This window comes from Panicum virgatum, chromosome 3K, assembly GCF_016808335.1.
Source record: "Panicum virgatum strain AP13 chromosome 3K, P.virgatum_v5, whole genome shotgun sequence".
Classification (NCBI taxonomy): Eukaryota; Viridiplantae; Streptophyta; class Magnoliopsida; order Poales; family Poaceae; genus Panicum; species Panicum virgatum.
In genome coordinates, this window is record NC_053138.1 from 56,980,261 (window position 1) to 57,120,884 (window position 140,624).

Below are 140,624 nucleotides of genomic sequence, written 5' to 3' on the forward strand. Positions count from 1 at the left end.
CCCAACGGATGGGTCATAGTGGAGAAAAATTGATAGAACGTACGCTGACTTTGCCTTGGATGCGAGAAACATAAGGTTCGGTTTGAGTACGGATGGCATGAATCCTTTCGGTGAGATTAGCAGTGGGCACAACACTTGGCCTGTTACTCTATGCATATACAATCTTCCACCATAGCTATGCAAGAAGCGGAAATTCATCATGATGCCTATACTTATCCTGGGCCCAAAGCAGCCCGGAAATAACATCGATGTGTACTTAAGACCATTGGTCGAGGAACTATTATTGCTATGGCGTAAAGAAGGTGTACGGTTGTGGGACGAATACAAACAAGAGGACTTCAACCTACGAGCAATGTTGTTCGTAACCATCAATGACTAGCCTGCTCTTAGTAACCTGTCGGGACAATCGAACAAGGGATACAGAGCCTGCACACATTGTTTGGAGGATACCGATAGTATATGGTTGACTCACTGCAGAAAGTGTGTATACATAGGTCATCGTCGGTTTCTTCCCGTCAGACATCAGGTACGAAGGAAAGGCAAGCATTTCAAAAGGGCAGGCGGACCATAGAACAAAACCGAAGCACCGTACTGGTAGTGACATCTTGGAAATGGTCAAAGATCTACAAGTAGTATTTGGAAAGGGACCAGGTTGCCAACCTGTTCCGAGCGACAACGGATTGGCACCCATGTGGAAGAAGAAGTCTATTTTTTGGGAGCTACCATATTGGGAAGACTTAGATGTTCGCCATGCAATTGATGTGATGCACCTCACAAAGAATCTTTGCATCAACCTGATAGGATTCTTGGGAGTGTACAGAAAGAATAAAGATACACTAGAAGCACGTCTGGAATTACAACGAATGGAAGACAGAGATGCCCTACATCCTGAAAAGTGAGACAGTGGACGATACTATTTAAGTCCCGCCAGCTATACTCTTAGCAAAGAAGAAAAGGAAAGCATGTTTGAATGCTTGAGCAGTGTCAAGGTTCCATCTGGATACTCATCGAATATAAAAGGAATCCTAAATTTGCAAGAGAAGAAATTGACAAATCTAAAGTCTTACGACTGCCACGTGCTTATGACTGAACTTCTTTCCATTGTGCTGCGAGGGATTCTGCCTGAGAATGTGCGGTTAACCATCGTGAAGCTATGTGCCTTCCTCAACGTAATTTCTCAAAAGATAATTGACCCAGACAATCTGACAAAGCTGCAGAATGATGTGGTACAGTGTCTTGTTGGATTTGAGCTGATATTTCCACCATCATTCTTCAACATTATGACACATCTTCTAGTGCACCTTGTGAAAGATATTGATATCATCGGATCTGTATTTCTACACAACATATTCCCCTTCGAGAGGTTCATGGGTGTACTAAAGAAATGTGTTCGTAACTATGCTCGTCCAGAAGGAAGCATCGCCAGTGCATACGGAACAGAGAAGGTTGTTGACTTTTGTGTTGATTTTATTGATGATCTTAAACTAATTGGGGTCCCTGAATCACGGTATGAGGGGAGACTAAATGGAAAGGGCACACTAGGGAAAAAATCTCATGTCTGCACAGATGATGACTCGTTCAAGAAAGCGCATTACGCAGTTCTTCAACAATCATCTTTGGTGGATCCGTATATCGAGTAACATAAGAAGATTCTAACCTCGAAATTCCCAGAAAAGTCTGAGACACATCGACACTTTCGGCAGCTGGTTGCGGAGACATCTAATGCATAACATGGATATAGGTGAACAACTGTTCTTGTTGTCTAGGGGACCGTCTTGAAATATCTTAACGTACCAAGGGTATGAGATAAATGGGAACACATTTTACACGGCAGCCCAAGATAAAAAAAAGCACAAATCAAAATAATGGTGTGTGTATGGACGCCACAGACAGCAATGGAAAAAAGGAGACATTTTACGGTTACATTGAAGAGATATGGGAATTGGATTACGGTCCCAATTTCAAGGTGCCTCTGTTTCGGTGCCAGTGGGTGAAGCTGACTGGAGTAACAAAAGATCAGTACGGTATGACAATAATTGATCTTAACAATCATGGGTACAGAGATGAGCCATTCGTCCTAGCCTAGGATGTTTCTCAGGTTTTCTACGTTAAGGACATGTCTAGCAAGCCAAAGAAGGGGATCAACAAACAAACCGATGAGCCAAAGCAACACATAGTCCTTTCAGGTAAAAGAAATATTGTTGGAGTCGAGGACATGACAGACTTGTCAGAGGACTATAATAACTTTGCTGACATTCCACCTTTCACAATCAATGCTGATCCATGCATCCTGCAGGCCAATGAGGATGCTCCATACTTGCGCCGTGATCATAATCAAGGGACATTTGTGAAGAGGAAGTCTATTATCGTACCAGTATCTGCTGATCCTTGATGTATTAGAATCATTATGTAATATTTCATAAACATGTGATGGAGAATTTGAATATTTTGATTATATATGTGATGCATCAATTTCTATAAACATATAGTTTTAATATATGTGATGCATCAATTTATCTTAAAATAAATATGTATTTGTAGGGTTAGTACCCTTTTTGTATATTTTTATTTATATTTATTTATGAAACATATAACTACAAACTCTAACTAACACATTCAAACTCACTCACAAAATTAACAAACACATTGACTAGCACATGAAAAGTCTAAGTTATATGTACTACTCACTTTTTCAATGTTAATGTGTTGAAGAAACTCATTTTCGAAAACCAATAGTTTGAAATAATTATTTTTATCTAATACATATTTGCATGGTAAAAATAGAAATTATAGTATGCATAAAGTTATATATATCAAGGATCCAAATAATTTAAATACAATTCAATAATTTTTGTGTACATGTCAAGAATAAATAAGGCCAGGAACTTTATTTAAATATTTTTGGAACTCTAATTTATTTTTTACACAATTAACAACTACTATCTAATTTTAAAAAGGCAAATAAAAATAGAAAGAAAAAAAAGAAACAATTCAAGAACCCAAAAGTTTTGGCGCCACGGGCCCCCATTTGTCCCGGGTGGTAGATCCACCCGGAACTAAAAGTGGGCCGCAGGCGCATTTTCGCCGCAGCCCGCCAAAAGCCAACCTTGGTCTCGGGTTGTGGAACGACCCGACCCGGGACCAAAGGGTCTTTGGTCCCGGGTCGTGGCTCCACCCGGGACCAAAGGGGGTGGCCTTTGGTCCCGGTGGTCCCGGGTGGTGGCTGGAACCAGGACCAAAGGCCTCCTATATATCCCGGCGCCCCCTCTCCCCCTCCTCAACACTTGCAGTTCTTGATTGATCCGCCGCCTACTCGCCGTCGTCGTGCCCTACCCCGAGCGCCGCCGTTGTCCCCGTCCCCGCCCCGAGCGACGCCGCATCGTCCCCGGCCCGTCATCACGAAGCGCCGCCGCCGCCGCCTCGACCACGCACACGCGCCACCGTTGTCCCCTCGCGCGGCCCCGGTGCACCGCGCCACCGTCCGTCGGGCCTGACAGCACGCGCTGCCCCCCTCGCTCCTTGAGGCACGCCTTCATCGAGCACGGGCCCGGCCGCTCCACCGCGCCGTCGTCCTGCCCCGAGCGCCGCGCCGCCGCGTCGTGCTGCCCCAAGTGCCGCCGCCACCGTGCGTCCTCGACGTCCCCGCCCCGAGCACCGCCCCTCGTCCGCCGTCCTCCTCGCTGTGAGCCACCAGGCCCAGACCCCTCTACCCATGCCGGCATTGCAGGCCGACGGGCGGCGGCCCCGTGCAGGGCACCAATTTGATGCACATGTTAGGTTCAAATTTGAGGGCAATCATTTTTTTTATTCAGTTTGTTTACTGCATTATATTGTTTGTAATTCAAGTTAATTTGTTGTGATTAACATTAATTTGATTAATGCATTAATATGTCTGAAATTTAACCTCAATTTGGATGTATTTAGATGGAAATTTACTTAGAAATGTAGATGGAAATTTAGATGGAAATTTTGATTCTTAGAATTTTGGATCCTTAGAAATTTAGTATGCAAATTTAGTTTGGAAATTTAGATGGAAATTTAGTTTGGAAAATTAGTTGGAAATTTAGATAGAAATTTTGATCCTTGGAATTTTGGATCCATAGAAATTTAGTATGAAAGTTTAGTTTGGAAATTTAGATGTTAATTTAGTTTGAAAAATTAGTTGGAAATTTAGATAGAAATTTAGATGGAATTTTTGATCCGGTGAATTTTGGATCCTTGGAAATTTAGTATGGAAGTTTAGTTTGGAAATTTAGATGGAAATTTAGTTTGGAAAATTAGTTGGAAATTTAGATAGAAATTTCGATGGAAATTTTGATCCTTGGAATTTTAGATCCTTAGAAATTAGTATGCAAATTTACTTTGGAAATTTAGATGGAAATTTAGTTTGGAAAATTAGTTGGAAATTTAGATAGAAATTTAGATGGAATTTTTTATCCTTGGAATTTTGGATCCTTAGAAATTAGTATGCAAATTTACTTTGGAAATTTAGATGAATATTTAGTTTGGACAATTAGTTGGAAATTTAGATAGAAATTAAGATGGAATTTTTTATCCTTGGAATTTTGGATCCTTAGAAATTAGTATGCAAATTTACTTTGGAAATTTAGATGGAAATTTAGTTTGGAAAATTAGTTGGAAATTAAGATAGGAAATAAGATGGAATTTTTTATCCTTGGAATTTTGGATCCTTAGAAATTAGTATGCAAATTTACTTTCGAAATTTAGATGGTAATTTAGTTTAAAATTTAGTTTGAAATGTATTGGAATTTTAGTTTCAAATTTAGATGGAAATTAAGTTGGATACTTACTTTAATTTGATCAAAATAATTTGTATATTCAATGGTTTGTTAAGATGGACTCGCGACGTGACGAGATGGATGATGAGCAATTCTTAATGGACATGATTGCATCCGATAGCGCGGCCGCGGCTCCTCATGCCGACGACGGACATATACCTCAATATGTCCGGTGGCGAGGAAATTGATCAAAATACAGCTGCTGCTGACCAGGAAGCAAACGTATATACCTGAACATCGATCCTTGTGTTCTAAGTCGTACTTACAATGAGTCATAACCATGAATATATATTTATTTTTTTTGAAGCCATCTGGATCATCAAGTCAGCAGACAAAAAAATGAAGCGAGGCCCGACCAAGAAATTGGAAGGGCGATTTATCATAACAGAAGTGGCTCCAGATGGCGAACCAATCGCTCCAGAAGCAGCCGCAAAGAAATACGTTAGGCAATGTGGTTGTCTTGCTCGGGACCACATCCCTATCAGCTTTGGGTTATGGAAGGCTAACAATCCAAGTGAGCAAAGGGATGCGGTGCCTGAAAGAGAAAAGAAGTGGCTCTGACGGGAGCTGAAGAAGAACTTCACGGTTCCGGATGAATCAGAAGAAGCAGCTAAGCGCCGGACCCTGAGCAAGATGGCCGAACAACTTCAGACCTTTAAGAAGAATTTGACAAAGAATTATATCATGAAAGGGAAAACGCCAGAGTTCACTGGAGACCTTGCAAAGCAGAAGGACCACTGGAATGCCTTTGTGGCATATAAGTCTTCAGAGCTTGGGTTTCGGAACGTGGAAAAGGCCAAGGAAAATGCCTCCAAAAAAGTATATCATCACACTCTAGGGCAAGGTGGGTACAAGATGGCAAAACCAAAATGGGAGAAGATGGAGCAGGATTTGATTGACAAAGATATCACGCCTGCGACCATCACCTGGCCTGAACGTTCAAAGAACTGGTACTATGCTTATGGTGGAACATTGGACCCAGAGACGGGTGAGTGCATCTTTGGCCAAAAAATTCAGCAGGTGGCCCGCAGACTACAGGAGGCCATACAAGAAGTTAGCCAAGGCACATTCCAGTACGATAGAGAAAAGAACGAACTGACATACGCCCTTCAGAACCCAGAACATCTGGGGCGTACAAGGGGCAAGGGAGTGGTTGCATGGAAATATGGCTTCAGAGATTACATCGAAACATATAGAAGCCGGGATAGAACGAAGAACGAGGAGCGCCTGCACTTGCGAAGGCTAGAGGAATATCTCCTCTCACAAGATGAAAGAATGGCGGAAGAGGTTAAACGCCAGGTGGCCTTAGCAATGAGCCAGCAGCAGCAACAGCAAGCGGAGCCTGCAGAGCCTATTGTCGATGTGGCCGGCCTATCTCAATGTAAAAGCAGCTGCACCTCCACGGGCCTCCTTGCCGATACGGGAATCATTGCTGTTGATACGATGGCCGAGCAGCACTATCCAGTGGATGAGATCACCCAGCGGACACCTTGTGCGCTTCAAACTTGCAGTAAGAACTTAAGGTTCACGGTAGCATATGTGACAGTCCAGGTTTTATGGTCTAAAAACACCCCTTTAAAATAAAGCTTTTATGTTTATTTAAAAATTTAAACCATGATTTCCAGAGCAAGGGTATTTTTATTATTTTGGAAAAATGCAAAGTCCTTTTTACAAAATAGTTTTGCAAAAGGCAAAAATTTAAAAATTTATGAGGGTTAAAATTCATATTTTGTTTTTCACTTTTACGCTCATAAAAAGATGTATTTATACTTAAAACTACCCTTGCAATTTTAAAAATAAAGTTGTGTTCTTTTGCATTTTAAAAGATTTGACGGATTTGAAAATATTTCAAAATCCTTTGATCTAGAGAAAATTTGCACAACATGAAAGTTGTAGGTCTTGAAAAACTTAACAACTTTCATTTTGGGCACTTTTTCATTTGAGCCCTAGTTCCGCGAAAAATTTTCATTTTTAGATAGCCCCCTGAACTTTTCTCTTTTTACAAAATAGTCCCCATCTTCTTCTCTTACCTCCAGCCCACTGGTTTTGCACAGCGCCGCCGCCGCAGCCGTTTCCCCACCGCGGGAAGCCGACCCCGCTCCTATTTGGCACCTCCACCGCCTCCACGCGTCGCCCTTAAGCACCCCAACCCTACCCCACCGCCTCCGCTGGCTCTCAGCATGCGCGCCACGCCGCTCACCCACGCCACCTCGCCGGCCCGCCGTGGTTCTGCCTCGCCGCCGCCGGATTCATTCCCGTGATGCACCTATCCTCTCCAGGAACGCTCCCTCATGCTCATCTCCTCCCCTTCAGGCTATAAATAGCCCCGTCCATCTCCAGTTCCGGCGAACCTTCGCCACTCCTTCTCCTCCAACTCTGGTGAACCCCCTGACCACCGTAGATATGCCGCTCTGGACCCGCTCCACTCACCCCAACCTCCCTTTTAGCTTCGCTGAACATCTGTGAAGCCCATCTGCACCTTCTCGCCGCTCTTCCCGCACCAGAACTCGCCACCGACGAGTGCCATCGCCGCCGACGAGTCATTCCCGACCATGCCAGACCACCCCGACCCCTCCACCAGGTCTACCTTGCACCCCTCATGCTTCCTCCCTACTCTCCTCTCGCCGCCGGCGACCCACGCCGTCGGGATCGGCCGGACCCCCCCTCCCCTGCCGTCGGCCATGGGTCAAGGACCCAATTGCTTTGTTTATTTTCTTACCAGGGTCTTTTCTGCAAAGTTTCAAATCCTTTTTCAATGAACTTTGAAAAATCCTAGAAAATGTAGACAAATCAGAAAAATACCAAATTAATTTTGTTGTGTTCTTCTCAACTAGATCTATAACTTTGGTTACTAAAGTTTGTATGAAACTTTATATTGTGTGCTCTAGTTTAATTGTTAGCAAATGGGTGATTTACTTATATCTTTTCAACCATAGCTTTGTTATGCTTGATTTTTGAAACCTAGCATCCTTCCGACATGTATAGTCTTGTGTGAAATTTGTGGTCCAAATGCATGATTTTTGCTCGTTATTTCATGTGTTTTGTTTGATTTCAACATATACATTTGTTTATTTTGTTAAAGCATGTTTTTATTGTTTTCTTAGGGTTGTATTTTTATCATGCGTTGTTCTGACCATAAATAGTTTATGATAAATTTTGGGAGAATTTTTGTACTGTCTAGCTTGAGTTTTTGATTTATTCTTGAGTTCTAGGGTTAATTCATAAATGCTAGTTCCTATTCATAAAAAATTATGAAAATATTCTTGAGAGCTACTGCTGAATAGTATGTCATATCCATGAAATTTCAATCTCTAGTTATGTCTGCAACTTGACCTATAAATAGATCTTGTTGTGCTAGTGTTGTATTGTTAAAGTAAACTTCATGTTTGAACTTGATTCATATACATGTTCTTTCCTTTTGAATTTTGAGTTTATGTTTGAGTTAGAATCTTAATTGTTGAAATTCTTTGAATTCAAATTCTAAATTTGAATTCAACCCACCCCATGTTCCTGAATAGAATTACCCTTTCTTTCTTTTGACTTCAAACCATGTTTCTATGTGTAGCTAATTTTGTTATTTTATGGAACTCCTTATGTTTACTTTTACTCTATAAACGATTACCCAGTAAAGTAACACTTTTAAGCTCGGTCTTAAGTGTTTACTTTATTAGATAACAACTTTTTAGTGAAGGAAAGCTATACTTAAGCACTTCACTAATTTCGAGTACTGCATTGCATATAGAAACAATATCGTTAGTCGACGAAATGTACGAACTATTCTAGGAACCAGACGGGGATATTTTTGAAGATCAAGTCAACGTTACGGAAGACGAAGACCTGAACGTGAACCTGAAATCAGAGAAGTGTCTACATGAAGTCCAACCAAAATCGTGGAATTAACTGAAGTCCCGAACTTCAATTCGGAAGAACCAAAAGCTAATAACTTTAGCAAAGTCACTAAAGGCAAGCCCCTGTGCATAATCCTATTATTTTATGCAATTTATTACTATTTGTTTGTGCATTTAAGTTATTGGAGTTGATTGAAAATCTTAGATGCATAATCCTAGATACCTATTGTTTGAACACTAGAAACAGAGTTCGCATATATGCTATGCTAATAGGACCGGTAAAAGTCGAGTAATTGCTTGTCACTCGCGAGCTTCATAGGAGTTGATTGTTTACTTTCTGCAATCACTCTAAGGACCATGGACGGATTTGGTTACAAGCTTCATATTAAAATCCGTCTGTGTTGATAAACTTGTTAAGGCCGCAGTGTGTGGTAGTGTTGGTTAAGCGTTTGAAAGTACTAGCCACATGCCGTGAGTTATGGGTAAGCGGCAAGCCTAATAACTGATCGGCCCGCCAAATGGACATACACCCCCACTCTCTTTTAGAGATAGGAAGAAAATAAAATGAAAGATAAGTTATGTTGCGCAACACAAAAACAACCACGGCTGCAGAGAGGGTCGGGCTCGCTGTAGTCGGGGAGAGTGGCCCTGTCCATGAACCAGAATGAGAAGCAAACGGTTGCTTGGGAGTGACTCATCGGTACTCCAAGCATGTGTGTTAGGTTTTACCTTGCATGGATTGAAATTCGATTCGAAATATTTCGCCTCTCATGGATATTGAGACTGCTTAATCTCTTTGCCACATAGAGTAAGAACTGGAACAAAGATGATACTCAATCTTGTTGGATGCAAATAATTTCTCCTACCATGTTTGTATAGATAGGTGCAAATCTAGAATGGTTAATCCAACTAGAATCTGAAATCTAAAACTTGGAATTAAGGACATACTATTTATTGTTTTTCAGCAAAAGAAACCCCAGAGCCTTCACAAGCTTTGCATGTCTAGCTAAAGGGATATTATATACCCTTAGTTGGGTCAGCCTTGCTGAGTATTAGTATACTCAGTCTTGCTGGTGACTTTGTTTTCAGGTAATCTTGGGAATACGTGGTGAGATTGACGTCATGTACGGGCTTCATCATGATGTCATCACTAGTTATCGTTTTCTTTCTGCTGTTTATAAACTCTGAAGAACTTATCTACTTTCAAATTTCTAAGGTACCCTATTTAAACTCTCAAACTCAATTTGGAATAACATTTACTATTAAAGTTTGTATTGTAATCTCTGGGCTCACCTTCGAGTGAGGTATGTTGTTTCGATCCAAAATACAGTTTACCCGATAAACTATTAAATTTCTCTGTTTGAAGTGCGTGTTAACCATTTTAGTACTAATATTGATGGTTAGCGCACTTAAGCCGGATTAATTTTAGCGGTTCTGCCACAGCGTACGGTTCCACCATGCCATGCACACTAGGCGAGGTGTACCATGGGTAGGAGATCCCGGCTGGATACGCTAAAGTTGGGGTCGAGGAGGTGTGCAATGACCGGAAGAATCTCGAGCTCGATATTCCTGGAGGTGACGGGGAGACAACACTAGCAGACGCCGTTCATGGTTACATCCTATGGGACAAGCGGTACATCATCCTCAATCCTACCGATCAGGGATCAAGGCCGGCATCGCCGCAACACGCTCGTCGTTCACCTCCTCCGCCACCATCTCCGGAACCTGCCCCAGAACACTCTGCTATTGAGCCGCCATCTCCTAGGCAGCCGTTGACTACTCCTGCTGAGCCGCCATCTCCTGGCTCACTTCCTCCGCCACCGCCAAAGAAGCAAAAAAAGACGGAGCCAGAGAATAAGGATAAACCACTGGACCCTTCAAAATTAAATTTTTTTATTGGAATGAAGGAATCGAATAGAAGAAAGTTCATTGAGAAACCGCCGCTTTCGAACTACGACAGCTCGATTAAGAAATCATACGACAAGAGACAGTCAGGGTCGTCATCGCCCGGTGTTCCACAGCTCGGGGCCCAACAGAAACAATCAATAGAACCGCTAGTTGTTCTAAACTAGGAACAACAAGGCTTTCTGGGGTTCTTGCAATCAGCAAAGCTCACTACTAATCAGATAACAGGGGCTTCAAATCAAGATCTGGATCCGCTGAAAGAGTATCTGATAGCTCCAGTGGTCAAATGGCACTATAAGGAGGGCACCAGCCTTGTCCCCCCATATATTGTGCAGTTACTTCCAACGCAAATGCGAAGGCTACATAACTTGTACATGAAGGTGATGAGAGAATGCAACTTCATGCAGGGCGCAAAGATTGGAGATGAAGATTTTTTTCGTGGAGAGGCCATCATATGGATTGATTGGGAAGAAGTGTACCAATTATACCATCAGGACGCCCTTGACATCTCTATGGTCGCTTTGTGGCTTCTGTAAGTGTGTTCTTTAAATCTTGTTCATTACCATATATAACTAACGATGGAGGTTCCTTACTTCATTTTGTATCGCGTAGGATGGAGATTCAAACATGCCGGAAAAAAGGGGTATTATCACATCGGCTTTGTCGACCCACATGTTGTGAATTGCAAGAATCTCCAGAGCAATCATGCAGAAACATTCAAAAACTTGTACAAGTACCTAACCATTCAACATTACAAGAGTCTCATTCTATTTCCGTACAACTTTGCGTAAGTCTTTTCTGCCATGTAACTATTTTAGTTTTGTATAACTGAATTTTATTAACCGTACATGAAATTTTGCAGAGATCACTGGATACTAGTTGTCATATTTTTGGACTTGAGCTTAGCAGTTGTTAAGGACTCTTTGCGGAGAGATCCAGACCAATACAAAGACATGAGCGACATGTTGAACAAGTAATTAATTCTTCTCATACCACCTCAATCACCATTGCTTTTGAAACCAACTATCTTTAATTATTCGTTTGGGTTCATGTCCAGGGTTTGGAAGAAATTCGTTCGAAATCATAGTGGCAACTAAAATAGAAGAAAAACTTTCTGGTACGGATGGGATTCTACTTTATTTGCATGTTCCATATCCTTTAATATATATGTATACATTGATAGCTAATTACTTCATTTATTTCTCTTAAAGTGTCGGAGGCAGGCGCAAGGAACTAATTTATGCGCATACTATGTCATAGAGAATATCTATGGCCCGGTATGTCCTCAAAAGACCGAAAGCGACTGGGAGAAGGAAGTAAGTAAAAAACTTTATTATAGTTGCATGCAATTCATTTTGTAATATTCTAATCAATATTTTCATTTTACCACAGGTTTATCAAATGCATGACTCACTCATACCAGAGGAAAGGATCCTGGCGATTCAAGAAGCTTTGATCGGATTTATTGTTCGCGAGGTCCTCGACCCCGGCAGGAGAATTCTACTATGATGGCGTGTCAAACATAGATAATAGGAGTAAATATGCCAAAATTAAGTAAAACTTTATTTGCACTTTGTATGTAATTGACTTTTGTGTTGCACTTTATATGAGTAAATGAATATATATTTATATTTATATTACTGCAGTTCATACTCCACTTAAATTCTAATACAAAATTCAATCTGAAATGGAATAGAAATAACCAAAAAAAAACAGAAAAAGGGGGCCTTTGATCCTGGTTGAACCCGAGACCCGTCTTGGCGGTCCCGGTTGGGAAACCGGAATAAAAGGCATTTCTCAACAGGAACAAAAGGCCTGTTCTGTAGTAGTGGAAAGAATTTATACTACTTAATATATGTCCCTCCATTTATACTATTGTATTTCCTATTTGTGCATAAGGACAGAAATATGTGGCAATCAATTTTCTCCCTTAATTGCACGCGTGAGTGTGATCCATGCGGCGGGTACACCGGATGGGTACCTATAAGGATTTGGTGAAAAAAGTTTTAGCTTTTGGGTGAAAACATTATTCTTCTATATCAAAAAATGAAACTCCATCCCTTTTTGTCAAACCTTCCGCGCTGGTAAGTGGGGGTTTGGTGACAAAGGGTTCCAATTCTTTTAACTTTTATAAAATTGCATAAAAACATCACATACACAATTTGCGCATGACATCACACTGACCATTTAAATTGCATGTAAATCCACAGTTGCGATTGAGTGCGCACGTACACAACGATTTCAAATCAAAGGACGATGAAACATGAGATAGGTTTCGAATCAAACTGATCTTCATAGTCTCCGTCTCATGAATTCATGATAACTCGTGTCACTTCGCCTCTCAACTATGACTTTCAAAGCATGTTTCCTTTCTTATTTCTCTAAGGTAGATGCCAGGATATTATTCTTGTTTATTTCCATATAAAAAAAGTAACACCATTAGATGGAGGAGTGGGGAGCTGTCACCACGGACAAGGGTTCTTGCATCAGCTGCGCAAGGTTGATGGACTCGGCATCCCTCGTCGAACCGTGGAAGGAGAGGACAGTTCAGCGGTAAGCCTCCTGCGTCCCGTGCACCATGTCCTAGAAAAGGTATTCGTTGCGGTTCCCAAAGAGGCTGGAGGCCATTGTGCACTCGACCTCACCATTGAACTTTCCGCGGCGGCCGCAGCATCCTCTCTTCACCTCACTCAGCCCTGGTCCAACCAACCTTTAGCAGCACAGCATGTGATTTTGTAGATTTTTTTAATTTTTTAGAGAAGTTTTTCTTTGTGCTAAAATGTGATAACCTAATTCGCATTTTTTTTAAAAACTACTAAATACTTTAACATCACTTGTTCAAAAATGAAAATGTTTGTGCTTACCGGCTAGCGCCGGGTCGGCGATCATGTCAGAGTAGGTGTTGTAAAGGCTGGTGATGCAGTACTTCAAGAACGACATGGATGCCACAACAGCTTTGGCAATTTCGGTCCGGAGGAGGGCATTGAACATCTGCGAGAGGGAGTTTTCTTTTATTAATTCATCACTTTGGTTTCACTGGTGAAGTTATTTTCAGAGATGATCCTCCAAACAGCTGCTAAGATTTCACTATTAGCACGATCCAAAATATAATGCAAATTATAAGAAAAATATATTAAGAATTGAAGAAAACCCCATAGAAACTTACAAAGAAAAGAAGTAAGATTGAAAACAATTGAAACATTCTTCACCAAATTTAGCTCTTATATTTATCTCACAAATCACTTCTTTTAAGACTCACATGTAAACCCAAAAATTTGACGAAGGAATATGCCAGACGAATTTCGTCGCCGCCGCTAGTTCAATCGGCGCCCTTGCCCCCCTCGCGTTTTTTTAACCGCGGGCGTTCTTTACCCACCCCTCCATACCCGCAATGCTATTGGGCAGCTGTGTAAATTACTCCGCCTGCCTTCCAAAACGCGATGTCCTCCCGACGCCCCCTCCTGCCTCGCGACTCGCCTCCCCCCGACGCCGCCTCTCCCTCGCGGCAGCGCCACCCCCACGACGTCGCCTCCCCATCGACGCCGCCGGCGGATCGGCAGGCGCCGCGGATGTAGCCTCGCCGCCTCTCCTCGCTCTCCCCATCTCCCGTCGGCCTCCCTCCCCATTCGCTCGATCCACCACAACAAACTGCAGGGAGGAGATGGCGAGGGCGAGCCTGGCGAGGAGGCGGGAGGCGAGAGGCGAGCCATGGCGAGGAGGGGAGCATGGAGGCCGAGGAGGAGGAAAGCCTCGCCTGCGGCGGCGGAAGGCGAGGCCGCGGACGGCGGCGCGAAAGGCGGGTGCCCGCCGCCCAAGGACAGCGGCCCGCCGCGTCGGTCGCGGTTTACTTTCCGCGGTTTGTTTTACACTCATATCTCCCATTGGCCCTCACGATTTTAGCCCTCTTTTATGTACCTTCAAAATAGATGCAATTTTGGAAAAAATGCTGCCAGTTCCCAAAGGGTGAGCGTCCTCTTGTGATATATGGAGATGAGTAAAATGCACTATGGGTCCTTAAACTAGTTCTCCTGTTCTGTTTAGGTCCATGAACTTTGAAAATGCATTTCTAGGTCCAGGATCTATTTAAGTGAGCCATTTGAGGTCCAAAACGCCCTTGACCTGCTCTGAACGTCTACGTGGACCGCCAGACTGGCTCTGACGTGGACCACGTGGCCCCACCTCGTGCGGAAGCAATGGCCGCGCGCCTCGCCTCGGATGACGCCGCCGTCGGAGATCCCGCCGTCGCCGCTCCGTCAAGCTCGTCCGCCGCCGGGAGGGACCTCGTCCGAGCCGCCGCGCTCGAGGCCGGCGAGCCCGAGGCCGCCGCGCTCGAGGCCGGCGAGCCCGAGGCCGCGCTCAAGCTCCGCCGGCCCCCTGCAGCATTGCGGCGGCACCTCCACCTCCCTCCCGGCAGCACCTCCATCCCAACCCGGCAGCACCTCCCTCCCTCCCTCCCCCTCCCTCGCCGGCGGGCATGCGGCACGGCGACCCGCGCGCAACACGGCAGCACGGTCGAGCTCTCCCTTGCTCCCCTGCCCAGCTCTCCCCTGTGCGGCGGCGGCCAGATCCGCACGCTCCCCCAGCGTCGGGCCTCGCGACACAGACAAGGGCGGCGGCGGCGGCGGCGGGCCGGACCGCCACTCCAGCGCCACCCCTCGAGCCCGCCGTCTGCTGCCTCCTCGCGCGGTGCTCTCCGCTCGCGGTCGGGCCTGCGTGGCGCGGCGGGGCGGCCGCGGCGGCGTGCGCTCGCGCGGCTGGGCGGATCCCGGTGTCATGGTGCCTCCTCGTCCTCCCCCCTCCTTCCTGGGCAGCGGCTCACTGCCCCACCGCCGGCGAGGCTCTGTGCTCGCCATTCTCCCTCTCCCCCACCTTCGCAGTGGGCGGCCGAAGAGCTCCGGCCGGGCAGAGGGGCACCCGGCCCTCCCCTGCCTGCGCGCGGCAGCGCGGCCCTCCTCCTCCTCGCGAGCGCCCCTGGAGGTCGCCGCCGCCCGCTGCCTTCTCACCGCTAGCTTCCCCTGCTCCCTCCATCGCCGAGCTGCGTCGCCCTGTCCCCTGCATCCCCCGCTGGCGAGGCTGGGCGGCCGTGGCGAGGCAAGGCAGAGCGGCCGCGGTGGACGTGCTTCCCTCCCCTGCTTCTCCTCACCTGTGGCGGCGGAGCGTGGCGGGGCGGTGGCGGAGCGCGGCGAGCGAGCCGAGCATGGGCGGGGGGCACGGAGGCCGACGCGGGGCAGAGGAGGGAGGAGGAGGGAGGGAGCAGAGGAGGTGCGGTGGCACGGGAACGACGCCGGAGGAGGGGATGGGGAGGAAGAGAGAGAGAGGCGGTCCACGTTGGATGTGAGTCCATCTTGGATCCGAGTTGGCCGTCCACGTAGACGGTCAGAGGCTGTCGGAGGCGTTTTGGACCTCAAGTGACTCACTTAAATAGATCATGGACCTAAAAATGCATTTTTGAAGTTCATGGACCTGAACAGAACGGTTCAACTAGTTTAAGGACCCACAGTGCATTTTACTCTATGGAGATCTACCATCTCGATTTCAAGGTATCTATCTAATTTTGTCTGGGACTTTGCTGGCGGACACAACAATTTTTCAATTCGTTTCTCCATTTCAAGTACAACCTCTATGGGATGGCAACGATTGGGCCTATCATCTTCTGATTTAGGGCTGTAGCCTTCAATTGGAGGTATGTATCAAACCTTCTCTTAGTTTTCTCTATCGATCTTATTCTGTAGATTTATCACCTTTTTAGGTATGGCAATGTCAAATATGTTGATGGGAAGCATCGGCATAGGTATGAGATCTATTTTCTAAAGCTGGCACAAATGTGCCTTTAAATGTATGAATCAGTTTTCTGTTATGATGATGTTCCTACCTCTTGCCTGGTCTTTGTACTGAAGTATTGCTGTAATCACAGGAGAACCCTGATATGGTTCCAGAGTTAAACCAAATATGGTACAAAGCTATTTCATCTCAGCCAGGAGACACAGCATATGGTAAGTTCGCAAAAGAAAATATGGTTCTTGCTTAATATGCTTACAGATTTTCTTTTTTGAATATGCAAAGTGCCTAATGAATTTCCCCATTGATGTTTGGTTTCCTACGGATGTTTGGAAAGGAAAATGGAAAGAAAAAGAAAACTGTTCGTAATGGACCGGACCCAATACTATACGTAGGACTAACAAGGTGCAAGCATACTCGGAAGAGCGGCGATTTTTTTATTTTTAATTTTTTAAAGAATATTTTAAATTTAACATGGTATGGTTTTTATTTTCACGGCATAGCCCATTTAGTCGTGCCATTGGACTTGACGCGATAGAAAGCCTTTGTCGCGCCACATGCGATGGCGCGACAGCAGCTCCACGCTGGTCGACCGAGCCAGCGGAGCGCCATGAGGGCACTGACGTGGTGACCTAGGCCCGCGCCGGACCCCTTCTCCCATTTTCCCTTTGTTTTATTGGCTACATTGTTGGATATTAGGGGTTTGGGGTGATTAGGGTTAGGATTTTACATTAAGGAAAGGTGTTGTAGTTAGTAGTGTACTCATGATTAGAATTTAATGCTACGCAGATGGTACTCTGCTCTCGATTTATACATGAGGAAGTAGTTGCATGTCTCTATTACTAGAAATTTCAGATCCTAGTAGTGGAAATGATAGTGTGGGTTCGATACATGCTTAGTAGGCCCTGTGGTTTTTTTTTGTGTAGTTCATTTAGTTGTAAAACTGAAACATGTTATGAGGCATTGTTTTTGTTTTGTAGATGGACCGATTAGTTCGATTGTTTCATGGTGGTATTGTTAAGGAAAATGGAGAATTTGAGAATATGATGGAGGATGTCAAACTCTTTGATAGTCCTCCATCGTTCAAAGATTTGATAGAGCGTGTGCTTTCAAAGCATTGTTGTGGGTTTGGTGAAATTTGTTTGAGGGGCAGATTTCACTGTGGGAAAGTTAGGCCACATTATGGCCCTATTTGGATACTCTAACCGAGTTAGAAGTTAGAGTTAGTTTCTAACTCAGAACTAATCCTGAGCTAACTCTAACTAAAGTGGTGTTTGGATGCAAAGGTTAGAGTTAGATTAAATGCATTTTTCCAATCATTGGCTTCTTTAAATACTCTTTTAGCTGGATCTAGTGTGGCCATCTCTTATTTGATCTCCTGCCGCTTACAAATGTCACAAACAAATAATCTCTTTCCTGCATATGAGAAATAAGAAAAATAGTAAAAATAAATTAAAAATAGTAATAACTCTATTAAGGCCAGTTGTAATCTTGTTCTCCGGAATGGCTGGCCTCTGGTCTAGCTCCTCCTTTCCTTCCCATCCACATTCGTGGCCTCGTGGGCCCTGCATCCTTATCCCTTCCCATTCTCATCCTGCCTGACGAGGAGGCCATGGCGGAGGATGCGGTCGTCGCCCAAATCGCGCACCTCGAGCACAACGTCGAGCGCTGCAAGCTCAAGGTCCTCTAGGAACTCGGTGATCTCTTCCTAGCTGATGTTGCCCAACTCCTTGAGCTTGCACAGCACGAACTCCGCGGCGCCGACGCGGTTGTTGCTGCGTATAGGAAGAAGAGCGCCACCACCACGGTGCTGATGGTGATCCACGCCGCCACGAAGGCGCAACCGGGCACGGACGAGAAGCGCCGGTCGCCATACCCGGGAGTGGCCCCGGCAAGGGGCGGAGGGAGGGCGGGCTTCGCGTGTGCGTTCCTCATCACCGGCCATGCGCGCTGCCGTGGGGAATCGCAGAAGCTGCTCGGCGAGCCCCCGAGGGGCGGCGAGGACGGCGAGGCTCGGAGGTCTGGCGAGGGCGCGGCGCGGGGAGGCGCGCAGCGGGAGGGCTGGCGGCGCGACCCTGCTCGCGGATCGGTGGATGGGGTGCGGAGGGGGATGCGGTTGGCCACAAACAGATCCGAGGGAGGAAAAAAAGTGGTCAATATAACCCCAATAGGCACCCCTCGAGGGGGATAGTTTTTCTGGGTGAGTTAGATGCATTTAACCCATTCTAACCCACCCTGTTTGAATACTTTTGGGTTAGATGAGCTCCAAAAAGCCAACTCTAACTCTAACCCTGGTATCCAAACAGGGCCTATGTTTTGATGAAACTAGAATCAGAGACACATTGGAGGCAATATAAGGATATAGTAGATTGTGCAAATGTAGTTTTTTAGGAGGTGGTTGTCGAAATAACCCGTAGAACTAGATCACATGACCCAGTGGAGAGATTAGAAGAAATTCCAGTCAATGTTGATAGTCTGACTCAAGGGTCTACTGTTTCCCAAGATGTACTGAATCTCACTTCTGGTGGTGCTTGTATCTTTGAGGACAGTATCTTTGAGGAGGAGGATGGTGGAGATGATGATGATATTTTTTTTAGGTTCGGAGGATAATGAATATTATAGTAGTGATGATGATGAAGAGATCGGGGAAGAAGAACCGGAGGGTAATGCAGTTGGGGCCCAAGTAGAGCAGGAAAATGATGACGGTGATTGTTGGTGTTTTACCGTCGGGTTCTCCGAGGGGTATCCCGAGGAGAGTGGTTATGAGTAGGGATTCGCCGAGATCAGAATGCGATGGTGCAAGGAACACAAGGATTTAGACAGATTCAGGCCGCCAGAGCGTCATACGCTACGTCATGTGTGATGGTTTGTATTCCTTTAGGTGTTGTTCGATCTTTTGGAGGGTCCCTGTTCGCCTTTATATAATCCGGGGGAACAGGGTTACATGAGAAGTCCTAGTCGAGTTCTGTTAGGATCCTAGTCTAAGAAGTTCGACTAGATCCTGAGTACATCGACTAGTTCTACTCCTATTCGGGTAGATACAAAAGAGGTAGGGCGTACCCATGAACTACTCCCTACTCAAGAATATTTCATGCCCGTGAGCAGTCCTGCTGCCCTGGGTCCGACAAGCCCCCGAGCTCTTCGTAGTCGAGTCCTGCAGGCGTCGAGTGCTTCTGAAGACGTTCGTCGGGTGTTTCGAGAGCTTCTGGACTTTGGTCCGGGCAACGAGTGTTTTGGATACTTTAGGAGCAGGTTGACCGTTTCTGGAGTCCATCGAGTGCTTCGAGTAGTCTTCCGAGTATATCTTTTTGGCTGCGTCGAGGCTGTGAGGTGCACAAGCCCCGAATTTGTCTTGGTATGTGGTGCGCGATGAACTCGCGCTCCATATGGAATAGCCCCCGAGCCTTAGTCCGATTTATCAAGTCGGGCTGAGGGTTGACTCAGTCTTCTGGATTCTTCAGGTGCTTTGCAACATTTTTGAAAAAGTTGACTTTTTATGATACATGTTCCGCAGCCCCCGAGCCTTGAATTCAAATCCGTGATTTGGGGTTAAGGGTCCAGAAAATTGTATCATGTTCTCTGCAATCTTTCTGATATCATCAGTGCTGCGGCGAATCTTCTGAAAAGTTGGCAGGGTTGTGTACTGTTTGCCCGTGGGTTCACGTGGCAAGTACTGCTATAGAATCTTTTCTATTTCGCCCGTGAGCCATCCTGTCCTTTGGTGCCACGAGGGGTAGCGAGGCTCCGCAGCTTCTTCTATTTAAGCATGATCTATGGCACTTGGATCTTCAATCTTGCAGTTGTAGCCATGGGTTCCAAGTGGATTCCTCGCTGGAGAGTACTCGACCTCCTGATGAGAGTACTCGATTCATCCATGTAGGTGCTAGAAGAGTGTTTGTGAGCAGCACAAACACTTGTTATCTCCATGGCCGCCCTCCTTGGTTCTCTAGGCTTATCCATTCTGGCCGTCTTGTACCTAGCGGGCTGATAGTGGAAGCCGTATCAGAAGCTTTTGTGGTCTGTTGGAGTAATTCTCTAGATGGAAATTTTTATGGTTTCCCCCTCGATGACTTCTGGAGAGATAGCATTATTTTTGTTACAAAACATATCAAGGAGAAGAGCAGGTGCAAGAAGAGGATTTGCGATGTTCCTGATCATGCATATCTTCTTCCAACAAGCCTTTTCCTCCCTGAATATATCTGGATTACTCCTCGTTGGGAGTAACAAGATTTGTATCTCTGTATCAGCCCTTGGGCTGTTCTCTTTGTAGTTGAGATCGAGTGGTTTCGGGTGGTGAAACTGTTCAGATCTGTGTATTTTCTTCTATTGGAATGTAATCCTTGGAGTCAAATTTCCTTCTCTCTGTTGATTCTGGTTTATTTGTAGCGAATCCCGAGATTGTTGGCTGAAATAACTCTGAGAACTTGGTTCGTGACCTTTGAACTTCTAGTTATTTACCGTACTGCCACTGGCTCTGTTTATTTAACTGTTCGAGTGAATTTAGGTTTAGTACGCTTTCTTCGTCTACTCCGCCGCCGCAAAACTCATCTGCTTTCGCCTCCGAGTGCTACGAGAAACTAGCCACCGCTAGCCCCCGAGCGTGAAGCGAGAGAGAATTCATGTTTCCCTGTTCCCATGGCGCCGAAGAAATCTGCTTCGAAGGGGAAGGGGAGTGACGCTACCGGCGGCGAGTCTAAGATCCAAGGGTGGAAGTTGAGTAAGTGTACCGACTCCCATCTGTTAAATCTGATAGAGAGTCGTCTTCTTCAGCCTCGGAACGTTATCCATTGGAGGCGTTCGGATGGGGAATCTTTTCCCCATGAGGAAGGAAACGAATCTGTTATTTTTCTTCCTCATGTTCTTCGGGACCTCGGATTTCCAGTTTCTGATTTCTTCCGAGGCCTTCTTCACCACTGGGGGTCCAAGTGCATCACTTGACCCCTAATTCTATTCTTCACATCTCGATCTTTGCTCATCTGTGTGAAGCTTTCTTGGGGATTGAACCCCACTTTGATCTTTTCCAATACTTCTTCCACCTGAAGCCTCATCCCAATGAATCTAAGGTAGATGTAGTCTGGGGAGCCGAGTTGCAATTTCGCCAGGGGAAGAAGACCAGGTACATCCCCTATGAGTTGAGCGACAAAGTCATCGACTGGAAGGGGACGCGGTTTTATGTTAGGAATCTTTCCTCTTCCCTTCCCCTTCGTACTCCTGGTCCCCCTGTGAAGAGACCGAGTTGGAATTCTAGGGGAGGCAGGGCGGACCAGGTCAACTTTCTCCTTGGGGAGATTGAGGCGTTGAAGGCGGATCACCAGATTACTGGTGCTTCCATGGTGGCGCATTGGACCGTTCGGAGGGTTCAGCCTCTGCAACGGCGAGTTCATCTTGCCTTTGAGTATACGGGTGAGGAGGATCCCAATCGATATACTCGGGAGAAGATCTCGGAGGTTGATTTGGATGATCGAGTAGTAGACTGTAGTTTGGGTCGAGTACTTTTTGTCGAGTAATCGAGTTGATCTGGTGTCTTTCGTGCAGATTAATCCCGAAAACTATCAGAGTAGGTCAATGCTGCCTGAAGATGTGCCTCTGGCGCATACTGACTCAAGTGTGAATCTTTGACTGCCTTTGTTTTCTTCTCTTGCTTGATTGGGCTGTTGAATTTTTAACTGATGATGGTTGATTTTGGTGCACAGGCCCATCGGCTAGTCGGACGGCGTCGGATGTTCAGGACAGGACGGCGGAGAGCCGGCCATCGAGTCTACAAGGACTCGGAAGCGGAGGGCCGCTTCCGCTGGGAGCAGTGACAGGTGAGTACAAACTGGTACTTTTCTGAAGTTTTGTGTTTGTTTTTTTATGTCTTTTCTTCTTCTTAGGCCTCCTCCTTCCAAGAGGCAGGCTGTGAGCTCTGTGGTGAGCCCTGTCGTCACGACTCCCTCTACGCCGGCTGAGTCAGGCGGGAGTGGCTCTGCCAAGGGGCAGAGTGCTTCGGGGATCAGCGGAGTCCCGAAGTTCATTAAGCCGAAGAAATTTGTGCTGAAGCATTCTTCTCAGTATAAGTGAACTGTTGATCGGCTGCTTGTTCTTGCTGGAGGCACTGGATGCCGATCGAGATAGCGAGAGGAGGATTTTGGAGAGACGGGTGGATTCAATTCTTATCCCAGTTTTGCTAATTTTAGCTAGTCAACATGTTTTACAGAGTCTTTTGAAGATGCTCTAGAGCTAAAAAAAAGCTCATGTTCACACGGTAAAATTTTAGGTAAATTTTGGCCAAAACTTGCTAGATAGTATTCAACGTGACATGAAGCTGCTTATATAGCCCTATGTCAAAAGTTGGGCCTTAAACTTAAAGTCCACGCTCACACCATTAAAATATACCAAAATTTGCTAAAATTTGTTGGAAGTGATTTGGATGCTAGCTACATCGTGCCAATACCAGATATTGACTCAAATATTTTTCAATCTAGACAGGCATGGCACCGGAAAGTTGTGCTCATTAGAAAACCTGGGGCGAGGTTTTGACCTACTGATGATTTTAGGTGCGGTCGAGAAGCTTTCAAAATTTGATGAAGAATACTATACAAAAGTGTCTATGCTCTGTTTTGTTTTCCCACATATCATACTAAACTGAGTGTAAATTGCTTGTTTGAGTCCCTATTCCCTAAATGAATTCAAATTAAAAAGTTGTCAACTACAAAGTTTCATAACTTTTCATTAAAATGTTTTGGGTTCCTTGCAACTAGATCTATAACTTTTATTACATGACCATTTTCACTTTCTGCATATTTTTAGCTCTAGAATAAAAGATAAGTTTAGCACTTAATTGTATCTCAAGTTCCGGGCATGCACTAGTAGTGATTTTTGAATTGTGGTTTAGATTCTAGGAGTTTTACTCTACGAAAAACTTTCAGGACCAAAGGAAATCTTTAGCTATAGATTTTATTAGATCTTGTTCTATACCATGTTTAAATAAATATATTTATTCTAGGTGTTATACTGAGATTCATGAAGTGAAATTTTTACAGTAATATTATATTGATGCCTACATCCTGCGCAAAAAGTTTAGTTTTTGTTTTTTGTTTTAGTGGAACTTGCTCAAGTAATTTTTGCGTAGGATCCACTCTACCTACGACTCAAACACCAAAACATCCTTACGTCAAAAATTTTGAATACAAAAGTAAAGCCGGTATCAACTACAATCCTACACGAAATACGACCTATAAAACCTATACTTCTATCCTTTTGTTCTCAAATTTCACGCTGTGCGGATGCTACACTTGCGGCTGCAATCGGCTGAAGCCTTTTTCAGTCAGAAGCAGCTGTGCAGCAGCCGGCTGCTGGTTGCAGCCGTGTCCAATTTGAATTCAAATTTTGGCACCAATTGAGGTGCTCAGTAGCCTCAAATCTAGAATACATACAACCATTACAACACATAGTTTAAGTTCATTTCAATCTTACCAATAGATGACAGACTGCAAATTACTAAAGGTCCTGAAGTCCTTACATGTTGCAGTATATTGCGGAGCTTCAGCCTTTTGTACAATTCAAATTTTGGCGCCTACTTAGGATGCAAAATTTGCACCAAAATGAGTGAACAGTCAGCAGTTCCAGATAATCTTTTAGCATCATCAAATCCTAGATCCAAACGAAGGTCCGCGAAATACCAAATTAGCAACAGCTCGTACATTCTGCAATATATGCCCAATTCCAAACATAAATAAGCGACGGAGAGGCACATCCATCTTCATCACCCATCCGTACCATAATAAGCATGGCCTGCAGCTCCTGCATCATTGCGAACTTCCCCTCCATATGAACTGCTGCAGGTTCACAAATGTGTAAGGCAAAAATTGAATCTTACATGCTCAAATTCATACTATCCCAACATCGACATCCCACATACTATCCCATAGAACTGAACACCTCGAACTAGTTTTACCTTCTGCATGCAAAATCCAAATTCTCTTGTGGATCCAGCTCAGTTTCCATAGGTTTTCCCCATTCTCATGCCAAAAACCACATACTACTTAGCTGCTTGGTCTATGGTACAGAAGCCAAAGGATAAAGGGGGCCTGGGTGTGATTAATCTCCGACTGCAAAATGATCCATTATTGCTCAAGAAGCTGCATAAGTTTTATTCAAGACAGGATATACCTTGGGTTAAATTAATTTGGGGTACTTATTATCAAAATAAAGTTCCTCATGCTTCCAGGGAGGTAGGCTCTTTCCGGTGGAAAGATGTTCTTAGGCTTAATGTGCTTTACAGAGGCATTGCTAGATGTTCTCTAGGAGATGGCTCAACTGTCCTTTTTTGGGGAGATTTATGGAGTCCAGTAGTCTTGGCACAAGCCTTTCCAAATCTCTCCCAGGCTGCCACAAACACCTCAGCATCAGTTATGGACATTATGGCTGCACCTGACTTAGTGTCTATAGTCAATCTCCCCCTCTCACAGCAAGCTTATGAGGAACTAGTTGACATGCAAGATTTGCTCCCAAGCATTGCCAATGTACCTGGCTCAAATGATCACTGGTCCTTCATCTGAGGTAATGACAAATACACCTCAAAAAAATTCTACAGTCTGGCATTCTCCTCTTTGCAAGCCCCAAGAACTTTCTCCTGGCACTGGAAATCTCAGTGCACTCCAAGGATTAAAGTTTTTGCCTGGCTAATGTTGGTTGATTGACTAAATACAAGAGTCATGCTTAGGAGAAGAAACTTCAACATTCAGACAGGAGCTAACTGTGTACTTTGTCATTTAGGAGTGAAAGAAGATGTTGATCACCTCTTGTTTGCCTGCCCCTTTGCTACAAGATGTTGGCTAAAACTGCAAATTCAGTGGGATTTAAGTCTAGACATTCACCCCAGAATTATACATGCAAAGGAAACTTCTTCGCTATCTTCATGGAAACTTTTCTAATGGCCACTAGGGAAATCTGGAAGTTACGATTTAAAGCAGTTATCTTCGATGGTGTTCAACCAACCTTTCACCTTTGGACCATGCGGTTCAGGGATCAAGTGCAGCTTCAACTTCTTTGTTTCAAACGTGAAAAAGCAACTCTAGTCAAAATTTGGTTATCTTCTTTTTGAAGTAGACGTCTCGCCACCCCCCCCCCCCCCCCACACACACACACCTCCTCTCCCTCTCCCTCTCCCTCTTTGTAAGTATTCTACACATTGTACTAACCCCTTTTAATGAAATTTGAAGTGCTGTGGAGAACTCCACAGTTTTTCCTTCAAAAAAAAGAACACATACTATGTTCCTCTGTTTTTTGTATAAACATCTACAGAAGGCAGTTCCACATCAGATAGTATGTGCCGTAAAACACAGATAAAGAACATCTCATATTCAAACAATTGAAGACCATTCCATCAACTGGGCACAGGGTTAACATGCTTATAACAGATAGATTACGAAATTCGCGAACCAATAAAACATAATTTAATAATTTAACAGGCTTGCCTAGGAAGCCTGATAGCCCACAAGGTAGATAAGTTACACAGTTGCACAACTAAACAAGGCAAGCCAATACACACTTCTTGAGCATAATACTCATTAAGAGAGAGCATCATCGCTTCAGGTGGACGGAAAGCATCACAATGATACATGCAGCACCAGAAGCACCTAGAGCAATATACGAGCGGGGTGTTCTACCACCAACAGGCGGCTCACTGCTCATGAACCTCTTGCCACCGAACCTACACAAACAGGAGAATGGGGATTAATGCATAGTTTGATTATGCTAAGGTACAAAGCAGATATAAAAAGTAACATGTAGCACAATTTCACATGGAACCTACAAAAGATTAAAAGATTCTGAAGAATTTCTTCTACCAGTATTGCAACCCATAGTCATTTCTATTGTTACTTCTGTTTCTATATCGGCATACCGCCCTCTTAAACTTTACCTGCTGGTTTTTCAGAGTAGGAACTTTAGTGACATAAACTTTTTTTTTGAATCATTAAGCTATCAATCTAAACATAATAGATTTAACACCATGGCATCTCTCCGATACAAAGTGAAACTGAAACAGGTATGTTCCACTTCAGCTGAGCCATAAAAATGATTTGGATTCAAAGAAGAAACAAAAGGCAACAATCTTATAAATTTGGAGTATAAACTTACTGGTTCATTCTAATGAGTTGTTCTTGAGAGCGAACTCCAGGTGTCCTGAAGAGACCCTGCAACAGATGCTTGGATCAATATTTTTCCGTATCTATACATAGAGGGAAGAGGCTAGCATATTCTAAAATCACAAATTCTTTTAGAACATCACACTCCAGACCAGAAAAAACCGTCCTTTCGTCTGACATAATCTCGAGCCATGAACAGATGGGGCAAACAAATTGTCCAGGGCGTCACATTCAAATACTAAATATTTGGTAGATCGATAGCTGAATTCAGAATCGCAACGATTGGATGCGAAAACTAGATCGGCACCAAGATTGTGGATCAAAGGCAAAAATTTCGCCGCCGATAAACGCGTGACGCAAGGATCTCTCTAGCAGACTAGCACACAATCTTCGAAACCCTATAACACGATTGCAGAGAGTGAAAACGCAATATGTAGAGAGCAGAAGATAAGCACTAACCGTGTGCATCAGACGACCCACGCCGGCAGCTGAGGCGGCCGGAGATGATCCCAGATGCCGGAGGATCGCCGGAAGAAGCGCCCGGGAGGCGGCGGCAGAACACCCGCCGCGGACCACCTTCGCCAATGGCGCTGCCATCGCCATCTTCTTCGGGCCTTCCTTGCGTTCGATTTGTCCCTGATTTTGCTTTCGATTTCGCTCGAGCAGTTCCGCCGCGCTCTTGGCCGGAGCCCCGCAAGCCGCGACACATATGGGCCGTGCAGCACTGCGACCACAGACGGGCTGGCAGCGTTTTTTTATTTTTTTATTTTTCAAAATCGTTTTTTACAGAAATATATTTTCGATTCCACAATTTACAGGTTTATATCCCTACCGCCCGGCAGGGGGCGGCAGGCTCCCCCCAATATAAAAGCCGAGGTCCCCCCACATCTACATTTGCAGCAAACAACATCCATAGAGGGAAAAAGAAGAGACGTGTGGTGAAGGAGGGAGTTGCAACAACGAAGCCCTGCCGGATTCCGCACTTGTGATCTGCAGGTAAGTTACGTATGAATCCATTAATATTGCAAAGCAATTTAATTTAATTAATGCTATAGTATTAAAATTTCAGTTCAATATTAAAATTTAAGTTTATTACAGACTGTTTCTAAATGAATTATAAATTAAAATAGAATTAAGTTTTGGATAGTGAAATATAGTATTAAACTTGTTTCTAAATATTGCAGCATAAGTCAATGGCTGCTTCCAATTTTGGGGGATTTTCATGGACCGAAGAAAAATCTAGTATAATACTTGAGATCATGACACATCTTGTAATCAGTAAGAAGTTGGATGTATTAGCGGATGGTACGATAGAGTTGATGTTGTCAAAATTAGTTCAGTTTAAAGATTTCACATTGTTTCAAGGTATTACAACACAAGATGTAAAGAAACACCTGTTAGAACGTCGGAAGATATACATGAGGGTGTGGGAACTAGCGAATCATCCTAATGTTATTGGATTCTTACAAAGTACTTGTAAGATATGGATGCGGTCAGAGTTGTATGAGATGCACATTAAGGTAACTCTTATTCAGTTCTAATTCCGTCCGTCATTTGTAATCCATATTTACGAAATAGTAAAATTATTGTGTAATTATATGCTAAGATTACCACGAGGACACGGAGTTGATTAACAAATCGATACTAAATTTCTGTAAATTGGTATGTATCCAGGATTTCTGTGCACAATTGCTTTAAGCATACGAGGTAGGTTGTCATATGAAGCCTCATAAGTGCCAAACCGCATTTCAAACACTTTTTGTTTAGCCCGCCAAACCTTTGCATAGCTGGTCACATACTGGAAATTCTATTCAATGTCCCTAATTATCAATGCAGGCTCGTAATCCATTTTGTCAAGAATCACCCCATATATCTTTTTGGCCACAAAAGTATATGTGATATTACGGTGATGTCCCACAACACCTGTCAATCTACAAGTATGTGGTGTAACAATTGAACATTCCCAGTGTGTTTTGAACTTTCCATTGTAGGCATGCACTCGCCATGTACAGTCTCTATCTGCACACCTCACCTCGTATTTTTTACTGCTAGACTTCAACACTTTGAATTCCTTCCTCAGAGATATAGCCCAGACCTTCACAGCATCCTTCACATTTTCAATGGTACGATACTTTGCCCCTTGTATGACCTCATTCACTCTGTATTCAAACTCCGGACATCTAATATCTTATACCACTGGATTCCCAAAACCCTCTTCACGCCATTCACCTAGCACTGGGAAGCCCTCATTGTTCTCATCGTCCGATGAGTCCCCACATTGCTCCATTATTTGTGCATCCTGGTCTTCTTTCTCCATGGCCTCCATAATTTCAGGTATCCGCTCGCCTTCATCTGTTAAAACTTGTGGTTCTGGTTCTGTAGCTTGTACGTTCTCTTCTTCTTTATCCTCTTCCAACTCTTCATTCCAGTCATATGTTGTATGTGTTGATTCTTTACCTAAATCACCGACCTTCTGGTGAATCTGAATTACCATTGCGAGAGGCCACCCTCTTTGAAGAGCTGCGTGCATGTAATGTTTCCATTCTTCCGTACTACTTATAAGCGTCAACTCCCAGAAATCCCCATTTGTTTCCCAGGAAGTCACGGTATGAACCGTAAGCAAATGAGTCTTCGGATTCACATTGAACTTCCCGTGAAGCCATTTGCGTATGGAACCAAAACTCCTCTCTAGGGGTTTATCTAGACAGCACTGTTGTCGGTACCTCTGGACTAGGGTACCCCTCTTGCTGTGACAAGACTCGCGTAGTTATCCGTAACTACGCCCTAAGGAGCTGAGCAGCCGGATCCCTGGGGCCCGACTCCATCTCACCGGACCAACGGTCCCGGACCCGCTTCCCGCTCGGGGACGGGTCCGGTGTCACCACGTGTCCCAGAGGTATTGCTATGTCTAGGCGAGAGCCACGTAGTTATCCTTGACTACGAGCTGACGGCTTGAGCAGCCGGATCTCCGCGGTCCGAAGCCCTTCTCATCCGGTCAGCGGCCCCAGACCCATTCCTTGCCAGGTAAGGGTCCGGTGATGCCGCGTATCCGGGAGAAGGGAGCGCTCAGCCAAAACAGCCGGGGGCCCCGAACCCCCCACTGGGTCACGGAGCCCCATATACTATTCGGACCCCTCAGCGGGGAGGGAGCAGACACCCCGCCTGGGGCAGGTCCGGAGCCGCCGCGTGTCCACAGGCGCAGGCACGCGCGCGGCCGCGAAACTTCCTCAGGAAGACTCACCCACCTACCGTATTCAATACGGTAGATGTAAGTGCGCTCTGCCACAGCAGAGTCCGGGGCGACTTTTGCCAGGCTGCAATATTGATCGCGCGTTACCACTGTAGCGCCGTTAATGACTCTTTCGTGTTATACTATACATCCTAGTTGGGCCCACCTGTCGGAGTCCAACGCCTCTGTACGTGTCCCCTTTGCGCTATAAAAGGGAGACGCCCATTAAAGAAGGACTCAGGCCGGAAAGGGACTGGGAGGTAGAGGATAGACTCACCCACAGACATAAGAGCAATACAACTCTCAGTGGACGTAGGGTATTACGCTCCGGCAGCCCGAACCACTCTAAATCTTCGAGTGTTCTGGTGTTCTTGCTTCATGAGTAGATCTGACGAATCGCTTGCGCTTCCCCGAGTAACCACCCTCTTGGATTAGGCGGGTGCACTACGCCACTCCGCTGTGGCCCTCCTTCTAGAGCCGCGACATCTGGCACCGTCCATGGGGATCGACGCAAGCGTTGGCCAGATCTCCGCTCACTTCCTGGCTTCTGAGGTTGAGCTCATCCTCTACAACGACGACGAGAAGATGAAGAGAGGCACGGCGTCACCTACGCCGCATGCCCCGACACCGAGGCGGCAGTGTCCTCGGTGTGGTGGCGCACGGCAACGGCGCCTGCTGTGCGCCGCCACTACGACACCTCCGGGCCGGCACGGTGGCGCGCAGGGGTGACGCCTGCTGCGCGTCACCCTGCGATACCCCAGTTTCAGCTCAAGGTTTCCTCTCAAGCAACCACCAGGGTTCCCCTGCGGCGGCATGGCGTCGACTCAAGGCTTCCTCTCAAGATGGAGCCTAGAACCGATGGCCGTGGCTCGGGGGAAGTTGACGGTCACCTTCTGCCCCGTCTGGCTCAGGCCTCTCTTGGTGCTGCTGCAGAGAGGCCTCGACCTCCGCCGCAAGGCGCGGGTGCCCTGTGCCGGCGCCGAGGAGGAGCCGGCGAACGACCGCCCTTCTCCACGCTTTGTGCTCGTCCAAACAAGCACCCATCCTTCTGCTGCGACAGGGTGGCAAGCCAGCTTCAGCACATCGAGAGTGGCCATAGGGTTGGCTTTTGTCGGCAGCTGGTAACGGCAGGGCCACTCCAATTCAAAGCCAAAGAATTTGTTCCCATGCTATCTGAGCGTGGGACAGTTCTTGTGCTGGGAAGAGCCCTGCAAGCTCCTGAGGTGATGCTGGATGATGCTGTACAAGCACATCCATGACGCCTTCGCCTCCGACGACCGAGAAGAACCCCCAAGGTGGCAGTTCCACTCCGACCGGGAAGTGCATACCTTACGAATGGTAGCCGTAGGTTACTCCTTGATAGGATTGAGAGAGTTCCTCCTTTTGTAATAACGCGGTGCCTACGTGCGGTCCAAAGCGGTAAAGGTCCGCCCTTGTAAACCCGACCTCAGACTTCATCGCACAAACAGGCGAAACCAGCAAGTGGTCCAGAGCGGTAGAGATCCGACCTCGTAATCCCGACCTCTGAGGTACACCACATATGAACCAAGTGATAAAGGGGATTTGCTTTCTCAGTCTTATCTTTACCTTAACTTAATTGCCCTCATCCGTTTCGGCTTGACTATTTCCTTCTCCCGCACGGAGTTTTTCTTTTATTGCTAACGATCCAAATTGAGTTGCTGGCTTGTGGTCAGGTTGGGACACCCCTTCTAGCTGGAAGGCGGTCCGAACTCCTAGGGACCTGTCCCAGAGAAGTGGTGCTTGTATCCTGGGGTGGAGGAGTTCTGCGTAGCCGCTTAGCCTGGTAATGTACCCTAAGCCTACGCACTTCACTGCCCTGTTACGAGTACCCTACTATCCGAGGCTGCCGTGTCTAGAGGTCCGGACTCCTTTCTAGTATAAGGCATGGTTTCCTATGCCCCACCGCGAGGTCCGGTAACGTATCTCGATGGATCAATGGCCACAGCTCAAAGTCCACTCCGGTGGCCCGCTCCGGCGGAGACCGCTCGCCACGGTCGCTCAAAGTCCATTCCGGTGGCCCGCTCCGGCGGAAACCGCTCGCCACGGTCGCTCAAAGTCCACTCCGGTGGCCCGCTCCGGCGGAGGCCGCTCACCACGGTCGCTCAAAGTCCACTCCAGTGGCCCGCTCCGGCGGAGGCCGCTCGCCACGGTCGCTCAAAGTCCACTCCGGTGGCCCGCTCCGGCGCAGCCCGCTCGCCATGGTCGCTCAAGTCCACTCCGGTGGCCCGCTCCGGCGGAGCCCGCTCGCCACGGTCGCTCAAGTCCACTCCGGTGGCCCGCTCCGGCGGAGACCGCTCGCCACGGTCGCTCAAGTCCACTCTGGTGGCCCACTCCGGCGGAGACCGCTCACCACGGTCGCTCAACTCCACTCAGGTGGTCCGCTCCGGCGGAGACCGCTTGCCACGGTCGCTCAAGTCCACTCCGGTGGCCCGCTCTGGCGGAGACCGCTCGCCACGGTCGCCTGGAGCCGGGTCCGGGGAAGTGGTGCTCGCTCCCTGGGCAGTTCGAGGTCCGTGCAGCCGCTTAGCTTGGTTCCGTACCCTAAGCCTGCACCTTCGCGGCCCTGAGGAGAGCACTCTAGTACCTGAACCTGGCAACAAGTGCTACGGCCTTCAGGGGGTCCGGAGCACCCGCTCGCGACATGAGCACGCCAACACAGCCAAGTTGCGCTAGAACATGACATGATAATGGCCCCACCTGCGGGTTCGTACCTCCCCCGAGGTGGGTCCGGGGGCCACTGTCGGTACCTCTGGACTAGGGTACCCCCCTCTTGCTGTGACAAGACTCGCGTAGTTATCCGTAACTATGCCCTAAGGAGCTGAGCAGCCGGATCCCTGGGGTCTGACTCCATCTCATCGGACCAACGGTCCCGGACCCGCTTCCCGCTCAGGGACGGTTTCAGTGTCACCACGTGTCCCAGAGGTGTTGCTGTGTCTAGACGAGAGCCACGTAGTTATCCTTGACTACGAGCTGACGGCTTGAGCAGCTGGACCTCCGCGGTCCGAAGCCCTTCTCACCCGGTCAGCGGCCCCAGACCCATTCCTTGCCAGGGAAGGGTCCGGTGATGCCGCGTATCCGGGAGAAGGGAGCGCTCAGCCAAAACAGCCGGGGCCCCGGACCCCCCACTGGGTCACGGACCCCCATATACTATCCGGACCCCTCAGCGGGGAGGGAGCAGACACCCCGCCTGGGGCAGGTCCGGAGCCGCCGCGTGTCCACAGGCGCAGGCAAGCACGCGGCCGCGAAACTTCCTTAGGAAGACTCGCCCACCTACCGCATTCAATACGGTAGATGTAAGTGCGTTCTGCCACAGCAGAGCCCGAAGCGACTTTTGCCAGGCCGCACTATTTATCGCGCGTTACCAAGGTACACAGTTTAGCCGCTGGCGCCGCCCACGCCACGCATGTCAGTCTGCTACGCCAGTTAGACACGATAGCTCGGCTTTGCCCATCATAACGCCTACGCGGTAGACTCAACAGTCTACGCCGCAACCTACACTGCCTCAACGGGCACCTCTCCGATGGGACAGGTGAAGACCCCCCTCGGTCAGAGAGTCTACAGTGCGATGAAGCGTATCCGGGGAGTGATTCTCGACCACTATAGCGCCGTTAATGACTCTTTCGTGGTATACTATACATCCTAGTTGGGCCCATCTGTCGGGGTCCAACGCCTCTGTACGCGTCCCCCTTGTGCTATAAAAGGGAGACGCCCGTTAGAGAAGGACTCAGACCGGAAAGGGACTGGGAGGTAGAGGATAGACTCACCCACAGACACAAGAGCAATACAACTCTCAGTGGACGTAGGGTATTACGCTCCGGCGGCCCGAACCACTCTAAATCTTCGAGTGTTCTGGTGTTCTTGCTTCATGAGTAGATCTGACGAATCGCTTGCGCTTCCCCGAGTAACCACCCTCTGTGATTAGGCGGGTGCACTACGCTACCCAGCTGTGGCCCTCCTTCTAGAGCCGCGACAACTGTCTTCGTTACAATGCTGATTGATTTACTCCATAGGAATCACGAGTAATTCTATAGAAATCACCATAATGAACTTGAAACGCCACCTTGCTCGACATATCTGGCCATCCAAAGACATAATTTTAATTAAACCAGTTTCTAAAACCATGATACAGCTTCAATTATAACTACTAATCCGAACTCTAAGCGGTTACAATTATAAAAAAAACACTAATTATAGAATTAAAAATACAAAAAATTTAGAATGACAAAGTTGAGAAATATTGGTTACCTGCGGGTCGGATCCAAAATCCGGCAGGGCTTCGCTGTTGCAACTCCCTCCCTCACCCCACGTCTCTCCTTTTTCCCTCTATGGATATTGTTTGCTGCAAATGCAGGTGGGGGACCTCGGCTTTTATATTGGAGCCTGCCGCCCCCTGCCGGGCGGTAGGCCACTCCATGTGATAAAACACAAATTTTAATTACATATAAGCCCCTACCGCCCGGCAGGGGGGCGGTAGGGTGCCGGCCGCCCCGCAGATGGGCGGTAGGCCCCCTGCCGGGCGGTAGAGATATGTACAAATTGTGAAACTGAAAATATATTTCTATAAAAAATAATTTTGAAAAATATAAAAATAAAAAAACGCGGCCGTCCGTCTCGGAATACAATGGGCCGGCCTATATCCGATCTCAACTATTTCTTCTGAGCACCCCCTCAAAAAAAAAATCTTCTGAGCCCCTAAAATTGACCTTGTCAGTTGTCCCGTAACCAGGCCCAGCGGACCAGCTTTAGCAATTCTTATGTTTTCTTTTTAAAAATTCAGCAGAGCACTGCTATTTCATTCAAGTAGAGGACATAAAAACGAATACAACTGAGATGTTCTTACCGACACATACCCTGCATTTAGTAATTCGAGAAATGAAAAATTCATAATTTAAGTAATGACACCTTCAGGTATAGTTCATATAGATGCGGTCGGTTTTGATGATTGTTTTGAAATATATTTCATTGGGTTTTCTATTTTTCTAAATTATTAGGGTCGTTTTGAGGTTGGCAGAGACAGTCAACCTATTTTACCATACACGTCGGACCTTGGAGCTAAAAAGCTCATGTCCACACGTTAAAATTTTAGGTAAATTGACTGAAATTTGCTAGATAGGATTCAACGTGACATGAAGCTACTTATATGGCCCCATGTCAAAAGTCAGGTCTTAAACTTAAAGTCCACACTCCCACCATTAAAATGTAGCAAAATTTGCTGAAATTTGTTAGAAGTGATTTGGATGCTAGCTACATCGTGCCAACTACCAGACATAGACTCAAATATTTTTCAAGCTGGACGGGCCTGGGGCTGAAAAATCGTGCCTGTGACCATAAAGCTATCCTAAGCCTTGAACATCTAGTACTACATCAAACGCATTCCAAATCAGTAAACATGTATATCTACAATATCCAAAAAAAAGTCCAAGACCTTTGGGGCGGGAAACAGAGTTTTGCATAGCTTTGGGACGGGGAAACCTGAAGATCTCCTTTAGGAGACGTGTCTCCATGAGATTGATGCAAATGTGGCTAGATTTGATTTCTATAGCTGAATCTATTTCTTACACAGATGACTGTGATGCTATAATTTGGGCCTTTGATGGTAGCACTAGATTCTCAGTGCAGATCGTTTATAGAACCATCAGCTTCAGGGGGATTCAACCTTCTTTCACCCCTAGTATTTGGAATATTGTTGTTCATCCCCAGGTTCATATCTTTCTTTGTCTTTTATCTAATAAGAAAACTCTAACATGAGATAATCTGGCCAAAAGGAAAAAAAATGTAGAAGATAAAACTTGCCTTTTCTGCAATGAATCTGTTCTCCGACTGTGTTGTGGTGGCTAAAGTGTGCTGGTCCTGTCTAGCTGATATCTTTCATATTGATTTGGGCATTGATTTTGAATATGTGGCTCGTTGGTGGGTCAGTAACAATAGGCATAAAGTCATGAATTATTGCTCAACCGCTTTAATGTGGTGCTTAAGCCAGTCTCAATGGAGGTTTTACCAAGGATTTTATGACATTAAAAACAATCAATTTTGCTGACATGACAAGTCGAGAGAATGATGGGGTTCATGGGACATGAAGAGAGTTTCATCACCATGAAACTCATCTGACACAGTTATCTAGTTTTCAGTCTAGGCAACTGTGCCATGAAACTCCCACTAAGACCGGCCTTATGAAAATTCCGCAATGAGATGTGCTTTCAGGGCAAAGTTTGGATGGGGGAGAAGCTGCTGATAAGAAGAATGGTGAACATATTGTAGAACTGTTGGATTCTCTTCTCGAGTGGATAATTGGAATCGCTTGACCACACACTGGTGGCCCTGAATGTCAAGCTAAACCGACCGCTGGCCTTGCTCGGGACAAGCCAAGTACTCACAACGGTCGAGTTCTCCGGAGGTGAGCGTGCCACTTTCGGCAACGTCACCTGGAAGATGGGCCTCCACATGACCACAACTGTACATCGAGGCGCCATTGATATTTCTGCTGGGAACCTACACCATTTGTGGAAGTCAATCCTTTTGTAATAGTTAGCTAGTAGTGAACCTGTTGAGAGCCGTCCTGTTCCAGTGGGTGTGTTACTGTTACATTAAAAACGTTGAACCTACTCTGCTAAACTCTATGCTTTGTTTTGGAGAAATAAAGCGGTAAACCTTTTCTCTAAAAAGAATCCAAGACCAATCCCATTCAAGCTCACAAGAAGAAGAGTAAACTGCATAGCCGGTCCTTAAACTTGTCTTGATGTGTCACTCAGGTCCGGTACTCTCAAAATGCATATCTGGCTCCCTAATTTGGGCTCGTGTATCATTTAGGTCCCTATACTATCAAATTTCAGATCTTACTCCCTAAACTTGACTTCGGCTGTCATATATGTCACTAAACTGTTGAAACGCAGTGTCATTACTTTTATTGGCACATTTTCAGACTTGTTTTATTGCCGCATCAGCTTCTACCAATATTTGATCAATAATTTGTCTTACAAGTTCCTGATTTTAGTTTTAGTTTAGTCAGTGCGACAGTTATTTGAACAGTCCTCTAAAAATAACATAGTACGCATGTAATGCCCACCTAGCAATTTTGAGGTATTACCTTCAAAGTAAAAGATCATCATTCTTTCTCGGTTTACCACATCATTATTCTCCACACACGTTGAGCTGAAATTCTTTTACTAGTAAATTATATCTATGTGCAGTTAAGTTTTTATCAATTTAATTGAGATGGCAATACTTTTAGAGAGTACATGAACTTAGATGACACCCAAAGCTATGTTTAGGGGGCTAGATCTGTATTCTGAGAGTATAGGGACCTAAATGACAAAATGATCCTAAATTTAGAGAGCCACATATGCATTTTGAGACTATGAGGATTTAAGTGACACACGAGACTTTGAGGACCGACCATGCATTTTATGTCTTTACTCCAAGAAGAACCCACTCCAACTCTATCCAACTTAATTTTCTATTAAACCAAGCCCAACCCCACCCACTAAAAATATGAACCCATATTTATCTATCTTATGTGTACCCACTTGAGAACCCAACCCATTAATTAAACCCATTTGAAGTTAATTTCGAACCTTAGCTGGCACTTACTGTAGAAGAGATCTCAGTGTCAGGCCGTAATATGGAGGTTTGTAGCAAGAAAATGTTTGCCCAGTGTTAGTCTACCTGAACTAGCTGGTGGTTCCTGCTGAGAATGTAGCCTTGCATGCATTTACACCCAGATTAGGCTGATATTTAGCTGTGGATGCAGTTATGCTTCTTACGTCTTTGTCCAGACAGTTTAGGCGATATATCTGATCTGAAGAATCGAAACCTGGATCCATTCCCTGGCTTAGGAACACGCCACGTCACCCGAAAAAAGAACGGCCGTCGGATCGGCGATCCGAGACAATTTGGCAAGCGGTTTTGGGGGGAGGAAGGCGATGGTGCTTGAGCCATAATTGACGAGCGGCGGGCACGGAGCTCTCCTTGGGTACGCGGGTAGGTAAGGTGCATCGCAGGTGAGAAAAGTCACGCTAAAATGGCTGCGCGGTGAGTCCAACATGAGAGGTAAAGGTAAAATTATTTGAGAATAAAATGTTTTCAATTGTTTTAGATCTTTATAGTATAGAATAGTATAGATAGATAGATTATCGGTATGAGGCTGCAATATACTATATATGATGCTTTGTTTGTCAAATCTGTATTCCTGACAAAAAGAGGTGTCGGCGGCCTTGTATATGCTACAAATAATTCATACTATTCCATTATTTCCATGAACGCACACAAGCATTGGTTTTCAAAAGAAACCTATCCAACTACTGTCAGGGTTGTTTGGTGCGTGTAGTTGTCATCAGGGATTTATACCGCAATTTAGCGAAAGAAACCCATCCAACAACTGATGGATTTGAAGGGCGATGGAGAATATAATTCAACTAATCCAACTTTGAATTAACTGAATGTAATTCATGGCACAACAGACACCATGTGCATTGTCCATCTTCAGGTGCATTCTGTCGAACAGCTTACCTGCATGCTCGTGCTCATGCTCGTGGAGGCGATGGCCGGTCACCGCAGTGTCATCGACGAGGAGCCCGGAGAGGTCGGAGAGTGCCTTACACGCGCAGCGGAGCTGGCCCTCGTGGATCTCTGTGGGCCCCAACAGCATGGAGGCCGCGATGTTGGTGAGGCGCTCCTAGCGGCGTACCTAGTTGACGCCGTCGCTAGCCGCATTGCAGACGTCGAGCGGCTTGACTACATGCTCATGGGGCGAAGGAGAAAAGGGCGACGTGGATGGGGGAGGCGAGGCTGGAGGTAGATGGAAACGGTGGCGCATCGCTGCAGTCCCTCATCGCCCGCCCGCGGCATAGCCTCCTCCTCCTAGTTCCAAGGATCGCCGCCGCCACCAACGCGAAGCAGATGGAGGGGACAATGCAGATGGAGGAGGGAGGCGCCGCCGCGGAAGATAGTAGGAGATTGGGACGACACAAGTAGGGTGAGTGGGAGACAATTTGGCAAGCGGTGTCGGGGGGAGGAAGGCGATGGTGATTGAGCCGTGATTGACGAGCGGCTGGCACGGAGCTGGCTTGGGTACGCGGGCGGGTAAGGTGCATCGTTAGGTGGGAAAAGTTATGCTAAAATGGCAGAAACGTTCTCGTTCGATCGATTTTTTCGGTCATCCTGACTTTCGTCACTCCAAGCCCCACCTCGTTGGTCTGCGCGGTGGGTCCAACATGAGAGGTAAGGGTAAAATTATTTGAGTATAAAACATTTTCAATTTTTTAGATCTTTATAGTATAGATTGAGAAGTATAGATAGATAGATTATTGGTATGAGCCTGCAATATACTATATATGATGCTTTGTTTGTCAAATCTGTATTCCTGACAAAAAGAGGTGTCGGCAGCCTCGTAGGAGTTGGGAGGTCCCGAACCACCATAGTGGCCGGAGCACCATGCCCTCCGTTCGGCGCGCGACGTGACTGGGAAATCCCGCGGAAGGACTAGGCAGTTTCACCAGATGAAGGCGCAGCCAGGTTGCTAAAAATCTGGCAAGAGGCGCGGCCACCAGTCGAGAGGATTTTGTGGATAGCGTGGGGGCCGTTGGCTTCATCATTGGCGGGAGGTGCAGACTCCGACTCCTCATCAATGGAGGAGGGGGAGGAGAGGAGGGAGGAGAGGTCGGCTGTGGTGGGCGGGGTCCGGGAGGCGTTGCTCTGGAAAGAAAGATCCAGCACACGGCCCAGGTTTGCGAGATCCCAGACCGGCCAATCCGGTGGCCATGGAGGCCATGGCGGAGGTCAGACAGGGGAAGAGCAACAGAGAGACCTTTCCAACACGACAGTTGCCGCAGGAGACCAAGAACTTTGCGAGATTCGCATTCGTCGCTTGAGAAGAGAATATCCCGTTTCCCACTTCGAAACGAAATGGAGGGGCAGAAAAAACAGAAATTGAGCGTGTTCTTGACTTGCACCCAAGGTTTTAAATAACCGGCTATAGCTTCCGCTATAGACCGCTATAGCTTCTAGAAAGGGCAGCCGCTATGGTATTTAGCCCGCTAAAACCGGCTATAGCCCGCTAAATTCCGAATATAGCCCGCTAAACACTGTAACGGCAGCTCTACCGCTAAACATCTTAGCCGGCGATTTAAAACCTTGCTTGCACCGCAGACAGCAAGGGGGAAATAGCAGCCTCGTATCCAGAAGGTGGCTTCCGGGTCAGCAGGGGCACCACGGCGAGCAGGCACGGCCAGAGCATGGAAAATAATGGAGGACGAGGTCACTAAAGCACACACCTGGACCTGGTAGCGCTCCTGTAGGTTGTTGCCATTGCCGTGGTCCTTGTGGCGATTCCAGCAGGCGGGCAGAGGTCGCCCGGACTGAGTCCCGGCATCGACGGTGCCGGCGGGGCGGACGACGTCGAGCTTGGGGCAGAGAGCAACGAAATGGCACTGTCGCGCCGAGCGGGGTGAAGCTGGGAGAGGTGGTCGAGAGAGGAAGTAGAGGTGGAAACGAGGAGAGACGGCTATGGCGGCGCAGGGGCGGAGCCAAAAGGTCTCATTTTTTTCTTTTTCCTGCTCTCTTCTCTCTTTTCATTCTTCTTTCTCTCTTCTCCTTCTTCCTCCATGCCAAATTTTTTTAGAGGAGCTATAGTGGGAGATTATCACACACACAAAAAGGAACAAACTATAAAATCAACTAGACCGAAGAATAATTTAATTGTAGAAACTTCAGAAGAAAAATGATCTCTCTAGGTACTACTAGCACTTCGCCAAAAATAGATGTGGGGACAAACAATTTGGATTTCAGTGTATCTTATAAGAAAAGGCTAAAGAAAAAAATGACTAATCCTAAAGCACGAACTGTAGAGATAAGGTCGACAAACAAAGAAACGAGAAGTATTCGAGTAATGGTTATTTATTCTGTTTATTATTTATTATTTAACTTTGATACTGTATAACTCATCATTGGAGAAAAAAATTATTATACTCGCTTGATGGACCGTAATGGGCCTGATGACCCGAGGGCAAGTAATGCACGCTCTCCCAACATGTATGTATATGTCCCCTATTATCTCTGCTATCCGAAGAGAACACACCCGTCCCGAGCGCCGCAGCCGCAGCCAGTGAGTGCGCGAGAACTTGAGAATCCAAGGGGCGATTTCTCCACTGAAGTCGATGACAGCTGCACTGCCGAAGGTGCTCCGCGGCGGGGGCTTCGGCTCGTCCTCCCACCTGCTCCCGGCGATCGGCCGCCCGCCGCGTGATGCAGCAGGGCCTCCTTCCAGGCTTCTCTCCGGCTACCCCCACTGTGGGCAGCCGTCTGGTGCACACTGTAAGAGCTTCCTTTTACATGGTTCTCTGCATCTAGGCATCTAGGATTGGTTAGGATTCCATTTACAGTGGATTTAGGATTCCTGATGGGTTTCGTCTTTACTTTTACCCAGTTGCTTGCCATTTGAGATGGAGTTGCATCTAGGATTAGGGTTCCATTTACGGTGGATCTAAGATTCCTGATGGGTTTCGTCTTTACTTTTACCCAGTTGCTTGCCATTTGAGATGGAGTTGCATCTAGGATTGGTTAGGGTACGGTTAGGGTTCCATTTACGGTGGATCTAGGATTCTTGATGCGGTTAGGGTTTCGTCTTTACTTTTACCATGTTACTTACCGTTTGAGATGGAGTCGCATCTTCACTTGTCGTTCTTGTATTGATGGTTTAGTGATTAATTTAGTTATTTGTTAGTACTGGGAAATACTCCATCTATTCTCAAAAATTAGTGAAGAAGTCATTCTAGGATTTAAAAATTGTCAGAAAAAACTCTTTCAGTGTGCGCATGTGCTGGAAGGTCATTTTACCTTGTTAATCTATCTAGAATGAAGTTTTTGGGGATGGAGGGAATGCTGGAATTAACGGGAAATATGACAGTGACATATCTAAGAATTTCAAAGCACCTGATCATATTTCATGATAGGCCCTGACAATTCTAATTTGTGTGCCATCTGTTATTTCAGGGTGAAGGTGCCCTTATCAGAAGGATGAGTGAGAGGTTCAGACATGTCAATAGACACTTTGAGGTAGAAAGATTTAGTTGTCATGCTTAACGAGACTCGTTTGTTTATGCATGTTAAATGTTTCTTTTAGCCCAGAGAGTTAGAGTTTGTTGTGCTTCACATGAATGAAAGGCTCAGCAAATTGGAAAAATACCGGAGGACTCTAGGGAGACACTGGATGTACCCAGTGGTGACGACCCTGATCGGGCTGATAATGATGATCACCATTATGGTTGACTATTACAGGTTCAACAAGATTATTAATGTTCAAAATAGCCGGCAATAGCCACCGCTATAGCCAACTCTATTTGGGGACTCAAATTTTTATTCACCATAATTTAGTAGAACACAAGACTCTGGCACTTTTTATGTGGCTACCCTACCATAACACTACTGCTCTATATGACAACCTTGAACTACAAGAGATTAGGCCTTCAATGATAATTTTCATATGACAAAGCACTTTTTAGTCATAGAAACGATGCGTTTATGACAATTTTTCTTTAGATGACAAGCGTTTGTGACTAAGTTTTGATTTAGTCATAAACAATAGTCACCATGTGCATTTTCCTACCTTTGTGACAATAGCTCATGATGAAAGTGATGGAATATAATCATCATAAATTAAAAATAATTTTCCCTCATCTTTGTGACAATAGCTCATGATGAAATTAATGGAAGGTGATGGTCATAAATTAAAAATCAACTTTTTATATAAAAAAAGGACACCTTGTCACAGCCACGTGAGCACCCATAGTAGCTCATGATGAAATTAATGGAAGGTGATGGTCATAAATTAAAAATCAACTTTTTATATAAATTATGGTCATAAATTATGGTCAATTGACATCTTCTATTTGAGACCTCTTATGCTATAGTATGGTCATAGGGGAAGGGAGCACCCTTATTTATTGGACTCCATTGCTCATATAGTTTTGTCATGTGTCCATCTTCTACACACTTGCTACAAAATATCTAACTCTAGCATCTATTCCATCCTTTGAGCCTTGAAGTTATCGGCCAAGCATCATTTGGATTTCTTACTTTTGAAGTTTTTTTTGCGGATATTACTTTTGAAGCTTTTGGCTCCTAGACAGCTAGGTATCGCCATTAAGCAACCCATGCAACTCGTGTGGGTAGCCCCAGTAATGCAAATTTCTATCACCCATCCTTGTAGAGGATTTCGTAGTAAGTACTCAATCTTGATCTTGGTGGTCGGGTGAGAGAGAAAAAGGACTGACAGAGATTGTCCTTATTAGCTCACGTACCTTCCCATTTAACCAAACTGAAGGGCATTATGGTCATTTTCCCTCTCCCAACACGTACATCACCCACACGAGAAAAGCCCAACCAAACCCCGAGAGCCCAAGATATTCAACGGGGCAGCAGCCAGCCTCCTCTCTTCCCGCCTTAGCTCACCTACTAGGCTACTACCCGGCGGAGCTCCTCCACGTACTCCACCACGAGCCCCACGAAACCTCCCCACCACCCACACGACGCGTGCACCCACTTCACCGCCGCTCGCCGCAGCCATATAACCACCACCGAGATCGATCGAGCAGGCGCAGCACCAAGCGAGCGCGCGGCCGGCGAGGCGATGCATCCGCTGGTGGAGGCGCTGGTGGGGGAACGGCGGCACTGGGCGCCGGCGGTGCGGCACGCGGTGGCGTGGGCGGGCGCGCTCGCGCTCGCCGTGTCCGTGGCGTCGTTCGCGCCGGAGGCCGCCTTCGTGTGGGCGCTGGCGGGAGGCGGCGGCGGCGACCACGCCTGCGTCCCGGCGCGGATGGCGGGGCGGTCCGGGATCGACCTGCTCGTGCCGCCGGCGTTCGCGGGGCTCGCCGTCGGCGCGTCCGCGTGCTTCGTCAGGGCGCTCGCCATCGGCCGCCGGCACGACGAGTACTAGCCGTCCTTGAAGAGGGAATTGAAGAAAAAACCGCGCGCAGGCTGGGATTTCGCTCAGTTGATCTTGCTTCCGAAATGCGTTTCTCTGTTCTTTTTTTTTCCAACATGGAAAATACGTTCTCTGGTGGACAAGGGTAATTTTAAACAGATGCGTTTTCTTTAGATTTGACTTCCTTTTCCCGAGGTTTTTCGCTGTGACTACTTGTACATAACACGTCGGTTAACTGAAACTTTGCTGTATGGACAAAACATCATTGCAAACAGTAGTGGAAAAATGTTCATATGCATTCCCCCACATACAACACGAATAACTATCACAGATCAATATATATTACAAAGTTATTAGTGTGTAGCAGCATGTTTTGGCTGTGTTTGGTTCATGCTATGAACTTAGCACGTACATTTTCCGAGAGAAGAATCTCGTATGCATGGAGTACTAAATGAAGTCTATTTGCGAAACCTCTTTAGGGATGGGCGTAACTTTTCGCGACGAATCTAATGACAGTAATTAATCGATGATTAGCTATAGTGATGCTACAGTAACCATCCTCTAATCACGCGGTCAAAGGACTCATTAGATTCTTCAGGATTCCTAGCGCAGGGGTTCTGAAGTTGGTTTTATAAACTGATTTTGTTTGACACCATAATCAGCAGTCAAAATATTACTATTCCTAGCACAAGAACCAACCAAAAAAGGCCAAATTTGTCAAACCTGTGTTGCTACTATAATCTCAATCTAGAATGAAGCAGCTCACCGGTCATCTGACATCGAATGCAAGTTTGGTCAGCTACCTTGTGGGAGTTACAATGTTACATGGAGGAGGATGACTACATACATCATTGTCACTCCGGTTGATGATAAGTAATTAAACACGATTTGTGTGGTGTTGATCATTATGCAGCCAAATCTCTTAAGGACCAAATTTAATATGGTGTCTTGCCTTGTCAAGAGCACCTGATACCTACATGACAAGTAAAGTAGTAAACATGATTCATATGGTTTTTCAATTTATTATCGGTACGAGCCTGCTGCAATACTATGATGCTTTGTTTATTTGTCAAATATGTATTCCTGACAAAAAAAGTAGTAACACATAGTTTCATAAAAAAAGTAGTAATTAACAGATAGCTCATCGGTCATCTCACTGATCAGTGCAGGTTTATTTGGTTATCTACTAAAAACTAGCACAATTAGTACGTAGTTGAAAGTGATTGGGTGCTCTAGGCTAAGAGGGAGAGGGAGTGAATTAGGCACTATTAAAATCTTAATCTATGGCTCCAACTAGTTTGCACAAAACTTAAACTAATTCAACCAATCTAGATGTGCAACTATAGTTCACCATAGTTCACCTTAGTGTGAAACCCTCATCCCAAAAGAGTTTTGCAACCTATAGCCAATCCTAGCAAGATACTACACTAATAAAATAAAAGCACACAAGTTGTCATATGAAATGCGGAAGCTTAAATGGAGGGATGAGAGGAAGCAAACTCTCGACACGAGGATTTATCCCGTGGTTCGGATTGCCACAAAGGCACCTCTACGTCCACGTTGTTGAAGCACTCACAAATAGTATCGTTTCCCGGCAATCAAGTCTCTTCCGTGAACACAATCACGGTCACCTTGACCCGATCTTCACTAAGGGAGATTGCCCACGAAGGAGGGGTCTCCGTCCCCCGCACAATGTCGTCGACGCCGCTCCACACCAAGCCGGAGGGTTGTAGACTTGCCGGCGAGCCACCAAAGCTCCAAGGATGGCCGGCGCACCAAGATACAAGGATGGTTCACTCTAGAACCACAGCACAAGGATCTAAACCTTGCTTGATCACTCACTCAAGAGCTAACTTTGCACTAACACTCACAAAGCTTGTGCTAAGGACTAAGGATTTGATCTTTATGCTCTTGGATGGCTTGAAGATGTTCTTGGATGTGTGTAGGATGTCCAGCAACTCCAGCAAACTTCAAATGGCCGGGGTGAGGCGTATATATAGGCCACCAAGTCTTGTAGTCGTTGCTCCAAAGGTCAGCAGAAAACAGCATACCATCGGATGAACCGATGCCTCTGCCTGGAGTAGCGTCGGTTCATCCGGTCACTCTCAGACCCGAAGTAGCCGTTGAACTTCTGACGCACTGTCTGCGACACCACCAGTTTAACCGATGACTGTGTGTTGGTTAAACCGGTCACTCACAGCATTCAACTAGCCGTTGGCTTCTTTCTCTCTTGCTGACGTCATTACACCGGTGCTATGCTCCGATGCACCACCGGTTCAACCGGTGCTGAAGGCTTGACTCCTGCATGCTTGACATCGTCTCTGGAACATAGTACATCCAATGCACCGATGCCTAGCTTGACGCCGTCGGTTCAACCGGTGACCTGGCTATCTTGACTTGGTCTTCGCTTGATCTCCATTTGCTGCTCAGACTTGCACCAATGCCAAGGCGTCGGATCTTCCGACAACCATCGGATGCACCGATGCTATAGGCATCGGTTCTTCCGGTGTTACTGATTTCAGTAGAACTCGTCCAATTCAGCTTTTCTTTAAGTTCTTTCTTCGTGTTTTGCTTTGTATGGCCTTTTTACTTCATCCCTAGAATCTAGAAATGTTCACTTAATAAAAGCAAAAAGCATTAGTCCCATTGATTGCGTTGTCATTCGATCATCAAAATCACTCGAAATGGCATAAATGGTGCCATGTTCGTTACAATCTCTCCTTTTTTGGTGATTGATGACAACACAATCAAAGCAAACATAAAATTTGCAAGATTTGACAAATTTAACCACTTACACTCGCTTGGATGTTTACTACCATCCAATAATGGTTTGGCCTCCCCCTAAAGCCATGATTTTCCCCTTTGTTCCTCCCCCTATTTGCTACTCCTCTCTCATATGTTGACTTGATCCACTCGGCATGTCTCTCCCTTTGGAATATTTTTCCTTCTTGAGAACATCTCTTCCTTTTTGTTGGGAACATGGCTTTCTTTGATCCATATTTCTCCCCCTTTGGAATCAAATCACCTAAAAAGTTTTGTACCTAAAAGGTCTTGCAAAACAATATAGCTCAAGAGAAGATTAGTAGCCTAGGGAGTTTGTTTCATGACTCATGATCCAATTGTATGATATCAATGAAGATACCAATTGAAAATTTACTATAGTAGATCACAAAATCACGAAACTAGCATGACATGAGCTAAGCTTTCCATAAGTATGTGCACAAAATGATAATATGAAAATCAAGTGCACAACTAGATGTTATAACTAGAAAGGTTAGATCATATCATGCACGGAGGTAGCTCTAAAATAATAAGGAATTACAAAGATATCAATTGAATGAATTTAGAACCTAGCATACCTCCGGGGGTTATTTGTTTAACTTGCATGTACCAATTTGACAGTGAGACTTGCAACCAATTGAAAGTCTTTCAAAAAAAATATTTGGTACACCAAGGTTAAGCAAATGTATGAGCACATAGCCTATGAACTTAGATATGAGCATTTAAGTTCAATAGAGCATGGCTCAATATGCATGAAAGCACAATTTATCTAATCACTCTTATAGAGTTGTTTGTTCACATTGATCGTGAGAAACATTCTCTTATAGTGTTAACTCCACGTGAGACTACAAAAGATAAACTTGCAAATATATTAGTCTCAAAATCACAAGCCATATGATGAACTCCCCCTAAATGTGTGCATTTAATGTTTGAATCACCAAGAAAATGTATGCACATTGATTTTCACACAATTGGAAAGTTTACCCTATAGCTTGTGTTCATGGTAAACATATGAAATACCTACCTCATGAGATCTATATACCATGAAGGATAACCTTGTGTAGCTTTCTACACACTTTTCAAACCATGTAGGTTGCTCATGGGTTAGAATCATGACATAAGCAACCCACTATATATAACACTAGGAGATGCAAAACATGCAAACAACCTAACAAGAGCAATGGAGCTACATGATGCTTGAATTAAAATCTAACTACCATTACCTTATGGGGGACTTGGGCAACAAATGTCCAAGTTGTGAGCTTAGCTTGTTTTGGCTTAAACCTTCACTTCAACTTGTAAACAAAGCCTCCAAATCCCCCGAAGCCGTCCTTGGCTTTAAGTCTCCTTTGGAACCCACACTATTTGAGCCCGCTTCATATTGGTGATGATGTCCTTGGGCACCCAAATGGAGTGGTTCCAATTCCTTTCCTTCTTCCCAACCTTGTGAGCAACCACCTTGCCATTCGTCTTATTTTTTATCACATAGGAGGTGCTATTGCTTTTGTTCCTCCGGTTGGGGTTGGTGTAGATGAGAGAACTCTTGATTGTGAGTTTCTCCTTATTCTTCTCATCCGGAAGCTTCTTTCTTGGTTGAGGACACTTGTTGGACTTGTGGCCTTCTTTGTGGCACTTTAGTAAGTCACGGTGAACCCCTTCTCAAGCTTCTTTACCATGCCTTCACGGTTATCTTGAGAAGGTTGGACATTGCTCTCTATGCCTTTGCCCTTCAATCTATACAAGTCTTTCATGAGCATTTCCACTTCTTACTTGAGCTCATCATTCTCCTTGGCAATGAGATCATCACATGATTCTACAATAACATTCTCATAGCATTTCTCATTACAAAGGTTAGAGCAAGAATCATCAATTAAATCAATGAAAGAAGTTGAAGCATCTACCCTAGAGATGGTAGTTGCACAAGGGATAGTTTGCTTCATTTCCAAAGAGTCATTAGTATCATTAATGCTCTCAAATTTTAATTTGAGCTCTTCATGCTCCTTGCTAAGAAAATTGAATTTGCACGTCAAATCTTCAAAATTTGTAGCAAGAGAAGCATTTAGATCATTGAGAGCATTAAGATTTTTAATTTCTTTTGATTGCTTCTTAATGATTTTTTGGGGCTCATGAACAAGATCAAGAAGTTCATCAATTGAAGGAGAGTCGGAGTCATCATCACTTACATCGCTATCCATATCTATGGCCATAAAGCAAGTGTTGGATGATGATTCCATGCGGGTGGTGAATTTCTTGTTTGATTCATCACTTGAACTTGCACTTGATTTTTCACCACCGCTTACCCATTCACCAAATACGGCATATGATTCATGCTTGGGCTTCTTCTCCTTCTTTTGCTTGTTCTTCTTGAATTTCTTCTCAACCTTCATGAGTTGATGGTTAGGCTCATCTTTGAAGAAGACCATATACCCCATTGAGTTGATTTCCTTCAAGTATTTGTTCATCTTCTTTACTTGCTTGTAGAGGTTGGGGTGCATTGGCTCTTTATCATCACTTGAGGAGTTTCTTACATCCTCTTCTTCCTCATCACTTGAGCTACCTTTGATGGCCATCTTCTTCAACTTCTTGAGTTGTTTGCATGCAAGTGCGCTATGCGTTGGTGAAGAAGATGGTGTTTTTGCCTTGATGTCATTGCGTAGCTCATGGGCAATCACCTTGTTGAGGACTTGATTTGGTGTCATCGTGTCGAGCTCTTTCTCATATAGAATTGTGGTCACCAAATTATAGTCCGGCCTTCGGAGTGAGTGAAGGATCTTGCGAATGAGTTCCAAATTTTTAATTTGCTTCACACCTAAGGAATTAATCTCATTCACAAGAGTGTTTAAGCGTGAGTACATAGATTCGGCATTCTCATTATCAAGTTGCTTAAAGCTATTAAGCTTATCAAGGAGAACATGATATTTTTTGTTGGCAACATCCTCCGTGCCCTCATGGTTCTCTATGATAGTCTTCCATAGCTTTTGAGCATTTTCACAAGAAAAAACACGATTGAACACATTGTCACTAAGAGAAGACAAGATAATGCATTTAGCGGTGACATCATATTGCTTCTCTTGTTGACCATTATTTTTTACCCCTTCACTTACTACTCTCCAAACGTTTAGCCCCGTTGTTTGGAGATGGGCTTGCATCAAAACCTTCCATCGTTGGAAGCCCGTGCCGTCAAACCGTGGAGCGGGTCTAAAAGGATCCATCCTTTCCCCCTATGAGCTAACTCACTAGGCGGTGAAGCCTACCGATCTAATGAGCCGGTAAACACAAATTTACTAATGGAATTGGCTTTCTTTGTGAGAGAAGTGAGAACCTGGCTCTGATACCAATTGAAAGCGATTGGGTGCTCTAGCCTAAGAGGGGGAGGGGGTGAATTAGGCACTATTAAAATCTTAACCTATGGCTCCAACTAATTTGCATAAAACTTAAACTAATTCAAACTATTTAGATGTGCAACTATGGTTCACCTTAGTGTGAAACTCTCATCCTAAAAGAGTTTTGCAGCTTATAGCCAATCCTAGCAAGATACTACACTAATAAAGTAAAAGCACACAAGTTACAATATGAAATACGGATGCTTAAACGGAGGGATGAGATGAAGCAAACTCTCGACACGAGGATTTATCCCGTGGTTCGGATTGCCACAAAAGCGCCCCTACGTCCACGTTATTGAAGCACTCACGAAGAGTATCACTTCCCGGCAATCAAGTCTCTTCCGTGAACATAATCACGGTCACCTTGATCCCGATCTTCACTAAGGGAGATTGCCCACGAAGGAGGGGTCTCCGTCCCCTGCACAATATCGTCGACGCTACAGCAAGCTGGAGGGTCGTAGACTTGCCGATGAGCCACCAAAGCTCCAAGGATGACCGGCGCACCAAGATACAAGGATGGTTCACTCTAGAACCACAGCACAAGGATCTAAATCTCGCTTGATCACTCACTTAAGAGCTAACCTTGCACTAACACTCACAAAGCTTGTGCTAAGGACTAAATATTTGATCTTTATGCTCTTGGATGGCTTGGAGATGTTCTTGGATGTGTGTAGGATGTCCAGCAACTCCAGCAAACTTCAAATGGCCGGGGTGCGGCGTATATATAGGCCACCAAGTCTTGTAGCCGTTGCTCCAACGGTCAGCAGAAAACAGCATACTATCGGATGAACCGATGCCTCTGCCTGGGATAGCATCGGTTCATCCGATCACTCTCAGACCCGAAGTAGCCGTTGAGCTTCTGACGCACTGTCTGTGACACCACCGGTTTAACCGATGACTGTGTGTCGGTTAAACCGGTCACTCACTGCATTCAACTAGCCGTTGGCTTCTTTCTCTCCTGTTGACGTCATTACACCGGTGCTATGCTCCGATGCACCACCAGTTCAACCGGTGCTGAAGGCTCTTTTTTCGGATGGCGTATGCGCAGGACATGCCGGGCAGGACCACGAAGATGCAGCTACCCACTGGATAGGATTAAGTACAAAATGCATGCTTCATGTTAGGTGGAAATAAATATGATGTCTTCCGATCCTCATGTATGTGCTTAAGATTAAATGTTTTAGAATTTTATTATTTTTTGTTTATTTGGACAAATCTAAGAGAAAATTGATTAAACCATACCTATTCCCAGTAGCAATTTGAGATCGTAGCATTCGTGGCTTCCAGGGCTGTTGCGACAGATACTATGGGCAGGGCATGTTCGGTTTCGAGCCTTACACTCGTCAATATCTGCAGAGGCAAACCCAAAATGATTTGTTTCATGCTTCATGAAAATTGTCATTACCAAAAGGTGTGTCATGTATCTGCAGTGTATGAATAATGCTAAGAATTATTACCTAGGTAATTAAACTTATCTTGCAAGTGTTACTAATTTAATTTTGTGTTACGTCTCCAGATTAACCATAATGAAACAATAAAAAAATATTTATAAAGCAAGCAATGATTCCATGGTCTGTCAACCGGAGTTCTGATCGGAATTCAGATAAATCAATCGGAATTCTAATGGGAACCCAAACAAATTAATCTGAATGGCAATCGAAAACCGGACAATTAATACCTCGTGCGGTCACGGCATGGGTTATATATGTAGTTTCCATGAAAAAATTAGTGATCTTGTGTATATGTAAAACTTATATTATTCGTAACAATGCATGAGCACTATGCTAGTAGAAAATAAAAGAGAGAATCTGTAGAAATTCTCACTAAAAGGGCAAACATATACTAAGACTTCAACACCCCAACCGTAGCTGGAGAGTTTATTAGGTTTAGAACATCGGAAGAAGTAGCTAGATCATGTTAATTATTGATCTGCACGCTTGAATTTTATATCCAAATAAAGGTTTTAGAAAGTGTGTTTAAAGTTTTGGCAAAAGAAATTATTGGACAAAAGAATTACGTACCTTTGCAGCCATCAGGAAGGTAAGGGTTTCCCTCATAACCTTCGGGGCAGCTGCATGTATACCCAGGGCGGCCGTTCTTGGCGTTGGAGCACTTGCTGATGTCGCTGCGGCAGGCGTAGGCCGTCCTGTTCTTCTTCGCCGCCTCGCACGTCTGGTCGCCCACCGCCCACTCCAGCACCATGGGCACCTCCCAGGAGCCGCCGGCCCTCGAGAGCTCATCGGTGGTGATGTACGCCACCCGGAACTCGAATGCCTCCTTGTCGACCACCATGGCGTAGACGCAGGGGCTCGCCGGGCCGAGCCCTGCTGGGATGCCGGCGCTGCTGTTGCTGTCGTAGGGGAAGAAGGACGCTTCGAAGGACGATCCCGGCGGGATCGGCGCCTGGCAGCAGCCGCCCAAGTTGCTGCAGGAGCCGTCGGCCAGCGACCGCACGCCGCGCGAGCAGGTGGCGTTGCAGCCCACCAGGTACTTGTCGTCGGCGCCGCCGTCCCGGGACCAGATGATCCCGAAGGCGTTGCAGCCGACGACGGTGAGCCTGTTGTCTTCGGAGAAGCGGAACGTCGTCGCGGACTCGTACCACCAGGTGGTCGGGTCGTCCATGGAGCCGGTCGTGGCGTTGTAGCACCACGAGCTGACCATGCTCTTGGTGTAGATCCTCCCCCGGAGCACGTCGATGCGGAGCACCTCCATGCCGTCGACGACGGGGGTCGGCTTGGGCCGCGGCGCGCCGTCGTCGTCGGCGCGGTGGCTGCAGGTGACGTTGAAGGGCTGTGCCTTGCTGCCCGGCGTCTCGAGGTAGCCGTGTCCGATGCCGAAGGGGAACGGGATGTCCACCCCGCCGCACTGCTGCGGCGGCTGCTGGTGGCACTCTGCCGCAGCGGCTGCCGCCGGCAGCCACGGCGAGACGAGTGCGGCGATGAGCAATGGAAGCAGCATCGTCTTCTTCAGCTTCTGATCAACTGTGCTCAAGTCCGTGGCTTTGATGACTTGTGCCGCCTCCGCCTTAGCTTAAGCTTGCTGGTGTGGGTGGCAACATGTTGTACAACCTGTGGTCATATATATATATATATATATATATATATATATATATATATATATATATATATATATATATATATATATATATATATATATATATATATACTGGCCGAGAAGTATTCTTACGAGCCACTCCAAAAGATTGGCATTTCAGGAAACACCACTCCTGGTGGCTCCGTTTTTCCACGTGAATTTGACTGATGTTGAGAGACTCCATAGCTTGAGGAATTTAAACTAATCTCCTTACCTAATACGCGGTAACTGGGTCAGCTAATGGCCATGGTTAGGCAACAACAAACTTTATGAGTGAGGAAATAATACGTACACGTTGCTAGTCCAGGAGGTATTTGCCTATTTGGTACGCGCTCAATGCAAGGGGATATACAGTTACCTATACAACGACCTCATGATGGCATCCACTGAAAGCTTCAAAAGCTTCATGAAGGAAGAACGACTAAAGCGAGATTAGGCAGCAAAGGCTTCTTGATAGAGATCATTAGCCAGTAAGCAAAGAAAGGGACCGGCCATGGAGGTTTTATATCTTTGCTGGGGGCCGGGTCAGCACTCACAGTATAGCCAGCATGCAGAGCTACAAGCACATGCTAATTAATTCTGTCAATTGTTCATGCCCCCTTATGTTTAACTAATTCTCAGTGGGCATAAAGTGAGCTCCGGCTAGCTGTTTCTGTGAAACGTCCGGAGTGCGGATGGATGTTAGCTCGTAAGCTGCACGCCAGATTCTTGGAAGAGAAGCCTATGTCTTTTTTTAACCACGTGATGGATGAACAAGTATGTTATATATATCAAATTAAATAAAGAATTGAAAAAGACGAAGCATCCACAGTAGTAGAGCACTCGCCATTATTTATTTTAACCACCCATGCCAAACGGATCATGGTCATGGCCAGTTGGCCACAAGGCACGCATTAGATTTGTAGCTCCGATCCATTCCAGGCCAGTAAGGCTGGGGGCAGTTCATCAGTCGCCATCCAAACACGGAGACGCTGACCAGAGCCTGATGAACCGAAGCCACACAGATCGATTACCACTATTGCAACTGAAGCTTCACATGATTAGTTATCTTACGGGTCATTTTAAAGACTTCAAATAACACATGCATGTGCTGTTCTTGCAGCAAATTAAATTACGCTTCTCTGATTAGGAAGCGTACTTCAAACGCCCACTCTCTTTATTAGTTTATTATTTCTCTGCGGTGGCATCACGGTTTATTCTCAGATATTTATTCTACTCGGTATGAAAAAGAAATGTACTTGTTTCCCCCATACAAGACGCGTCACCAACATTCCAACAATACAAAATAGTGTATCATGCATCAGTCAATCAGATCACTACCATGATGTTGTGTTTGCCAAACATGCACTCCAAAGTACTCTCTCCGTCCCATAAAAAATGCAATTCTAAGTTTTTTCAAACAGATTAGTGATGGCATGAAAAGACTCTCGTACCCTCATTTGTTTGCCACATATGATTAGTTTTGGCATGCAATTCAAATCTAACCACTTAATTAAGCAGGCAATTGAGATCCAATCGAGATTGCACTCGTTGTGGGATTTTTTTCAAACTCAGAATTGCACTTTCATGGGACGGAGGGAGTATGAGCAACCACGCTTGAATTAAATGATTATTCTTGTAATAGAAACATGAAATAAGCATTCTACATTGCAAATAAAACAACTTGGAGAATTGTGCAAATGGAAATATCCCACATCTCAGGGATTTGGTTTCATATCAGGGATCAGGAGTAACTAAAAAGGTGTGTTGGGGTTTGCAACTCTTTCTTGGTCAGTATAGATACTTACAATCGAAAATGTTTTTGCTTTTGAGAAATTAAGGATAAAATTTTTACAAGATCATTTTAGCTAAGACGTTGGGTACCCAGACAGGGAGGACCTGAGAATAGATTATGTGTTGCTTGGAAGTCATTTGATAATGCATATATATGGCTTGTTTCTTTAATTTCATACATTTTCATTCCTAGTGCTGCACTTGCCAACAACTTGATTCTGCAACTATATAATTATGTGATAACGTATTGGTAAGACCATAATTTTGTGATTGTATTATTTATTCTTATATGAGTGGACATAAAGTGAGGTTTCTGATTCTATGGAACCAATTTGCATGCATGTTTGATTTTCCTTGTATACATCACAGTATGGACATAAAGTAAATATACGATAGAGATCGTCGAACGTCTCCAAGAGCCTAGCGATTCTAACTTGGCTACCTAGAAAAAGATAAATTCTTCCAAAACTGGATCCAACAGATTCTGCAAAGACGCTCACTAGCTATCCCGCTAGCCATCGCCGCAAGTTCGCCCGGCAAAAATGTCCCACCCCCACCCCACCTCCTGCCCCTCGGCTCCCGCCCCCACCTGCTGGAGCGACGCCATCGTCAAGCTCCCTCCCACCCCCTCCGCCGGCCCCTTCAACACGGCGTCCCCTCGGCCGCCGCCAAGCTCCCTCCCGCCGCTTTGAGCTCCCTCTAGAGGTGACGGCAGCGGCGGCGCCGAGCTCCCTCCAGAGGTGCGTCGGCAAGAACGGGCAACCGCGCGTCGCACGGTGGCACGTCGGCGGTGGAGGACAGCTCCCGCACCGTCACCTCCTGGATCCCGACCTAGTGTTTCTGGGAGCTCGGTGGTGATGGGGATGGCGCCAGGAGGAAGAAGAGGAGAGAAGAGGGAGCTTGGTGGTGATGGGAATATGGATAGTGATTTGGTTAGTCTGCTAGAATGTACTGCAATATAGAGAGGGAGTCTTAGCTAAATGAGAATATGGAGCGTGAGATTTGGCTAGTCTTTTGGAGATGTTCAACAGTCTTTTGGAGATGTTCAACTGTCATTTTTGACGAGTGACCATAACTTAGTCTCCAATACTTTGCCGTTAAAATCTTGCCTCAAAAAATATTTAGCCATTAAAATGCACTATTGACCATGCAAGCACGATAAATGTGGAGTCAGTTAGTTGCTCTGCTTGCAATGGAACACTGCACATAAAGCCATCGCACACTTATAGTGATGTGTGGATCATTAAACATATCAAGTGCAAATCAACATCTTTGTGCAAACTATGGAAACTTCAATCTGAGCCATCAAATCAACATCCAAGGGGAGGGGCACAGAGAGGTGGGAGGGGGGATTTGCAAAAGTGTGATTACCCAATCCAAAGGCGGGTCCAGATTGTAAAATTACTTAATTCCCCATACCCCTTAGATGTTGATTCAATGACTCAGATTAAAACTTCCATAGTTTGCACGGAGAGATTGGTTTGCATCTGATACGTTCCCTTTTATCTTATATAATGAGGTAGAGCACGAGCAAATTCTTCAGAGTCTTGTGTCATGATAAACTCGTGTCACTTCGCGCTCTCAACCATGATTTTCAAAGCATGCTTCCTTTCTTATTTCTCTAATAAGGTAGATGGACTCGGCATCCCTCGTCGAACCGTTGAAGAAGGAGAGAACAGTCCAGCTGTAGGCCTTCTGCGTGAGATTTTAACCTGTATACCCTTATGAAAATTGCTCTTGACCTCCAAATCTCTAAAAAATTCACTGCACCAATATGCCCTCGCGCCAACTTTTCTTTACCCATGTACCCTTTTGGACGGAATGGACTCTAACGGTGGCTAACGGAGTTGGAGAAAGACATTCCTACCCTTGAGATCTTAAGTTTCTGTTTTCTGAGTCCATTACCTGTCCACTAGCACCAGTGCAAGAACGCCAGGGTGCACGGCACCAACTTCCTGGCGTCCAGGCAACAGAGGTGGCGCCTAGATGCGCTGGTCACCGCTGCCAGCCCTCCATCGGTCGTACCCGCGCTGCCGCCTGGCACCCGAGCTCCTCTTCTTGGGTTCTTCCTCCACCTGGTTGTCACTGCCATGTCCTGCGTCTTGCAAAGCTGGGGTATGGGAGCAAAAAAGGAGGCACCGACCCTACCCTCCGCACTGCCGCCGTGCCCCTGCCTTCCACGCCGCCGCCGGGGCTCCGTGCCTGCAGTGCGCCCCTGCCCTCCGCGCACCGCGGCTCCGTTCTGGGCCGGCGGCGCGCCTCTGCCCTTCTGGTGGCAAGGCGGGAGTCCGCTCCATCGGCTTGTTCACGTGAGAACGGGGGAAGGAAACAGAGGCCAAGGGCAACATGGATATTTTTATTGGTAGATCCCACCTGTCAGGACTTTTCTGCCATTATCTTCTAATAGCACATGGATGGAAAAGTATAAGGGTTAAAAAAAGTTAGCGCGAGAGCATACAGGTGCGAGGGAATTTTTTAGAAGTACGGAGGTCAAGAGCAATTTTTATAAGAATATTCAGGTTAAAGTCTCCTACTGCAATATAGAGAGGGAGTCTTAGCTAAATGAATAGCTAAATGAGAATATGGAGAGTGAGATTTGACTAGTCTTTTGAAGATGCTTGAGGAGTGACCATAACTTGGTCTCCAATATTTAGCCGCTAAAATTTTGCCTCAAAAAAATTTGCCATTAAAATCCACTACTGACCACGCAAGCACGATAAATGTGGTGTCAGTTAGTTGTTCTGACTGCAATGGAACATTGCACATAAAGCCATTGCACACTTATAATGATGTGTGGATCATTAATCCAAGTTCTTTTATCTTATATAAAGAGCGAGGTAGAGCACGAGCAAATTCTTCAGAGTCTTGTACCATGATATATAAACTCGTGTCACTTCGCCTCTCAACCATGATTTTCAAAGCATGATTCCTTTCTTATTTCTCTAAGGTAGAGGCCAGGAGCCCAGGATATTATTCTTCTTTATTTCTATATCAAAAAGATAAAACCATTAGATGGAGGAGTAGGGAGCTGTCGCCATGGACAAGGGTTCTTGCATCAGCTGTGCAAGGTTGATGGGCTCGGCATCCCTCGTCGAACCGTGGAAGAAGGAGAGGACAGCCCAGCGGTAGGCCTCCTGCGTCCCGTGCACCATGTCCCAGAAAAGGTACTCGTCGCGGTTCCCACAGAGGCTGGAGGCCATTGTGCACACGACCTCGCCATTGAACTTTCCGCCGCCGCAGCACCCTCTCTTCACCTCACGCAGCCCTGGTCAAATGATCAAATCCAACCAACCGTTAGCAGCACAGCATGTGATTTTGTTTTTTTTTTCTTCTATGTGCACACAATTTAATTAAGAGAGTTTAGAAAAGTTTCTTTGTGCCAAAATGTGATCACCTAATTTGCATTTTTTTTAAAAAAATACTAAATACTTTAACATCACTTGTTCAAAAATCAAATTTTTTGTGCTTACCGGCTAGCGCCGGGTTGGCGATCATGTCGGAGTAGGTGTTGTAAAGGCTGGCGATGGAGTACTTCAAGAACGGCATGGATGCCACAACAGCTTTGGCCATCTCAGTCCGGAGGAGGGCATTGAACATCTGCGAGAGGGAGTTGCCCTTGGCGTCGCACTCACCGTTGGCCGTGATGGCTCGTTGGCTCGGCAGGCACCCGACGGGCACTATGTTGAGCAAGGACAGCCTCCGTGCTCCCAGCTTGTACAGCTCCTGCACATGCACTTGTTGCTGGCTTTGAGAGGCTATTTTCAGAATCAATAGTAGGATTAGTAGTTGGAGAGACAAGCTTATGCGTACGTTGATGTACTTGAGGTAATCGGCGACCATGCCGGCGATGAACTCCGGCGCCTGGCTCATGGGCACGCCGTCGTCGCCGTCGAAGGCGTCGAAGTCGTTGCCACCGGTGCTGATGAGAAACAAGGACCGGGCCAGCAGGTCGTCCAGCCTCTCGCGATCCACCAGGCCAGTCCGGATGATCGTTGCCTTGGTCTCTGCGAACAGCTCGACTTGTTTACGCAGGGTGATCGTCCCGTTCCCCTGCAATCATGTACATAAGCATGCAGTGCAGGTGGGTATTTCTGGGTCAGCTAATTAATTACGATGGCGTGTCAATCTAGTTCATTTCTTCACCCAAATTATTCATGCAGAATGCTTCTACTCCATTTTATTAATTTTTTAGATCGATCCAATGATCCAAAATATATCTGACTTGCATCCCTACATGTACATAATATATTAGAGGCATTGTAAGCAATGTATATTGCGGGGAATGAATGGATTGATTGACAGAGGTGCACAGGGTGTACATATATAGGCGGAATACCCTAGATGGTTTATAGAAACACCACCATCTAGGGGGTCCTGGCTGGGCGCCGGCCACCCAAGGCCCAATGGGCCAACTACTCATAACCCTAATTGCCTTGCTAACACTCCCCCGCAGTCTGATCGTCGAAGCCTTGAATGTTCAGACTGGACCTGAACTCCTGAAAGAGAGAAGTAGGCAACCCTTTGGTGAAGATGTCGGCGTACTGTGCAGACGTCGGGACGTGCATGACACGGACATCACCAAGAGCAACGCACTCCCGCACGAAGTGAAGATCGATCTCGATGTGCTTGGTGCGCTGATGCTGGACGGGGTTGGAGGACATGTAGACATCGTTGATATTATCACAATATACCAGCGAGGCACGGCGTGAAGGCGCATGAAGCTCCAGCAGAAGTTGGCGCAACCAGGTGGCCTCGGCCACGCCATTGGCCACGACACGGTACTCAGCCTCCGCACTGGAACGGGAGACTGTGTTCTGCCGCTTGGAGGACCAGGAGACCAGGTTGTCGCCGAGGAAGACCGCATAGCCGGAGGTAGAGCGCCTGGTGTCGGGGCAGCCAGCCCAATCAGCGTCGGAGTACACCATCAAGTCAGAACTCCGAGAAGGCCGAAGCAGAAGACCCATATGCAGCGTGCCACGGACATAGCGCAGAATGCGCTTGAGGGCAGCAAGATGCGGCTCCCGAGGATTATGCATGAAGAGACAGACCTGCTGAACAGCATATGCGAGATCCGGACGGGTGAAGGTCAGCCACTGAAGAGCTCCTGCGAGGCTGCGATAATCTGAAGGATTCTGGACGGGCGGCCCATCAGCTGGCAGCTTCGGATTAATGTCGACAGGAGTAGCACATGGCTTGCACTCAGCCATGCCTGCGCGCTCCAGAAAGTCCACCATATATTGGTGCTGAGAGAGGAACAAGCTGGCGCCACGACGTTGCACATGAATCCCCAGAAAGTGATGGAGCTCATCGAGGTCCTTCATAGCAAACTCAAACTGCAGTGAAGTGATGGTGCGCTAAAGGAGTCCGATAGAAGAGGCCGTGAGCACAATGTAGTCGACGTAGAGTATCAGGAAGATCATATCATCGCCGCGACGGAAGACGAACAGGGATGTGTCCGACTTGGCCTCCGTGAATCCCAGGGACAGCAGGTACGCAGCAAATCGACTGTACCAGGCCCGAGGCGCCTGCTTAAGTCCATGAGGGACTTGTTCACGCGGCAAACGTGGTCAGGATGTGCCGTATCCTCGAAGCCAGCAGGCTGAGCACAGTAAACTGTCTCAAAGAGAGTCCCGTGCAGGAAGGCGTTATTCACGTCCAGTTGATGAACAGGACAGCCGTAAGAAAGTGCCAAAGAGAGCACGGTGCGAACTGTGGCCGGCTTGATAACTCGAAGTCCACGCCTGGGCGCTGGGTGAAACCACGGAGGACCCAGCGTGCCTTGTACCACTCCAGGGTTCCATCAGCATGGAACTTGTGCTTGAAGATCCATTTGCCGGTGGCGATGTTGGCGCGAGGCGGGCGAGGAACAAGATCCCAAGTCTTGTTTGCCAGCAGAGCATCGTCCTCGGCTTCCATAGCAGCCCGCCAATTGGGATCGGTGAGGGCGCTACGGAAGGTCTTCGGGATTGGCGACAGGGAAACAGCGTGGTAGAGCGCCGGTTGGCGGAAGCCGGACTTCGCCCTGGTGGTCATGCCGTGCTGGTTCACCACGGGGGGAACGGGCACGGCTCCCTTGGTCAAGGGAGGAGGAGGACCAGCAGAGGGCTGCTGTCGCCGAACGTAGACGTGCTGGAAGGTGGAGAGCGGTCGGTGAAGAGCAGTTGGGCCAGCAGGCTGTGGCTGTTGGCCGGGGGACGGAGCGGCCGTCCGGGGCTGACTGGACGGCGAAGGGGCCGGCGGTGAGCCAGCCAGAGCGACGGGCGACGGAGGGGGCCGGCTGGGGCCGGCAACTGGCGCCGGTGTTCCCACCGGTCGGGGTGGGAAGCTAGGAGGCGGCCCGGCCCGTCGTGGGAGAGCCGGGGCGCCTGCTGGTGATGCCATCGGGACGCCGGGGGCCGCGTGTGGCAGCGCGGGGATGCCGGAGGCCGCGTGTGGCAACGCGGGCGTCGTCGAGCCGCCGGAGGCCGCGTGTGGCAATGCGGCTGTGTCGAGGGGAAATCCTGTAGAGGAAACAAGAGGTGACGGTCCAATGGGGGCCGGCTCGTTAGTAGTAAAATCATCCAGGAACTCGAAGTCTGCCTCGCTGAGAGGTCGGGATGGCTCAGCAAAGGAAAACGAGGCCTCGTCAAAGGACACATGACGAGAGATGATGACCCGATTCGTGGAGCTATCAAGGCAGCGGTATCCCTTGTGATGAGCAGAGTAGCCGAGAAAGACACAGAGTTTGGAGCGCGGTGCAAGCTTATGCGCGGCTGTGGCAGCGAGGTTCGGGTAGCATGCACAATCAAAGACCCGAAGGTGGTCGTATGTAGGAAGGACCCCGTGAAGGGCGAAGTGCAGTGTAATGAACCCTAGGGCTTTGGTTGGGAGGATGTTGAGCAGATACGTGGCCACGCCAAGAGCCTCGACCCAGTAAGATGGCGGCATGCTAGCTTGAAACAAGAGTGAGCGGATAATATCGTTAGTAGAACGAATGATGCGCTCAGCTTTACCATTCTGGGAGGAGGTGTAGGGGCACGACATCCAAAGATGGGCACCATGGGTTAGGAAGAACGTGCGGACGCTGGAGTTGTCGAACTCGCGGCCATTGTCGCACTGAACTGCCTTGATGGTGGCGCCGTACTGTGTGGTCACATGAGCAAAGAAGTTAGCCAAGGTAGAGAACGTGTCAGACTTTAAGCACAAGGGAAAAGTCCACAAGTAGTGCGAGCAATCGTCGAGAATGACCAAATAATATTTGTAACCTGAGACACTAGAAACTGGTGATGTCCAGAGGTCACAATGAATAAGGTCGAATTGATTTGTCGCACGCGAAGTGGATGAAGTGAACAGTAACCAAACATGGCGACCAAGCTGACACGCATTACATAAAAATGTGCTAAGTTCTTTATTATATGAAGGTATGACAGAAGATAACTTGGTCATGACTTCATGACCGGGGTGACCAAGATGACGGTGCCACGGTGATGGGGTGGCCACAACTAAGGCGGCAGCGGGAGGGAGGCGCAGAGGGTATAGTGGGCCAGCACTATTGCACCTGACGAGAACTCTCCGAGACTCCAGATCCTTCACAGAATAGCCAGCAGGATCAAATTCAACAGAACAATTGTTGTCAGAAGTAAACTGGAGCACAGAAATCAGGTTCTTAATAAGACTAGGTGAAACTAGAACATTATTAAGTGAAAAGAGACCTGGAAGTGTGGCTGTGCCAGTAGAGGTAACCGGAAGTAAAGAACCGTTACCGACAACAATGGATGAGGGATACCGCGAGATAAAATTGTGAGTGAGATTGGAAGAATCGGAGGTCATGTGAGAGGTAGCACTTGAGTCGAAGAACCAGTCAGTGGTGGGGGGCTGGTTCAGGGAGACGGTGCTGAAGGCGGAGGCAAGCAACTACTGATCCCATCCGGCTGGTGAGACTGCCGAAGCCTGTACGCCGGGCGCCCAAGGAAAATAGGCCATCTGGCCCTGCGCCGCCTGCGCCCGGGTAGCCTGCACCTGCTGCAGTGCCTGCACCTGGGCGGCCTGGAGGGCGTGGGTCTGCGCCTGCTGGGCCAGCAGGGCTTGCGCCTGGGCCTGCTGGACCAGCAGCGCTTGATGCTGCGGCGGCGGTGTCGGGGCGACGGGGAGCAGCGTCGAGGGCTGCGGGCCAGGCCATATCTGAATGGCCCCGGCCCACAGGTGGAGGAAGGACGGCCAGGTGGTGGCACCAGCACCGCCTGTGCTGGGCACGGAGGCCGGCTTGCCGCCACCAGACGGCCCGCTGCCGGAGGACGATGATTGCTCGTCGGAGCGAGGCTTGCCGCCCAGCCGGCGACGGTCCTTGGAGCGCCCGCCGGAATTCCCACCCCCAGAGTTGGAGCCCCCGTTGCGAGGAGGGTCGTGAGGGGAGTCGGCGCTTGCTGCGCCATGGTGAGCTCCTCCAGGATCAGCTAATCAACGGCGTTCTTGAACTTGGGGAAGGGTGGCCGCGGTGAATGTGGCGGCCAGTGTCGCGGAAGCGCTCATTGAGCCCTCGTAGAAGATTGAGGGTCAGCGTGCGATCCGAGACGGGTTCCCCAAGATCCGCAAGCTGTTGCGCCATGGTCTTGAGGCGCCTACAAAAGTCCGTGATGGAGAGATCACCTTGGACGAGATTGTGGAACTGGACGTTGAGGTGGAGGGCGCGGGTCTCCCGATTGCCGAGAAACTGGTCCTCCAGGGCGCACCAGACGGTACGGGAGGTGGCGACGCGGTCGATCACCATCTCGGCGAGGTCGGTGGAGATCGTGCGGCGATCCAGGACTTGACAACGCAGTCCATGCGTGTCCAGTCTGGGAAGTCGGGTGCGGGAAGGTCGGCGAGGACGTGGCTCTCCAGCGAGTACTTGCCGATGACGAGGAGGATCTGATCGCGCCACCGGGTGTAGTTCCCGGCGTTGATGTCGAGGAGGACATGGACGAGCCTCCGGATGTTCTGCACGCTGATGGCCTGAGCGTGTAGATTGACGAGAGCGGCGACTTCATGGGCCAGGACGGCGTGATGAAGTGCGTTCCCATCGGAGTCGAATGAGGGGGCGTCCTCCTCCTTCTCCTTGTCGCGATCGCCGCTGGGGTCGCCCTTGGCGGCAAGGGCCCGTTCCTTGGCCGCGCGGGCGAGGGCGTCGCGGGCGCGCTGGGCAGCAGCATCGCGCTCCAGCACGGCGGCGGCGGCCTCATGTTCCGCGGCCTCGGCCCTAGCTAGGGCGGCCTCGCGCTCCTTCTGGGCGGCGGCAGCGACGGCGGCGGGGTCGACGACGCGCGGGGAGGAAGGGGGTCCCAACCATGGTGGATGCGGCGGCAGATCGCCGGCGCACAGGGTTGGGGCGCAGCCGAATCAGCGCGCTATGGCAGCGGAAGAAGCAGGGAAAAACCCTAACTCTTGATACCATGTAAGCAATGTATATTGCGGGGAATGAATGGATTGATTGATAGAGGTGCACATGGTGTACATATATAGACGGAATACCCTAGATGGTTTATAGAAACACCACCATCAAGGGATCCCGCCGCCGTCTACTAACAGGGGGGCGCCCCCGGCCAGGAAGGCTGGGCGCCGGCCACCCAAGGCCCAATGGGCCAACTACTCGTAACCCTAATTGCCTTGCTAACAGGCATGTTTGTTCAAGACAATAGTGCTTGGTAGGGATGTAAGTTTTGCAAATTTTTTCAACCATTGGGTCGACTGAAAATGTAGTTAGTTGAACTAGTTCAGATTTTCCGTGTGTGCGTGTGTGGGGGTGGGGGGGGGGGGTTGTTGTGGGGGAGGATCGACTAACTAGCCGACCACCATTGCTGTGACAACTTGTGAACTCTTTTCATACCATTGTAAATTAAAAGAATAAATTTTTGAGAAATAAATTTGAAGGATGAGAAAGGTTCATGCCTCTTTTTGGCTTGACTTCAATTCTGACACTGCTGGCTCTAGTTAAAAATACTTCGTTTTGTGAAGTCTATCAGCTCAAACTTTTCCGTTTCAAAAAAAAAATATCAGATCAAACTTTTAAATCTTCAACTAACAAATAAAATATTTTCTTTGCAATGAAAACTATCAATACGTTTTGAAGTATTTACATTGGACAACTGAAAATCATATATGTAGATTTATTGGACTCCACTTCAGAGACCGTATCATTTTGGTGCACTAGGACTAAGTGACTTACAGTGATGTCTAGAATGCCAGATCCACCGGATGCGTAGTTGGCGCCACCTCGTCCTCTAAGGAGATCGATGCTTGATAGCGGCGTCAGTGAGAGGTAAGCAGGTGGGCTCATCTTGAATCCTAGGTGCTGTGCTGCAATTTATATGTAATAACATTAGTAAAAAAAATATTTGTAGAGAATGCTGAGTATACAATTTTCACAATGATAACAAGATACGCCAACTTTTCGTAAACGTAGCAATTTCACTGCAACAATTGTTGTGATCTGACGACACAATTCTCCAGTGCAATTGATGTGTTTCTAGAAATACCACAATAATTGTACCTAAAGATATATGTGACACCCCAGCTGCTAATTGAACCTGTCGGTCCCTTTGTTGTTCTTTCGGTAAGTACCGCATTGCTCTCTTTTTTTTCCTTATCTGGAATTTTTTTTAAAAAAGTATTCATTTCTATTACTATTTTTTCTTTGGGCGGCCTAAAGTTCCCTCAAGTAATAATTGGCATTAGCTAGCTTGTTCATCTTCTATTACGATTACTGTTTTGGACACGAGCTGGTTTCAGTACTCCAACCCAGCTCATTTAATCCAGCGAGTTTCAGCAGGTTTTGCTTGAACCATTCAGCTGGCCAAAGAATTTCAGGTAACAGAACAAGCCCGGAGCAGTGCAGAGGAGAGAGGCAAGAGACAGCCTTGGGCTGGGCTGGAGCGCACCTATGATGTCGGCGAGGTTGTAGCCGTTGGTGCAGCGCCCGGCCCGCGGGAAGACCGTGAGCGGGAGGTCGATGCCGTTCGGCGGCACCGCCTTGGGCGCCGGCGGCGGCAGGAAGTTGTTGTTGCCGGCGTCCACCAGCGAGTCCCCGAACACGTACATCGCCGGGACCACCGGGCGGCCACGGCCGACGGCGGCGCTCTCATCCTCGCCGGTCGCCGACGAGCAGAGCACGGCCGCGGCGGCTGCCAGTACCAGCAGAGCGGCGGCGATGATGGCCGTGGCCGTGCCGACAGCCGGAGTGGTCATGGACAGTGGGGGTTGAATTATTGAGCAGAGAGCAGGTGTGTGGCGATGCGTGTCGCGTGTTGCGGTGCTCACATGTAGGTGGTAATGGGCCATGGCTCTAATGACCTCTTCATAGCCCACTAAAATTTTTAAAATTTTTAGTTCAAAAATACATATGTTTAGAGCCCGATTCTTTTAAAGCCCGATCTTTAGATTTTCTAGTTCAAAATGTTGGGCACTTTACCACCCCTATCCACATGTGATGGCGACGTGCACACCGGCACACTGCACTCGGGTTACCTACCTCCATTCCAAAAGTGGAACATGAGGGATTGAGGGGATAGGAACTTTGGTACGTCTTGAACACTGATTGCGTTTCCCCTGTACATTCAGGCTATGGGCCGCATTTTTAGCTTCTGCATCTCCTACTTTTGGGTATAATACAGGTTGTAGTTTTTGAAGTAGAAAATCGCAAGCTAATCGGCAATCACAATCACTCGATGGTGCTTGGAAAGGCAAAATAAACTATACATATCATATTACATTATTACTACAAGATTAAGGCACTGATGGACCATCAATGCATTTTTACAGTAAGTACATGTGATGCCAGTTTATGTGCAACACTAGATATTTCCTCTTCCAACCAAACCTAAACACCTTGTTATTCGCAATGGAGCTGAAATCTCATTTTACGGATCAGGTACACTGCATATATATATATATATATATATATATATATATATATATATATATATATATATATATATATATAGGGGCGGATCCAGAAGCTGACCATTGGGAGCTCATTTCTCTTTCTTCCTCCTCCTCCTTCACTTTCTCATCTTCTTCTTCTTCCTCTTCATCTTTTTTTTCTTCCTCCTCCCCTTCAACCATGGCCGAAAATTGTAGGGGGCTCCATGGACTTCATGGAGGTAGGGGGGCTGGAGCTTCGTTAGCCCCCCTGTTGGATCCGCCACTGTATATATCAAGATCCATCCTGACATCTTTCTATGTGCTCTTTTTTAGGGTTAACCGGGGAGCATCTCCCCATCTGATTTCATCGATGGGCTTTTAGGCAAGCTAAAATGCTACAAATTTGAGATTCAGCAATTTTACAAACAGCTCAACACAACAAAACACCTAGAACAGGGAGGACAATTTTACAACTCAAGAGATAAAGCTGAGACACCAACTAGAAAAGATGACCACCCAATGTCGATGGGAGCCACCACATTCATAGAATGAATGCTCTTTAATGGTCGTTTATATTTTGCATCTTGCGCTCTTTAGACAAAAAAAAAATCCCAATCCACTCGGTCATCTTGAAGAATAACAGGATGCCGGGTGCTAATGGCATGTCATGAAGACAAGTTTGCCACATGGTTGCTCGGAAGTAAAAGACAAATCACACAATAGCCAAATTGGGCACAGTGGAACGTAACCACTAAATTTGACAAAAGGGTAAAGAAATTTTGCAAAGTCAGATTCAAATGCTGACTAACCAAAGGCTGTTTTTACTTTATTACATCCATGAATGCCATGCCCGGGGTTTTCGTTCTGCAGTGGAGTGGAGTAGGTAGGCGATGGATGGACCAGCAAAATCATAGAGCCAGCCAACGCATGCCAAACATGGCCAGGACGTTTCGCTCGAACCATTAAGCTTGTTTCCCAAAAAGTTTCAGAGAATTGATCAAAAAAAAAAGTTTCAGGGAACAGAACAGAACCTCACCGCCCCGCTGGAGCAGAGGAGGCAAGTAGCGCTGGCGAAGGCACCAGCGCCATTCTGCAGCGCTCTTTGACAACGAATTGAGTTTTCTGCTCGAGTTGAACTGTACGATTCCTCATTAGCTCAAGTTTTATGGTCAACTCCTTTCAAAAAAAATTATAGTAACTCCTTTCAAAAAAAAAAGTTTTATGGTCAACTAGTTGAAGAATGCAATTTCATATAGTGCCAGGTGCCAATTTCCAGAAGATTAAAACATGGTACAATATGTTCCATTACCCCCACTCAATATGTAGCATTTTCAAGCCTTTGGGAACACGAGAATTTCATGATAATCATCATTTTGTTGAACAGAAAAGCATTCACTCTCATTGGATGCCAGAGGTTTACAGGGAATCCTGTGGTCCAAACGAAAGAACATTTCTTACAACGTAAACTTTTCCTTTCACCTACAACATTACTGCAAAGAAGCAAAAGGAGAGGGCCAGTACCAGCAAGCTACAAACGAGGCCAATGGAAAGTTTCCCCATTTTGTGGCCTGCTACAACTTCGCTCAGCAAATGGCTGAAACAAATGGTGTAAGATGGATTCACAGATCGCACCTGGTGGGTGCTGCATTTCCCATTCATCTCACCTGTGTATACTGATGGGGATGGCACAAGCCACTGGTAATACTGACGAAATCACATTGGCCCCTGGTTTGGACGTCGGCTAATGGAATTGTACCTTAGGGTCTGACGGTCGATGTCCTCTCGACGACATGGGTAAGGAACAAGAACGAGCCAAAGGAGATGAAGAGGGACGTGGTCATCAAGATAAGCATGGCCTGAAGTGTGATGTTTGGGCTAAGGAAGAAGATGACTGCAATGGCACCTGATTGCCACACCTTCAGCTGTGCAAAGGCAGCCTCCTGCATTTTCCATGTTGTCAAAATTGAGTATTCATCATTAAAGCCAAGTGGTTATGCCAGGAAATAAAAATTTTAAAATTATACCCTTTGAATATCAAATTAATTGACTCATAAGCCAGCTAATGAGATCAAAGCATAGTATTCATGTGTACACGAAACACTAAATAAATGCACTAAAATAAGGTTACCTTGACATCTTCGAACAGCAGCCCAAGGAGTGCACTTAACTGTGTATTCAAGACACCATCACCAACACCCCATAAGGCACCTATGAATAGTGGTATTGCTGCACCAAGCAGTCCAGACATTGGACTGTTGGCAGAATAAAGATGAGTAAAATACAGTAAAGCCACAGGCATAACTGAAGTATAATTTACAAATACCATACCTGTAAAAGAAAAGCAACCAGAATAGGACTACAGCCTGAAGAACAGCTCCGACCGACACTATAAATGCTGCTGAATGAAGTCCAGAAGTCAAGCGTCCAGCAATCAATGAACACTGCAACTCCAGATGTGTTCCAAGAATCAGGTAAACATGCAGTACGTCTTTTTTCAAGCAGCTTCGAATGGTATGGTACTACTGTACTAGGTTGCACATATCTTTCTTTTTTTTTTTGATAGTGGGTTGCAGATATCTAGATAACAGGATATGCTGTCATTGCTAGTGTGACTAGTACACTTTGGCGATTACTGCCTAGTGCAATGGAAACAACAGGGCAAAATGAATATAGAATGTAGCATAATAAATTAATAATGGTACAACAAATGGAGAATATCTGTCAATATTTTCTGGGCAAAAGAAGGATAAAATAAGTTATTCAACAAGTGGGTCATTTTTATTTTACGTACAACTACATCAGCTGCACCATAAATTGCCATGGCTCCACCAACGCCACTGATGCCAAGAACAGGTGTTACAATACTCTTTGTGAATACCGCCCTTCAGAAAAATCCACACAACTGTCTTAGAAAAATGCTTACTAAAAAGTGAACCACCATGGATGTTGAAACAACATGAGCTACTTACCATACAAATGCCTGCTGTAAACCTGAATATGCAATAAGAGGGATGGTAAGAAGCATCCTTCGATCCTTAAGTGGGGCAACAATGTATTTCAGCATAGCTCCAAATGAGGAATGTGTTGGAGCATTATCTTTTTTCTCATCTCTTTTCGAAAGTAAACACATTAATACAATGCCCACAATCATAAAACCAAGGAACACAGCAAACAGCAGATTTTTCCCCGTGACACTTTCACCATCCTGAAGTGATACAAGAGACAGAGGGTCAAACAAAATGGCACCTTACATTTAAAAAAAATGACATTTAGAAAATAACCTTAATTTAGCTTAGCTACTAATATCATTATAAAGAACAGAATGACATATGTAAAAAGATTATGCAGTTTGAAATATTATAATGTGACGCTAACCTTTCCATTTCTCAGTAGAGCAAGCGAGATCAAATTTCCAATGACCTACACAGTTCAAATGTAGTATTAGTCAGAAACAATTGCACTGTAGAGGAGACATCTCAAGAGAGAAATAGATAATGCAGTTTAGGGATGAAGAATAAATGCTAGAATATCTACTAGCATGTTTTGACTAAGCAGAGCTCCTGGACAACTGTACCTGTGTGCTAGCAAACATTCCCCAAAACTCCCCATTGAAGCTCCCTAAAGTTGGACCCTCGGGCAAATTATTTTCTCTTGCATGACTAAGGGCAGCTGATGTAAGGTATGTACCCTGCAGTGCAGTGTATAGCTGTGAGATGGAAAGAAACAGGGACTAAAAATTTAAAAAAGAGAAGCTGTTACCTGCCCAACCCAAATGATTGATGCAGTAAAACCAAGGTAGAGTGAAGCTGGCACCATTGTGTACCTGAAAATTTGTCATTCAAGTTAGATTACACAATAGGTATCATGTTGAATGTACAACTTTCTGTGGCATTTTACACAACTGAAACACCCACTGCATAACATCGGCTAGGATCAAGCTATCCATGTCCAAACAACTTATGTGTATCAACAAAAAAAAGAACAATCCCTAGTGGAGAGTTCAGGAGAGAGTCCCCACCTGGCACATGCTGAGAAGCCCACTAAATACAAATACATTTTCTTAAGAACACAGGGACCTGAGTCCCTTCCAGCTTACTTACTGCAGACCATAAAACAGGTAGAACATGACACGTACTACCTCTCTACGTCCAAATCACCGGGGGTAACACAATTGCTAGTTTGCTACAGCTATGTCTCAAATTACCGATCACCAGGACAGGGGGAATGTCAGCATGTATCCTCTACCCAAACAGGAACTACAGAACACTATCAAACAGGAGTTCACCATCGACACTAATCTCTAATCCAAACTACCTACGCATTTTATCAAACAGGGGAGCACGCATCTAACTCCAAACCAGAATGGCACTACGGCATTAGCAAGGGTCGCGATCCGCGATCAAGACGCGCGCTACCATGTCGGGACGAAGTTGGAGAGGATGAAGAGCAAGTAGCCGCTGCTGCCGACGACGAGCGCGCGCTTGGGCCCCATCCGCGTGACCACGGGCGACGCGGCCACGCAGAAGAGCGTGAAGGAGGTGTAGAGGATCCCCATCGAGACGGTGCCCAGGTCGCCCTCCTGCACCGCGACCGCACCGATGAGAACGAGAACGAGAAGAGGGATCGGGAACCCGCGGCAGTGGAAGGATAACAGGGGAGGATCGCGCGCGCACGGTGTTCACGGAGGTCTCGAGGTTCTGCGCGGCGCTGTAGGCGGAGAAGACGAAGAGGAAGGCAGCGGAGACGAGGTGCGCGTCGGCGGCGTGGCTCCGGCCGCCCGCCGCCGGCGCCGGCGCGGCGAGGAGCGGCGAGGCCGCGGCCTCCTCGTCGCGGTGGGCGTCCATGGCTGCCGGCCTCTCCGGGGATGCGGGGCACGAGAGGTCGAGACGAGAGCGCGGCGCAGTGAAGTGAGAGGGGGAAGCTTCTAGAAGCTCTTATAGTCGGGGGCCTCGAGGTGGGGGGAGGTCCGGCCGGTGGCCGGCGCGGTAGCGGAGGAGACGAGACGAGGACGGCGGCCGGGCCGAGCGTGCGCCGGGAGGTGGGGCCCGCAGGGCAGTGGCTCACTGGCTTGTCCGTTGCGGCTCGGTAGCTGATGATTTCCTGCGCCTTTTGTCCGTGTGTTCTTGGATGTTCCTCTCGAAAGCTTTCCAAGTGGATAGAGGCCTCTGCATCATCATTCTAATTTCTAATCTAATCTAAGCTAAAAAAACAAAGAAAGATACTTTGGATCACCAGACGGCTGTCGTACGCCAACCAGGATCTGAAAATCGCCGCCAATTTCAAAAAAGAAATGTTCTTTTTTGTGTGGTTTATTGTGAACTCCATTCCAATCTGGAATTTAAAATACGAAATGAGACAAACGGTATCATGTTGCTATTTTTTTTGTCTCATTTGTGCTTTCAACCCCACTTGAGCTTTTATCTAGTATCCTAACATGATTTTTGTCGTCCTTATAAAAAAAACATGATTGTTGTCGATAGTAACCTATACTATGTAGCAGGTCTTGCATTGTCAGCAATGACTCGTGGTGGACTGTGAGATCATTTCTGCAGGCTGGTCTTTTCTTTTGGTTTTTTCGTTTTTGAAGCACAGACTCTGCAGGCTTGCAGCGCTAGGTAAAAGCAGTGGCCTGCACCCGTGTTGGCGTGCTCTTGGAGCCTTTGCCAACGCGACGGTGACAGTTGTTGGCCTTTGATGCCGCTAGTAATAGTGTCGTGTACTCGAACGGATTCCGCCATTTGTCAGGTGACGCGTCTGATCGGATCACGCAAGTGCCAACCACCAGCAACCGACGCGACTACCCTGCTCCGACCGCTCCAGGCCTCCACGGACTCGCACTCCTTGTCCTTGTCCTTGGCTCCTTGCATGATTCAAGTATTCACGGTGTTCTGCTGGGACAGGAGCTGGCTGATTCAAAGCCAGCTGATTTCGGCTAATTCAATAATATTATGTGAGAGTGAATAAGTCAAAAAAAAGCCGGCTTGTGCTGCTACTGGCTAGCTAAATAGAGTGTTTGTTTCATGTACTGTTGCTAGCAATGGAAGGGTTCGATAACGGCCAAGCTAGATACAGCAGTGGAAGGGTTCAATAAGCTAGATATGACAAGGTACATTATACATAACAAAATAGTTGTAGGCTCCAATCAAGAAATGATATCCAGAGGGGCTCGATTTTAAGTAAAAAAAAGGACTTAATGAATTTTTTTAGAACAATTAATTAGGGGATTTCATTATTTATTCTCTTCCATCTACCGCATCTCCTATTTTGGTCCACCCAACGTTCAAAAACGAAAAAAACGTTTTTGATACAAATCTAACTAGATCTATATGAGGCAGCTTAATTTGAACCCCGCTCTAGTTGGATTTATTAGGTTTTGGAAAGAGGAGATGTTTGTTGATACATCTAACTAGAATATCTAGTTGTGGCAACTCAAATCTGAGGTCTGCATAGATTTAGCATTTGGTGCTGATCCATATAATGGTAGATTTGGTGTGAGCTACGCTTCTAATTAATAGATTTAATTTTTAACAAGTTGAATCTAGAATTGGACGAGGATTGGCATGGGAAATGATGTTGTTCCCCTGCTAAAATTAAGGAACATGTTTGTTGGTATAACGGGGCAGATCCAATGACTGAGATTGATTGAAAGCATTGTGCCAACTAGCTAAACACAGGGACCGCTTCACGTTTGACCTTTTTCATTCGTTCAATAGTTTTATTAGGAAAAAATGTATTTTCCATCCATGAAGTATTTACAAAAATATGGCATTCACCCCTCATGTTTCATTATTCAAATCAACCCCTTAACTAAATAAACAGGTGCATTTATCATCCCCACCTTAGTTTAACAATGGTTTAGTGCAACCTAATGGTGGTTTATGCCGTGCAATCATTTGACTAATCTCCTCTTAGCAATGTAATATGCTGAGTTGAAGATATAAAGTCTAGAAAAAAAGTAAATCCTCTAAATTGGGTACCCAAAAAATTTTATCCGAAAAAACTAACTTAACCAATTCACATCAAATTGTTATAGTGATTGACTTAACATTAGACGTGGTTAGGCCATGATTAGTAAGATAATTACACGACCTAAACCTATATTATATGGCACCAAAGCAATTGTTAAATTAAGGTGGGGATGATAAATGCGCCATTTTACATGAAAATATGAGGGATGAATGTCACACTTTTGCAATACTTAAGGGGTGAAAAATACACTTTTTTCCATAGTTTTAATCTCCTCTGCATAGAGCCCACCGGAGCAGCTATCAAGTTAGAGCGAGCTAGGTGGATTCGAGGAGGCTAGCCACCCAGGAATGAGATCCTCTACAGTAGCTGCATAGATGATTTCGGTCATTGACGCGTGAGCCCAACCTCAAGTGTTGGTGGCCAAGTCCCTCTGCAGTAACTGCAGAGGGACTGAGCCACTGACATATGGGACCAGGTCCATACGTCAACGACGGAAATCACTTACGCAGCTGCTGTAGAGGATCTCAGTCCCTTTAGGTACACCCTCGATATAGCGGCAGATCAACTTGATGGCCTCGTTCAATGCGCCTGGTCTCAACTTATAGGTCAAACCCAATAGCAAATGAGTGAGACATCCTAGGGAGGGTCAAGAAAATGACGGTTCATTCGGTGGGTTCCAAGTGGAAATGATTAAAATGTAGAGGTAAAACCGTCGACTATGAAAGAGTCCATGTGAAGTGCCAAAACCTGAACAAATCTGTCATAGCGAGTTTCACAAAAAAAATACGAATCCGTCACAAAAAAAGAAACATGAATTACAATTTACTAGGTGCAGACCCAAGGCCTTGTGAGGCCTCGTTTGGAAGTTGGAACTCATGAGTAGCATAGGGTTTCAAGTATTTTAGGTGATATAGGAATTTTGGAGAAAAGGAGAGATGCAATACAGGACGGCAGCGGTGGTTGGCTCTAATTTGCGTGGATACCACATTGTTTTTTTTTTCTTTTCTCGAACACGCTCGGGAGCTGCATATCTTTGTATTAAGAAGAGGAACTTAGCCAATTACAATAACCAATCACACACCTTGGTCAGAACCTTGGGCCAGAATGGGTGACGGTAGAATAAAAACACAAAAAAGACACTATTACGAAAAAAAAGGAAGAATGTAGGACCTGACCACAACACCCTAATGTAAATTATTGTGAATTTTTGTCTGCACGTATTTGCCAGATGGGCTCGCAGAGCTCACCAGACACCGGCAAATGACACGGGACACGCGGAGACCTGGAAATATCCTTAGCGATCGGCAGTTCGGCACTTGAGGTAAACACTCCTCGCTTCCCGGTTAGGCGGGCTACCATGGGCACATTGCAAGCAAATTCTTGTGAGGAAATGTAGACACATTATTTCGAGAAGAAAAGGTGTCCGGGTTTGGAACTGCCCAGGTTTGTTGTGTCTCCACTTTCGAGGAGACCCATTACACATTCTTACCAGTAGATTCCCCCCCCCCCCCCCCCCTCAAGTTGATTTCGACGTAAATTGTTGTGAATTTTTCTTCTGGCAGCCTAGCATGCCCTCAAATTTTTGCATCTACTACCTCAGCACGGCATTCAGGATTCAGAAGGACACGATTAGACTTGTCAAAATTGTTCCTAAGATTCAGCAACCGCACTAGACTGACTGACAGAATCCATATGCTCTGATGCAAAGTAAGCATCCCAGATTGGAGATTCCCAGGTCGAGGAAGTGAACCGCGGTGAGCATTGCTGCTGCCGGCTGCCGCATTGCTGTTGCAGAGGAAACGAACAGAGAGAAAGGGGAAGCGGCCGGAGGCGCGTGCGAGCGTACCAGGAAGGGACGAGGTTGGCGGCGATGAAGAGGAGGTAGCCGGAGGTGCCGACGACGAGGGCGAGCCTGGACCCCATCCACCGCACCACCGCGGAGCCCACCGTCGAGAACGCCGTGAAGGACGTGTACAGCACGCCCAGCGAGATCGACCCCAGGTTCGCGTCCTGCGAGCGGCGACCCGGCCACACAGGTGAGGAGTGAGGACGCGGGCGCCGCCGCAACTCCGGCGGAGCAGCGGCCGCGAAGGGAAGCGGGGGCCACGTACCGTGTTGACGGTGCTCTGGAGGTTCTGCGCGGCGTGGTAGGCGAGGAAGACGAAGAGGAACGCCGAGCTCAGCAGGTGCACGTCGCGGGGGGTCGCCGCCTCCGGCGCGCGGCGGGCGCCGGAGCCGGGGATCAGGGGCGCGTCGGCCTCCTCGACGTCGCCGGCGGCCGCGGCGAGCTCTGCTTCCGGCGGGGCCATGGAGGCGTCGGGCTGGGCTGGCGAATTTTGGGGGGGGGGGGGGGGGGGGGGGGGAGGAAGTGGAGTGCGCTCTGCCAATTCGTCGTCGGGCTTGACTGCTTGTGATTTGGGGAACGCGAGGACAGCCGGCCGGGGATTAGAAATTAGAAATTCATATATTCAATCATACCCCGCGGGTACGACAAGAATTTGCAAGAATCAGAACGATGAAAGAATCACAAATGTGAACTTTAGAATATGCAGACGAGCTGGATCCGTTTAAATTAAATTCAAATTTCGATTCGCCTAAGCATCAGCAAGATTTGTGACGCTGCTACAGCACCATTGCGTTTGGGACAATGAGACCGTGATGCCCACCGAGCATACTTTGTCAGCCTCCTTGCTTTTAGTCATTTTTCTCCAAATCTCCCTAAAATTCAATATTTATTAAGGCTTTCCCTCAAAAAAAAAAAGACAATCATGAAGACTGATGATCACAGACACATTAACATTATGTGGATCTCGTGGACTCATGGCATGTATACAACTCGATAAGTTCTATTCCCATAATCCCGTTTCGGTTTTAAAACTGTACAGGTATGAGATATTGTGAAGTACTAGCAATAAATAGTTTTTTTAGTACACAAAACCATTTTGTTGTCTAACACAAGATCTGCAAGATCGCCCAGCTCAATGTAGCAGCAGCACATCCATGAAGCCCAATTGTCGGCTTCCCCATTCAGTAGACCTGCTATAACTTCAGCAATATCTGAACCGAATAGCACAGCAAAACATGGTGTCAACTCATATAGGATGGATGAGGCATTTCCCTTCCATGCCGCTGGTGAACACAAAACGGGGCAGTGCTCTGCTGGTAACACCGACGAAGATGCAGGGTCTGGCTCCCGTTTGGTTGGGCAATGGATAACAGATTTGCCTCAGGATCCGACAGCCGATGGCGATGATGACTTCTCGACAGCAATTGTGAGGAACAGGAACGCGCCGAATGAGATGACAAGGGACGCAGTCATCAAGATGAGCATGACCTGTAGCACGATGTGCGGGCTCAGGAAGAAGATGACGGCAACGGCGCCACATTCCCAGACCTTGAACTGTGCAAAGGCAGATTCCTGCGTTTTCCATGTTGCCAAACTTAAGCATTCATCGAAGATACATCAAAGTGTATGTTTGAAATATTATCAGAAAGAAATTGCAAACCAGTAAATGAGACCATGGCATCGTCTTCATCCCATAGGTGTAGATTACCTTAGCATCTTCGAACATGAGTCCAACAACTGCATTTAACTTTGTATTCAACATCCCATCACCAACACCCCATAAGGCGCCTATGAGTAGCGGAGCTGCTGTGCCAAGCACTCCATCCATTGGGCTGTAGAAAGATAAAAAGATGAGTGTATAAGTTTTATCCTAAAAAAGGATGAGTGTACAACAGTTTGACAAACATAAATGAACAATGGCATTTTAAAGAAATCAACCTGTAAAAAAGAAGCAACCAGAATAGGACTACAGCCTGGACAATAGCTCCAAATGACACTATTAATGTAGCTGAATCGAGTCCGGAGGTCAAATATCCAGTAACCACTGCACACTGAAATGGCAAGCATGTTCCAAAGGTCAGGTAAAATGTGTGGATAACTGCAAACCTTTGACTAGTCACTAATACATTTCAGCTATTCCTGCCTGTAATAGCCCCGTCAGGACACTCAGCATTGACAGATGAAATAGAGATAGAACTCAGAGTGAAATGGTACAGTAATTCAGGATAGTTAACATGTTAGTGGAGCAAAGGAAGGATACAGTAACAATTTGACAATCAGGTCGTTGTGATTTCACCTACAACTGCACAAGCTGCACCATAGATAGCCATGGCTCCACCAACTCCAGAAATGCCAAGCACAGGTGTTACAATGCTCTTTGTGAATATACCCCTTTAGAAGAATCCACATTATTATTTTTCTTTAAAGAATATCATAATAAGAAAGAGAACAACTATGGATATATAATGGGCTACTTACCAGACAAACGCATGTTCTAGGCCTATATATACCATAAGAGGGATAATAAAAAGCATTCTTCGGTCCTTGATTGACTCCATCATAGCTCCGAATGAGGAATGCAATGGATCATTAAATCCTTTCTCCTCTCTTTTGGACAGTAAACACAATAATGCAATGCCCACTATCATGCAGCCAAGAAATACAACAAACAAAAGATTTTTCCCTGTGACACTTCATCCTGAAGTGTATGAGAACCAAACCATCAAGAAAAATGAAAATTACATATTTCATGTATAAGTTCAGGAAAAACAATTAACAGTAAGCATTGATCCATTTGCATGAATGCATGATTGGTACTCCTGTTCACAATATATTTTTGTGTACAAAGAAAGCACAATATTTAGGTTATATACAGGACAATTGGACAATGTTTGGCCAAAATAGATAGAGTAGAATGACCACCTAATAAAAAGCATGGTCAAATTCTACAAGAAGTTACTTTGTGTCTATGTTACTTTTGTATGTGTATGTGGGATAAGTATTTTTGCATCTCATTCAATTGCTTTAGAGTTTATGATTACATCAAAACTAGGACAGCCTAGATAGTTAAATGCTGGGAAAACTAGAGGAGTAATGTTAAATTGATTCATTTTCAGTATTAGCATAAATGTCTAAAACCGTAGGCCATAACAATCATGACCTTAATTCTAGTTTTATTTCATAACTAGGTGTAGCAAGAACATAAAATCAAATGCCAAGAAATTGGCACTTTGGAATATTCTAGCACGATCTAACCTTTCCATTTCTCAGTAGAGCAAGTGAGAGCAAATTTCCAATGACCTACAATATTCAAATGTAGTACAAGTTAAAAGTTGTGGTACAACTATAGAAGACATGAGTCCTGAAAGAAGTAGACGCTGCATTTGTGGTGTGAAGAAAAAACACTTAGAATCTATCCATCATGTTTCTACTAATAATAGCTCGTGTAAATCTGACCTGCGTGCTAGCTATAATTCCCCAGAACTCTCCGGTGAAGTTCCCCAAAGTTCGACCCTCGGGCAAATTATTCTCTCTTGCATGGCTCAGGGCAGCTGATGTAAGATATGTACCCTGCAGAGCGAGCAGAACATAGATGTATGTGAGGTGGATGGACTCAAAGGAGACACAGCAGTTTATGGAAACTTAGTTCAGTTACCTGCCCAACCCAAATGATCGATGCACAAAAACCAAGGTATAGTGAAGCTGGCACCATTGTGTACCTGACAATTTGTAAGTTAACATTATAGGAAAGGCGGCATGTTCTGAAACTTCTACTTAGTATTTTGATTTTTGCACAACTGAAACTTAGTATTTTGATATTGGCACAATTGAAACACCAAGTAGAATAGGAGGCTTATTACAGGAGTTGCATGAATCCAATAACGTCCCGTCCATATTAAAAAGAGAGAGTCCTTGCTCCTTATTAAGCGTCAGTAAAACTGTGCAATACATACTAAATTTGCACATTCTGACATCCAAAGAAGCTGCCCTGGTGAGTTGGTCCAAACTCAATTATTGGCTGAAAGGAAGCCGCAGAGCTTGAAAACTGATGGCAATTAAACACCTATACTACCACTATGCCCCAATCATAGGGACAAAACGTTTCACTTTTCTGAACTTTTATACTATCAGTATTCTGAGCACGCGGAGTGGTCAACGACTAATTGATCTAAGAAGTCACCGAGTAGAATTACTGAATCAACACTCAGACTCGCCCCGCCAAGCTAGGAATTCTATCGAACAGGCACTGGGCATCCAGACCGAGGTACGATGCACGCACCATGTCGGGACGAGGTTGGCGAGGATGAAGAGCACGTATCTGCTGCTGCCGACGACGAGCGCGCGCTTGGGCCCCAGCCGCGTCACCACCGGCGGCGCGACCACCGAGAAGACCGTGAAGGAGGTGTACAGGATCCCCAGAGAGACGGTGCCCAAGTCGCCCTCCTGCACACCGCGATCCCGCCGCCAGAAGCTGAGAACCAACACGATGAACGAAGAGCGGAAGGTAGGAGAAGCTCGATCGAGGAGCAGGGGGCCGTACCGTGTTGACGGTGCTCTCGAGGTTCTGGGCGGCGCCGTAGGCGGCGAAAACGAAAAGGAAGGCGGCGGAGAGGATGTGCCCGTCGGCCGCGGGGCTCCGCGTGCTGCCCGCCGGCGCGGCGAGGAGCGGCGCTGCTGCCGCAGCGGCAGCGGCCTCCTCGTCGCGCTGGGCATCCATAGCTGCCGCTCACGTCTGTGTGCTTTTTGTCCGAGCATTTCGAATTGATTTTTTTTCGGGTCCACGTCATTTGGTCAGAGCATTTCGAATTAGGCTATGTTTAGTTTCAAGTGCAAAATTTTTTTGTGTTGGAATCTTACTAATTTGAAGTACTAAATGAAGTATATTTATAAAATTTTCTGCACAGATGGGTTGTAAATCGTAAGACGAATCTAATGATGCTAATTAATCCATAATTAATTAATAATTAGCGGATGGTTACTGTAGCATCATTGTTGCAAATCATGAATTAAGTAGGCCCATTAGATTCGTCTCGCGATTTATAGCCCATCTATGCAAAAAATTTTATAAATAGATTTCATTTAATACTCTATGTATGTATCAAAATATTAGATGTGACGATTTTTTTTGTATTTACGGGGTTTATGGATTGGGTGGGAACTAAACAGGCTACGTCACGATATGGGCCCACCGCCCACGAGAAGTCGAGGCGTCGAGGACCAGAGGTTCTCTCCCAAAACGTTCAAACTTCCAAGTGGGCAGGTTGTTACTTGAGTCATGTAATCTGAATATCTGATGCTCTTACTATTACCTAAATATTTTTTCTAGAAAAATTGTACTTAGATCATTTGGTCAATAGACAATATTAGGTGGGCATCACAATCACATGGTGTCGTCTAGCATTTACTTTTGGGTTTGCTTTTCAATATAGGGCGATGATGATAGGAATCCTCACTAAAAAATTGTTACATTACAGCAGTTTTTCCCATAAAAACGATAATAGATTAAGACTAGCACATGGAACCAATACACGTTGGTCTAGTTTGCTCCTTGTAGTTGAAATTTCAAGTTGTCTCAACGATCGTACATTTGATTATTTCTACGCAGCCACACACATTTGTTGGGTTTGGTGTAGTTCATGCCTCTTTTTATTTTCTTTTAGCTAGGGTGACGATTTCTTAGAGCAAATTCTGTAAACCCTCTAAATATGCCTACATCTTAAATTTAGATAGTAAAATAAAAAATCATGCTCCGCCAGACCCTCTACTAGAGCTCCTATTTTAGAAAGGCCTCTAAATCTCTTTCTCCACACAATTCCTGGAGAGTCTCTAGGAAGCACCCTATCCACCAACAAATGAGTCCCATCGTTTAGATAAACGAAGAAGGTGAGATTTATCGATATTAAAAACTATGCTCCACCAGACCCTCTACTAGAGCTCCCATTTTAGAGAGCCCTCCCAATCTCTTTCTCCATACTCTATTCCTAGAGGGTCTCTATAAAGCTCCCTATCCACCGACAAATAAGTCCCATCGTTTAGATAAACGAAGAAGGTGAGATTTATAGATATTATTGGAGTTGGGGTTAAAATACTAACCCTAAAAAACGCTACTGAAAAAGTTAAAAAAAGTCTACTGGGAAGGGGGGTTGTTGTGAAACGAACTCCACCATTTTTCATTAAAAGAAAGCTAACCGGCTGCCTGGTAAAAAAACCCCAAATCTAGGCTCTTGCTCAAGAGGACCATGCCAGTGAGAAGAATTTTTGTACTCCAACAGCCGAAAATTCACTTCACATGGGAATCGAACTCTAGACCTGTTGGGATGTGACCGAGTCAGGCTAGCCAACTCAGCCGCCCGACCTTTTCGCGCCACTAATTTATAAAAGAATAGTGAATCTAATTTGAAGACCATTGCTAAAGATGCTCCTACAAATCTTATTCGACGTAACGAAACTTGCACACCAATCACGTTTCATTCTAAAGTGTGGCGTAAGAGGATTACATACCAAGTCCTTTTCTTTTATCAGTCCCATCGTCCACGTCCTCGACACTCCTAGCGATTTTACTTCATCCTCTCTCGTTTAAGATGGCAATCAAATCGTGACGAGGGACAAGCAGTGCTTCTAAATCCAACAACTATGGGTCTAATTGGTGAGCCAAACTTCTAAAGGTGCATCATCTTCTGCACTTGGCGTGTTTGGTTGCTCAACCTGGTTCGTGTGACGCACGCTGCGCTTGTTTGGAGTACTGCATCTCCGGTCCCACCTTTATCTCAGGTGATGCGATTAAAAATATCAATCAAACCTAACTCGAAGTCCATCCGCGTTTCTGCAGAGCTTGGCTCGGGAGAGGCTGTTCTCCACCGCAACCAAGCTGCGATGATGCAAGCTAAGCTAGGATGCCTCGTCTTTGAAAGTTAAAACCAATAAGACTGACTCCAACAATGAGAGGTAATTTTAAGAGGCACAGTAATGCAACTGGCATGTATTCAGTCACATCTCCATCAGCGATAGTATTTTCCATACGTGTCCTCCCGTGGTGCCGCCTGCTTGCCTCCGGCTCCTCTTCCAATGCTCGGTGTTGTCCACTCCTCAAATGCGTTGTAGGTGAGAGGGCATGTATTTTTACTTCGTCTCTCTTCGAAGGCAAAGTGACAGCTCCTTGTACCTACTCTGTTGGAGACAATTTGGTCATGCACAATATGGATTGAAGGGGCATATTCCAATTGACTTTCGTGATGACAATGCTGTTGGGGTCGGTCTAAGAGCATTTCCAAGAGATTAGGTAAAATTTCTAACTAAATAACTAGCTAAATGACTAGGTAAGAAAATAAAAACTAGCCAAAAGGTGGGAGATTCAACAGCCTCTTCATCCTACGCTGCCGGAGAGGCCGCCGCTGCCCGTGCCTCGTCCTCCTACGCTGCCGCCGCTGGAGGTGCCCTTGTCACCGTCACCGTCGCCCTCGCCACTGGGCGAACCGTCCCTCCTCGCCGAATCCAACTTGAGCTCGCATGATGGGAGCCGTCGCCTTCGCCACCGGGCGAGTCGCATCGGGAGGAGGACGCCGCCTCTTGCCAGATCCGCTCGGGAGGAGGTCGCCGCTGGCGGGGACGAGGTGCCACCGCGGATGGGAGCTGCCGGGCCGCCGCCGCCAGGGAGCTGCCATTGCGGGGGAAGGACCCGAGTAGGGAAAGCTCCGCCTTGCACCGCGGGGGAAGGGTCGCCGCCGCCGGGGAATCTCCGCCTTGTGTCGTGGGGGAAGTGTCGCCGCCGCTGGGAAGCTCCGCCATGCGCCTGGTCACCCTTTGCCGTGCGAGACGGGGGAGATGGCAGGAGGGCACGTGGGAGGAACGGTGGCGCCAAGGAAGGAGCTCGAGCGACGGCGGGGAGGGAGCTCGGAGCGGTGGTGGCGGCGCCCACGCGGACGGCGGCGCTCCGGCGGGTGGGGTAGGAGCCGAGGTGCGGGAGGCGCAGGGGGAGGCCGCGGCGTGCGGGAGCCCGGAGCGGCGCGGGAGCGTTTTGCCGAGCGACGCGACCTCAGCTTTCTCCCGAGCGGGGGCGGAGTTTTGCCGAACGGAGTACCGAGAGGAGGTGTTTGACGAGACTGTTGGATGCTTGTTTTGTAACTTTATCTAAAAATTTAGCTAATCAAATCCTTTTAAAGAGAATGTTGGAGATGCTCTAACACTCTATGTGACTTCGCTGGACCTGTCGCCTCAATCATAAAGGTTAACATGCCCCCAATAATTATATGATAAATGTGGAGTACACCGATAAAATGACATTGTTCAACGTCCAAATTCAAATTTGACTTCTCTTTCTTTGAGGTGAATTCGAATTTGCGTTTACATACAACAAAATAATGGAACGACTACAGGGAAGTTTGAAGTTGGAATGCAATGTCAGCGGCCAACCAAACCCTCACACACTTGAGTCAACACCTCAACGTCCATACGCTGCGCAGAGAATCCTGCCTCATCCACGTGGGACCAAGCCTACTCTCACTGACCGAGGGCCACACCTTGGTTATGGGCCCACCTGCATTGAGTCAAAGGCTCCGCGTCATTTACTCGTACAGCGACCGCGACCCTCCGCCCCGTAGGCCCCGCCGAACGCCCGAACCCCTCCCTCGCGCACCCGCACCCGCACCCGCTCTTGTGGCAATGTCGCCCGCCGCCACCACCTTGTTCGCCGCCGCAGCCACCGTCGCGGCGCCCACCGCCCCGTTCCGCGCCTGCGTCCGACTTCCGCTCCGCGGGGGCCCCGGTGCCCCTCGCCGCGCCGTCACCTCGATGGCCGTTTCCACCCCGAGGTCCGCCGCCGCCGCCTCGTTCCTCGAGCGCCGCGAGTCCGAGCGCGCCCTCCACTTCGTCAAGTACCAGGGCCTGGGGAACGACTTCATCATGGTGCGGGTTTTTCGCTTTTATTTTTTTTTGTGTGTTTGGACTTACTTCAGCAATTATATCCCGAGCCCGAGGTGTTTGTTTTGGGGGAAATCTGCCGTTACGAATTCGTGGAATCAATGTCGTTTTATATGCATTTGGGTAGCTGTTTTTGTTGTTTGTTCTCTGATTTCTGCGTGGATTTACAGGTGGACAATCGGGATTCGTCTGTGCCGAAGGTGACTCCTGAGGAAGCGGCAAAGCTGTGCGACCGGAACTTCGGCATTGGCGCCGACGGCGTCATCTTCGTCATGCCGGGGTCCAATGGCGCGGACTACACTATGAGGATCTTCAACTCCGACGGAAGTGAGCCGGAGGTCTGAGTCCCCCAAATTTTATCACAACACTGAATTCTGTAGTAGAAAGTGGAGCTATTCTGAACTTTAGTGCTTTTTGCCAGTCGAGGGTCACCACTTAACCAGTCTGCTGACAAGTTGGTGGTGATATTTTTATCCCCTGAGCTTTAGATGCTAAAGGAAAATGATATGTGTAGTTATGGGATCAGGTTCCTCAAATGTTAGGTAGAAGAAAACTTTGGCCTTCAAATGAACTTGCTAGCTCGGGCTTTTTATGTTTTAATAATCCGTGTATTTTGGGATATCAACTAATATAATCATTAAAATATTTCCTATGCCATACATGCCTCTCTCCCTAGCATGTACCAGGGTGATGATTGTTTAATAAGCTCTGATTTGTGAATTGTACGTCTGGACTGACTCTGAAACATTTGAAGTGCCATCATGTTTCCAATCCAGATGGTTACTTTATGATCAGATATACTTGTTATTTTCTCCGCTCTACCAACTATCAAAGTAGACTGAAGAGTCCTCTCTTTTGTTTGCTTTTTTTTTATCTCCATGCTATTGACAATCATAAAATGTTCAATGGCGTTTGTTCGTCTGAATTTTTCTCATACACTATGTTGATCCTTTATTTATTTTGGTTTCAGATGTGTGGTAATGGAGTCCGTTGCTTTGCTCGGTTTATAGCTGAGCTTGAGAACCTGCAGGGAACTCATAGGTATGACATTGCAGCATCATTTTAAAACAAGTAGAATGATATAGACAAAAATTGTACACGAGGTCTTATGTTAATCTATGTCTGACACTTTCTTTGAGGTGAATCCAAGCCTAATCCTTTTGGTCTTCTTTCGGGTTCCATCTTCTTAAAAGTTGCTGGATTCCATGTTTTCAAATCGTCTAGTCGAACCTAGCCGCCATGGGACCGATCAGACGACTAGTCGCGATTAGTCGTCGATCAGGCCGATTAGTCGAGCTTAGTCGGTCCTAGTCGTCTGCCTAGTCGTCCTATGTGTCCTAGAACCGATATGATATATGTACTACATATTACTTAATAAAAAGCAAGTATGAAGGCAACAATAATAGTCGATTTTTCACTTATTTGTGAGAGATGATTTGTGAACTGTCCAGAACTCTGTATTCCTGTCCCATAGTCCATATTCCTGTCTCTCAGCCTCTATATACCAAAAACCTAATGGGCCACCTTGCCAGCCCATCACCGGCCGAGGCCCACAACTCAAACAGCCCACAAAACAATCTCAAGTCTGATCGTTTTCCAACCTGATCGTGCGACTAATCGCGACTAGTCGACGACTAGTCGGACGACTAGAAAACTAGTCGCCCAGACCTACTCGGTGTCCCTTATCGGGGTCACCGGACCGATAAGCCCGACTAATCGCGACTAATCGCGATTAGTCGGACGACTAGATAACATGGGCTGGATTATTTATTTTGGCTCGCCGAGCCTATCACAACCCTGCTCCTTACCTGGTCATAGGACTGTCAGTGTTGAAACAACTTCGGTAGGCTTGTTGTTGAATCTGAGTCTAATATTAATGTATTTAATGATTGGTTCATAAGAATGGTAGAAATATATACATATAATAATGTGGACGCATCATTATTTGTTATCCTCTTTGAAATTATTTCCTTAAATGTTTCAGCTTCACGATTCATACTGGTGCTGGACTGATCATTCCTGAAATACAAAGTGATGGTCAGGTAAATGCTTTCTTTTTAGTCATTTTTAAATCTTAATATGTTAGTGCTCTTTAAGTCTGTAAGACTATAACCATGCTTTGCTATTTACGTTGCTTGGTCCTGAGCGAAGGTAGCATCTTTTCTTTGGTCACTAGTTGTCTGGTACAGTTCATTCCCTCGGTTTCAACTGAATTCCGAGATATGTAAATTCCATTTCATCTTGCATTCTTCGGGAGTCATTCAACATGAAATTTCATGCCACTAAAAAAGAACGAGATAAGTGGTCTGTTCAGATAGGACACTTATTTTGCCACTGCAGCATGCTTAACTTCCATGGCAGCCAATTTGTCCTCCAAAATATGGGAAATTTGTTGGAAGCATATGTCTATGTTACAGGCAGAAAAATGAGATCCAATTGTTTTACATTATTAAGAAGAAGAAATTGTCACCAAAATTGTTGAGCTGCAAAAAAATGATGCGAACCAATTGGTAGCCAAAAAAGGTCGATGAGCTTGAGTGTAAGAGTCCAAAACCAATTCAGTACAGTAAACCGCAAGGCCCTAGTTGAGTTCTCTAGTGAGAATTCTCTACTACTAGTGTTTCAAAAAGCTCTAGCCGCTAGGTGCTGCCTAAGTGATCCTAGGCGTTGCACTCTTTCCATCAAGTTAGAGTTTTCTGTTTGTAAATATATGAGATATGGCATATTAATAGAAAAAAATCCACATTATCACATGTACATGAGTCTCCATCTCCAGTTGTCCCATGTTTCAGTTATGCATCAAGTCCTAAACCACTCTTGAAGGAAAAACGCCCAGATGAAGCGCCTTGGTGCTAGGCGACTGTCTAGCGACTAGGTTCCACCTAGCAAATGCTTTGTGAAACAGAGCTTTTAAGCTACTGAAATCCATTATCTTGAGTTTTCTTGGCTTTAGTAGCCTAAAATGTATTTGCTTCCTATTATCCCTTTTCAAGTTCAAAACCACTCACTCATTCTTGTCCAACATGGCAACTTCCAATTCTGAAGTTATGCTGCGAATAAAATTTTATACACATATCTTGTTTTCAGGTAAAGGTTGATATGGGCGAGCCCATCCTTTCTGGACCAGACATCCCCACAAAACTGCAAGCTACCAAGAACAAAGCTGTTGTCCAAGCTGAATTGGATGTTGAGGGCAGACCATGGCATGTAACATGTGTTAGCATGGGCAACCCTCACTGTGTCACATTTGGTGCAAAGGACTTAGAGGTAATAAACTTGCAAATTCATACTCTATTCATGTTAAAAATGCTTTCTTTTCAAAGTTCTGAATTTGATTGTTGATTAACGAACTGCATCCACGCATTTTATGAATCCGTTTATGGAGATATTGTTTCTTGTTAAAGCAATGGAACCTTGAGTTGTTTGTTTAACGTGCTTCATCATTACATTTTGTACATTAAACATTTGGGTCTGAAACTTGCTAATTGTATAAAGTAGTGACCCCTGTGATCTTTGTTGTTCATTGCCCTGATCAGCACAACCTGTTGTTTTAACTTGTGAATGATTCGTGGTAGCATCATATATGATATACTTTTGGAGATTAAAAGAGGTCTCATTAGGATTCTTCAATATGGTTCTGTTGTTGTCTAATTTGAGGTCCATTTATGCAGTCATGTAATACCTAGCTACCCTGCCCTGACTGTCGTGTGAATTAGGGTTTACTGATAGGTAATGCCTAGCTACCCTGCCCTGACTGTTGTTGGAATTAGGATAGGGCACAAGTTAAGAGAGTTCTATGCTGGTTGAACTATGTGCATCATGAATAGTAGTATAACCAATCTGTTCAGACAACTATAGATTATAACCATAGGTTATTGTGTTGATTGGATTCCAGCAGGTCTTGCAGGTTGATAATCTAAAACTTAGTGAAATTGGGCCTAAATTTGAGCATCATGAAATGTTTCCTGCTCGAACCAACACAGGTAAATCTTACTCTTGTGTTACTATATTGTTCCATCCATACATCCTTGTGTTTGGACTATGTTTAAATAACTTTCGTTTTGCAGAATATGTACAGGTTTTGTCTCACTCACACCTCAAAATGCGAGTTTGGGAGCGCGGTGCTGGTATGACTGGTCTCCCTTAGCCTCCTTAAATGTGCACATGCCATTTGCTTGAATCGCAAAACATCTTCTCTTCTTCTCTTGTATTCTTCCTTATGCATCTATGTGTTTGAATTTTACTCGTATTTTTGGTTGAGGTGTCAATATGTAGTACCACGCAGTCCACATTATACTTTTTAGTTTTTGGTTGAGGTGTCAATATGTAGTACCACGCTGACCATGGTTGAGACCTACGCATGGCTTTGTCGTCGCTCTTTTTACTTTTTAGTTTTTTTTTGTGGCACATATGTTTTAAGTTTGAACTGGTGGGGTCTATGTACTTTTCTTCTTAATGCAATGATGTGCAACTCTCTTGCATATTTGAGAAAAAAACATCATATTGCAAATAGATATAATATATGTCTGTCTTTAATGTTATCTTCTTTTATATTTGTGCATTGTCACTTGGAGTGGCTATGCAAAATGACCTTTATGGTTACTGTAGGAGCAACTCTCGCTTGTGGTACTGGTGCTTGTGCAGTTGTTGTTGCTGCTGTTCTTGAGGGCCGAGCTGAGCGGGTTTGTGTTTCTTTTCTTTTCTTTTCCTTATTTTCACACATTGACTCATGCTCACAATACTTTGGGTTGTATATTAATTGTTTGTCATTTAATTGCAAAACAGAAATGCGTAGTTGATTTGCCTGGCGGACCATTGAAAATAGAGTGGAGGGAGGATGACAATCATGTTTACATGACTGGTCCAGCAGAGGCTGTCTTTTATGGATCTGTTGCTCACTAGGTCAGTTTTATGAGGTCTAAGATTTATGTACCTGCAGCTCAGATATAGTCAACATTAGGCATTGATATAAGCAGATAATAGTAATACCTGCCCAATACTATCTGAAAACTTGCAAGCACCTGTACACTTTCTAATTGCATTGAGCTGAGGATGGAGCATGATAGGATACAACTCAGAATGTCAAATTCTGATTGTTACTAGCAAACTTTTGAAATATCAGCATTTAGGGTTTTGGAGATGGGCCCTTTATGTTGTCAGATGTTCCTGCTCACATTAATTTAAGCCACTAATGTGAAATCACAGGTAGTAGAATCAGATTGAAGCTATTGACATTGATTTGATTTGCATACATATTTCTATTGCGCAAAGAAATAGTGTTTCGTTATCAAGAGTTTTTCCTCTTTTTGCTTGTCTATATTGGTTAACACCACAGGTTGCGATGTGGTTAGCATAATGATCCCTATCTTTTATATGTTCATGCATTATCATCAACTAATTTTCTTGTTATGGAATGGGTGCCATAGTATTGAAAATCCTCTGTATGATGGTTAATTGTACAAAAATGATAGTTGTAGTGACATCCGCAAGGAATTACTAACCCCGTGCCAAATAAAAGTCCATTTAGGTTTGCCCTAAGTCAACCTTTTTTTATCTTTGACCATCAGTGGCTAAAATGATCATATAGATTGACAACATAAGGTTTTTATTACTAGATTCATGATGAAAAACACTCTCATAATACATGATTTTTGTATTTAAAACAATGTACAAAATAGCGGACTATAGCGGAGCTATATAGCGCCGCAATAGCGTTTCGGCAGCCCTTCCGCTACGATACGCACAATTGTTTCGATATTGCAGCTAAGACCGATTTCGCTGGTTTAAGCGGCACTATTTTGGTTAGCGGTAAGGAAAAAATAGCAGCACTATCCCTTTGTTCGGTCGGTGCTATAACAGCTGTGGCGGTTTTGGTTGGGGGCCACAGCCGCATAGGCATCAGGAACACAAAGCTTGCATACGAGACTGCCAGGCAGCTGCTAACCTGCTATTGCGGCCGCACTTGAGCTCTCTACCACTAAGCCCTGCCGTAGTGGTGTTTGGTGAGGAGCCTCCGGCTGTTGCGTGGCCAGGGGATGGACCTGGACCTGGGGAAGAGGAGCAGAAGGAGCGAGGATTGAAGACATTGTTGCCTGATGTCTGTGCAGCGCCGGTGCTATCTTGGGGAGTGTGATGGTGATCAGTATAGGCTGTGGGGGGAGTGAAGCAGCCGAGGGGGTGCGAGGTGGATGGGAGGATGAATCATTGACATGTATTTAGGGAGGGGATGAGGTTCTCTTGAGGTGTTGAAAAAATAAAAACGCTAAGTGAACATAGCACTGCCATAGCGGATGCTATAGCTGAGATAGCGTTTAGAACACACGATTTTGATATTGCTAGTCAAAGTGCCTTATTATATATATTGCTCATGGACAAATTGGGATCAGTGAGAGTACCTTACAAGTGAAATGATGTATTCATTCTGACCTAATATTTAGCATTATATTAATATTTAACCAATTGTCTAATTCCTTTGTTAAGCCATGATACGTTGTGCTGTTTACTGTTGACTCATGTGCTTACCAAATATTATTAGGTACTGGGGACCAAGACAGAAGGGTTAGCTACCCACTGAGAGCTTGTGAGATTGGTTAAACAGAATGTTCTGGTACCAGTACACCTGTTTCAGATATTCTTAATTATGGTTTCTTAATTTGGGCAGCATTAAAGGCTTTATTGTCAAGTATTCTAGTGCTGTTCACCTTTTGTACTCTTACTCTGTCAGGTTTGAACACTACATTGGTAGCATACCTGCCGAACCATTTTCTGTTTCTTTTCTTTGGCAATAAGCGGATGTCAATGCATAGTTTCAGTATTGTTGTCTACAGATCTACCTTGATATACTGCAGCATGATTTGGCTTATACTAGTTAATTGCTGAGATGAATGTTGCCTATTTAGCTATTTCCAAAAATCGCTATCTTCTAATGCGCTTCTGACTGCATGCATTATTGGTGTGAGTTGACAGTTTAGAAGCAGAAAAGCTTACTTCATTGCTAGCCCAAAGAGGCATATTTATAGTGCTACAAGTATGTAGACTTACTACTTGCTTGAAGTGGAAAAAACTAAGTTGACTACTGCTACCACACAGCAGATATACTTGCTAGTTAAGGAAACTATATGTCACTGCTGACCTCATACACTAATATAGGTCATGGGTGACATCACAGGATTCTATGTGCAGCTTATACAATGCTGCTAGCTTTGGAGAGTGCCTTAAGCTAAGACTTATTCATCAATCACCCCCTAAGTCTTGGTTTCTTCTAGTTTTGCAATCTTGATCATGCCAATTTTGCTGCGCAGCTCTTCAAATTGGATCCTTCCCAATGCCTTGGTTAGGATGTCAGCTAGCTGATCTTTAGTGTTGATGTAGCTCACCCTTGTCTTCCCTTGATCAACACAGTCCCTGATGAAGTGGTATCTTGTGTCGATGTGTTTGCTGCGCTCATGGAAGACAGGATTCTTGCACAGCTCGATTGCTGCTTTGTTGTCCATCCTTAGCTCAAAGGGAGCAGGTTCTTCATCTTGGAGCTCCCCGAGCAGCCTTGACAGCCAAATGCCTTGGCAGGCAGCAGATGTGGCTGCAATGTACTCTGCCTCACATGAGGAGAGTGCCACAACTCGCTGTTTTAGCGAGTACCAGCTGATAGGACAGCTGCCGAGGAAGAAGATGCAGCCACTCGTGCTCTTGCGAGTGTCAATGTCACCAGCCATATCACTATCAGTGTAGCCGACCAGCTTCATGTTCTCCTTTTCTTCTTCCTTCTTGTACTGGAGCCCATAGGACAGAGTTCCTGCTAGGTAGCGCAGAATGCGCTTTACAGCAGCAAGGTGTTCTGCTGTTGGGACTTCCATGAAGCGACTGACATAGCCCACAGCAAAGCTGATGTCAGGTCGAGTGTGTGTGAGATAGCGCAGGCTCCCCACAATGCTTCTGTACAAGGTTGCATCTGCTGTAGGTGCTGAGCTAACCTTGCTCAGTTTGAACCGTGGCTCCATGGGCACTATGCAGGGATTGCAGCCTTGCATTCCACCAGCAGTGAGGATCTTGGCAGCATAGGCAGACTGAGATAGGGTGATCTTGTCCTTCTCCTGTTTCACTTCAATGCCAAGGTAGAAGGAGAGCAGTCCCAAGTCACTCATCTTGAATTTTGCCTTCATCTCTGCCTTGAATCTTTCAATCTCCTTTGGATTGCTGCCGGTAATGATGAGATCATCCACATAGACCCCAATTAGGAGCCTTTGATCTCTGCAGCCACGTGTGTATATGCCATGTTCAGAGGCACACTGCTTGAAACCAAGTTCCAGCAGGCTGGCATCGAGTTTGATGTTCCATGCGCGTGGTGCTTGGTGTAGGCCATACAAGGCCTTGTCCAGCCGATAGACAAGGTGTTCCTTGCCTTTGATGGTGAATCCCGGCGGCTGCTCGACATAGACCTCTTCTCGGAGCTCGCCATTGAGGAAAGCCGACTTGATGTCGAGGTGGTGGAGTGACCAGCCGGCGTGTGCAGCTGTAGCGACCAAGAGCCGAACAGACTCAAGTCGGGCTACCGGCGCAAACACTTCATCGAAGTCAATGCCGGCGCGCTGCACATATCCCTTGGCGACGAGCCGGGCCTTGTGGCGAACAATGTTGCCAGCAGCGTCCTTCTTCACCTTGTAAACCCACCGGAGCCCAATTGGCCGATGTCCTGGTGGGATTTCAACAAGCCGCCATGTCTTGTTCTCCTCGACTGCCCTGATTTCTTCATTCATTGCTTGCTGCCACTCCAACTTCTTCTCTGCTTCAGCAAAGGATGCAGGTTCCAGTGATGAAACCATGTGCAGCTCACCTTCAGCCAGCTCACGCTCCGCCATGCCGGGCAGTGGTGCGTCATCGCCAAGGACATTGTCCAGGCGGCGGAAGCGCACAGGCGTGTCGCTGTGCTCTGCATCAAGCTGGTCTTCAGCATCAGGTGGTGGTGTGGCGAATTCCACCGGAGCTTGTTCTGCAGTAGGTGCTGCAGATGGCGCTGGTGGTGGTGTATGAGCTGTTTGCTCTGCACCCCCATCAGTTGGAGTCGGTGATGCTGCTGTTATTGGTGTTGGAGCAGCAGGTGCTGGAGCATTATACATCATGGTGGTTGACTCGACAGTGAACTCCTGGGTCCGCCACTCGCCATCTGCTGATTCTTCCATCTTGCTCCAGTCCCAGCCCCTCTTCTCGTCGAACACCACGTCTCTCGTGATGTGGACGCGCTGGGACACAGGGTCAAACACCCTGTATGCCTTGGTTCCAGCTTCATAGCCGATGAAGACAACAGCAGTGCTGCGATCTTCTAGCTTGGACTGATGAGGCCGCGTCTTCTTCATGAACGCCAAGCACCCGAAGGTGCGGAGAAAGCTTACGGCCGGCTTCTTGCCGTACCATGCCTCATATGGCGTTTTGCCATTGAGCGCCTTGGTTGGCGCTCGGTTCAAGAGGAACACAGCAGTTGACACGGCTTCTCCCCAAAACTTGGCGGGCATGCTGCGTTGTTTGAGCAGGCTGCGCGCCGTCGCCATGACGGTCTGATTGCGCCGCTCCACAACGCCATTCTGCTGCGGCGAGTATGGCGCCGAGTGATGGCGCTGCACCCCCTTCGCCGCGCAGTAGTCACCAAACTCGAGGGAGGTGAACTCCCCACCATAGTCAGTGCGTAGGATCTTCAATTTCCTCCCGCTTTCAAGTTCTGCTGCAGCCTGGAACCTTTTTATGGCTGCTGGTGCGTCGCTCTTCGCTTCCAGTAGAAGCAGCCACATGAAACGGCTATAATCGTCGACTAGCAGCAAGAAATACTTCTTGCCGCCGGGAGTTGGAGGCGTGACGGGGCCACAGATGTCGCCATGAACCAAGTCGAGGGCGTGCTCAGCGCGGAACTTCGCCTGAGCCGGGAATGGTGTCCGCTTTTGCTTGGTGAGGACGCAAGTGTCGCAGAACTGATCTGCGTGCTCGATTGCTGGCAGGCCGTAGACCATCTGCTTCTTCGCCAACTGCTGCAGGGCGTTGAAGTTGATGTGGCCGAAGCGTTCGTGCCACTTCCAGGCGTTGTCGTCGGCGCGGGCAGCAAGGGATAGAGGCCTGTCGATGTCGAGGTGCAGGGTGTAGAGCCGATTGCAGCCCCGCTCGATCCTGGCCAATAGCCGCTCATGCTGATCCCAAATGCGCATGACCCCACGCTTGATCTCCACCGTGGCATCACTCTCATCAAGCTGCCCAACACTGATGAGGTTGCTCTTCAGGCGCGGGATGAAGTAGACGCCTGTCAGAGCTTGCTGCTCGCCGCTGGAGGTGGAGAAGACGACCGTGCCTTGGCCCTCAATGGTCACCAGCGAACCATCGCCAAAGCGGACCGTGCCGGTGATGCTTTGGTCGAGCTCGGAGAAGACATCTCGCCGGCCAGTCATGTGGTTCGTTGCGCCGGTATCAAGGTACCACCTATTAGCATGGCGGTCGCCATCAGAGTTGAGGTGGAGTTGGGCGCGAGGTTCCTCCAGATGGATTTTGAACAGAGCAGGGGTGCTCTGTTTTGGTGAAGAAGCGTCCGCCTCCTCTGTTTTGGAACAGCAGAGCAAAGTGCTCTGCTCCGGCGGTGCGCAGACCTCCACCATGAGCAGCGCTGGGCCATCATCTTCCTCTTCGGCAAGATTGGCCCGATCCCTGCGAGGCTTGCGGCAATCCTTGGCCCAATGGCCGTATTTGCCGCAGTTGAGGCACCGATAGGACTGCCTCTGATCGCGAGGTGAATCGCGAGAGGAATCGTGGCGGGGCGGCCTGTATCCTCCTGAGCCACTTTGCTTCTTTTGCTTGCGTGGCGGTCGGTGATGGCCGGTGTGGGTGGTCCTCCAGCCTCCAGCAGAAGACCCCTCACCGGAGTTGCGTTCCTTCCAGCGTGCCTCCCACTGCTCCTCAGTAAGGTACAGCTTGCCTCCCGCTTGAGGTTGTTCCGCCGAGGAAGAGGTTGCTGCAGGGCGCTCATCCACCATCTTCAAGCGCCCGGTCACCTCCTCAATGGTGAGTGTGTCGGTGTCAAGTAGCGTAACGATAGACAGAGCTATCTGCGCATACTTGTCTGGAACCACTCGGAGCAGCTTCTCGACGGCGTTCTGCTCCGAGACTTGCTCACCATAAATGGAGAGCGAGCTCATCATCCCGGAGAGGCGTAGGGCGAAGTCGTCAACCTGCTCGCCGTCGCGGAAGGAGAGCAGCTCCCAGTCGCGGCGGAGGCGCTGCAAGGTCATTTTCCTTGCACGGTCAGAGCCAACATGGATTGACTTGATCGCCTCCCAAGCTTCCTTCGCTGTGCGCTTGCTGGCCAGCGGCCGAATCATTTCCGCCGGCACAGCAGAGAGGATGGCGTCTACAGCCATCCGGTCTTCCTGCCGGTCAGCATCGCCGTGCTCCACTGCATCCCATAACCCTCTGGCCTCCAGCTTCACCCGCATCAAGAGGCTCCAGTCCTCATAGTTTGTGCGAGTGAGCTGCGGGTAAGGGGTGCTGCTGGCTTCCTTCACGACGCGCTGGACAACCACCTCTTTGGTATGTCTCTGCGTTCTGCCACGCCGGTGTGGTGGAGAAGGGGAACGGCGGCGATAGGTGCGGAACCGGACATCGCCTGGAGCTGAAGTCATGGCGCCTCACTCTCTCAGCAGCAAGACAGGGAAGAAGACAAGACGGCAAGGAGCACAGGTCTCAGAATTTTTTAGCTCTGGTACCAAATGACAGTTTAGAAGCAGAAAAGCTTACTTCATTGCTAGCCCAAAGAGGCATATTTATAGTGCTACAAGTATGTAGACTTACTACTTGCTTGAAGTGGAAAAAACTAAGTTGACTACTGCTACCACACAGCAGATATACTTGCTAGTTAAGGAAACTATATGTCACTGCTGACCTCATACACTAATATAGGTCATGGGTGACATCACAGGATTCTATGTGCAGCTTATACAATGCTGCTAGCTTTGGAGAGTGCCTTAAGCTAAGACTTATTCATCATGAGTCATGGTTATTTGCCAACTACAACAATTCATAAGTGTCACATTCAGTGGTTTTATAATTACTGGGTTTTGCTCTTACTAACTTAAGGGAACTTCTTAGTTCCAACTTGAAGTCAATTTCTGGTTTCTTCTATTTTTCCATTATTTTAAATCAAGGGATCAGCGATGCTATCCTGTCACCATGTCACCTCTGTTGCCCTGAGTTATCTTGGATTATTTCTGCCCTGCACTCCTGCTTTGCTGAGATGTTATTGGTTCTCCTTGAATGGCAAGCAAGTTGACAACGAAATATCATGTTGATATGCAATAGTGGACAGGGTCACACATAATCACTTGAGGTTTTAGTTCTAGAATCTAGATGAATTAATAGTTGGTATTTGCAAATTTTAAGAGGAATATAACTGTTTTATGTCAATCCGTATTATATTTTGGAAATCAATCATGTTTCCTAGTTAACACCTCAAGTATTAGGAGCTACAATCTGATTTCGCAGAATTCAACTTTGTGTGGTTAAGAGCAAACACCTTGTACCCCCTATATCCGCAAATGCCAAAGATGCATTTAGCATCAATCATGAAGGAGCTTGATAATGTTGTTATCCTTTCTCAACAGAATAAAGAAATGTAGTTATTGTTTCTCACATTTTGAAGGCAAGGGTAGGAATTGGGTTGTGTTTGCTCCTTGGTGCTGGGAACACCATTATATGTGATAAGTAGATCCATCAGAAATGAATGGCATGTATTTGTTATCTCATGTATACCAGTTAACATAACATCAGTGATGTTTTTCTCCCTTGGTACTTAATAGTGTTACCTTCTAGGTTTTGCCAGTAAACTGTGGATGCTATTTTGTTATCTCATGTATACCAGTTGACATAACATCGGTGATGTTTTTCTCCCTTGGTACTTAATAGTGTTACCTTCTAGGTTTTGCCAGTAAACTGTGGATGTTATTTTGTGTGTGTGGGTGGGTGGGGGTGGGATAGAAAAGGAAATGGAAATCCCAGAATCTTATCCCATCGATATTACCTCAGTTGTTCATTACTTTCCTGAAGCCACCATATGCCAGTAATGGTTGGGTCCAGGTGGTTAAGCACTATCCTTTTATCAATTAAAAGATGACGTATGGTTAATTTGTTGCATTGTCACTTATCAACACCTTTTAGTTCCCGTATCGCAGTGAAGTTTCTTTTCCCCTTGGTGCTTGACCTGCAAGATTAATTACTAGTTTGGAAAATTAGCTTTCTTATGAATTCTAGTGCTCATTCTTTTTTAAAGAGAAAAAAAAATAAAAGGAAGCCCACTCACTTTTTTCTCCTTGCAAATTATAGACCCTGATAATTGTTTCATAGTATGAAATGGCATATGAGCCAGAGTTCCAATGCGCAACTGGTAGTGCTTTCCACGAAAGCAACAGCTATCTTTTCTGCTGCTATTTCTTGTGTTTTTTGAATATTTCCTATGGACATGGACTTAGATCTGGCATGCTTAGATCAAAATCTTTACGCCTCCATTTTGGATATAAGGTCTGATATGCATTTCTTGGTCAATCCTCGAACACTTTGTTATTGTTCTTGAAGAGCTTTAAGAAAACTGTCATTTTAATTGACATCAAGGTTGTCAGAATTCATTTTCAATCTGTAATGTATTCAGAAGTCTGGTGCTTATACTGTCTTTAAGCTTGCTTGAATCCTCTCCGTCACTTGAGGTTCTATCTTGTTTCGATTTTCATTCTTAATTGACTTTTTCTATGTTACTATGCACTCAGAAGTTTACTTTATCCAGTTGTGATTATTATAGAACTGGAAATGCTGTGCACAATACAGCATGAATGATTTGGATTTTACAGAAATCCTTCTCAGTGTAGAGTTATGTCGAGAACACTTAAATTAGAGTTACTATTTTGCCCTAGCTTTTTTTTGCTGGATCAAACAATGGTACCTTTTTACCTTAAGACTTGGTGGCTGCTGAGAACTGTCTTCTCTTTCCTAATTCTATGGCTTGCAAGTTGCCAAGTTGGTATGATTGAATAATATAATTTTTGATAAAGGTAGGCAACCCTCTCTAAGCACTAATTTGGTCATGCCAATTGGCTTCTTTCTTGTGTTAGTAGTTTTTGCTTCAGGCCATCATCTAGCCCATCCACTTGTACACACAGTCTTCACTGGTTTATATGGACGGTTCAAAAATAAACCATACTTTCAATTTATATCAGCTTAGTCTTTACCTTAACAACAGCTTCTTTGGAATGAAGCTGCAAAATCATTCAAATTAAAGCATCTAACCAAGTTACATTTATTCTTAACCACCAGAGAAGTCTCACATGAGATAGCTAATTATACTGTGAGTACAGAGTACCTTTGCCCTTGTATTCATAGCATCAAGGACAAAGTTGATAAGTTTGTCTTGCACACTAGATAGATACATAGAAAACATGCATAGAGCCACAGACCTGCAATTCTAAGTGGAGCTAAATATTCAGATCCATGCTAAACTTGTTTCCACAAAAGCACTTCACTTCTGCTAGATAGATATGTAACATAGTAATCTGACCCAATATGTATGACTTCAGAAGCAGGGGCCAACTCCTTCACTGTAACCAAATTGCGGTGCCATCTTGATCTCCTCATCCATCTTCCAGCAGGCCTCTGGGTAGTAATCCCACGCTGTAGGTGGCAGCAGAGGGGCGGTGAGGCTGCTGCATGCATTATCGTTCCCTCCATCAAGGCCCATCCCTGAGGGCACCTCAGGTGCCTCAATTTCCATCCATATCTGGTCCATGGGATATGCATCCATGTCCGAGGGGTTGCCTTTCAGGATGCTTGTGATGCAGCCACTGCCACCATGAAGCTCCTGCCCCTCAACTCCAATGGTTGAGGGAGTATCTGGGTAGCAGGACTGGTAAGTCAGTGAAGATGAGGACGATGATGGGGACATGTTTCTCTTCCTCTCCTGTGCTTTCTTTCTCATGTGTGTCCTCCAGTAGTTCTTGATCTCATTGTCAGTGCGCCCTGGCAAGCGGCGTGCTATCCTGGACCACCTGTTGAAGATAAGTTATCACTTTAGTACTGGAGAAAATCATATATATCCTTTTTTTTGTATCTTCTTTTGGTGATCAAACCTGTTTCCCCATCGAGCATGAAGCTCAAGGATGAGACGCTCTTCATGGGGAGACATGCGCCCACGCTTGAGGCCAGGGTGGAGGTAGTTGACCCAGCGCAGCCGGCAGCTCTTGCCTGTCCGGTTGAGCCCTGCATGGAGATACAGAGGGGAAGGGGAAGCAAGAAGAGAATTGGTTAGAGAAGCTGATACACCATGTTGCGACTTAGCGCAAAAGATTTCAATATAGCTACCTAATTTTGGATTCCCCACCCCTCAAACCTGATACTTTGGCAATGAAATCCCAACGACGTTCACCGAACAGACGGACAGTGCATACCAGTTGCAGGTCCTCCTGCTCTGTCCAAGGCCCCTTGCGAGTCTCTTCTCTCACTGTCACCATATCAACCCTGTGATACGATGACTCTGCCCTAACGCTGCTCGCTCCTACCTTTTATCGGCTGGGAGCCGGTCTTCCTGCCCTTCTTTCTCTGTATACTTGTTGGCTCCAGTTTCAGGATGACCTTGATGAACTCCAGTCTGTTTGAAAGGAAGAGGAGGGGAGGAAGAAGAAGAAAGCTAGTACAGGGAAGAGTACACTACTTTGTCTTAGTTGCTTACTGGTTTGGTGGCTTTTACCTCTCATTTATAGGTATGAGGAGAGGGGAGGGGGGGGGGGGACCGGGGGAGGGTCTTGGTGGCCAGGTGATGTGGTGTTTGTGATTTGGAGCTCCCTAAAGATCCTATATTCCACCATTTGGGTTGCCCTCAGATTCTAACTGATAAAGTAGCTTTTTATTGGCTCATGCTGGGCATATTTTATTGCAAATTCGTAGGTGTGCATGTTAGGACATTCACTTTATTGGCCCCTGGAATTTATAGTGGTATATTTTTGCTTTGTGTTAAGAAACTATAGTGCACATGAATGCTGATGCATCGTGCAAGTAAATTTTTGTTAATAATGAACACATTTCAAAATTTATGGTCCCTGTCTGATCCATAACTCTACCCGAAACTTGTCCTTGTTGATTTCTTGATATATCTGTGATACAGTAGAAGCTTTATCCATTCTTGTCAAAGCTTCTTCATATGCATAAAGGCTAAAACGATGCCCTGATTTTTACTGTCTACTAAACATCAGTTACTAATAATACTGCACTGGACCAGTATACAGAACACTGTCCAGTTTAGTTGAGAGAAAACATGTTCACTATCTGTACACTGGTGGTTGCTAGTTATCAGTTAAAAATTGTTTTATTGTCGGCCACATACACTTTTCTCACATGAAGCAACTCTTCAAGTAAATACTAGTTTCAGGCTTTGAGCCAATATCAGCTATGCCTGTACCATGGTGCTGTCCAGAATTTTTTCTTCTTTTTATATATCAGCGCACTACAAATATGGTGTTCTGAAGTTATATTCTTCTTCCTCTTTTTGTTTTCTCTTTCCCCTTCAATATGATTTACTTTTGTTTCTTGACAAAAGAAAAGTTGTCGTGCTTATCAACTTTTGCTTGATGGACCACTATGTGCATAGACTACAAATAACATCTTATTTCTGTTGATCAATCAAATGAAGTATACAGCCATCATTAGATCAGATGGAAACATAAAGTGCTTCATTCACGTGCTGGATGTGAGTTTTCGTTTTCAGCACAGTAGTTCTAGATTCACTCATGTCAATATGAAGTTAAAGAAACAGAAGAAAAGCTTACCATTCAGTATAGAAGTTCTGAGTTCATTGCTGATTCTCTCTAACTTGGAAAGTCTTTGCCTATGTACCTGAATTCATGGTTTTTGGTGTTGTACATGAAACATAAGCCAAATTTGTTTGCTAAGGCAGATGTCTACCAATTTTTTTTTACCTATTGGGCTGAACACTTGAAATTATAGTAGCCTGTGGCTTGCAACTCCCTGAAACTTGGATTGTTAGTATGCTAAGTTTGGAGTAATTTACAGTGGAGTGAAATTCCACTTTATAGTAGATCCATAAAGCAGCTGTATATTCTAGCAATTCAACTGGGCGATTACCATTGACAAAAAAAAAAGTTGGGCATCTCGCTAAAGTTCCCATCTGGTTTCTTCCACAATATATTTTTTTTTCTGCTGTCCTGATGTGAAAAGCACTAGCCTTTCTGCCACTCATTATCATTGGCACAGAGGACTCCATCCTCCTTTTGTGTCAGCCATTATCAGAGGCACAGGAAAAAGATCTCCCCAGTTCACTGCACGCCCACACACCAGCACAAGATGTCCTTGGAAAGGGGCGACCCTCTAGAGCTGCTGGAGCCAGCAGCTGAGACTCTGGGGAGCAAAGCTCTTTCCTGTGAACCTGCAGAGGCCTCCTCAGCTGACCTTAGTTTTGGACAATGGCTCATCATTTCTCTTGTGCCCGTACAGCTGATTGAGACGACGAGCGGCGTCGTCTAATAAAGCTCCGGTGGATGGACATGGTCTTTTCCTGATGAACGTTCGGTGGTCAGGTCAGCAACACACACACGTCCTTCATTATCTCCAACTGGTAAATCCTCATCAACTCTTGCTTGCTGGATTAAGAAATGTTTTGACTGTGGGTGGCAGTGGCACGCGTGTCACGGCGCTGACATGCCGATTGATTGATTGACGACCGCGGTGTTAGGACATGCCTCCCCATTTTTTAGCCCTTGCATAGTTTGTTTCCCCCTCCGTCCGATAAGCTAACAATCCTGGATCATGCTGCATGTCAAGGTGAGTGAGTGAGCTGAGTCCAATTGGTTTTCTCTTTTGCTGCTGCCATCATCTCCACCACCACCTGCTAGGTGATTGCTGAAGTCTTGGCTTCACCAACTAAGAAAATGCTCTTGCCTGCCCGTCGTGTTGGTGCCACGGCACAGGGGGGCCCGGCCGGGCCTTTCTGGAACAGCCACATCTCCAGCACAGTAGGGGTGTAGGGCCTCCACGAGAAAATTTCCCATCTCACATCTCTGGGACCTAACTTCTCCATTACTGTTCACTGTTCAGAGCGCGTTTAGTTCCCAAAAATTTTCACCTCGAAATTTGTGACTTTCCCTTTAGACACATGTATGGAGCACTAAATGTAATTAAATAACAAAACTAATTACACAGTTTGGATGTACACGACGAGACGAATCTTTTGAGCCTAATTAGTGCATGATTAGCCATAAGTATTACAGTAACCCACATGTGCTAATGATGCGGTCAAAGACCTCAAAAGATTCGTCTCACGGTTTCCAAGTGAGTTCTGAAATTAGTTTTTAATTAGTGTCCGAAAAGACTTCCCGACATCTGATCAAACTGTTGACGTGACATCCAAATTTTTTTTGTTTGGGAACTAAACAGCCCCTCAGCTATTTGTCTGCATCTTCCCCCATCTTCTGAAAAGGTCTTTCTCAGCAGCTCGCAGAAAATGATTATGCGCAGCACGCAGGAGTCTGACGGGGAAAAAAAAGGGTGGAAGAAGGCCATGGAAACGGAGACCGGAGCTATAGCTCTGATGTGGAGGCCACCGAGCTCGCCCGCCCGATCGGCTGCGATCTGCGCCGCGCTGCAGCCCACTTTAGGGCATGGGCATGGGCACGGCCGCGCCTTTTTATCCTGGCTTGGCTTGGCGTCTTGCCTTTGGAAGCCTCGGCCGGCTTCTGCCCCGAGCCGTCCCACTACAAAGAAGCCCTTCATTTCCCGCGCCGCTTCTGCTTGTTGTTTTGCTGCGCCCCCGCGGTGGTCTCCCACCTGCGGCCGCCCTGGCCGGGGGACCCCCGCCACGGCTTCTCTTCTTCCTCCTCTGGCGGGGGCAGCGCCATCAGCACCGCAGCGAGGCGGCACGCGCCGCCGTCAGGGCCGGTCGGCCTGGCTCATCATCGGCGCGGCGACGGCGGCGCCCCGCGCGCGGCGGAGGCACGGAGCGGCTCTATCTTCTTCCGACTCGGTCAGCACCCATCGAGTGCCCCGTGGAAACCTTACCCCCACCAGAAACCCCTATTGACTTGGGGCTGTGCGGCACCCCGAACTGAACAGCGGCTCCCGATGTGCAAGCGCACTCACCCAACGGGCACCAGTGGACGACGGACGACGGATCATCATGGATCACGAATGCCTTTGCCCTCGTGCTGCTTGGACGACACTGGAATAGCCAGCCGGATCTCAGGGCTCGTTTGTGCCAGCTCCGGCTCCCTCGGCAGCTCCGACTAGAACCCTACCAAACGCTCTAGAGGTAGAGCGGCTCTATTTGGAGGCTGTGAGAATAGCATGAATGACTTTGCCTGCGAGAAGGTGGAGCATGCGGAGCCATAAAAATTAGCTCCACCTGCTCTAGCTCCGGCTCCGGAGCCATCCCCAAACGCGCCCCAGTATTCCACCGCGTTTTCTTGGCACCCCGCACTGTGCATGGATGGCCACTGCCCACTGGGCACAGCTGCGCGCGTTGGTCAACTGTTCATCGTCTACTACCTTTTAATCCGTCACCTGACACGGACTGTACAGCCCCTGCTCGCTTTGCTTTGCCATGATTTTCTTTGCCCCCTTCTTCTGAGGCGACTCTCACAGTGAGCGGCTGGCGGCTGCTCGGGGCCAGAAGGGGTCAGCGTGGCCATCAGTGCCCCTCGGACCCCAAGCTTTTCTTCCGATCCCAGACCTTTGCTCGCCACCTGTTTCCTGCGTGTCAGCGCGTGCGCGTTATCCTAAACTAGCTACCGGTGACCCCGTCCAAACTAACTCCAAAGCTGTGGATTTTGTTATCGTGTAAAACCGTCGGTGACCAGTGGTGGATGATCGTCACGGGATGGAGTGAGTAGTCTCGTACAGGTACAGCCGTGCCGCACTACCGATGTTTTGTTTTTCCTGCTCCGGTCGTCGATTTATCGGAGAGGGTTGTGTGTCGTGCGTGAGGGCACTGTTATCTTTTGACAAAAACGCCTGCTTTTCAGATACTTTGTTTTTGCCTTCTTGATATTTTTTTTGTTGACGTTTAAAAGCGACCTGGGTACTGTGCTCGGGAAAGTTATTCGATCGAATGGTACCAAAGTTTTTTTTGGACTTATATGCCCCCTTTCCTAGATCCTTTAGCTATTCCTTTCATTCCGTAGGCTGCTGTGCAATACATGTAACACCCAGGTGTTAATCAATCCTAATTAAATTTAATCGGGGTCATTAGTTTCGAACCTAAATAATAAATCATAAGTTAGCAATCTTCTGTCAGACTAGCCGGACCGGTCTGACCGGTCGGAGTAATCGGTCTGACCGGTTGAACCGATTCAACCATTTTGGGCCCCACAGTATTTAAATCTCTCTTTTTTTTCTCTCTCTCCCTCATCAGTTTACTCCTCACCACGCCAACTCTCTTCCTCCCCGAGCTTCCTCCTCCCCAAACTCTCACTCCCAAATCTCTTACCCCAAATCCATTCCAAAGCTTGGGGAGCTTCGAAACGGGGTCGAGGATCATCCTCTCCATGTGCTCCTCCCCAGGGTGACATGGATACAAGCCCTTTGCGGGGGAACCGGCTCACTTAAGGTATCCTAGCTAGGGATGGATCGATCTCCTTTTCTAGATGATTTTAGGTGATTTCCTCTGGTCAGAAACATCCATTTGTAACCATGAACTAGTGCCTAGAAGTGTTTTAGGATTGGTGGGCGATTTTTGTCGCGCCAAGAACTCTAGCTTTTGATCTGGGTAGGACCGGTCTGACAGGTAGTTTAGTCGGGTTAGATGGGACCGGTCTGACCGGTCAGGTGGACCAGTCTGACTGGTGTGGCAGTGGCTGAGCAGGGTTAATAAATCATGGTTAGTGCAAATAGTTAGAAATTAATTTGGTTATTGGTTGCTTGTTGTCGGGTACCATAACTATGGGGCACCCTAACCCTGGGCTAAAACACGTGCAAAACATAATTCGGCACTCGGGCCGGATCCTTCCCGAACTCGGACGCTCGAAGCCTCTTTAGGCACGGAAAGCCCAAGACGCGCTTGGCCCACGGCCAGCACCACGATTCGGCCCCTCTAAGGCCTCGCTAACCGAAGACGAAATCTCCGCCTCGCTCAAGGGTCGCCCGTCGGGGCCCCTCGATGCGAGGACAGACTCCGCCTCGCTCGAGGCTCCCTTGGCCGAGCCCTCCACGGGGCCTCGGTGTGGGGGAAATCTCCGCCTCGTTCGAGACTACCCTCGGCGGACGGAAGCTACGGCTCAACCACCCCACTGGACGGGACGCATTTACTCGCCAACCACTCCGCGGCAGGGGGCGGGTGGCGGACGGTGTCAGGCAGCATCGGCTGGCGTTGGCCATCATGCCACACAGCGGACGTGACCGGCATCTCATCAGCCTGCACCCGCCACTGTGCCGCTATTCCCGGCGCGGGGCGGGACTGTGGAGCTCTGTGCGGACTTGCCTGACACCCCCCACCACTGTGCCGCCTACCCCTTGTACTTTTCCTCTCCGCAGGACTTTCAGAGGGCATGGGCGGCGACCCTCGAACGCAGTACGGCTCTTGACTAGGGCAAGACTTGGGCGGCGGCACCCTCGACGCCTCACCTCATTCGACGTGGGATTCTGCGCACTTCTACAACCATCACCACCCTCGACGCCTCACCTCATTCGATGTGCTCTGGACATGGGCGGGAGGATTTGCAAGGACGATGGCCACGACCTGCGCCATGCCCCACAGCGCTCGGCGACAGGGAGGACCAACTGTTCTCCCCCGGACCACGGGGGGAGAAGTAGACGTCCTCACTGATCCCCATGCATGTAACCCTACTTCCTTGAGTCTATAAAAGGAGGAAGGGGGAACAGATCGAACAACAACGACGAGAGCTCACACTCATCCCTACACTCACACCCCATCCGATATTGGCACTTACCTCAATCAAACCCCTACGCACAATGGGACTTGGGAGCTTTCCTCCCTCTCCCGCCACAGCTTGTACCCCCTACTACGAGCACTTAGGTGAAAGTAATACAGTGCATCCCCCTCTGCTGGACGTACGGCCTCGTCGGCCGGAACCAGGATAAACCCGGTGTCATTGTGTTTTTTCTTGCACCAACCATCTGGAGGCAGGGACACGCAGCATATTCACTAGTTGGTGCTAGACCGCGAGGTCCGGACGCCGACAGTTGGTGCGCCAGGTAGGGGACGCTGTGTGACAACTCTTTTCTGTTTCCCAGTTGATCTCCAGATGGCGGACAGACCAAACCCGTTTCCGATGGGCGTGTCGGATCTGTTCCCAGCTGGGTACGTGATCTGGTTCGGGAGCCTTGAGTTTCGGGCAACCGGCAATAGTTACCTCATGGAACGCCCCCCACCCAGAGCCAACTCCGACGTCCCTACACTACCACCACGACACCAGAGCCGCACGGGTCGACGCGCGTGGCAAGCGCGCGCCGAACGGCGTAGGGTGGCACCCGTTAGCGCCCCCCCCCCCGCGCGGGTTGGGGCGAGCGTGCCACGAATTGGCACCACGGGGGGAGACGCCGCCCCCTCGCCGGCAACATCGACAGCGACGCTGACAGGAGGCGCGTCAAGGCCACCGCCCCTCCCTTACAGGATGCGGTCCTCTGCCATGACCTACGCGTCATCTGTCAGCACCGACATGAGCGCGTACGAGGATTTGCCTGGGCATCACCTGCTCTCGATCCGCAACCTCATCGCGTCTACGCCTAACAGCTCATACCCTGGCTCCTCGGACGAGGAGTCTATCCCCGCGCGAGGTCGCATGAACGCGGAGTGGTATTACTCCGGGGTCCATGATTTCGAAGCTTTCTTGTCATTTCAGGCCGTGGCGGACTATTGCCTCGCTTGTTCGGACGACTCCAGCGAGGGGGACTACGATCCAACTCGGGAGTGCTTCGTCACTATGATGGGAGAGCCCGGCGACGATGACGACGTCGCGGCTGACGCAGTCCGCGCAGCGATGACCGCGGCGGGTCCAGCTGCGGCACCGGGGCCATCCACTCCGGCAAACGTGGCGGAGCAGCAGGCACAGCTGGCACAACTCCGAGAGCTTGAAGCCAAGCTCGACGAGGAGCGCCGGCAAACGCAGAAGCTGCGCCACACGCTCGAGCAAGCACACACCGGTCACGGAACATGAGCTCGGTAGTCGGGACGTGTTGCCAGGGAGCGGATCCTGGCGGAAGGCCGCGAAGGAAGCCCCCTGGCGTTACCCAGGGCCAGCCAGAAGATCACCGCGGCGGCACTCCTGATCTGCGCAATGCCCGAGCCATCTACGCCCGAGGGCCGCAACCTGCGCAAAGAGGCGCAGGTACTCCTCGAGGAAGCTGCAGTACAGCAGGCCGAGAGTTCCGCATCTCGGCTGCGCTCAGTGGCCTCGGCGAGAGCTGATGAGGCGACGCGGCAGGACCATGAAGCCTCGGTGCATACCCCACCGGCGAACAAGGCGAAGGCACCCTCTGTGCACGATCGTGTCAAGCCGACTCCTGTGAAAGACCGACTTCGGGACATGCGCGGCAACGCCCACGACGGTGACGCCCGCAACGTCCTGAACCAGAAAAAGGAGGATGGTGCCGCTCACGGTTACCACCCTTGACGTGGCGGGCGCTACGATCGCAAGGAGGATAGGAGCCCTTCACCGGAGCCTCCGGGCACCCGTGTGTTTAGCCAGGAAATCTGTGCCGCTCCCTTCGCCCCACGCTTTCGGCAACCCACCACACTCACCAAGTACTCGGGGGAGACGGATCTCGGGCTCTGGCTCAACGACTACCGCCTGGCGTGCCAGCTGGGCAGCGAGACTGATGACGCGGTCATCATCCGCAACCTTCCTTTGCACCTCGCAGACTCTGCACGAACATGGCTCGAGCATCTTCCGGCCAACCAGATCTACGACTGGTCCGACCTGGTCAAAACTTTCGTGGGAAACTTCCAGGGCACATACGTGCGCCTAGGGAACTCCTGGGATCTTCGAGGGTGTCGTCAGCAACCTGATGAGCCCCTGCGAGACTACATCCGGCGCTTCTCCAAGCAGTGTACTGAGCTCCCTAGCGTCAAGGACTCTGAAGTCATTAGTGCCTTTCATCTGGGCACCACGTGCAGGGATCTCGTGCGCGAGCTGGGACGGAACCCTCCCTCTAGCGCGAACGAGCTGTTTGACATAACGACCAACTTCGCCTCTGGCGAAGAGGCAGTTGGTGCAATCTTCGACAACGAAAGGGGCAAACGCAAGGTGGACGCGCCCGCGGAGGGCAGCAAAGCCAAGGAAACCTCGAAGAAGCCCAAACGGGGCAAGAAAGGCAAGAAGAAGGGCACGCCTAACCAGCGCGGTCAGGGGCGAGAGGAGGACTCTGATGAGGCTCTCATTGTCACCCCCGACGGCAAAGGTCCTTGAGGCCCCCCTCGAGGCAGCGGCCTGTTCGACGATATACTCAAGAAGCCGTGCCCTTATCATAAGGGCAGGGTCAATCACACCCTCGAAGAGTGTGACATGCTCCGCAAGTACTTCAACCGTCTCGGCCGCAAGGACAAGGCCAAGAAGGAAAAGGACGAGGACGACAAGGGTGGTGACGGCTACCCCTCGGTGGAGAATGCGTTCTTTATCTTCGGCGGGCCTACGACGAACATGACCGCTCGGCAGCGCACGTGGGAGCGACGAGAAGTCTTCTCCGTCACCAAGGCTACGCCATCCTACCTCGACTGGTCGGAGGACACCATCTCCTTCAGCCGCGACGACCACCCCGACTACATCCCGAACCCGGGTCTATACCCACTCGTTGTCGACCCCATCATCGGCAACACCCGATTCTCCAAGGTGCTCATGAACAGGGGCAGCAGCCTCGACATCTTGTATGCCCACACCCTCGAGCTCATGGGGATTAGTCTGGACAAGCTGCGTCCCAGCGTGTCGCCGTTTCATGGCGTCACGCCGGGAAAGCGAGATCAACCACTTGGGCAGATCGTCTTGCCCGTCTGCTTCGGCGCGCCTTCAAATTTCCGTAAGGAAGTACTCACCTTCGAGGTGGTTGGGTTTCGTGGGGCATACCATGCCATACTCGGACGACCATGCTACGCCAAGTTCATGGCGGTCCACAACTACACCTACCTCAAGATGAAGATGCCGGGTCCGAAGGGTGTCATCACCGTCGGCCCGTCGTTCGAGCACGCCTATGAATGCGACGTCGAGTGCGTCGAACGCGCCGAAGCTCAGGCGGAGGACGAGACCCTCGCGGCCACCCTCGACAAGATGGCAAGCGAGGCCTTGGACTCCACGCACCGGCACGCAGGCAGCTTCGAGCTAGCCGAGGGTATCATGAAGGTGCCCCTCGACCCAAGCCATCCCGACGGCAAGGCGTTGAGGGTCAGCGACACCCTCAGCAGCAAATAGGAAGTGGTGCTCGTCGACTTTCTCTGTGCCAACGCCGACATCTTCGCGTGGAGCTCCTCGGACATGCCGGGCATACCGAGGGAGATCGCCGAGCACTCCCTTGACATCCGACCCAACTCCATGCCGGTGAAGCAGCGCCTGCGATGCTTTGATGAGCTCAAGCACCGGGCAATCGGCGAGGAGCTACAAAAACTTCTGGCGACCGGTTTCATCAAGGAGGTATTTCATCCCGAGTGGCTAGCTAATCCTGTATTAGTTAAGAAAAAGAATGGAAACTGGAGAATGTGTGTAGATTACACTAGTTTAAATAAGGCATGTCCGAAGGTTCCCTTTCCTTTGCCACGTATTGATCAAATCATTGATTCAACTGCAGGATGCAAACTTTTGTCCTTTCTTGATGCTTACTCTGGTTATCATCAAATCAAGATGAAAGAGTCCGACCAACTCGCGACTTCTTTTATCACACCCTTCGGCATGTACTGTTATGTCACGATGCCCTTTGGCCTCAGAAATGCCGGAGCTACATGCCAGTGGTGTATGCTCCACGTATTCAGAGACCATATCGGGCGGAACGTAGAAGCATATGTCGACGACATCGTGGTAAAATCCAGGAAAACGGGCGACCTGGTAACCGATCTCAAAATCGCGTTCGATTGCCTAAGGGCCAAAGGGGTAAAACTCAACCCAGAGAAGTGCGTGTTCGGGTTGCCTCGAGGCATGCTCTTGGGTTTCATTGTCTCCCAGCGAGGCATCGAGCCCAACCCTGAAAAGGTCGAGGCCATCAGACGGATGGAACCAATCCGAGACCTGAAGGGGGTACAGAGGGTCATGGGTTGCCTTGCAGCCCTCAGTCGGTTCATCTCACGCCCCGGTGAGAAGGGCTTGCCTCTGTATCGACTCCCGAGAAAAACTGAACGCTTCACATGGACCCTCGAGGCTCAAGATGCCCTTGACAGGCTAAAAGCGTCACTTACTCACGCCTCCATTCTCACGCCATCGATAGACGGCGAGCCCCTCTACCTATACATAGCTGCGACGACCCAAGTGGTCAGCGCGGTGATTGTAGTGGAAAGACAAGAGGAGGGTCATGCTCTGCCTGTCCAACGGCCGGTGTACTACATCAGCAAAGTGTTGTCCGAGACCAAGACGCGGTATCCGCAGATCCAGAAACTGTTGTACGCAATAGTTTTGGCTCGGCGCAAGCTGCGTCACAACTTCGAGGCCCATCCCGTCACCGTGGTCTCGTCTTTCCCCCTGGGAGAGATAGTCCGCAATAGGGAAGCTAAGGGTAGGATTGCTAAGTGGTCAGTAGAACTCATGGGAGAAACCCTCACGTACGCGCCCCGCAAAGTGGTCAAATCCCAAATCCTAGCTGACTTCTTTGCTGAGTGGACCGACACCTAGCTGCCCCCACCACAGATTCAAGTAGAATGTTGGACCATGTACTTCGATGGGTCTGTGATGAAGACTGGTGCCGGCGCCGGCCTCCTCTTCATCTCCCACCTCGGAGAGCACATGCGATACGTGATTCGCTTACACTTCCCAGCGTCCAACAACATGGCAGAGTACGAGGCGCTCCTTAGCAGCCTCCGCATCGCCATCGAACTCGGCATCAAACGCCTCGACGTGCACGGTGACTCACAGCTTGTCATCGACCAAGTGATGAAGGAGTCCAGCTGTCATGATTCGAAGATGGAGGCATACTGCAACGCAGTGCGCCGCCTCGAAGATAGGTTCGACGGCCTCGAACTCAACCATGTCCAGCGCAAGTATAATGAGGATGCGGATGAACTAGCTAAGATCGCGTCAGGGTGGACCACCGTTCCCCAAACATCTTTGCTCGCGACATCACCAAACCCTCTGTCAACTTCAAGGATCCAGAGGAACTAGGCCCCTCAACTGCCGAGCCCTCCGACGGGAACCCCTCGGCAGACGAGGCCGAGCCTATGGAGACAGAAACCGAGATCTCCTCGACGGACGAGGGTGAGGCCATGCAGATCAACGAGGCTCCACTTGTACCTCGACTGGATCAACCGAGGGGTACTACCCTCGGAGCGTGCTGAGGCGCGATGCGTCGCCAGGCGAGCCAAGTCCTTCGTCGTGATCGACAGAGAGCTCTACAAGCGCAGCCCCTTGGGGGTCCTGCAACGATGCATCCCTATTCCCCGAGGGCAGGGAGCTGCTTCGAGACATCCACGCCGGAGTCTGTGGCCATCATGCGGCGCCACGCACCCTCGTGGGCAACGCGTTCCGATGCCACAGAGATCGTGCGAACATATGAAGGTTGCCAGTTCTACGTCCGTCAGACGCACCTCCCGGCTCACGCTCTGCAGACCATTCCCGTCACATGGCCCTTTGCCGTGTGGGGACTGGATCTCGTCGGACCGCTACAGAGAGCGCCGGGGGCTACACCCACTTGCTAGTGGCGGTGGAGAAATTCTCCAAGTGGATCGAGGCACGACCCATCGCCAAGATCAAATCCGAGCAAGCCGTGCAATTTTTCACCGACATAGTCTACAGGTTCGGGGTCCCAAACTCAATCATTACGGACAACGGCACCCAGTTCACAGGCAAGAAGTTCTTAAGGTTATGCGATGACTTCCACATATGCATGGATTGGTCGGCTGTGGCGCACCCATAGACGAACGGTCAAGTAGAACGTGCCAACGGCATGATCCTACAAGGCCTCAAGCCAAGAATCTTCAACAAGCTGAACATGTTCGGCCGAAGATGGCTCACGGAGCTACCCTCGGTCATCTGGAGCCTGAGAACAACCCCGAGTCGAGCCACGGGATTTAGTCCATTCTTCCTAGTCTATGGCGCCGAGGCCTTCCTTCCCACTGACCTAGAATACGGGTCCCCGAGACTCAAAGCCTACCAAGAGCACCAAAGCCAGCAAGCCCGCGAGGACTCGCTGGACCAGGTGGACGAGGCTCGAGACGTAGCGCTTCTATGTTCGGCGTGTTACCAATAGTCTCTGCGACGATACAAGGCGCAGAGGGTTCGATGTCGTGACCTCAACAAGGGAGATCTCGTGTTGAGGCTGCGGCAAGACAGCCGAGGGCGCCACAAGCTCACGCCTCCATGGGAAGGACCATACATCATCGCGGAAGTCTTAAAGCCCGGCACCTACAAGCTAGCTAACGAAAAGGGCGAAGTCTACACCAACGCTTGGAACATTCAGCAGCTACATCGCTTCTATCCTTGAAACTCCAAGTCGTTTGTACAAACTTTGTACTCGTATCTTAAATTTCCCAGGACAATAAAGAAGTATACTTTACTTTTGAATTTTCTTGGGAGTCGCCCGAACCCTCGAGGGCTCGGACGCGCGCACAACACTGAGTGAGCCTCGGCTTTGCCCTCGACAAAGCCGAGCCTCCCTCGGGCGCTACAATGGGGGGAACCCCCAAACGTCCCCAAAAATGCCACGTTTTTTCCGAAAATTTCTCGCTTCCAAGTCTCTCGAGCACTTAGAAAAAACAAACGCAAGGCGTAAACGACTCGAGCGCAGGATCGGCTGAGCCGCGGGATCGCCTACGCCTCAAGGATACGGCATCCTCATTCACCTCCCTATGCTCAAGTAGTTTATGAATGCAATAATCCTTGCAGAAGTTTGCCTAAGTTACACGCGAGCACGCGAGAGAGCGAAGAAATAAGTAGGAAAAAACAACACACGAATATACACGCAAAGGCCTCGAACGGCCACCTCGTTAAGATATTGTCTTTACACAGCAAAGCAAAAGTAAAGCAAAATCCTAACTCATCTACTTGGGCTTCGAAGCCCAGGCTATCTACAGGTCGCAGCCTCCCCCCTCGTTGCGCCCTTCCTCTTCGTCGTCCGCGGCGTCGGGGAAGAGGTCACCTTCGAAGAGCCCGGCTAAGGTGGTGGCAGCACCTTCTGCACCTGTGTCAGCCTGCTCCATAGCCTCGATCTTGGCGTCATCATCGCCGTCGGGGACGATGTAGCCTGTGGCCAGGTGCTCGAAGTCGACAGCGTAGTGTTTCGAGACGACGCCAAGGGCCTTCTGGACGCCGAGGCGGAGGGCGCCCTTGAGCCGCTCAGTCACCCGGTCACCCAAAGATCTCAGGCGACTGACCAGCGAGTGCCCGACTGGCCGCCCTCTCCCTCATCACCCTGGCACGCGGCTATGGCGGCTTCCTCCAAGTCGTTGTGGTCCCTCTGTAGGGACGCGTACACGGCCTGGAGGGCCTCCTTCGCCGCGGTCTCCTCCGACACCTTCTTCCGTAGCTCTGGACACAAACAAGAGATAAGCCTTGGCAAAATCCAGTACACTAAAACATAACCATGGTACTTACCCGCAATACATTTCCTCCCCTCTTCTATCTCCGCCTTCGCAGCGGTGAGGGTAATCTCGGCGGTGAGGATGGCGCTTTCCTGCCTCTCTATGAGGGCCTCCTTCTCTGCGAGGGAGACGGCCTATGCATCTCGAGCCTCCTCTAGCCATGCACACTGGGCCGCCCTCGCCTTGAGAGCCTCGTCCTTCTGCCGCAGTGTGGCGTTGAGTAGCTCGACTTCTTGGGCCTTCTGCCCCGTCGCGGTCCTCTAGGCGTCGCGCTCCTCGATGGCTCGGGCCAGCTCCTCCTTCCGCGCACGGTCTTGCGCCCCCAGGTCAGACACCAAGGTGTTGGCCTCACCCAGCCTCTCGATCAGAGTGGCATTCTGCTGTTCGAGCCACTGCACCTCGAAGTGTTGCTGGGCCAGCTCGGCGCTCTTGTCGCGCGAGATTTGCCTCAGACGCTGCGGGTGGAGAGTGTAAGCGGAAGATGCACAAATGAGATCAGAAATAGACGAGTCCCGGGGAAGGGCACTTACACTGCTGATTTCGAAATCTGTCGTCTTGTGGAGCTGAAAGGCGCTTTCGAGGGTGGCTTGGATTTGGGAGCCGACTTCGTACTGCGCCTTCCAGACCTCCTCCTCCTCCTGTTCGCTGCGATTAAAACCCAGGGCGCCCCCGTGCTAGACCATCACCCGCTCGGCTTCCGTCGGGGGCCCTTGCCCAGCATCAAGGCCACCCTCGAAAGCAGCAGCGATGCCAGTAGTGTCGGGGGCGATGTTTGGGGCGACCCGCTCTAGGTCCTCGGACTGCCCCAACACCCTCGCCTCCGGCTCGTCTTCCGGCGGCATCTCCACCACCGGCTGCACCACCGACTCCACCACCGTGGCTCCTTCGTCCCTGGCCTCCGTGGGCTCCGGGACGGGGCCTGTTCTCTCCACCTGACCGACGGGCCGCTCCGGCGCAGCCCCGTCGGTCCTCTCCTCTTCCCCGGTGTCCGGCCGGGCGACGCCTTCCTCACCGCCACGGCCAGTCTCTCCCTCGGCACCCCGGCCGGACTCCTCCTCGGCGCTTGGCCGGATGACGTCCTTTGTGCCGTGCCTACCGGAGACATTCGCGCCCAATTGTGCGCGGGCCGACGCAGCCCCTCGGGCCATCGCCACCCGGAGCTCCTCGGCGATCTCCTCCGCCGTCCGAGGCCCCCCGCTCGGGGGCTGCGGCGCCGTGCTTGGCATCGTGGACCTCCCTGTCTTGAGGGCCTTGGCGGGCGCTAGCAGAGCGGTCCGGGCGGCAGGGACTCTCATGCTGAGCTGAGGGAGAAAAGCGTCAGAATCAGAAAGGAGTAGTGTGCAAGAAAGCAGAAGACAATCGAAGGGAAACATACCCTGATGCGGCGCCGAGCTTGCGCTTCTTCGAGCCGCTCTTCGGGGCCCGCGACGACCCGCTGGGTCCTGCCGAGCGACCACCGGATGTCGCGCCCGTGCCGGTTTGTGCCCTCGGCAGCGACGCTCGTTCGAGGGTCCCCGCGCCCGGCTGCGCGGGTGACGCCGCTGTTTCTCGGTGTCCTTCCGCTCCTTCTTCCTTTCCGCAAACTCACGGTTCACGGTTCGGATCTCGGGGAGCGGAGGAACCAAAGGGTACCCTTTGCGGCTCAACCCCTGCGAGCGAGACCGGGGTCAGGAAAAGGGGGGGCAATGTCAATAATGAAGCCTAGAAATGAAACTTACCACTTGAATGTACCCCGCCTCGGGGCGCATCGAGACCCTCCAATAGTCCGCAAGGTCGCTCGGGGGCTGGGACACCGCCCGCCCTGCTCGCTGCGCGGACACGCCGTCGGACAAGAACTCCTCCACCATCCGGGTGCCTTCGTACGGGGCGTCCCCCGTCATCTGGAAAAGAGGAAGCTTCCTCTCCGTGAGGGGAAGCACCCTCCGCCGGTGGAAGTTGGCGATGACGATGGCCGCGGTCAGCCCCTTGCTCGCCAGGCGCTGGAGCGCGTCGGTGTACACCTCGAGCCTCGCCTGGCGCTCGGGGGGCCACACCCCGTACGACCAAGCATCCGGCTTCTCCAGCAACACCTTGCCGGTGTACACCGGGAGCCGCCCGTCGTCGTTGCGAAGGTAGAACCACCCTCGGTCCCACTCGCTGTTATTGGTTGTCACCTTGCATGGGATGTAGAGGTCCTTCCTCGATCCTCGCAGCTGGCGCGTCAGGCCCCCGGCGCGGACGGGCCTCCTCACTCCCGCCGAAACGGACTCGGTGTAGAGCTCGCCCCAGAAGAGATGCCTCCACAGGTCCCAGTGGACCGGGATCCCCAGGTAGCCCTCGCAGACGGCAACGAAGACCGCCGCCTGCGAGATGGCGTTTGGGGTGAAGTTGTGCAGCTCCACCCCGTAGTGGTGGCAGAGCGCGCGGATGAACCTGCCGGTGGGGACGCCGAAGCCCCGCTCGTACAGCCACGCCAAACTGATGACGTAGCCGCTCGGAGGGTTCGGCGTCGTCTCCGACTTCGGCGCGATCCACACTGGGCCCGCCGGATCAGTGTTTGGCGCAAGCAGCCCGGTGGCGACCAACGATTCCAGATACTGCTGATCGGCGGTGGACCGGCCCCATGGCACCGGGTCGACAAGCTGCACCCTCGCTATCGTGACGATGGAGGACACGGGGATAAAAAAAGGCTTAAAGAAGGGGAAGGTGCGCCCGCTCTCTCTCTCTGCCTCTCTTTCTCTTTCGTTTGTTTGCTCGAGCGAAGGGCGGCGAGAGGAGGAAGAAGGCGACGACAAGGTAAGCCGAACCACCCCGCCCGTGCCTCAATATTTAACTGCAGCGGTGAGGCGGATTCCCCGTGACGGTTCCCAATCTACCGCATTCAATGCGGTAGATACCGCTGACACCGACAGCTGGGCCCCACGATCACGAAAGCACGCGTGCGCGCGTAGTAACTGCAGCGGGACGGCTCCCGAAGCGGCGCAGGCGCACTGTTGATGGTGTCCCATCCCTCTGCGGCCGCCCGCACTGTTCCATCTGCCCGGGAGCGCCACCTCAAAAGGCGCGCCCGCTCTGCGCGCATCGAACCATGACGCGCACCACTCCCCGATTCCGTGCGCTACGCCGAAAACTGTGACGAAATATTCCCTTCCAAGGGGGGGGGGGTTCCTTACCAACGAAGGAACAGCTATTCCGAGCTCTACTGAATCAGGGGTTCGAAGGATGGCCCGTCGAGGGTTCGACAGCCGCCCCAGATCAACAGAGTCAGGGGCAACGCAGGCATGCTCATACAAAGCCTAAGCCTCGAACACGGAGTTCGAGATGCCTGATGTTGTGTTCGAGGTCGGACAGAGGTGGCTAGTTCGAGGGATCCCATCGAGGGAGAGCATCGAGCCCTCGGGCCCAATCGGACGGGACCGAGCCCTGCCTAGCGAACCTCTGCGAGCGCTTTATGGAACGTGTCTCCGATCCACGAGCCGACCCTCATCGAACGGGGCACGGACGTTCACTCGAACTACCCGCTAACAGCTCGCTGAAGCATCCATGTCTCGCGGCCCGGGCAAGACTAGCATGGCTTGTTTCACACCTCCTCCTTGCGGAGAGGATGACCGAGGGTCGTACCAACACGACGAGGGTCCCCTTTGATCACCCTCACATGGGCTAGGGCTCGGGGGCTCCTCGCACATCCCGGCAAGAGCCATACCCTCGAACGAGCTAGCTGCCGCCCGGCAGTGAAATCCTACATGTCGGATGTACCCCCTTGCACGCTCAGTGAGCCGTTTGAATCGGTCCAAAGGGAGCACTGGTCGCATTGCCAGCTGAATGCCGATGCCGACTGAAATAATGCCGAGGCTGGCTGAAACGAACGCTGAATGGCCTTGCTACCCGGTCAACCGTACAAATACGATGCTCATAGCCCTTGGACGAGTGTTCCCACTCCTCCAAGGCCTCGGGGGCTACACCCGCGGATGCGCGCTGACGCGCCCCCATGGAAAGAGCTTCACAAACTCGAGGAACAAAACCCCAAATAAACAAGCAAAAGGCACGCTGCGCCAAAAAAATGAAGACTTCATTGCTTTTTTGCAAACCAAGATTACAAAGGGTCATTGGCTCGAAGCCGTCGAAAGGTACAAACGTATTGCCACCTACGTGGCAACTTTTTCTGTCTTTGGGGAGGAGCGGCCGCCTGTAAAGGACACCAAGTCCTTGGCCGACATGTCGGCCGGGCTACGGGAAAAGCACGAGAAGCAATCTCCAGACCGCACGGGTCCGAAGGGATGCCCTTCTCGCAAGCTTTCTTCTAGCTTCTCCTCCACCGAAGACCTTGCGGGGGGTCAAGCTGGCGGACAGCACCCTCTACGCCACCTCCCCGAGAGCGACATTGTCGCCAAGAGGGACAGTGCGAAGAACGGCCGCTAAACCTGGCGCCGACGCCATGGGCAGGCGTCTCAACGCCCCTTCAGGCTGAGGGACATCGCAGAAGCAGGACGCCATGGGCCTGATGTTCTTCTGCTGATCCCACTAAAGTTGAGGGATGGTAAGCACGCCCTCTCCAGCATTCGCCCGCCGCTCGCAAGCATTCTTCTAGCCTCAAACCTAAGTACTTTGGACCACCCAGTCTAGGGGTCGGCCATGGGAAATGAGAGAAAACATTGCAAGTTAAAGGGTAGTTAGGAGCAAGAGTAGGGAAGCTGGAGTGGCAAGGGAGACCCTAGACCCTATTTATAGCCCCATCGGGCGCTAAACCTTAGCCCAGCAGCATTAGCAAGGTCTGTAGCACCAGTGAAGGCACAACGCCTCACAAGCAAAAGATGTCCTCGGCGATTGTGCCGACGCATGACCAAACAAGGCAAAGCCGAAGCCCCTGGACGCTGGGTAGCGCAGCACTGGCGCTGGCCGACTGCCCTCGAACGGCGCATCGCGAGGCAGCCAGGGAAGGCAGAGCTGAGACCCTGCGCGCGGGACAGCGCGGCGTCAGCACTGGCAGCGGAGCAGCAGACGTCATCATGACCCTGGCCCGCTCAACGCGCTGATGCGTCTCGTCACCGAAACAAACAAGAAGGGGCGCGTGCCTCGGAGTGTTTTTTTTGCAGGCGCACTACTCCGGCGCCTGAGCTATCGCATCCAGCAAGAGCGCTACGCCGATCGATCACGTCAAGAAGTAAAATTGCCAAAATACCCTCTGGCCGAGTCCCCCGACTCAACCAAAGGCTCGGGGGCTACTGTCGGGTACCATAACTATGGGGCACCCTAACCCTTGGCTAAAACACGTGCAAAACATAATTCGGCACCCGGGCCGGATCCTTCCCGAACTCGAACGCCCGAAGCCTCTTTAGGCACAGAAAGCACCACGATTCGGCCCCTCTAAGGCCTCGCTGATCGAAGACGAAATCTCCGCCTCGCTCGAGGGTCGTCCGTCGGGGCACCTCGATGCGAGGACAGACTCCGCCTCGCTCGAGGCTCCCTAGACCGAGCCCTCCACGGGTCTCGGTGTGGGGGAAATCTCCGCCTCATTCGAGACTACCCTCGGCGGACGGAAGCTATGGCTCAACCACCCCGCTGGACGGGACACATTTACTCACCAACCACTCCGCGGTGGGGGGCGGGTGGCGGACGGTGTCAGGCGGCGTCAGCTGGCGTTGGCCATCATGCCACACAGCAGACATGACCGGCGTCTCATCAGCCTGCACCCGCCACTGTGCCGCTATTCCCGGCACGGGGCGAGACTGTGGAGCTCTGTGCGGACTTGCCTGACACCCTCCCCACCACTGTGATGCCTACCCCTTGTACTTTTCCTCTCCGCAGGACTTTCAGAGGGCATGGGCGGCGACCCTCGAACGCAGTACGACTCTTGACCAGGGCAAGACTTGGGCGGCGGCACCCTCGACGCCTCACCTCATCCGACGTGTGATTCTGCGCACTTCTACAGCCATCACCACGCCGACTGACTGGCACCACAGGACAAGGATGCGCTGCGGGCATGGGCAGGAGGATTTGCAAGGACGATGGCCATGACCTGCGCCATGCCCCACAGCGATTGGCAACAGGGAGGACCAACTATTCTCCCCCGGACAACGGGGGGAGAAGTAGATGCCCTCACTGATCCCCATGCATGTAACCCTAATTCCTTGAGTCTATAAAGGAGGAAGTGGGAACAGATCGAACAACGACGACGAGAGCTCACGCTCATCCCTACACATTAACACCCCATCCGATATTGGCACTTGCCTCCATCAAACCCCTACGCACCAAGGGACTTGGGAGCTTTCATCCCTCTCCCGCCACAGCTTGTACCCCCTACTACAAGCACTTAGGTGCAACTAATACAGTGCATACCTCTCTGCTGGACATACGGCCTCGTCGACCGGAACCAGGATAAACCCGTTGTCATTGTGTTTCTTCTTGCACCAACCATCTGGAGGCAGGGACTTGCAGCATATTCACTAGTTGGTGCTAGACTGCGAGGTCCGGACGCCGACACTTGTAAATTTTTATAAATCATGCATATATTTCTCATGTCATATGCATATGCATACGTGTAGCAGCCGCAGTGGAGGAGGTTGTATACGAGGTGGTTGCGGAGCCACAGGGACCGCAGGGGCAAGCCCCGCAGCAGGAGGTTCGTGAGGAGTCGGCCCAAGGCCCAGCTGACCCTAGCACTGAGCAGCAGTCTCAAGGCAAGCCCCGGTGCACAACCTACTAATTTAAATTAGTACACATATATATGTATCTATTACTTGTGCATTAAGTTCTAGGAGTTGTTTGGAACCCTAGTTGCATGATCCCTAGGTTTCCTTGAGTTATACTAGTATGTATAGGACGATAGAAATGCTATGTTTAATAGATCCCGGTAGAAGTCGAGTGATTTCTGGTCACTCGCGAGATATAGGATGCCTCTATATTTTTGTATATATGGAATATTGGATTATGTAGGAAAGGAAAAGAATTTGGAGACCGGGCGGGGAAAGGTTAGCCCCGTCTGTGTCGGTTAAGGACCATTCGTTGTCTGGCCCTGTGATCGAGATTGAATTGTACTAACCGCATGCCGGGAGTAAGAGGTAGTCGAAACCGGTAAGCCGAGTACTGCCTTACTTCGAAAATACAGGAATCCGCACCCAACTCCTAGGATAGTCGAGTGGCCGCGGAGAAAGGGGTTGCGTATGTTTACTTTTGGAGGTCTCACGTAGGGCTCGGCTGACTATATGTCGTTGGGCTGGTTCCTGTAGTTCGAGGCGGGGAGGATAATGGTTGGTGCGTGTGGTCCGACGGGGCATACTCGTGCCGTGTTGGTTAGGTTCACCTTGCAAGGTTAAACCGGATCGATTCGCCATCAGTCGCTCTCGGATATGAGCACCTTGATCGCAACACCGCATCGTAGTAAAGCTTTATGGAATTTAAGTGATGATTGGAAATGATTATCTTGATTTAATGTTCAATGTTTGCTATGGTTGCTTAGAGGATGCAAATACTAGTTGATGATTAAGCATATAGAATCTGGAGCTAAAAGTGGAAAAATAAGGATTTACTTTAGAAGCTTTATCTGCAAAATAACCACCAGCCAAATGCCTTGAATGTCTATGTATGTGGGCTAAGTATAGTATACCCACTGGTCGGGTAAGTCTTGCGGAGTATTAGTTGCTCAGGGTTTGTTGCCACCCAAAAATTATTTCCGGACACCCAGACGTTGACTTCTGCCCCTGCTGTATAAAGTTCATCCGCCGGGATGCAGAGGGGTGGGAGGTGGTGGAGCGAGACCCCTAGACTAGCGAGTTGGCGGGTTGCACACTCGAGGGCAGAGTGTGCAGCCCCTCTGTTTTGCGTAGACTGGTCTGACCGGTCGGTGGACCGGTCTGACCGATGATCTCGGGGGTTTCATGCAGGCCGGTCTGACCGGTTAGACTAACCGGTCTGACCGGTGGTGGGCTGGCAGTGCAGTTGGGAGTAGTGTTCTGTTGTAAACTCTGGGCTTATGTAGTAAAACTTGTAAATTATGTGTGTATTTGAACTAGGATGGTATAACTATTGTATTTGAACTCGGTTTGTAAAGCTAGTTGTTTATTTTCGTATGTTTTTCCTGTATATTTTCAAGTAATGTCGTGCTTGTACCATCTGCGTCCACCTTCGCGTGGGACTACCAGTGTTGTTTCGATCAGGCCGTGGGTTGAGAAAGGACCGTCAAATTAAACCATTAAGCTAATGCGCCCGATGTGTTTAAATGACGGCCATTACGCTTAATTTAGAGTTTTAATTTGGCGGTTCCGTCACAATACACGGCCACTCGTGTATGTTCACATGAACGGATGATGGATCATCACGGCTCGGGGTCATGGATCTTGTTGATTGATAGATATTCGTTAGGCTCGTTGCACTTGTTTCCATCATCAGTCGTGGCATTTCTCCGTTGGATATACCAGGGTATATAGCTTATTAAGGGCAGCCTGTCGGTTTTGCGCCTAAGGCTGTCTGTTTTGATAAAAGTCATTCGGAGTTGGCTCGCATACTCCCTCCGTTCCAAAAAAAACAAGTTACTCTAGGATACAAAACTTAATTTAGAAAATAAGTCATCCTATCCTATTTAGAAAGTATATGTGCATGCAAGAATCAATTAATGCCAAATATAGATAGTAAATAGAAGCAAACATGGTCATTTTACCTTTTTATTTATTTGTCACAGAATTCTTAAGATAACTCGTTTTTTGAGACGGAGGGAGTATGCAACAATGATCCATGATAAATGTTTGTAAATCAGTATAGCCGGTAATGGATTTTTCAAGAAAAGTTGTTTACAGTTGGGTTATCTCTGTTGTAACATTTTATTTGTAATAGAAATAATAATCCACAAATAGAGGATATATAGCTGGAAAGCATATATATAGAAGGCTACTTATATGTCTCACGCACATGTTTACACAAAGTATTGCCCACGAAATCCTCACATCACCACCAACCGTCCAACTTTACCTTTTTAAAGTAAAAGGTAAGGGAGTATTTTGCAATTCCATGGACTCGATGCAAAGGCCGCGCACGACTCTTCTTGTCAATCCTGACACTAGTACTTATCACCAACCCGACAGTGGACACGTATGGCTCGACCCAGGCCTGACTAGCCACCGGTTCGCGGCGGCACGGAAAACCCCCTCCGGAAGAGGCGCGTCAAGCCCCCCGGGACGTCCTCTCGTCGCGGGCACGGAGAGCGACGCCGGCTGGCACTGGCCTCCGGTGATCATATCATATGGACGACGCGACGACGGTCGATGCACGGTCGAGTTCGAGTGATACCTCCGGCCAGCTGGCCGGCGGTACGGTGGGCGGTGGCCGCCGGCCGGCCGCTTCTTTCCACTGCGCGAAGGAAATGAACGCAAGCTCATCATCAATTCATCATCATCCCGTTACTAGCTCCGGCGTCACCTGGAGATGCTGATGTGAGAGGACGAGGTCGATAGACGAGACGATGTAATTAAGGAGGGATAGATGGCGTCACATTGGGTGAGGTTCTTCAATTCCGTGCTGGTTGCACTCTGCTAGTGCGTGCCCACGGCAAAGCAAAGCGGCCGGTCTCGTTCCGGCTCGGCGGCTAGCTGCGATCGATCTCCACCGTGGAGGCAATGCATGGTGTTCCTCGTCCCTAGCTAGCTACTAGTGCTCTTATACTAGGCTATAGCTGTGATCGATGCGGACGCGTGGGAGGCTGCCAACCGTCCGATATCGTGCGCCAAAAGTGTTGATGGCGATGAGAAAGAGAAAAGGGGAAGATTTTTGGGTTTTCTTCTTAATTCCGATTTGCCAAGCTATTCGGCGGCGACGATGGTGATGGTGACGACGGTGACGGCCTGTCTCGCTTAATTAGCAAAACAAATAGCAAGTGTGTATACACTTATGATGACTAAACACAGAACTCCGCGGGATCGGATATGGTCCGTTCATAACCATATTGTAATCGTATTTTTATATCAAAAAATTAAAACTAACTCTAAGTGCCCCCTAGTAAGCTAGCTCCCAAGCTAGAGGTGCGATCATGTTTGCTCTGATCCAGCTGAGATTGTATAACACGGGACGAGCAGTGGTTATTTCATTCCGTATAAAAGAGAAAGTGTGCGACAAGTCAAAAGAAAACACACGACGACGTCATGGGACGTACTGCTGCTGTGTGCGACCAGGTGGCCACTTTAGACTATAGCCGCCACTACCAGTTGCCGTGCCACGGGCCGCGCGGGCTCAGCTCGTCGATCGATCGATCCATCGATCAGTGGGCGTAACGTTCGTACGTACGTGCGCTCGTGCTCGCCGGGCCCCTCTTCCTCTTTTCCGCCGCATGGTGCGTCGAGATTTCTCAACGCTTTCTTCAAAAAAAAAAACAGAGAGAGAGATTTCTCAGGACGACGCAGCGTGTGGCCACGAGCGGAACATGTGGTGGGCGCACAGACACGTACGGGACACGGGCACCCAACTAATGAAAGGCGAATCTTGTGGTGAGACTAGTGGAATGGTGTGTTTACATTTTTTTTAAAAAAAATATACAATACAACTAAGATACTCATAAGACACGCACACTCACATCCCTATGAATACACATGTCAAATCATATCCCTATGAGCATCTTGGAAGACTGAGCCGACAAATCTTCGAGATTGATGAAGACACCGCAAGCGCCTCACTGTCGACGGAAATACCACCTACTACTGAATGCACAACGCCGTTGAATATCAAAATATTCGCTCTCATGAGAAATCAAACCCAGAACATCAAATACTACCGAGGCTCCTGTAACCACTAGACTACGGGCCATTTCATACACAAGTTTTGTGATTGGGCAACACTAACTCATGGTCGCCCAGATTCCCGGAACGACGGATAGAAGAAACGACACGAAAACGTTCCCGCGTTTCCATTCCAAAATGGCGTTCCCGGAACGTCGACGCAGAGGCGTTCCCAATCTGCGGTGACTATGCACCAAGTAGACACTGTCAGACTCCCTTGATTGGGGCGGAAACAAGTGGACTACATTTTTTTTCTTTTTTTCTGAAGGGTAGCGAGTGGAGTACTGTGTCCTGGCGTGTGGTGTGGGCCTGCGTTTTTAAGCCTGCTGACACGGTCGCAGGTCTACTACAGCCCAGGCCGTGGAGTGTACGGCCGGCCCGTGTGGCCGTTAGCCTGCTCTTCGTGGGCCGATAGGAAGCCGCATCAATGCCCGCCCAGACGTGCCAATGCCATGGCCCGCTTCCTAAAGTCAAAACGCGTCAGGGCAAAGCCACGCCACCTCTGGTCAAGTGACAACTGACAACACGTGCGGCAAAACCAATGGCTCAAGAGGAAGAATGGTGAGGGACAGAGGGAGTATTTGGGCCATCGGGGGGGGGGGGGGGGGGGGGGGTTAAATTACCACGAACGGATTCATTCGGTGGAGTATTTGGACACAGTTCATACTACTGCTACGGCTACAATCATTCGAGGATCGAGGCTACCAACCTACCATTGTTTATCAGAAGGAGAGCTGCAGCTGACAGCCTGACAAGCATGGCGCTTGGAACAAATTTTTATTATATATCAAAAAACTGAAAAAAAGCAATGCAGCAGGGTGGCAGCAGCTTTGTCGGCACGTGTGAGCCTGCGGGGTGGCAGCAGCTTTGTCGGCACGTGTGAGCCTGCGGTTTTAAGCCCGGCTGACAACTGGAGGTCCACAGCCCACACGTTGACTACCCCACCTACCCCCAGCCCGTCTGGCCGAAAGCCTGCTCGGCTGGGCCGGAAAGGAGAAGCCACATTAACGTTCCCGTTGACCTGCTTGCTTCTTCTTCCACGGCACGTGGGGACCACCGGCCGCATGCGGAGGATTTTATGGAAGACCATCGTAGCTCATGTTGCCATACCCATCTCACCAAATTTGTAGCAATGCAAACAAACTGTCGGCAGCTAGCTGAATTTCGGTCGGACACGGCCAAATGAGCCCCAAATCGGAGCCGATTCAATTTATTTACACTTGCTCGAACGGAAAAGCACCAACTCTCAGCACATCTCGCGCGCAGAGGAGTATCGATGGCGGCTGGCGTACGTGGAGGAGCTGTCACAGTCAGGAAGGGGGTTATTAGGGGGGAAGAAGTAACCCACGGAAAAATCAAGCTATGGCGCGGAGGATCGGAATCTTGTAGCTAGGTTCTTTTCCCCTCCGTTGCATGTTCAGAAAGACCAGGACCAAAAACATACGCCATATATAATTCTACAACACTAAAACCATGGCCACAAGAAGGCACCCTCGCCCTCAGATAGAAGATGCCATGGCCCATGGGATCCATGGGAGTTCTGCCTGAGGTTGAATTTATTACTATTGACAGTGTTCGGCTGGCCTTCATTAGACTGCTCTAGGCTGGAGCCAGTCAGGCCAGCAGCAGCCGTGCAGCGGCCCGGCTGCCTGGTTCTATATATACTACAAAAATTATTTTAGAGGCGGGTAAAAAATATAATTTTAGGAGCGGGTGCGATGCCCGCCCCTTGTTCTTATAGCTAAAATTTGATTTGTGGGAGAGGGTGAGCTAAATGAATAATGTATAAACTATAAAATTGTAGATCTTACCACTAAAATATTGATATAGAACTATTCTATTCTACATCCAAGGTTGTTTGAAAACAAATCAAAACTTGTAGATTTTAAAACTAGAGAACTTATAATTTTTTTGACCGTGAATGACCTTAAATGAAAGCGTTGTCAACTACAAAATTTTAGATCTTATCAAGCTCTACAATTTTGATATAAAGTTTGTATTCATCCGAAATCACATGAAAAGTTATGGAATTTTTTGAGTAAAAACATTTGTAGAGACGGGTCATACCATCGCCCGCCCAAAGAAATAGTGATCATTTCGAGGGACGGGTGACGCACCACCCGCTCCTAAAAATGTATTTTTAGGGGCACGGGTCAACTGGATACAGTAGCTCCGCTCTATTTGTAGGAGCGGATGCTACAAATTGTTTTTATAATAGTGTATACACGTGCGATGATATAGTATGACAAATTAAGCGGATGTTACTGCATATTTACTTGGTCGATGGAACAAATGCCAGCCAGGTTTCCCATCGACAGGTCCAAACCAATGCCGGCCATAACCTCCTAGATAGATCCTCCAATGGTAGCAGGTCGGTGTTACAATGTTACTTCATTGGTTTTATTTGCTATCCTAGCTATAATCAGCCACAGATGAAAGTGGTGCACGTCGCTCATTAATTGCCATGAAAAAGAAAAAAAGAGAAACAATAAGTAAATTAACATTGTGCTTTTAAAACTCCTTGAGAGGCCTTGTTCCTCTCGAGTCCAAATATATTGTGAGGGATTGATGCCTGAAAGATTTTTTTTTTTGAAAACTAGGGCAGAAGTATTGTCATGTCATATAAGAAGGAAAAGAATGTTCGAGTTGTACATAATTGCCATTACATAAATAAAAGGGGATCTCGGTACTCTAAGAGAAAATAACATGAAAGATTATAGTTCACTTTTCGCTTCAATAACACATCTAACACATATATTAGGAGGGGGGTAATATAGGCAAAAAATTCCCATGAAGTGACCGCCCGTGTATCATTTGGGAGATCTATCAAGGGAGTTCTGGCCATCATTGGTTTGGACCTATCAATGGGGTAGTTTGGCTGGCATTGCTTCTATCAACCAAGTAAATATGTAATGATGACCTGTTTAATTTGGACCATGTATCATTCAGTGTATATATAAACCCTTTTGCAATGGCTGCCTGCCTATAGGCATGCAATTAACGTATCCGAGAGGAAGACCATTAGTGACATGGGTGGCGACAGGAGGACGATCCTTGCCCTCTTCATCTGGGCCATGGCTGCGGTGATCTTCATGGCGGCCATCCGCCCGAACCGTACGTCTGCACTACCCACCACCTCTATTTCTCTCTATATTTTTTTTCTGTTAATTTCCAGATTGTCAATATTATCGTTTGAATTATAGTATAGTTTATCTTTTTTTTACAGCATGCATAGAGGATTACTGATCGATCAGTGGTCGGTGTTTTTCCTCCTCTTTTTTCTTATTACCATGTTGTTTGTGTACATACAGTGCTGGCCGCTGCCGATCAAATCTACTGCATGTGCTGCGCTGCAAAAAGAGAGTGTACCTTCGACCCAAACTGCTGCACTAATGGTTGCTGCTCAAGCTAATATCGTACGCACGGCCAGCAACCAGCAGGCTCTGTCGTCGTCGGTGGTTGGCATTCATCTTAGTTCTTATACGGGCTACATGCACCGTAAGTGTTCAGCTTCAGCAGCCTGCTGATCTGATTAGCTACGGATGCGTCGTGAAGAACGAATGAAAGATAGCAACGCCCCAGCATGGATGTACTATAACTTCAAGAAAATTATACTGAATAAATTCATCATCTTGAAACAGAACTCCCATCGATCCTAGGGCTTCTTCGATCTGCAGCACTTTCTGATGGGTCGATCGAGAAGCTCGAGAGAACTGCTATCACGCATGGGTCGATCTTGTGAACCATGCATGCGTGATTTTGTAGCTGCATACTCGAGAGGCTCGAGAGCTATCATCAGCCTATCACATGAATGGAGTATATCGCCACCACCAGCTCAGAGTCGAGCTCTATCTCTTAGTTTGTGCGTACTACGAATTACGAACTGCCGCAGCTCGCTAGCCAGTGATTATTAGCCACCTGGCCACCTGGGTATCACAGGTCCACACATGTGATATCGTGTGGGGGCCAGTGGGGATGGGGTGGGGGTGTTGACTACCTTTCATTAGGCCGGTCCCAACGCTCCACGCCGATGGTGTCCATGTGGTGCTAACTAGGCAAAAATTGACGTGGCATCGCATTTAAAAAGGTGAGAGAGGGGAAAACGCAAGAAATGGTGTCTCCCGCACGACACTGTTTCGACGCGGCGATCAAGGCGACCCCGCTCACACTCCGCTGGAATGAGAGAGATAGCGCGCTGAAACAAAGAGAGTGATAGCTAGGCGAGCAGGAGAGAGAAAGAGTCAGAAAAATTTATTGCGAGGTAGACGAAGACACCACGAGTTGGACCGGTGATTTCTAGATGCGTCGTCTCACCTATGTGGCAACAACGATACCGGTCCGCGTTGGGACTAGCCATATCTAACCAAGAACGTCTAGGGTTACATGTTACAACCATCGATCCCAAGGCATGTATAACATATGAGCTATATATTTTTTTTGCGGTAAATATGAGCTGTATATATTATATCACAGTGAACTTCCAACAACAACGACAACAAACTATTCAATCTCCGTTTAATTTTCATAGTACAGGATGAGCCAGAGCCCAGCAAAGCCTATATTCGTTCTTTATTTACTGAAAGCATACAACAACCAAACAACAAACTTGCATTACTCCTTGACTCGATTGATGCTATCTTCATCACGTCCTTGTACTCTTGTTCTTCTGTGCACCATGCGGATCACCCATGACTGCCCAGATTCCTCGGGTCCCTCAGTCCAAGTCTACTTGCGTTCATCATTTGCCGCCATTGGTCTATCGGCATGAACTTTTTGCTTGACCTTGACCGTATACCATCGGTCATCATGTCACATCCTACACCTGCACATCATGAGCCAAGAGATATCAAATCCACACAATATCGCATGTGCCGCCTCATGTGCCACGCAAGCTAAGTGCCGCCGTGCGCTGCTGCGCGCAGACCTCCGAGCGCCGCTTGCCCCGCCTCGGATCGCGCACCTGGGTTCTCCTCTCTGCTCGAAATGACATGCGCACCAACAAAAGCAAAAAGGGAAAGATAAGACCAAAATCGAGATTTCAGATGCAAATTACTCCCTCAAAACACAACAAATGAGATGAAATTTTAACCATAGATGTGCGACGAAAAGAGAGATCTAGAAAAAAGATCTCGAGAAAATCAAGTATTCGCTGCAAATCTATGTTGTGAGTCATTTCTGTTGATCCATGCTGATTTGTGACTCATCCTTATTGAACCTTGTTGATTTGTGTTCGATCTGCTACTACCGAATGCCCACCTTCCACTGCCTCATATCTTCAAGTAATTTGGATATGAGGGTTTCGAATTTGGATCTGCTACTACCGAATTTGCATACTAAATAAATCATGTGTTCTCAATCCCTCTTCATCTCTGATATGACACTCTCCTTCTAGTGCTAATACATGTCATCGAAACTAACCATGGGGAAGTCATAGAACATGATTTGGGAAAAACTCGAAATCCAAGCCGATTCGCAAGAGATTTGAGGGGGAATTTAACCAATATTGCTCACAAAGATCCTAACAACAAAACCCCTCAAGAAATCCATGAAAATTTGCTCCTAAATCACAATGAACAAAAATCATTGGAAAATTTGCCTGAAAATCATAGAAAAAGAAATACATTCGAGGGCACAAGATTGAAAACAAGATTGATCTTTGGATCATTTTATGAGGTCCGGTTACAAAGACACTCCTAGCATCACACAAAGCTTGGGTGGCAAAAAGCTCAAACAAAGAGCCACTCCTCTCTCCCTCTCTCGAACTCTAAAAAATCTCCCACAAAATAAATGAGAGGATCTCCACCAAAAGAGATAATATCTGTTGAACGGTCTATCCACACCACACACACACACACACACACACACACACACACACACACAGATATATATATATATATATATATATATATATATATATATATATATATATATATATATATATATATATATATATATATATAAGCACCTGGCAAATGTCCAAAATGCCCTTACAAGAACCACACAACCCAATACCCCTTCAGGGGTAAAACCGTTAAAGTTTTTCTTGTAGTACCGGATGGACACACCATCTTCGCGACTTTTCTTCGTCTCGACACAAACTTTGTAATGACACTATGTGTGTCAACGCCATCCGACCACACCGTACGCGCCCCCAAATTTGAGGCCCAAACCAGCAAACCTACCATCTCTACATGGCCAGCTCGCGACCACGATGTCGATGCATGTCCGGCCTCCGCTAAGTGCCACGACATCTTCAAGTCTTTCGCACTCCCGCCGCAAGGGCAACCTCTCGAACTTGCTATCACCTTACTCCTTGACTCGATTGATGCTATCTTCATCACGTCCTTGTACTCTTGTTCTTCTGTGCACCATGCGGATCACCCATGACTCTGCCCAGATTCCTTGGGTCCCTCAGTCCAAGTCTACTTGCGTTCATCATTTGCCGCCATTGGTCTATCGGCATGAACTTTTCGCTTGACCTTGACCGTATACTGTCGGTCATCATGTCACATCCTACACCTGCACATCATGAGCCAAGAGATATCAAATCCAAATAATATTGTTAATCACTCGTCATCCAAGGGTGACCACCATTGGTCCTCATTTTTTAATGTTCCATCACTACATTGCTTGTGGTAGATAGGTTTGGTTAATTAGCAGCTTTAATGCACATAGGTCATTTCTGAAGACCACAAGTTTGATTGAAATATTCATGAAATGTACTTATTTTGAAACAGATGGAGACGGAGAATAAAGGAACTTGATCACATAAAGCTTTGGTGAAAAATCTGAAAACCATGGCAAGCATGGCCTTTTTGGTTTTTGGCCAATTTCTGTCATAATTCGAGCGATCATTGATTGAGGATTCTATATTTCTGGACATTAGGCTCCACTTTGAAATTCTTCTGCTCTTTCCATCCCAAGTTATTAGTTGTTTTGATTTTTCTAGGTTCATAGACTTTGCTATGTACCTAGATATAACATATATGTAGGGAATGAGTATTTTTTATTAGACTGAGCTGACAACATTCATAGGTGTAGTCTTAGAGCTGGGACCTGGAAGATTCTTATAACTCAAATTATAGAACATATATATTTATGACAAATCCTCACCTTATATACAAAATCTAGACTTTCCTCGTGAAAGGATAAAAAATACAAAATAGAGACTAAAACATAAAAAAGTTGATCGGTTGGTCTCATCTTTGTGCAGGACCTATATGAGTTGCAGATGCAATGCCTACCTGCTGCAACTCAGGCAAAGCTTTCTTTCCTGGGTGATCACTTAGTTGGGCATCATCGCTATACACATCAACACTTGTTGCACTGAGATTGAGTGTGCTGCTCGGGGCTGAGCTATAGTAGCCCATTACATAGGACACCTGCAGCTCCAAGCTCTCCTTGAGCTCTCCTACAATATCAGCAATAGCCAGTCGCTCCCTTGATGGCTGTTCTTTGCACTTCAGCGCCAACTCTGCAACTTTCCAGACAGAGTTGACATCATACTCCCCTTGCATCCTTGGGTCAGTAATGCTTGCAATGTCACCCTCCGAGAGCTTCTGGCGCACCCATAGGGCAACATGGATGCTCTCGGTGTTGCTTATGGGGACTGCCGGTGGCTGGCCTGTGATAAGTTCCAGAAGAACAACTCCGAAGCTGTATACGTCGCTCTTCTCGCTGAGCTGGGATGTGTTGTAGTATTCAGGGTCAAGATACCCCAGGGTACCAGCAGGCATGGTGGTGACATGGGTCTTGAACTCGTCGGCAAACACTTTCATGAGCCCAAAGTCAGCTATCTTCGCCTCAAGGTCAGCAGATAGCAGAATATTCTTTGTCTTTACATCTCGATGGATCAGTGGAGGTTGACATGATTTATGCAGGTACTCCAATCCTGCATCGATGATTATGAGGCGGTAGAGTTTATGGTTAGTTGGATTTGTGAAAATTTTGTCAGATTTAGGTAAATAGGCAGCATTTCATATATGCATGCAAGCTTTATCAAGTACTCCCTTCGCTCCAACTTATATATCATTTTAGCATTTCTAGGTGCATTGCTATTCACCTAAATATACGCTATGTTTAGATACATTTTTTAGGGGGACTATGTCTAGAAACATATTAAAATTTATGCATCTATAAATACGAAAGCGATCTATAATTTAGAACGGATAGAGTATAAAGTATGACACAGATGCACTTGCATCAGGAATTCAGGATGCATCGCTTGCTACAAATTCTCTAATTCGGGCAAGTCTAGTCTTACTAACCTTGGGCGGAGTTGAGCGCGATCTTTAGACGTTGATGCCAAGTGAGGGGTGTAGCAGCAGAGGCCTCTCCTGTGATGAGTGATCACAACAAAATGGTTATATACCAAGGTCTGTGCAAAATGATGAAAAAGATGGTTGGTGAAATCTGGTCACGTTGCATGTCAAAAGTGTGTCATGACATAAAAGTTAGGGCCCTTGAGATATCTCGACAACATATGTTAGATATGGTGGAAAATAAATACAATACTCTACACTTTATGTTTTAGAAACATCCACCTAACAAATATCCCTATCACTAACAATCATTTTTGTTTTGTTTTCTGCAATGTACGTATCAAAACATTTACCATGGTGGTGAGTAAAAGAGCATGTTAAACCAACTAGGCACAAAGGTTTTTTTTTTCCTTTCTGAGGGTCCAGGAAGTTGGTAATTTACCCCTTAGACGGTCCTCTAGATTTCCTCCGTGCATGTATTCATAGACAAGGGCCATATGTTTCTTGTCCTTGCAATATCCGATCAAGGAAACCAAGTTCTTGTGATGAACTCTGGTCAAATGTTGAGCCTAAAAAATGTAATAAGAACATTTTGTTTCAGTTTTCAAAATGCATAAAGAAGATAAAATACAACTGAATCGACTACCTCTGCTAAAAACTCTTTGTCCCCTTGAGAGGAGGTTTTTGAACGCATTTTAACAGCAACTGGACTTTGGTTCTCCAAATATCCTAGGAAGATAGAACCGAAACCTCCTCGCCCTATTTCTTCTTTGAAGTTAGCAGTCATAGCTTTTAGCTCCTTGTATGTGAACTTTCTGTTCTCAAATATGTTTGATCTGTCTTCTTTGCTATTAAGTCTTGAGTTGGTTGCCACCCATTTGTCTAGAAAAGAACCACATGTCACATATGAACAGTCTTCAGTAGATTCAAATTTAGATGTTTGAATTCCTTGATGTTTCTGAAACTAATTCCCAAAAAGAAATGTTACCTTGCCTATTTCTTATTCTACGGAGGATGAGAAATGCAGCCACAAACAGTAGAGTTGCTACTGCTATTGGAACCACTATTGCAATAACAAGTGTTTTGCTGCTTTTCTTCTCTAACTCACAGGTCGAAGCGTCATTATCACATAGATCTGCGTTGTTACCAGTCCTAGCATTGGAGCAACATCTCTTGAAATTAATTCAATTTAGAAAGAGAAAATTTGACAACGTACTTGTTTGATTCAAATAGCAGGATCTAAGACATGATTTTCTACTTTATCTCCTTTAATTTATTAAATGCAGTGAACTATTGAAATATGAGTTGGTTATACGATGCAAACCACAATTCAAGAGATCCATTTTGATGCCTTTCTAGTAGAATAGCAGGTACCCGTCCACTAAGTTTGTTGCTTGACACGTCACTGCAGAAATTCAGTTTTCTCAATATTGTGATGCAATTATCATAAAGTAACTTCAGGTAAACAAAATACTTACAGGAATTTCAGTGATGGCATTTGCGCTAGAAAATCTGGCACTGGACCGGATAGACTATTATTTGACAGATCCCTGAAAGTTTCCATATTGTTATTAGAAAACACCAGAGTAGATAATATACTCGATTAGCAAAAGTTGAATTTTTTACTGCTTTAAGTTTCCATAAGCAGAATTAACAGGTAAGTATTATATGTATGGAGGTGAGAACTTGAAGACTTTTTAATATTCTTATGTATGAACCACTATACTTTGAATGACAATATTGGTCGCTTACAAGTATTTGAGGGATTTTAGATCCCCAAAAGAAGAATCAACTGTACCAGTCAACCCACTTGATGATAGACTCCTGGAACAAATCCAACATCAGGTTAATACCAGTACATGGAAAATTCCATTCGTTTTAGGTTTTTAATGCTTGCATTTATTTGTCTTTAATGCTCTCGAGATTCATAGTAGGATGCTTTTAAGTGTGCTACTTACAGATTTGTTATCCATGCAGGACCAGATGATGGATAGCTGCAGTCCAAGCCATCCCATGCAAATGCTTTTGGTGCACAAGGATCACCCTTCCAATTTTTCTTTAGTGTATATGTTGTGCGGATCATCATCATAGCCTTAGCTGTTCATATGGAAAGACAAAAAGAAGGCAACTCTCTGATCAATGCAAGTGATTCGCAGCAGTTTACCAAGACAAAAACAAGGCAACTCTCTCGTTTGAATCATCAATTTGAAATTTTCTTGTTTCAATCGTCTCGAAATAGACAAAATTATCATAGGCATCCCGTGGTCATCAAGGATAATAGCTAGGGCTGCCTTCTCCGAGTTTTATATAAACGTTCTTAGTTGATTTGATATATGCTCAACATGAAAGCAAGGTCGAGCAGGGAGCTTTGCCAAAGATACCGCTCGATTTTGACATATAATACGAGGGTAGTTTCAATGTAAAAAGAATACACCTTGGAAATAAGAGCATCCCAACAGGTTACTCATATCTCTTATCTCTCTCCGTAATTAATAACTATTCATTTTTTTGTGATATTTAGCAAACTACTAATGTCCAATCACTAGTTAAAAAACTCGACGTGCGGAGGGCACAATTACACAGGGTGCCGTAGCCCATACGGTTATCGTGTGAGAGCTGGCCGGCAGCCGAGACCACTTTCCATGTGCTTTGGCGTATAGCCAAGCAAGGGGATTTTTTTAACCTCAATCTAAAATTCACTCCAACTGAAAGTCGAACTCAGGATCTGATTAGTACGGTTAGGCATTAGGCAACCCTCCAATCACCAATTAATTGGATAGAAGAACGACTCCCTTTCATTTAGGTGAGAGTGAGAGAAAAGTTTATAAGTGTTGGATTGGTAAAGGAAAATAGTAATAAGTGTTGGATTGGTAACTTGCTGAAGTACCTCTAATCACAAAAATAGCAGGTTTTTATTGGGGGAAAGGGATGGTTGATCCAGTGAAAATGCTTTAAGACAGAAGACTAAGGGTGGATGAAAATTTCAAAGCTCATGAACTAACTCTCAGCTCAACTCCGTCCGTTAACATTATATCTTATTTAATTATTTACTAGTTTAATGATAGGTCCAATTTACTCTTCATAAAAACATTATGTGTGACTAAATTCAGATGATATCAGAGCAACTCCAGTAGGGCTTCTAAATGGGCTGCCATCCCCATATTTACTCAATGGGTGCAAAAAATTGATCTCCAGCAGACTTTCTAAATGAGCTGCCATTTTAATAGGCTTTCCAAATCCCCCCCCCATTTGGTGGTCCTCTATTTGGGTTGCCAAATGTGGGTCCATCGATTTCTCTTTTTTTTATTTCCTTCATTTCATCCCGATCCCCACTTCGATCCCGAGCGCCAGCGTCCAGCGGGCGGCGGTATGATTCACGCTGGTGCCCTCGATGACCCCAGAAGCCAGGCACGACGCCATCCGCTGCAGAGCGGCGCCCCCTCGGTGGCCGTCGTCGCCGAACACGAACGCGGCTGTGACAGGGCATCGCTGTCGGCGGCTAACCGCTCGCCGGCCCTGATCAGCTCCATGGACAGGTCGAAGCACGGCGACGGGCAGTATCCGTGGATCGCCCGCGCGCCACCCTGCTCGTCCTGGCGACCCCCTTCATTCCCTACCGCAAAGTCGAAGACGATGTTGTTGCCGGAGTGGAGCGACGCGCACTCGAACTTCTCCAGGGACGCGGCCCGACTCGGCGGCATGGCGTCCGGGGGCGCTGCCTGCTCGGCCGGCTCCTTCAGTGCCGCCACTGCCGGCCCGCTCGCGGCGGCCGCCTCCGCCTCCGGCTTCTTCTTGGAGAGGCCTAGCAGGTAGAGGCACATGAGCAGCGCGATACATGTGAAGCCTTGGCTGTCGGAGCTAGCGTCGGGCGTCCCGGACATGGCCCTGCGTGCTCGCCGGTTCGATCCCGCCAGCGCCTTGATAGGCACGGAGGACGTGCGCCTATATTGATCGCGGACTCGCGGTGGTGGAGGAGGACCATACCGTCGCCCGGTGGACGCTGGATCCCGGGGGAGGAACAGGTGGCGGCGGAAGGAGAGGGAGAGGAGCGAGAGCGCGAGGGAGAGGACCGGCGGGAGATGGAGAATGACGGGTGAGGCTTAGTTGTCAGTTGAAAAAAAATAGAAGCCCAATTTATTCAGTCTGCTGGAGTGGAGGCCAATATTTGGATGAGTAAAATTTAGAAGTGGATTTCTAAATAGACATTTGCTTATCCAAATTTAAAAGACCTACTGGAGTTGCTCTCAGCCTCGTTGATCATGTTACTAAATGCTTCACAAATCCTGTAAACTCTTGTGTTTACTCAGTTTGAATGTATCACAATTCAACTTGGGGATTTGAATTTTTTTCAGTTAATCTATGCTCGTACTGTTCTCCCCCACGCACGCACACGCACGCACGCAAGGATGGATAAAGCAAAAATGGCGAGACTATTGCTCTGGCTCGCGCTCTTGTGCGCCACCCTGACGCTCGCCACTGGCGCCGGCCTCGGCCTCCCCCTCACCCATGTCGACGGCGGGCAGGGTGACCAGTACATCGCCGAGTACCTCATTGGCCACCCGCCGCAGAAAAGGCCGAGGCGGTCATCGGCACCGGCAGCGACCTCTCGACCTCTTCGACGCAGTGCTCGACCTGCTAGCACCCTCCTCTGCTTCCGGCAGAGAAGCTCCCTACTACGAGTCTACGACCCGTCCCGGTCGAGCACCTACCGGGCCGCGGCGTGCAGCGACACCGCGTGCGCCCTGTTGGTGCTCGCGCAAAGGCAAGGAGTGCGCCGTCCTCGCCAGCTACGGCGGCGGGGTCGTCGTCGCCGGGCCGGGGGGGGGGGGGGCAGTTCGCGTTCGGGTCGGAGAAGGTGAGGCTCACGTTCGGGTGTCCGGAAGGTCAGCAAAGCAAGAGGCAAGAGCCTGGATCCCCGTCCGGAAGAGTCATCCTGTCGTACGTACAGCGTCGCCACGTGCCCTCCAGGGGCACGCCACAGCAGATCAAGGCTCATCCTCGCCGCGTACGCCTGGAACACGAGCCGCTCCGGGTGCCGCCCGATCCTGCGGCAGCCGGCAAGGTCTCCACCACGCGTCAGTCCAGCCGACACCGGTGGCCGCGCACAGCAGGCACGCCGCCTGCCCCGAAGCAGACCACCACCGGGCGCGGCGTTCCCAGCGGCGCTCGTTCGGTCTTGCCGCGCTGCCAGGTCCTCCTCGTTCGGCACGAGGCGGATCGACGGCCTCGAGAACCTTCTGCCCTCCGTCCGTGATAACGCGGCGGAGCTCGTGACGGCTTGCCGCTGCCGGGTGGTTTGCTGTCGACGATGGCGTCCGGCCGGACGGACCCAGGGGGCGCGCGGTCCGTAAATCAAATACCGTCCGGGGCGGACGGTAAATGAAATACCGTCCGCCCTTTGGTGCAATACTAACTGTTGGATCAAGATTTACCGGCTGAGATTGACGAGTATATAATCACAAAAGGGCCTTCTCCGTCTTCCTCGCTTGTCTAAGTCCGCGCGGCGCGGGTCACCACGCCCGATCGCCGGCCGCGCCGCCGAGCACGCCACGGCGACCTCGCCGCGTTCGTCCCGTCCACGTGCCGTGCCACCTTAGAGCACGCCCCGGCGATCTGAGCAGGTTCGTCCTGCCGTGCCGTGGTGCCGCCGGGTCCCCCATGTCGATCGCGCAGCGCACGCCTGGAATGCGAGCCGCTTCCGCCGCGTGTCCTCCAGGGGCACGCCACGGCAGATCAAGGCTCGTCCTCGTCCTCGCCACGTACGCCTGGAATGCGAGCTGCTCCGGGAGCCGCCCGATCCTGCGGCAGCCGGCAGGGTCTCGACCACGCGTCAGTCCAGCCGCCATCAGTGGCCGCAGCCGGCACGCCGCCTGCCTCGAAGCAAGACCACCACCGCGCGCGGCGTTCTCAGCGGCGCTCGTTCGGTCTTGCTGCGTGCCATGTCCTCCAGGTGCACGTCCCCGCGCAGCAGCAGGCTTGGATCGCGAGACCCTTTCTGCCTTGCGTCCGGCAGCAGCAGCGCCCGGTCCAGCCTGCTGTATGTGCTCATATCCTAGATCTCTGTCCTCGGATCTCCTAGGAGCTGACACGAATTGAATCAATGCCGCCGAGGTGTGGTGTGCGAGCGAGGCGCCAGGCGGCGGCGGACATGGTCTTCCAGCGCCGGACGGGAGTCTGGGGACGGGGAGGGGAGCTCGTGACGGCTTGCCGCTGCCGGCGTGGTTGCCGTCGACGATGGCGGCCAGACGGGCAATAGGGGGATGGACACTAGGGGAGGTCGGTAAATCAAATACCATCCGGGGGTGGACTGTAAATGAAATACCGTCCACCCCTAGGTGCTACACCAACCGTTGGATCAAGTTTTACCGGCCGAGATTGACGAGCATATATAATCACAAAAACCCCTCCTCCGTCTTCCTCGCTCGTCTAAGACCGCGCGGCGAGGGTCACCACGCCCCGGGGTCGCCGCGTGCCGGCGGCATCCCGGCCGCCGCAGAGCACGCCGGGGTGCCGGATCCTCCATGTCGATCTCGCAGCGCACGCCTGGAACGCGACCCACTTCCGCGCTGCGCGCATGTCCAGCGCATCCGCAGGGATGGTCGCCGCCGAACATGATCACATCACGCGCAGGTTCTGCTCTTTGCCGTCCAACTCCATCCGTCCAGGCGATGCAAGCTGGTCCCTCCGCCAGCATGCGCCGCACCTCGCGGTCGGCGGATCAGACCGCGGCGCGCCACCGCGACGGCGTCCGCCTGGTCGATGAATTGGCCGCACCTTATCCCAGCTGGGCGCCCGTGGACAAAGGCCGCCACGGCGTGCATGGTGGTGTCCAGGTTCAGCGCAGCGATGCCGAACGCGAAGCTGCGGCCGATGAACGAGACGACCGTCATCGGCAACTTCATGCAGAATTGCAGATGCAGCTAGCTGCTCTACGACGGCGGCAATGGCGTGCTCTCCTTCCAGCCGGCGGACTGCACGCTGCTCCATGTGAGGACATACCGATACACTTTGATGCACGCTGATTGTTTGTGTGTGCCCGTATGCACCTGTCCCCGGTATTTCCAATGTGCTGGCTCCTAATACCTCCATAAAAAAATGTGCTCCTAATACCCTATTTTCATTATTAATTGCTTCTATTTATATAACACAAAATCATAACAAGGATTTTCTTTCGAAACATGGTGTGTGTGTTTATAGATATAGATGCTCGTAGACATGCATACATGCATGCACGTACACTCTATCCCGGTGAGCATTATGAGAGCTGAACTAACAGATCTTGAATTTTACAAATTTACAACTGAGCATCTCCAAGAGATTAGCCAAAAATACTAGCCAAATTTACTGATTTAGCTACTCAAAAATATATTTGACAAATAAATAATAGTGTACTCTAACAGACTCTGTATGGATGGCTAGTGAGGTAGGTTATCTAAAAATAGAGTGGGAATGAGGTGGAATGAAGAGCCACTAAATTTGTAGAGTCATTTACAGAGTCTATTGGAGATGTTTTTTGTCCAATAATAACTAAATTTATCTTTAAAACAATTTGGCTAATCTCTTGGAGATGCTCAACGTCTTGACATACTCCTATACGAAAACATCACGTACCACTGAAAATAATAATATCATCTAT

At 48.1% G+C, this 140,624-nt stretch overlaps 10 protein-coding genes, 1 long non-coding RNA gene and 1 pseudogene across 16 annotated transcripts; 4 read left to right on the forward strand and 8 right to left on the reverse strand.

Moving 5' to 3' along the window:
• The first annotated feature begins 14,745 nt into the window (after window positions 1-14,745).
• Window positions 14,746-15,561, forward strand: LOC120701090 (SH3 domain-binding protein 1-like). The gene has a single exon (XM_039985254.1). The coding sequence runs from the start codon at window positions 14,746-14,748 to the stop codon at window positions 15,559-15,561; it is 816 nt and encodes a 271-aa protein (XP_039841188.1).
• Window positions 15,562-25,673: 10,112 nt separating this feature from the next.
• On the reverse strand, window positions 25,674-27,217 carry LOC120699826. The gene is made up of 3 exons (XM_039983907.1): window positions 26,920-27,217; window positions 26,453-26,508; window positions 25,674-26,024 (listed from the first exon to the last, which is right to left on the reverse strand). Exons 1-3 carry the CDS (start codon window positions 27,061-27,063, stop codon window positions 25,895-25,897), a joined length of 330 nt encoding a protein of 109 aa, XP_039839841.1. The 5' UTR covers window positions 27,064-27,217; the 3' UTR covers window positions 25,674-25,894.
• Window positions 27,218-40,639: 13,422 nt separating this feature from the next.
• LOC120701560 lies at window positions 40,640-42,103 on the forward strand. Its single transcript, XR_005686157.1, has 2 exons — window positions 40,640-41,017; window positions 41,696-42,103. It is a non-coding gene; the product is annotated as an uncharacterized LOC120701560 (long non-coding RNA).
• A 1,007-nt stretch (window positions 42,104-43,110) lies between these two features.
• On the forward strand, window positions 43,111-43,923 carry LOC120701561. Its single transcript, XM_039985560.1, has one exon. The coding sequence runs from the start codon at window positions 43,332-43,334 to the stop codon at window positions 43,635-43,637; it is 306 nt and encodes a 101-aa protein (XP_039841494.1). The 5' UTR covers window positions 43,111-43,331; the 3' UTR covers window positions 43,638-43,923.
• Window positions 43,924-51,802: 7,879 nt separating this feature from the next.
• LOC120701091 (wall-associated receptor kinase 2-like) lies at window positions 51,803-52,747 on the reverse strand. Its single transcript, XM_039985255.1, has one exon. The coding sequence runs from the start codon at window positions 52,745-52,747 to the stop codon at window positions 51,803-51,805; it is 945 nt and encodes a 314-aa protein (XP_039841189.1).
• A 4,666-nt stretch (window positions 52,748-57,413) lies between these two features.
• LOC120699827 (GDSL esterase/lipase At4g28780-like) lies at window positions 57,414-65,939 on the reverse strand. The gene is made up of 5 exons (XM_039983908.1): window positions 65,548-65,939; window positions 64,836-64,966; window positions 58,466-58,705; window positions 58,126-58,378; window positions 57,414-57,920 (listed from the first exon to the last, which is right to left on the reverse strand). The coding sequence occupies exons 1-5, from the start codon at window positions 65,852-65,854 to the stop codon at window positions 57,664-57,666; spliced, it is 1,188 nt and encodes a 395-aa protein (XP_039839842.1). The 5' UTR covers window positions 65,855-65,939; the 3' UTR covers window positions 57,414-57,663.
• A 1,866-nt stretch (window positions 65,940-67,805) lies between these two features.
• LOC120699828 (UNC93-like protein 3) lies at window positions 67,806-75,822 on the reverse strand. Of its 2 annotated transcripts, none has more exons than XM_039983909.1 (10): window positions 75,610-75,822; window positions 75,345-75,508; window positions 70,289-70,352; window positions 70,104-70,217; window positions 69,905-69,949; window positions 69,499-69,734; window positions 69,321-69,411; window positions 68,858-68,970; window positions 68,658-68,781; window positions 67,806-68,469 (listed from the first exon to the last, which is right to left on the reverse strand). In XM_039983909.1, exons 1-10 carry the CDS (start codon window positions 75,805-75,807, stop codon window positions 68,287-68,289), a joined length of 1,332 nt encoding a protein of 443 aa, XP_039839843.1. In that variant the 5' UTR covers window positions 75,808-75,822; the 3' UTR covers window positions 67,806-68,286. The 2 variants fall into 2 exon arrangements, with proteins under 2 accessions (XP_039839843.1, XP_039839844.1); XM_039983910.1 differs by lacking the exons at window positions 75,345-75,508; window positions 75,610-75,822 and adding exons at window positions 70,945-71,108; window positions 71,203-71,594 and having other exon boundaries at window positions 67,884-68,469.
• Window positions 75,823-76,297: 475 nt separating this feature from the next.
• LOC120699829 (UNC93-like protein 3) lies at window positions 76,298-80,115 on the reverse strand. 3 transcript variants are annotated; one of them, XM_039983913.1, is made up of 8 exons: window positions 79,885-80,115; window positions 79,624-79,815; window positions 79,000-79,063; window positions 78,801-78,914; window positions 78,600-78,644; window positions 77,283-77,395; window positions 77,053-77,176; window positions 76,298-76,916 (listed from the first exon to the last, which is right to left on the reverse strand). In XM_039983913.1, exons 1-8 carry the CDS (start codon window positions 80,097-80,099, stop codon window positions 76,725-76,727), a joined length of 1,059 nt encoding a protein of 352 aa, XP_039839847.1. In that variant the 5' UTR covers window positions 80,100-80,115; the 3' UTR covers window positions 76,298-76,724. The 3 variants fall into 3 exon arrangements, with proteins under 3 accessions (XP_039839847.1, XP_039839846.1, XP_039839848.1); XM_039983912.1 differs by having other exon boundaries at window positions 77,005-77,176; XM_039983914.1 differs by having other exon boundaries at window positions 77,005-77,176; window positions 79,624-79,787; window positions 79,885-80,111.
• Window positions 80,116-83,935: 3,820 nt separating this feature from the next.
• LOC120699830 (diaminopimelate epimerase, chloroplastic-like) lies at window positions 83,936-91,155 on the forward strand. 2 transcript variants are annotated; one of them, XM_039983915.1, is made up of 10 exons: window positions 83,936-84,245; window positions 84,431-84,598; window positions 85,231-85,301; window positions 86,245-86,302; window positions 87,348-87,527; window positions 88,156-88,243; window positions 88,328-88,387; window positions 88,869-88,942; window positions 89,046-89,162; window positions 90,796-91,155. In XM_039983915.1, the coding sequence occupies exons 1-9, from the start codon at window positions 84,003-84,005 to the stop codon at window positions 89,160-89,162; spliced, it is 1,059 nt and encodes a 352-aa protein (XP_039839849.1). In that variant the 5' UTR covers window positions 83,936-84,002; the 3' UTR covers window positions 90,796-91,155. The 2 variants fall into 2 exon arrangements, with proteins under 2 accessions (XP_039839849.1, XP_039839850.1); XM_039983916.1 differs by having other exon boundaries at window positions 83,937-84,245; window positions 88,159-88,243.
• Window positions 91,156-98,497: 7,342 nt separating this feature from the next.
• Window positions 98,498-100,002, reverse strand: LOC120699831 (myb-related protein MYBAS2-like). 2 transcript variants are annotated; one of them, XM_039983918.1, is made up of 3 exons: window positions 99,655-100,002; window positions 99,395-99,524; window positions 98,498-99,313 (listed from the first exon to the last, which is right to left on the reverse strand). In XM_039983918.1, exons 1-3 carry the CDS (start codon window positions 99,773-99,775, stop codon window positions 98,842-98,844), a joined length of 723 nt encoding a protein of 240 aa, XP_039839852.1. In that variant the 5' UTR covers window positions 99,776-100,002; the 3' UTR covers window positions 98,498-98,841. The 2 variants fall into 2 exon arrangements, with proteins under 2 accessions (XP_039839852.1, XP_039839851.1); XM_039983917.1 differs by having other exon boundaries at window positions 99,646-100,002.
• A 31,826-nt stretch (window positions 100,003-131,828) lies between these two features.
• Window positions 131,829-135,586, reverse strand: LOC120701092 (putative leucine-rich repeat receptor-like serine/threonine-protein kinase At2g19230). Its single transcript, XM_039985256.1, has 10 exons — window positions 135,568-135,586; window positions 134,947-135,085; window positions 134,741-134,812; window positions 134,467-134,538; window positions 134,313-134,393; window positions 133,977-134,140; window positions 133,635-133,870; window positions 133,431-133,557; window positions 132,995-133,063; window positions 131,829-132,618 (listed from the first exon to the last, which is right to left on the reverse strand). The coding sequence occupies exons 1-10, from the start codon at window positions 135,584-135,586 to the stop codon at window positions 131,927-131,929; spliced, it is 1,671 nt and encodes a 556-aa protein (XP_039841190.1). The 3' UTR covers window positions 131,829-131,926.
• Window positions 135,587-136,300: 714 nt separating this feature from the next.
• LOC120701093 lies at window positions 136,301-136,869 on the reverse strand (annotated as a pseudogene).
• Window positions 136,870-140,624: the final 3,755 nt, after the last annotated feature.

Bases quoted from the DNA above. Each gene is read 5' to 3' on its own strand.
- LOC120701090 (XM_039985254.1), top strand. From the start codon at position 14,746: ATGGCCGCGCGCCTCGCCTCGGATGACGCCGCCGTCGGAGATCCCGCC.
- LOC120699826 (XM_039983907.1), bottom strand. From the start codon at position 27,063: ATGGCGATGGCAGCGCCATTGGCGAAGGTGGTCCGCGGCGGGTGTTCT. The intron at 26,509-26,919 runs GTTAGTGCTTAT...CATCTGTTGCAG, and splicing joins TGGGTCGTCTGATGCACACG to GGTCTCTTCAGGACACCTGG. The intron at 26,025-26,452 runs GTAAGTTTATAC...CTGTTTGTGTAG, and splicing joins CAACTCATTAGAATGAACCA to GTTCGGTGGCAAGAGGTTCA.
- LOC120701561 (XM_039985560.1), top strand. From the start codon at position 43,332: ATGCATCCGCTGGTGGAGGCGCTGGTGGGGGAACGGCGGCACTGGGCG.
- LOC120701091 (XM_039985255.1), bottom strand. From the start codon at position 52,747: ATGCTGCTTCCATTGCTCATCGCCGCACTCGTCTCGCCGTGGCTGCCG.
- LOC120699827 (XM_039983908.1), bottom strand. From the start codon at position 65,854: ATGACCACTCCGGCTGTCGGCACGGCCACGGCCATCATCGCCGCCGCT. The intron at 58,706-64,835 runs GTAAGTCACTTA...ACATGATTGCAG, and splicing joins CTGGCATTCTAGACATCACT to GGGAACGGGACGATCACCCT. The intron at 57,921-58,125 runs GTAAGCACAAAA...TCATTTGACCAG, and splicing joins CGCCAACCCGGCGCTAGCCG to GGCTGCGTGAGGTGAAGAGA.
- LOC120699828 (XM_039983909.1), bottom strand. From the start codon at position 75,807: ATGGCCCCGCCGGAAGCAGAGCTCGCCGCGGCCGCCGGCGACGTCGAG. The intron at 75,509-75,609 runs GTACGTGGCCCC...CGCCGCTCGCAG, and splicing joins TCCAGAGCACCGTCAACACG to GACGCGAACCTGGGGTCGAT. The intron at 69,735-69,904 runs GTTAGCGTCACA...GTATCACTTCAG, and splicing joins CTCTACTGAGAAATGGAAAG to GATGGTGAAAGTGTCACGGG.
- LOC120699829 (XM_039983912.1), bottom strand. From the start codon at position 80,099: ATGCTCGGACAAAAAGCACACAGACGTGAGCGGCAGCTATGGATGCCC. The intron at 77,396-78,599 runs GTTAGATCGTGC...TTGCCATTTCAG, and splicing joins CTCTACTGAGAAATGGAAAG to TGTGCAGTGGTTACTGGATA. The intron at 76,917-77,004 runs GTTTGCAATTTC...TGGAAAACGCAG, and splicing joins TGCCATGGTCTCATTTACTG to GAATCTGCCTTTGCACAGTT.
- LOC120699830 (XM_039983915.1), top strand. From the start codon at position 84,003: ATGTCGCCCGCCGCCACCACCTTGTTCGCCGCCGCAGCCACCGTCGCG. The intron at 84,246-84,430 runs GTGCGGGTTTTT...GTGGATTTACAG, and splicing joins TGGGGAACGACTTCATCATG to GTGGACAATCGGGATTCGTC. The intron at 88,244-88,327 runs GTAAATCTTACT...TTCGTTTTGCAG, and splicing joins TCCTGCTCGAACCAACACAG to AATATGTACAGGTTTTGTCT.
- LOC120699831 (XM_039983917.1), bottom strand. From the start codon at position 99,775: ATGGTGACAGTGAGAGAAGAGACTCGCAAGGGGCCTTGGACAGAGCAG. The intron at 99,525-99,645 runs GTGGGGAATCCA...ATCTCCATGCAG, and splicing joins CAAAGTATCAGGTTTGAGGG to GGCTCAACCGGACAGGCAAG. The intron at 99,314-99,394 runs GTTTGATCACCA...TATCTTCAACAG, and splicing joins CATGCTCGATGGGGAAACAG to GTGGTCCAGGATAGCACGCC.
- LOC120701092 (XM_039985256.1), bottom strand. The intron at 133,558-133,634 runs GTAGTCGATTCA...TACATTTTTTAG, and splicing joins ACAAAGAGTTTTTAGCAGAG to GCTCAACATTTGACCAGAGT. The intron at 132,619-132,994 runs GTTAGTAAGACT...TCATCGATGCAG, and splicing joins CGCGCTCAACTCCGCCCAAG to GATTGGAGTACCTGCATAAA.